The 125,869-nt window shown below is 41.5% G+C and overlaps 1 protein-coding gene across 4 annotated transcripts; it reads left to right on the top strand.

The window, feature by feature from the left end:
• Positions 1–7,614: 7,614 nt before the first annotated feature.
• PRTFDC1 (phosphoribosyl transferase domain containing 1) lies at positions 7,615–112,420 on the top strand. 4 transcript variants are annotated; one of them, XM_016962789.4, is made up of 10 exons: positions 8,595–8,805; positions 9,726–9,782; positions 18,881–18,987; positions 23,969–24,152; positions 88,972–89,037; positions 102,613–102,630; positions 104,023–104,105; positions 105,657–105,703; positions 109,571–109,647; positions 111,145–112,420. In XM_016962789.4, exons 3-10 carry the CDS (start codon positions 18,884–18,886, stop codon positions 111,190–111,192), a joined length of 627 nt encoding a protein of 208 aa, XP_016818278.1. In that variant the 5' UTR covers positions 8,595–8,805; positions 9,726–9,782; positions 18,881–18,883; the 3' UTR covers positions 111,193–112,420. The 4 variants fall into 4 exon arrangements, 3 of the variants coding, with proteins under 3 accessions (XP_063637575.1, XP_507700.1, XP_016818278.1); XM_063781505.1 differs by lacking the exons at positions 8,595–8,805; positions 9,726–9,782 and adding an exon at positions 7,615–7,896; XR_010146828.1 differs by lacking the exon at positions 9,726–9,782 and having other exon boundaries at positions 8,593–8,805; positions 103,153–104,105; positions 111,145–112,338.
• The last annotated feature ends 13,449 nt before the right edge of the window (positions 112,421–125,869 follow it).

Here is a 125,869-nt window from a genome sequence, read left to right as displayed (position 1 = left end):
GTATACTTATACTGGGGAATGGTTAAATAAGTGATGGCATTGCTATTTCAAATGATGTTTATAAGGAGTTTATTATACTATGGAAAAACACTTGTGTTATATGTTTATTTTACTTAGAATGTGAAGCAGAGAAGAAGGAAACAGAACTACAGCCTGTGCATTTAGTCACAACTAGGTAAGATAAACTTTCCAGAATCACAAAACTGGAAGAAGGCACCAAAATATAACATGATTTTCTATTTTACTTCTGTTTTTCTATATTTTCCAGTTTAAAACAATTTGTACATACTAATTTAAAATGGAAAAATACCTTTGCACTGTCTTTTAAAAAGTTATAAACAGAATGGCTGAAACATAGCAGATTTGACCCTCTATGAGTCAGGTTCAACTTGCCATGGATCCTACAGTCCCAACTGAGGAAGGGAGTGTAGGTAAGAGATGCCTAGTTAGAAAACACAAGGAATGGCAAGGTGTGGTGGCTCATGTCTATAATCCTAGCACTTTGGGAGGCCAAGGCGGGAGGATGGCTTGAGCCCAGGAGTTCGAAACCAGCCTGGGCAACAGAGTGAGACCCTGTCTCTATTAAAAAAAAACAAAAAATAGGCTGGGTGCAGTGCTTCATGCCTGTAATCCTTTGGGAGGATTAGGCGTGGTGAGGGAGCACTTTGGGAGGCTGAGGCAGGTGGATCACTTGAGGTCAGGAGTTCATGACCAGCCTGGCCAACATGGTAAAACCCTGTCTCTATTAAAAATACAAAAATTAGCAGGGTGTAGTGGTGCACGCCTGTAATCCCGGCTTCTCGGGTGGCTGAGGCAGGAGAATCACTTGAACCCAGGAGGTGGAGGTTGCAGTGAGCTGAGATTGCTCCATGCACTCCAGCCTGAGCAACAGAGCAAGGCTCCATCTCCAAAAAATAAAAATAAAATAAAATAAAAATAATAATAAAACAAATAAAACACAAGGAACCCAGTTTCTTCAAGTGCAACCCATAGGACTCTTAATGTGAGAGCTGCAATAGATTCCCACTGGGAGAGTTCCTTGAAAGGAACCATGAGCCCAGTATGCCCATACCTTTGTATGACTTTTAATACCACATCCCAGCTCTGCTTCTTGGTTCGCTGGGATACTCCACATGTTGGCAATGTCTAAAAACAAAAAATTACCTTTGCAAGCTACCACATGGTCACTGAGAGAGACAAAAGGGAATTGCCACAATGAGATGGCTTTCATCTCTCTTGCTATTCAGAAGGCTGATTTTGTTCACACATGAGGGAGAGAAAATGGCAAAAATGGGAAAAGGGGTGGGGGATGGAGGTGGGGGTAGGGAGGTGGAAATAAGTTCCCTGTCTTCTAGGAAAATACCAAGTTGCATATCAATCTGAAGGATAACCCAAATTGCAAATCCAGGATATTTCACAAGATGAGAAAGGCCTTAGCCATTTTCATTTAAATTCCTATTATATATTTTTACAAAGAAAAAATATCTATGCACAATTTGAAAACAGTGTTATATATAAAATATTTAGTCCTTTTAGTGTATCTTTAAGAATATATAAAACCTCTTACTTGGAGAAAACATTAAAAGCGTAAATTTAAACATTTCATAATACTGCAATATTTTTAAAACATTTATAAAACACCTTCCAGAAAGGTTTGCATAGACAAAAAAAAAAAAGTTTGGGAAACATTGCATTACATTGCATTTTGCATTTTGCAATATTCTTCCTGAATATTGGCAGTGCATATTGGCATAGTAAAGACTCCTAGAAGACCTACAACATAGAAGTTGGCTTAACTCTGCTTACTTAATTGTTTCTCAAACCTAATGAATCAAAACGCCATTTTCTTCAAATATAAAGTGGATCAAACACACAATTAGGGAAGTGTTGCTCTATGTAGATCAGTGTCCAATTTCTTTTACTTTCTCCATCTCTCCCACTCTCAAGCCACATCTCTCAACCTCTTTCCCAAGCTCCTCTCACCTTAACTCTAAGATGCAACCCATAACCTGGCAATCACTGGATCATGTCTTGGGATATTGCCAGTGGCTGTTATACATCAGCTCTGATCTGAAGAGAATCCATGTACAGCTAAGAGAATAAACAGCTCCATTCCCATTCTAGCTGATCGTCTCCCCAGGACACCAGGCAAAGTTGCTGCTGACTAAGGAGGCCCCCCTTTTTTGGTTTTTGTTTTTGAAGTGGACATCTTTCCTTTAGAAACTCAGCACTGGCTGAGGCACCAATTAATTTTGCATAAGCTGCTACAGGACCATCAGATGCTAATCAGTTTGTTCATAACCACAGAGTATTGTTTTAGGGTCATGTACATAACTTCTGCCTCCAGCCCTGTGGATTTATTTACTGCTTAGTCCCTAGTTCCTGCAGCTGTGTCCTTTCAATGACTGCTTTATGGTGGCCAAGAGAGTTGAGGTCGACTGCCAGGACTCAGAGATCTGGAGGAACACATGGACACATTATTGTTTTGCTCTGAAGCTATCCAATTCCTGTTCCGGTCAGATGGGGAGATAGTGGGAGGATATCTCTGAAACTGCCCAGCACTTACTGCTGATATTCCTCATATCTGACATTATTGCAAGAGAACAAACTTAGATCTACCCTCTGTGTGTTCTTCAGTGGAAGGTGAATTACTAATGAAAGTGTAATAATACAAAACACAATTGAGTGTAGCCTTGGCTTTATTTGTAAGACCTACTCTGGAGACATTATTTTCTTTACTCCAAGACTACACATTGGATCCAGTCTGCTTCAAACAAGAGACCGGGAAAGACGGGTTACTATGCTAATTGAATACTAATGAGGCCTTTGCTTAAGTTGGGTTTTGTTGCAATTATTTGCCACTACATTTCTTTTGTATTTATGTAGAGGGAAAAATAAAGTACTTCAAAGGTAGCAAGAGTCTTACTTAGCCTGAGCACTTGCAGAAAAAATGTCTTGCTACTCTTTCTTTTGTACTTGTAACATTTGTAAAGAGTTTTGTTCGGCACTATGGAAAAGCAAAATATCATCATCATTATTACTGGCCTTTGTCCACAGTGGATTTCATCCAGATTCTAACCAGTGACTCTGTGACTAACAATCTGAGTCACTAAGTTTCAGATGTTTATGGATTTCAACACAATTCCCAGACTGAAAGTTTTTTTTTTAATTTATTTTCATGTTTCAAGACTCAGAAAGAATTAACTGCCTTTCTGTATTTCCAGTCTAGTGCAGAAAGAATTAAATGCCTTTCTGTATTTCCAATCTAGTGTCACTGAGTGACGGGCTAGGAACAATTCAGTGGATAGATTGAACTGTTCCTTCAATTACAGATTTGTATTGACAAAAGTCAATTACCAAAATGTCAAAAAAAAAATTAGTATATACTTCCAGGACAAAAGCCTCCAGGCTGGCAGAGAATTCAGTGAATTATAAATATTTGTGTTTTCACCATGGTAGTGGCACAGGATAATTACAGAATTTAAAATGCAGAGAATCACGGTGATGGGAAAACTGAATATCCACATGTGGAAGAATGAAACTAGACCCCTCTTTCTCACCATATACAAAAATCAACTCAAGGCCGGATGCAGTGGCTCATGCCTGTAATCCCAGAACTTTGGCAGGCCGAGGCAGGCAGATCACTTGAGGTCAGGAGTTTGAGACCAGCCTGGCCAATGTGGTGAAACCCCATCTCTACTAAAAGCACAAAAATTAGCCGGGCGTGGTGGTGGGCGCCTGTAATCCCAGCTACTCGGGAGGCTGAGGCAGGACAATCACCTGAATCTGAGATGCGGAGGTTGCAGTGAGCCGAGATAAAACCACTGCACTCCAGCCTGGGCAACAGAGCAAGACTCCGTCTCAAAACAAACAAACAAACAAACAAACAAACAAAAATCAACTCAAAATAAAGACTGCCATGTAAAACCTGTGATGATGAAACTGCTAGAAAGAAAACATAGTGGAAACACTTCATGACATTGGTCCAGGCAAGGATTTTTTGGATAAGACCTCAACAAAAAGAATGAAATCCTGTCATTTGCAACAACATGGATGAACCTGGAGGACATTATGTTAAGCAAGAAAAGCCAGAAACAAAAGGCAAATACGACATGATCTCACTTATATGTGGAATTTAAAAAAGTTGATCACATAGAAGTAGAGAGTAGAATACTGGTTAGCAGAGTCAGGTGAAAGGTGGGGAGGAGTGGCAGGAGTAGGAGAAGTTGGTTAGTAGGTACTAGGTTATAGTTAGATGAGAGGAATAAGTTCTGGTACACTAACGCAGTGGTCTCAACCTTTTTGGCACCAAAGACCTGTTTTGTGCAAGACAATTTTTCCACGGATTTTGAGGGGGGATGGTTTCAGGATGAAACTGTTCCATCTCAGATCATCCGGCATTAGTTAGGTTCACAGAAGGAGCATGCAACCTAGATCCCTCCCATGTACGGTTCACCATAGGGTTTGTGCTCCTATGAGAATCAAATGCGGCTGCTGATCTGACAGGGGCAGAGCTCAGGTGGGAATGCTCGCTGACACTCACCTCCTACAGTGCAGCTTAGTTCCTAACAGGCCACAGGCTGGTACCAGTTTGCAGCCCGGTAGTTGGGGACACCTGCTGTATGGCACAGCAGAGTGATATATTTAACAATAATGTGTTGTATATTTCAAATCAGCTAGAAGAGACAATTTTGAATGTTCTCACCACAAAGAAAAGAAAAATGCTTGAGATGATGAGTATGCTAATTACCCTGAGTTGATCATTATGCAATGTATACATGTAGTGGAATATCACACTGTACCCCATAGATAATATGTATAACTATTATGTGTCAGTTAAAAATAAAACTAAAAAAAAAAGTAAGTAAACACAATATAAACACCAAAAAAAATAAAATAAAATGCAGAGAAACTACTGCTAAAATGTAATAAAGAGAATGATAGAAAAATACAAGTATATTGACTGGTTATTAACTTTGCAAAGATGCACATCTTTATTCTTATAGCTCTTTCAAAGGTATATTAGAAAATGGACAGTCTGACCAGGGCCTACTTGAGGGTGGAGGGTGGGAGGAGGGTGAGGATCAAAAAACTATGTATCAGGTGCTATGGTTATTACCTGGGTGATGAAATAATCTGTACACCTAACCCCTGCGACATGCAATTTTCCCAAACAAACCTGCGTGTGTACCCCCAAACCTAAAATAAAAGTTGGAAAGGAAAAAAAAAAGAAAAGGAAATGGACAGTCTGAGCTAAAATATCCCTTTTTATGAAAAATCTCATTATTTTAATAATTTTATCATTTTTCTGTATTCATTCTCATACCAGCTCTAGATTATCCCTAGACTATAACTATCCCTGATTGGTCACCTTACGTCAATCTTTTATTATTATTATTATTATTATTTGTTTGTAGGGACAGGGTCTTGCTCTGTCACCCAGGCTGGAGTGCAGTGGTGCAATTATGACTCAATGCAGCCTCAAACTTCTGGCCTCAAGCAATCTTTCCAGCTCAGCCTCCCCAGTAGCTAGGTCTACAGGTGCCACGCTACCACACCTGGCTAAGTTTTTAATTTTTTATAGTGGTGTGGTCTTACTGTGTTACCCAGGTTTGGTCTTGAATTCCTGGCCTCAAGTGAGCCTCCTGCTTTGGCCTCCCGAAATGCTGGTATTACAGATGTGAGCCATGGTGCCTAGCCCCATCAACCTTAAAAGACAATTCCTTGTCATTTTCACATGGAATAATTTTACAAACATTTGGTCATACATTTTTACAGCATGTCAGGTTAATAATATCTTACAGTTTTATAGCATTTTGCAAAGAATTCTCTTGCATGTTATCTCACATTCATCTCATCATCATATGCAGTAGAGAATAAATGGGTGGCTCCATTTTATGGATGAGAAAATTGATGTATATTACACTGATATAATTGGCTTAGACTCATTGGCTAAAGTAACATGGATTGTTACAGAAAAATAGAGGTCCTAGTCCAAAGCTATTCCACTAGACATGTGATATGGTTTGGCTCTGTGTCCCCACCCAAATCTCATGTTGAATTGTAATTCCCAGTGTTGGGGGAGGGATCTGGTGGGAGGTGATTGGCTCATGGGGGTGGATTTCTCCCATATTGTTCTCGTTACAGTGAGTGAGTTCTCACAAGATCTGATGGTTTAAAAGTATGTGGCACTACACCCTTGCTCTCTCTCTCTCCTGCTCTGCCATGGTAAGACGTGCTTGCTTCCCCTTTGCCTTCTGCCATGATTGTAAATTTCCTGAGGCCTCCCAGCCTTGCTTTCTGTACAGCCTGCAGAACTGTGAGTCAATTAAACCTCTTTTCTTCATAAATTATCCAGGTCTCAGGTAGTTCTTTATACCAATATAAGAACAGACTAATACAACATGTAACAGAAATTTGAGGTTTAAAAAGAATTTTTGCCTCTAAATCCTCATAATGCAAGATTAAGAATAAAGCCTTGGACAGATGAGCTGTTATTTCTGGATACCGGTCTTTGCAAATACTATTTGGGTTATCCAGTATTATTTTGTATTATGTTAATGCTCTGCAAAGTATCGAAGTGTAATCAGACCGCACAAAATATTATCAAAATATACAAAGATAATAAAGAAAATGAATTAGATTTTTAAAAACTACTTACTCATCATTCTGTGCCCTTTATAGGATGACCTATATAAGTCTATGTAGGATGTTCTTGAGCACACATTCATAAGATTCCTGTTGTCTTTCAAGCAAGTTACATTTTTCACTGTGAACTTGTTGGATTTTACGTTTAAACTAATAACCTTTCTAAGGGAAGAAGATTTATCTACGATTTCCCTTACATCTTCCACAGTGTCTAGGCTGGAACCAAAGTTGATGTTTTTGACTTCTGTATGGCAACTACTCCTGTGACATATTTTGAAGTTCCTGGTACCCCCCAATCTGGCCCTGCACCCACACTGAGCCTCATGGCTAAGTTTTGATATCCAAGCAGTAAGATGGTCTAGTGGAATCCCCTAAAGCATGGGTCATGAGCCACCCACATCACACCCATCTGGTGTCTCTCAGCAGGTACAGGATTCTAGGTTCTTCCACAGATCTTCCCCACCCAGTGAAGCTGCATTAACCAGCTCCCCAGGAGAGTCTTGTGAACTCTAAAGTTTGATCATCATCCTAATGATAGCACTTTTCTGCTCCTGGAAATTTTAATGGTGTTGCTTGTGAATATGGTTCCTGGGCCTGGTCTTTGAAAATGAAAATAAAAGATGGTGCTTGACTTTGGGGAAAAGAAGTGAGATGCAGACTACAAAAATGGCTCAAAACAACGCCCTCTGACAATTACTAAGAGAAAATGTTTACCCGTGTGCTGGGAAACAACACCCCCCATTTCTGTAAGGCAGTTGCCAAGCAGATGCCTGATTTCAGGGATCTCTAGAGCTGCACCCTCCAAGGCGCTGGCACTTAGAAACGACATGAAGAGCCAGCCCTGCTGAGCAGGACCAGGGCGCCAAGTCTGAATGACTAATGTTTTTCCAACCTAGAACGTCATTAACCGATTGATAACTATTTCCCCTTTAAACTAGGCAAAATCAGCATTCCTCTCCCCTCTGTGTGCCAGAATTCGAAGATGAACAAAAGACGCCTGCATCAGGAAAACTGTGTTAAGTTCTCTTGGATTCAGGGCTTCGACCCGAATTGGGCTGAGTGAATGAAGACGCTGGTGAGATGTCAGGGACCTGGGGAATGAAGACACACCCAGAAAAAGCAGGAACCTACAGGAGTGGACAAAGAACCGGAGCATAGGCATGTGAGAGGGGTTGAAATGAACAACAGACTCATACAAGAAGGATTTCTAATCAGAAAAGAGCGATACTTTATGTTCTTGCAAAACTGGTAAAGCAGAGAATGTGTAAAAATCTCTCCCCCTCCTCCCCTGAATGCAGTTGACGAAAGGCCGAAAGGCTGGATCCTCAAAGCCCAGATCTGATCACTGCAGATCCGGGCCACCCTAAAAGCAATCGGGTGTAATCTTTCCACCTCCAGGCCCTGGGATGAGGGAGGTGGGGGAAGGTGGAGAAAGGTGGAGGAAGATGGAGGGAGGTGAGGGGAGGTGGAGGGAGGTGAGGGGAGGTGGAGGGAGATGAGCGGAGGTGGAGAGAGGTGGGTGGCGGCTCCAAGGTTTGAAAACACATCCAGGACACTTCCCATCCTCCAAGAGCACGCTGGCTCCCAGGCTCTTTCACGCTTCTGCTTGGGACAATCGCGTGCATGAAATCTGGCAGGGAGGAGTCAGGGAGATTGTTAGCCCGAGGGCTGGGACGGTGGATCTGGGAATCAGGGGCCTGGGGGACACGTTCTCTTCCTGCCGCGGGCTTCCTGCTCCGGAGTCCCCGCGGGGCCTGGCGGCGGGGCCGGGGGCTGCACGCGACCATCCGGCAGGGGGCGGCGGCGACAGCGGCGGCCGCAAGGGACGCGTCCGGGGCCCGCGCTCAGGGGGAGCGGTAGCGGCTTGGCAGCTGCTCCCCGCGCCCCCGCGGCCTAGCCAGGGGAGGGGGCGCAGCGCCGGGGCCATGGATCCGCGTCAGGCCGCTGCTTCCCGCCGGCGGGCCCGGGGCGGGGCGGACCCGTCCCCGTCCCGGTCCCCGTCCCCGTCCCCATCCCCATCCCCATCCCCACGTCCCATCCCCCACGCAGCCTTCGCCCTCCCTGCTCCTTCCCGCGCCGTCTTCCCTTCCCGCGTTCCCCGGGAGAAACATGGCCGGGAGCAGCGAGGAGGCGCCAGACTACGGGCGAGGCGTCGTGGTAAATGCAAACTCCCTATTTTGGGGCTCGGCCCGCTCCCCTCCCTCCCTGGCACCCTGCTTGTAGATTAAATGCTTGCCATGCGTCGGGGAAGAGAGAGGGCCACCGCTTTGTTCTCCCTCCCGGCGGGGATCGCTTCCAGCCTCGGACCCGGGCTTCCTCTCCCCGCCCCCAATCTGACGAAACTCTGAGTCCCGTCCCTTCACCCCGAGTTCCCAGCGTCCCCCCGTGTCCTCCGGCCGGTAGCTCGCTCCTGCAGCGTCCCGCCGGCGCCCAGCCGTCCCCATCCCCGCGAGCCACGGGGAGCCGCTTCTGCGAGCCCGGCAGGGCCCCAGAGACCCCCGCGTGCTGCTCTGGAGGCCTCCTTCTTCCTGGGCCTCCTCTTGACTCCTCCAGGGCGGGCTTCAAGTTTTGTTTTTAAAAAGGACACTGAGGGGTTTTGAAGGCAGCTAGGAAATAAAGTAGCTCAAGTGGACAGAGCTTGAGATTTGAAGCCTTTGGTACCCAGGTTGGGGGCTCTCTGGCAGTGGAGGCCTCTGCAGGAGCTCTAGGACACGCTGGCGGCTCCTGAGTGACCTATGGCTTGTCTGTAAAAGGGAGCAACAGCTAGCTGGGCTCTGGAGCCAATTGGGAGGATGCATGTAAAATATCTAGCAGTGTGTCCGGATGGGAGGGTGTGGGGTGCTGGTTTCCCAGAACTGAGCTTCATTAACCCTGAGAATCCTGACGGTGTCAGCCAGAGGGTACCCATCTCTCAGTGTGCTAGGATCCAACCCGTTCTTGACCTTGTGGCCACGTCCTCCCTGCTCCCTGAGAAGTGGTTTTCCTAGAAGGTGGTGGTTATAACTTGTGTCAGGTTCAATGTGAAACTCAATGGTGGTGAGGATGGTGGGTGGGGCTAACTTGCCATCTCTTTCCAGGGATCAGCTTGTCATTCACAGATAATCTGTTTATGAATATGAATGGCCTGAACTAAAGTAAGTGGGCTGGGGAGGGAAACGTGTCACATTCAGACAGAACGGGTCAGGTTGAAATGTGGGGCTCGGTGCTTAATTTAACAGCAGGACCTTTCCGTCTGAAAGGATGAGGAGTTGATTTATTCATTCCACACGTTTATTGTCCTGCTGGGTTGTAGGAGGTGCTGTAGGCTCTGGGGTGCAAAAGACAAAGGCCTTGTCTTCACGAGCTTGCGTTCTAGAGAAGACATAGGCAAGCAGTGTGTAAACAAATAGAGAAAATTTCAAATAGAGATATGTGCAATAGGAGGAGGGTAACAGGATAGAGGGTAATTGGAGGAGAAGGGGGGAGTGATGCTTTTGCTCAGGTGGTCAGGGCACCCTCTCTGCGGTGACCTTTGAGCCAAGATCTGAAGGGTACACAGGAGTAGCCATGTGGACTGCAGGCAGAGACCCGCATACCAAATGCAAAAGAATCATTGTATCCGATTTATGCTTTTACAAAAACCATTCCAGTTGCCCCAGGAGGAGGGGCAAGCCTAGCGGTGTGATGGATGGGAGGGGGACTAAAACGCAAAAAGGGCAATCATTAAGTTCATTCTGGACAAATTGAGTTTGCAGTGCCTGTAAGGCCCACAGGTTGGCCTGCACTGTAGGCAATTTGAAATTCACATTTGGAATTCGGGAGAGTGATTGGAGAGATTTGGAAGTCATCAGCAAAAAGAATAATACTTAATGTTCGGGAGTGCTCAGTGAATATGGAAAAAACAATTAAAGCAACTGTTAAGGATGGAAGCCTGGAAAGTCCCAAATATAAGAGGCTGCCTGTGGGGGAGAAGCTGGTTGAAGGAACCGAGAAAGAACTTTGAAGGGTGGGAGGGCAGGCAGCGTGGTGGGTGCCTTGGGAATACAGCATTGTTGAGCAGGAGGGGCGGGGTCAAGAGGTCATCAGAAGTGTCAGATGCTACAGGGACAGCAAGTTGGATACCAAGATGGAAAACAGCCACTGTATTTAACAATTACAAAGCCATTAGTAGGGAGAATCTTTTAAACAACCACTGCATTGGTAGAATGGTTAAAATATAGTACAAGTTGAGCATCCCTAATCCAAAAATCCAAAATCCGAAATGCTCCAAAATCTGAAACTTTCTGAGCACCAACATGATGCTGAAAGGAGATGCTCACTGGAGCATTTTGGATTTCGGATTTTCAGATTAGGGATGCTCAACCAGGAAGTATAATGCAAATATTCCAAAATCCAAAGGAAAAAAAATCAGAAATTGGAAACGCATCTGATCCCAAGCATTTTGGATAAGGGTACTCAACTTGTACTACCGTAACATACTACATACTTTTAGAAAAGAATAAGGTGAATCTAGATGCACTGATAGAGTAGGTAAATTGTTGAAGTCTAAAAAACAAGTGAGAGAACACTGTAAATAGCCCAGTCTATTGGTGTCAACAGAGGTCCTCTTGGAAGCAAGGTAATTTTTTGAAAGATGCAAAGAGGTAGTGAGAGGGGTATAAAGAGAGTAGAGGGCCAGGTGAGGTGGCTCATACCTGTAATCCCACCACTTTGGGAGGCCGAGGTGGGTGGATCACCTGAGGTCAGGAGTTCAATACAATCCTGACCAACATCGTAAAACCTTGCTGCTACTAAAAATACAAAATTAGCTTGGCATGGTAGTGCATGCCTGTAATCACAGCTACTTGGGAGGCAGAAGCAGGAGAATTGCTTGAATCTGGAAGGTGGAGGTTGCAGCAATCCAAGATTGCACCATTGCACTCCAGGCAACAAGAGTGAAACTGCTTCTTAAAAAAAAAATAAAATAAATAAATAAATAAACAAAAAAAATGAGTATAAACTGGACCAGCTGCCAAGGGGCTTGGTGCTTGCATGAGAGCCCACAAAGGTGGGAAATAATCCACGTATAATGGAGATAGTCCCTACATTTACATCCTTTTCTCCAGTAGAACTTGGAGTAATTAGATTAACCTCAAGTTGGATATAAGCAGGCAACTTCAGAGCGAATCGAAGCTGCTGGTAGAAGGCAGCTCATGGCGTGTAAGGCAGGAGGGAAGGGAGAGCTGGAGAGGGTGAGTTTACTGGGAGAATAGAAAGCTCTCGAGGATGGGATACAAAAAATCAAATTAGTACCAGTTTTAAAAAGGGGCAGGTGGCTGGGAGTGGTGGCTCACACCTGTAATCCCAGCACTTTGGGAGGCCGAGAGAGCGAATCACTTGAGCCCAGGAGTTCGAGACCAGCCAGGGCAGCCAACCCTCTCTCTACAAAAAATACAAAACTTAGCCGGGCATGGTGGTGCATGCCTGTATTCCCAGCTACTGGGGAGGCTGAGGTGGGAGAAGCACCTGAGCCCAGGAAGTCAAGGCTGCCGTGAGCCATGATCGTGGCACTGCATTCCAGCCTGGGTGTCAGAGTGAGACCCTATCTCAAAAAAGGGGCAGAGGGCAGCTAATAATAGCAAGCATTTCTTGAGCACAAATCTGTAAGGGAGGTCTAGTGTACTCCCCATTTTACAGAAGAGGAAACTGAGGCACTGAGAGATTAAGTAAATCACCCAGGTCGCATAAGTAGCAAATGGCAGAAGCGGGATTTGAACCAGCTTTCAATCACTATACTACATAGGAAGCTGTGATTCCAGGATGGAATTTCAGGGTTGGGGCCGTCTGTAGGACTGGTCTGGCTATGTGAATGTATTGCTAAATGGGGAATAAAGATGTGATTTGAGCTAAGGATGTAGTTTGAGCTAAGGCTGGTGAAGGAGCTATAAGATGAAGTCGTTGGAAAGATCGTTGAGGTAGGCATTGGAGTAAATCACCCAAGGAATTGTCCAGAAATGAGGTAGAGAAGAAAATTCCGAGTTGGTAGAAATCTGTTGATAAAGATGGCAAGGGATGTAGAGTCAGATTATATAAATATAAAACGAGAAGTAAAGTTTGTGCAAGAGAAGGGAATATTAAGAGATTTAAGATGGCTCTTGCCTATAAATTGGCTTTTGGTTGAACTGGGGAGGTAGGACATTTATACCATTAACAATAAATGGTAGCAAATGCTAATTGCCACATAAGAGAGGTAGATCCTAAGGTCAGAAATTTTGCTCGGAGTTGGCTTGTCACTTGATCTGGAGCTAATACAGTCACCAGATTCCTGGCTGATACCTCTTTGTTACTTCTCAGGGAGAGATAAAGATCTTCTCTATCCACCTGGCTTTTGGGGATCGGGTTATTAGACATGTTTTTGTTTGTTTGTTTTTGTCTGGTTTGGTTTTGCCAAAGGATTATCAACTGAGCCATTATTAGTACTTACCTAAGTGAGTTTGGTAGGAATCAGGAGAAGAGAGAAATCAGAAATGATTGTTGTGTTTCTGTTATGGCTGGCTTCCCGTCACCCCCCGTGAAAATACGGCAGTATCAGAGATAAGTAATCAGGTAATATCAGAGATAACTAATCCATCGAAAGCACAGCTCTACTAGGTGGTAATGAGTTTTCCTTCTGAGGGGCAAATCCACCACAGAAGAGGAAGGCATGTGGATAGGAGGTGGTTGGCCTGTCGAGCTTCCTTCATTCCTCTGTGAGCAGAACCTGGGAATCTTATAGCAAACCACTTGTCCCCACTTTTCAAGATGTGTGGTTGTGAGGTGGGGCACTTCCCAAGGTACCTCCCTCCCTGGCTCTAGGGCTAGGACAGGAATCCCAGAATTCCTGTCTGGGATTCTTTGAATTAGAGTGAAGGGATGAGACCCCCTTTCTCTTGCTGGTGGAGGACAGTTGAGAGCTATGGCCTGAAGGAGAGAACAGGGCCAATCTGTGGAGCTCAGCAGGGGAGAGGAGCAGAGATTAGCTTCTTGTATGTGTTTTCTCCCTTAGGGAGAAAAATAATGCAAAAAATAGTCTAAGCACAAAAAAAATTATTTTTAATGACTTACAAAGTTTTCAGTGCATCTTCAGTGCGAAAAAGAGAATCAGAATTAGTTCTGGGATTTGGATGTTGCATAAAATGACTCAGTTAATGGGTTTGTCACTTCCCCCAGCTTGGCTATGTTTTGCTGTTTTGAACAGAGAAAGCATTGTACTGAATACACTTAGAGCATATTATCTGTGATACTGAAACTATCTACAGACTCTGGTTTTGATTTTTTAAAAAGCAAGTGAATAACAGTTATCTACAGCTCATAGCAACCTCCATTCCTGCAGGTTTTGATTTATTTACAACACGATTTGCATGCACCATTGAAGTTAGCAAAGCATAAACCAGTATTTCCATCATCTTGAATCGACTTTCATCTCAACAATAAAAACTCACTATTTAAGATTAATTGAAAATAATGGCCAATTTGGATTATAGAACAGTTTTAGAGAAATATATTTCTTCTACTTTTATACTTTTTGTTTTGTTTTCTTGAGACAATCTCACTTTGCTGCCCAGGCTGGAGGGCAGTGACGCGATCATGGCTTACTACAGCCTTGACTTCCTAGGCTCAAGCGATCCTCCCGCCTCAGCTTCCCAAGTAGCTGAAACTACAGGCACACGCCATCACACCAGAACAATTTTTTTTTTTAATTTTTTGTAGAGATGGGTTCTCATTATATTACCCAGGCTGGTCTCACACTCTTGGGCTCAAGTGATCCTCCCACTTCAGCCTCCCAAAGTGTTGGGATTACAGGCATGAGCCAATGAGCCAGGCCTCAAATGTATAGTTTTAACTAAGATAATAACACTGGCATATAGGTTTGAGGCACTTCTTTAGATGAATTAAAACATATAATTTGTTGTTAAATGATTGATGTTTCAGTTCATCTAAATGATTAGCATTTATTGCATAAGTACTGTAGACCAGAAACTGATATGAGTCTTACATTCATTATCTTATTTAATGCTCACCATAGCCATATGAGGCAGGCACTAACTCCATTTCATAGATGAATACACTAAGAGAATTTAATATGCCCAAGGTCTCATGGCTGGCAGGCTTGTCCCAGGTGTGTGAGATTTCCATGTCCATGCTCTTAACACACTACTCTGTGCGGCCTCTGGGCTATGGATCCATATTACAGTTTATAGGTTTGTTTCATTTGTGATTTTCTTATCATTTTTTTCCTATTTTTGGCATTCATTTTTGGCACTTTTAGTCTGTTTCCTTTTTTTGGCATTATGCATCAAACATCATGTATTATACACCATGCAGTGTTCCAGGTATTCTAAGTACATTATCCTTACAATAACCCTATCCATAGGTTTTACTGTGTCTTATTTAAAGCAAGGGGAAACTGGATCTCAGAGACGGTAAGTCATCTCCCTAACATCACAGTAGTAAGTGTCAGAGCCAAACTCTTGAACATGGAGTGGAGAGTATGCTCTGAGATTCAACCGGAACGGGGGCAGTAAAGGATTGATGTGGTTGGAGGATTCAGAAGACCACTAGTTAATGGTGCCACTGGTGGAGGAGCTCCAGAAAGTGGGGTAGATAGTACATGTGGTCTGGAAGGCGATCCAGAAAGTGCTGTACACCTGGATGATCCCCCTGGGGCCTGGGGCCAGTCAGGGTTCTCCTGGTCTGGTCTTTACTGTGGCCTGCCAGAGGCTCTCCTAGAATCTCCTCATGTACAGCTGGTAGTCTAGACTCTGGCCAGCTGCTGTAGTGTTAGACTTTATAGCAGGTACAAGAGTTCTCAGGGTGGCAGCCAGAGGAGCTTGGTGCAAATCCAGCAGTCCCACCAGCCAGTTTGATGGTAGAGGGAGAGAAAATGAGACACTTTTCAAATCAAATATGCAGATTGACCAGGCATCATGGCTCACACTTATAATCCCAGTGTTTTGGGAGGCCAAGGTGGGAGGATCCCTTCAGGCCAGGAGTTTGAGACCAGCCTGGGCAACATAGCCAGACCCCGTCTCTGCAAAAAAAATTAAGAAAATAAGCTGAGCGTGGTTGTCCGCTCCTTATCTGCAGCTACTTGGGAGGCTGAGGTGGGAGGATCGCTTGAGCCTAAAAGTTCGAGGCTGCAGTGAGCTATGATTGTGGTACTCCACTCCAGCCTAGGCAACAGAGGGAGATTCTGTCCCTTAAAAAATAACATAGATGATATACACCATGTGGCCATCAGTCAGCCAATGGATATGACACATTGGAATCTCCAGAACCTTGAACAGTGGTGCTCTTTATCACAAGGAGACAAACTGAGAGTTCAGGTTGGAGTTCAGGTTTTCAGGTAGCTGGAAGATAGAGACTGTGTCATCCATTCATTCATTTAACATTTTTGAGCACTTACCATATTCCAGATCAGCATTCTGGGCACTGAGGGATTCAACAATGAATCAGAAAAAGTCTCCGCCAGAAGGAGCTCATGTTCTGACAGAACACACCCATGCACACACACGTCACCCAGTGGTAAAACAGGCTATGAAGGTCAGGGAAGGCGTCTTTGCAGAGGTGACATTGAATGGAGACTTGAAAGAAGTAGAGGACAGCCATGTGGAAATCTGGAGGAAGAGTGTTGCAGGCAAGAGGAGGCGCCAGTGCAAAGCTCAGGAGGCAGGGGTGTGATTGGCAGATCGGAGGACTTGAAAGAAAACAGCTGCTGAAGGAGAGGGAAGAGGAAGAGTGCCAGGAATGAGTCAGACAAGGTAATCCCTGGTGAGCCACAGTGAGGACTCTGGTCTTTACTTGGAGTAAAGTGATAAGCCCTTGAAAAAAATCTAAGCAGAAGGCTGCCATGATAGGATGTCCTTTGTTTTTTATTTTTATTTTTTGAGAGACAAGGTCTTGCTCTGTCACCCAGGCTGGAGTGCAGCGGCACAGTCATAGCTCACTGCAGCCTCGAACTCCCGGGCTCAAGTGATCCTCCTACCTTGGCCTCCTGAGTAGCTCAGACTACAGGCACATACCACCTTGCCTGGCTAATTTTTAAATTTTTTGCAGAAACAGGATCTTGCTGTGTTGCTCAGGCTGATCTCTAACTCCTCGCCTCAAGGGGTCTTCCCGCCTCAGCCTCTCAAGTGCTGGGATTACAGGCATGAGCCACTGTACCTGGCTGTGATGTGCATTTTTAAAGGAGCATGCCCGCTTCCATGTGGAGGGGCTGCAAAGTGGAAGCAGGGAGGCAAGTGTAGTGGCTCCTGGGACAGTCCTGGGAGAAATCATGGTGGCAATGGACTGGCCTGGGGGTGGGGGAACAGCAGTGGAGGTGCCGAGAGGTGGTCCTGGATAAATTTCGAGGGAGTTGAAGATAGTTTTCTGCTGTGTTGCCTGAGGGGGATGAAAGAAAGGAGTCAGTGACAATTCCAAGGGACAGGAGACTTCTCAAGGATCCTGCATGGGAGCCTTGGGTAAGACAGAGAGCTACAAGGGGCACCAGGAATTTGGGAAAGAAGATCAGAGGCTGGGGGCAGTCAGCAAGGCCTCCAGGAAGAAGTGGGGTGTGACCTGGGCTTCTGAGTTCGGAATACAGAGGTAGAGGAGGAAAGGGGGAGAGAGAATGAAGGGGTGCATGGCAAATGAATGAATGAAACCCAGAGCTGGGAAGAATCCTGACTTGATTGCAAACCATTCTGAAGGCAGGAAGCAAAGATGTAGGGAGTTGTGCTGGAAAATTAGGGTGGGTCTGCATTGTGAAAGACCTCAGAAGCTCAAAGCTGGACAGAGGAGTCAAAGTGTGCAGGAGTGAGTAAAGAATGGGAAACTGAGGCCAGTTGTGCTGGCTAACGCCTGTAATCCCAGCACTTTGGGAGGCTAAGGCAGGCGGATGGCTTGAGTCCATGAGCTCAAGACCAGCCTGGGCAACCTGGCAAAACCCCATCTCTACAAAAAACACATAAAAATTAGCTGGGCATGGTGGCACACACCTGTGGTCCCAGCTACTCAGGGGACTGAGGCTGGACGATCAGTTGAACCTGGGAGGCAGGGTTGCAGTGAGCAGAGATCGCACCACTGCACTCCAGCCTGGGTGACAGTGCGGGACCCTGTCTCAGAGAGAAAAAAAAAAAAAAAAAAGAATGGGAAACTGGAATACAGCTAGAGTATGATCTGAGTGTGTAACACTTCATTGTTACATCTTTTCTTGATGTTCCAAAAGTAAAAGTAACTCCACCTTCACCTTCCATTTCTCCCCCACCTCTTTACTATTCTAACCGTAAAACTAGCACATCAAGTCCTAAGCGAGAGGGAGACTTACTATCAGTCCATCCACTATGTGAATAGGCCAATTTTCTGGACCATCAGTTTCTAATAGGACGGTTTAAGTGTCCAACATAGTACATCCTTTTAAAGTCTTTACTATAGTGACTAGACATTCAAAAGTTTGGGTCTACTCTGATCCCAGGAGATACGTACTTTTAATAAGAAATCTTTTCCAGGCAGATGAGGCACTTACAATGAATAGAAATGTTATAGTATGTATAATATAATAATGATACTGCGTGTATTTTAGAATTACAAATATGTTGTTTATTATGATACATTTATATTTAAATATATTATATATTATAAATATATAATTTGGAGAAAAATTATATATTACACATATGCCCTCACAAATAATGCTATCGGGTTAGCTATAAAACACTGACTTTATATTTTTATTGTATGATAGGCCAGGCGTGGTGGCTCATGCCTGTAAACCTAGCACTTTAGGAAGCTGAGGCAGGTGGATCACTTGAGGCCAGGAGTTCAAGACCAGCCTGGCCAACATGGCAAAACCTCGTCTCCACTGAAAATACAAAAATTATCTGGGCGTAGTGGCACATGCCTGTAGTCCCAGCTCCTCGGGAGGCTGAGGCAGAAGAATTGATTGAACCTGGGAAGCAGAGGTTGCGGTGAGCTGAGATCACCCCACTGCACTCCAGCCTGGGTGACAGAGAAAGACTCTGTCTCAAAGTCTCAAACAAAACAAAACAAATATTTTATGATGCCAATAGTTGGGAATGGAGTGCTCTGTTCACTTTAGTACTGTGCCTTGTATCAGGTTGTGGAAACAAATAACCTTGTTCCACTAAACTTTTCATAAGTTGAGGGAATTCTCCTCTCAAGTGATACTCTTTTGTTATGTTTTAAACAAATTTCTGATGAAAAAATACCATAACCAAAATAATTTGATTTGCAGATTATGGACGATTGGCCAGGGTATGACTTGAATTTATTCACGTACCCACAGCACTATTATGGAGACTTGGAATATGTCCTCATCCCTCATGGCATCATTGTGGACAGGTGAGTGTGATTTCCTATGTCAATCTTGGTCCTGCACTGGGCCGGCCCACACTTGTGTGAATCCCACAATATACTTTAGGACCCTATTCCTGAGCTGCTTTTTATAGTGGTAGAGAGAACTTTTATATAGGGCAGTGAATTTGAAATAAAATGAATGTATGCTTAAACTGAATGGTTTACCTGGACATTTATTCAGGTGGTATGGTAATATGGTAAGAAGGATATACACACGTAAGCTATTATAAGTAACAGCCTCAAAATAACAATGTCCTAAGATGGTTTTTCCGTGGCAAAGAAGTCCCACCCTCACAGAGGGGGGACAGTTCCGTGATCAAATAAACTTTGGAAATTTTGTGTCTCCCATATTTTTGTCTCCCAGTTGACAAATCAAAACAAACATTAGCATATTGAAAATATGGAAATTCCAGACAAAAGAAAAGAAGAACACAGAAAAGAAACCTGCTTGACTTTAACAATTAAAGCAACCTTTTTCTTGTGCAAAGGGAGACTTTGTACTCAGTTTACCTATTTACAACTCTCAGAAGAGATTTCCCTTAACACCAGTTTGGGAAGCTCCTAATTTAAACAAATTCTTGCATTTCTTACCTGAATTTTCTAATTTAAAATTAATTTAAAATCAGTCAGAACATGATTGACTCCTGGGTAGGGGGTAGGGTTACCCTAAGCCTTTTCTTTGTACAAGAGAATCATCCAGTAAACTTGTTAAAATGCATATTCTTAAGCTTTATGTCTAGAAATTTCAAATCGATATTCTAGGGTGGGGCCCAAGAATGTCCATTTTCACCTTTGAAATAAATTTATAAGCCAGGGGCTATGGCATGCACCTGTAATCCAGGCTACTCCAGAGGCTGAAGTGTGGGGATCACTTGAACCCAAAAATATGAGACTAACCTGGGCTAATCTCAAATACTGAGATCTTGTCTCAAAAAAAAAAAAAAATTAAGATGTAATTTACAGGGCTGGGTACAGTGGCTCGTTCCTGTAATCCCAGCACTTTGGGAGGCTGAGGCAAGAGGACTGTTTGAGCCAGGAGTTTGAGACCAGCCTGGGCAATGTAGTGAGAACCCGTCTCTACAAAAAAATAAAAAACATTAGTCAGGCATAGTAGCACGGGCCTGTAGTCCCAGCTACTAGGGAGGCTAAGGCGAGAGGATCACTTGAGTCTGGGAGGTCAAGACTGCAGTGAGCCATGATCATACCCCTGCACTCTAGCCTGGGGAACAGAGCGAGACCTTGTCTCAAACACACACACACACACACACACACACACACACACACAAGATTAATTTATATACTACTGCACAAAATTCACCCATTGCAGGTGAACGACTAAATGATTTTTAGTAAATTTTTATGGTCAGGCAACCATCAGCACCATCCAGTTTTACATTTCCATCATCCCCAAAAGTTTGTTTGCAGCCAATCCCTGCTCCCACTTCCAGCATCTTTCTCTATAAATTTGTCTTTTCTGGCCATTTTGCATAAGGAAATCGTACAATAGCTAATTATTGATTGACCAGTTGATGTACATTTGGATGTCCCATTTTTGGCTATTGTGGAAATGCTTCTATAAACATTCACATATAAGTTTTGTGTGGACATATCTTTTCATTTTTCTTGGATGGATTTCTCAATGTGGAATTCTGGGTTTTCTGGTAAGTGTAAGAAACTGCCAATTATTTTCCAAAGTGGCTGCACCTTGTTACATTGCCACTAGCAGCATATGAAGGTTTCAGTTTTTCCACGTACTTGCCAACATTGAATATTGTCTGTCCTTTGATTATAGCCATTCTTGTGGCTGTCTAATGGTATCTCACCGTGGTTTTAATTTGTATTTTCCTAATCATTAGTATACTTGTTAGCTATTCATAAGCCTTCTTTGGAGAGAGGTCTTTTCAAGTCTTTTGCCAATTTTTAAATTCAATTGTTCATCTTCTTATTGAACTGTAAGAGTTCTTTATATATTTTGGATAATAGTCCTTTATCAGATATATGATTTGCAAATATTTACTCCCAGCCTATGGTTTGTCTTACTATTTTCTTACTGGTATCTTTTAAGAAGAATGTGTATCCTGCTGTTGTGGGGTGAAGTATGTATATGTGTTAATTAGATCCAGTCAGTTGATGGTGCTTCTCAGTTCAACTATATGCTTACTGATTCTCTGACTGTTGGACCCGTCAATTACTGATAGAGGGGATGTTAAAGTCTCCAAATTGTGCATTTGCCTGTTTCTCCTTGCAGTTCTATTAGGTTTTTGACACTTTGTTTTTAGGAGCATATATATTAGGAATTGTTATGTCTCTTTGGATAATCGACCTCCTTATTATTGGGTAATGATGCTCTTTATCCCTGCATATTCCTTACTCAGAAGTCTGCTCTGTCTGAAATTAAAATAGCTATTCCAACTTTCTTTTGATTAATGTTAGCATGGCATGTCTTACTCCATCCCTTTAATCTATCTGTGTTTTTATATTTATATTTAAAGTGAGTTTCTTTTTCTTTTTTTTTTTTTTTTTTTTTTTGAGATAGAGTCTCACTCTGTCACCCAGGCTGGAGTGCAGTGGCACAATCTCGGCTCACTGCAACCTCCAACTCCCGGGTTCAAGTGAACCTCCTGCCTCAGCCTCCCAAGTAGCTGGGATTACAAGCATGCACCACCACACCTGGCTAATTTTTTGTATTTTTAGTAGAGATGGGGTTTCACCATGTTGGCCAGGATGGTCTTGATCTCCTGACCTGAAGGGATCTGCCTGCCTCGGCCTCCCAAAGTGCTGGGATTATAGGTGTAAGCCATAAAGTGAGTTTATTGTAGGCAATATACAGTTAGATCTTTTTTTAATCCACCCTGACAGTCTGTCTTTTAATTGCTATATTTAGACCATTCATATTTAAAATGAGTATTGATATAATGTTTAGTATCTATCGTATTTATAACTATTTTCTATTCATTGCTGTTGTTGTTTCCTTTTTTGTCTTCCGCTCTGTGAAATTCTTTTTTTTTTTTTTTTTTTGAGTCAGAGTTTCGCTCTTGTCACCCAGACTGGAGTGCAATAGCACAGTCTGGGCTTACTGCAACCTCCGCCTCCTGGGTTCAAGTGATTCTCCTGCCTTAGCTTCCTGAGTAGCTGGGATTACAGGCGCAGACCACCAAGCCCGGCTAATTTTTGTATTTTTAGTAGAGATTGGGTTTCACCGTGTTGGCCAGGCTGATCTTGAACTCCTGACCTCAAGAGATCTGCCCACCTCACTGTGTGACTTCTGATGTCTGCGAGGTTTATTTTTCTCTTGTTTTTATTTTTAAGCCTCACTTACTAGGGATCACCCTGTGTTTGAATAGCTTAGTGTTTGGCCTACAATTGGTTAGAAGTTGTGCTCAAATACGTCAAGCCAGTAAGTCTTCCACTCTCTGCTGATGGGGGTGTGTGGGGACTTGAAATTAGATTCAAATTTCCAACCATTTTCAAATTTTTCGACGTTTACTTTCCCCTGAGCTTTCTTGTTCCTTCTCTGCACATGTACACACCCTTCATTGTCCAGGGATGTGTGGGTTGCTTGAACTCACTCTGCTGTGCATATGTACAGCCTCTGGTCAATTGAGATGCATGAAGAACTTATTGTGTGCCCCTGTTCTATGACTGTCTAAACTCTTCCCTGGAACTTCCTATCAAATCCCCAGCCAGCCTGCCAGTGCACTGCTCAGCGGTGACTGCACCTCAGGATAGTGGAGCCCTGCCACCAAGGTGACCATTTTAGCTTACAGTGTTCCCTATCAGGTGAGCTCCCTCTGGCAGTGCATCACCTTGGTGGAACTACCTGTTTGAACAACAGAGCTGGGGATGGGGGCTGGGGGGTAATAAGAGCATCCCCACACAAGAATGCCCCAGACTCATGCTGTTTCCACCCAGTGTTCAGTGTTTTCAGAATTAAATGCTTCTCAGTTTGTTGTATGCCTTTGGTTGATTTCCAACACGATGAGATGGTTGTTTTTGGCAGTTTTGCCCAGTTTTATAGTTGCTTTTCTGGAGAGGATATGTTCACCTCCTTACTTCATCATGTTGGAAACAAATGTTCTTTTTTTTTTTTTTTTTTTTTTTTTGAGAAGGAGCCTTGCTCTGTCGCGCAGGCTGGAGTACAGTGGTGCAATCTCAGATCATTGCAACCTCTGCCTCCTTGGTTCAAGCGATTCTCCTGCCTCAGCTTCCCGAGTAGCTGGGATTACAGGCACCCGCCACCATGCCCGGCTAATTTTTGTATTTTTAGTAGAGACGGGGTTTCACCACATTGGCCAGGCTGGTCTCGAACTCCTGACCTTAAGTGATCCGCCCATCTTGGATTTCTTAAAATGCTGGGATTACAGGTGTGAGACACCACTCTTGGCCCAAATGTTCCTTTTTAAGGAGCATGCCAGATATTCTGATGTACATTTTTTATGATCATGTGTCTTCTTTAGAATTCAGTAAATACTGCCAGGCATGGTGGCTCATGCCTGTAATCCCAGCACTTTGGGAAGCCAAGGTGGCCAGGTCACCTGAAGTCAGGAGTTCGAGACCAGCCTGGCCAACATGGCAAAACCTCGTCTCTACTAAAAATACAAAAATTAGCTGAGCATAGTGGCGGGCGCCTGTAATCCCAGCTACTTGGGAGGCTGAGGCAGGAGCATCACTTGAACCCAGGAGGTGGAGGTTGCAGTGAGCCAAGATCGTGCCACTGCACTGCAGCCTGGGCAACAGAGTGAGACTCTATCTTAAAAAAAAAAAAAAAAAAAAAAGAAGAAGTATATTTTGAACACCTTATGTTCAACCTTAACAAAGCTTTTCTATCTGTGGGTTTCTGTTTCCCAAGGTTTTCCCCACATTCCTCTGAGTAATTGAATACGTACAATACATCTTGCATTTCATTAAAGCAACAGAGATACTCAGAAGTAATTGTGCCTTAATATATCTTTTATCCTTCTTTCAGAATTGAGCGGCTGGCCAAGGATATTATGAAAGACATAGGATATAGTGACATCATGGTCCTGTGTGTGCTTAAAGGAGGTTACAAATTCTGTGCTGATCTTGTAGAACACCTTAAGAACATCAGCCGAAATTCAGATCGATTTGTCTCAATGAAGGTTGATTTCATCAGACTAAAAAGTTACAGGGTAAGTTATTACAAGCTCCGCTTTATGACATTTCATTTAACAATGCTTTAGGATAAAAGAATCAATAATGTTATGAAAATGAAGAGTGCAATTTTTAAAAATGGAGATGAAAATGAAGGGTAATTTTAATTTGCAAGAATATGGCAACCTAACATAAGAATTCAAATGATATTATTTAGGGCGTGGGGTGGGGACCTTCTCTCTATTTTCACATATATGGGAAGACTCAGCAGTAATGATTTGTGCTTTCTTTTATGGTGATAAAGTGAGTGGTTATATCCTGGTGCCCAGCCCCACAACTGTGTGTGGTCAAAGTGTGAACACTGATTTGTTTTTTCTACTCTGGATGTCACTATGGGTCCTGGGGACCTATGGGAGGGTGTCCAGCCCAGAGAGGAGTCTTAGTACTTGGGTGGCTGCAGTTGTGGCCTGGAAGTAAAGAAGGGAAGACTATAGGGACAGCACATTGCCAAGTGTGAGGAAACAAGGTCAGGGAGCTCCAGCAGAAGGCCCCTCCACCAGTTTACTCCATTAATTCTGGCTTTCTATGGGCACCACTGGGCAGAATTAATGGAATTATTCTCCAAAGATGTTTCCTAACCAGATGCAGTGGCTCATGCATATAATCCCAACACTTTGGGAGGCCAAGACAGAAGGATCCCCTGAAGCCAGGAGTTCAAGACCAGCCTGGGCAACATAGTGAGTCCCTGTCTATATACAAAAAGAAAATTTTTAAAATTAGCTGAGTGTGGTGGCATGTGCCTATGGTCCCAGGTACTCAAGAGGCTGAAGTGGGAGGATCGTTTGAGCCCAGGAGACAGAGGCTGCAGTGAGCTGTGATGGCACCACTGCACTCCAGCCTGGATGACAATGAAACTCTTGCCAAAAAAAAAAAGCTGTTGTTTCCTTAGTCTCCCTCCTCCTCCCTCTATGATGTTAACTTCTTTGATGCTTTTTGATTTAATGCATAGTAAAACATTAAAAATAACTTACTATTGGGTGAGGAGCTCTTGGAGTCAAACCATGAAAATATTCTCGTTGACTAAACTAACTTGACACATTTTAATTCATGAATCACTCTTTGAATTGGCCTTCTATTGCTGTGTGGCAAACTCACCACAAACGTAGTGGCTTAAACCAACATACACGTGTATTATCTTAAAGTTTCTGTAGGTCAGAAATCTGAGCATGGTGTAGCTGAGTTTTCAGCTCAGAACCTTACAGGGATGAAATCAGTGTGTTAGTTGGGATTTTGATATCATCTGAGGTTTTCAAGATCACTGACTGTTGGCAAGCTCAGTTCCCATTTCCTTGTTGACTGTAGGCTGGAGTTGGTAGACTCTCCACTCCTAGGGGTTGTCCCCAGGTGTTTGCATCAATTACCCCACAGGTCGTTCACAACACCATTAGCTGTTTGCTTCTTCAAGTCTGACGGAATAATCTTAGCCCTTCTTTTATAGCTCACCTGATTAGATCATGTTCACCCAGGTAACCTGCCTTTTGATGAACTCAAAGTCACCTGACTAGTCACCTAATCTTTGGTGGGAATTCCCACCACGTTTACAAGTCTTACCCACACTCAAGTGGAGAGGATTATGCAGGGTGTGTACACCAGGGGACAGCGGTTTTCAGGGCCACCAATCTGTCTTCCACATTCCTCATGTGACTCTCAGTTGCCTCAGTTCTAGAGCAGCTGGAAATTAGTTCTGATTTCTTAAGATACTCTGTGTTTTCCTGATCACCTCTCAGGCCAGAGTGAAGCTGGTTTTTGAAGACATCTTAGCTCTAATTTCTTGGTTTTATCTTCTCCTGAGAATTTTTTCTCTCTTTAGATTATCTTCATTCTGGGTTAAATCCCTGTGCTTCCTTCATACCAGATTTCTCTGATTCACTTGGCCCTGACCCTTATGATATTTGTCCCTGGTTAACAGCATTTTAAAAACCTGTTAACATTTTTTTAAATTAAAGTCAGGTTTATTGAGCCACCGTTTACATGCAGTAACATCCATCCTCTTTAGAGTTCAGTGAATTTCAACAAATGCATACAATCATGTAAATCACCACAGTCAAGATATAGAACAGTTTCCTTAACAATGCAAAGAATGTCCTTGTGTCCTTCATAGTCAACGTCCTGAACCCCCAAGCCCTGGAAACCACAGATACGTTTTCTTTTCCTAAAGTTTTGCCCTTTCCAGAATGTCTTACAGATATAATCATGTATCATGTAGCTTTAGTAAATCCATAAATCATAACATAATGCATTCATCCATATTGTGTGTATTGTTGATGAAAAGAGTCAAACTGTAAAATATTTCAACAGATTTATTCTGAGCCAAATATGAGTGACAACCTGTGACACAGCCCTCAGGAGATCCTGAGAACCTGCGTCCAAGGTGATCAGGACACAACTTGGTTTTATACATTTTAGGGAGACAGAAGTCATCAATGAATACATGTACAGTGTACGTTGGTTCGGTCTGGAAATGTGGGACAACTAGAAGCGGCAGCTTCCAGATCATGGGTAGATTAAAAGATGTTCTGATTGGCAATTGGTTGCAAGGGTTATCATCAATAGAAAGGAATGTCTGGGTTATGATAAGGGGTTGTGGAGGAAGCCAAGGTTTAATCATGCAGATGAAGCCTTCAGGTAGCAGGCTTCACAGAGAATAGATTGTAAATGTTTCTTATCAGACCTAAGGGGTCTATTCTATCAGCAATTCCTAAAGGGAGAGGGGATCATGAGGCATGTCTGGCTTCTTCTTCCCATCATGGCCTGAACGAGTTTTTCAGGTTAACTTTGGAATGCCCTTGGCTGAGAGGAGGGGTTCATTCCCCACAGTTGGGGGGCTTAGAATTTTATTTTTGGTTTACAGTATCAGTTCTTCTTCTTCTTCATATCAGTTCTTCTTCTTCTTCTCCTTCTTCTTCTCCTTCTTCTTCTTCTTCTTCGTGTCCAGTAGAATTTGATTATATAGATAGAGTGCAGTTTGTTACTCCATCAGCTGAAGGATATTTGGGTTGTTTCTATTTTGAAGCAATTACAAGTAAAGCAGCTATAAATATTCACATGCAGGTATTTGTGTGTACTTATGACTTCACTTCCCTTGAGTAAATATTTAGGGGCAAGATGGGAGGTCATATGATGAGTGTATATAATAAATTGCCTGGCCAGGTGCAGTGGCTCATGCCTGTAATCCTAGCACTTTGGCAGGCCGAGTCGGGCAGATCACCTGAGGTCAGGAGCTCAAGACCAGCTTGGTCAACATGGTGAAACCCTATCTCTACTAAAATACAAAAATTAGCCAGGCATGGTGGCAGATACCTGTAATCCCAGCTACTCAAGAGGCTGAGGCAGGAGAATCACTTGAACCTGGGAGGCAGAGGTTGCAGCGAACTGAGATCATGCCACTGCACTCCAGCCTGGGCAACAGAATGAGACTCCATCTCAAAAAAAAAAAAAAAATTGCCAAACTCTTTTCCCAAAGGATTGAATCATTTTGAATTCCCACCAGCATATGTGACAGTTCCTGTTACTCCATATTTTCAATAACACTTAGTATTATCAGTTTTTCCTTATTTTTTTCTTGATTTTACCTGTTCTAATAGGTGATGATATCACATTGTGGTATAATTTGCATTTCCCTAATAAATAATGATTTGAACATAGTTACATTTGCTGGTTTGCTATTCATATAGCTTTTTTGATGAAGTGTTTTTTCAACTATCTTACCCATTTAAAAAATTGGGTTGTTTTCTTATTATTGTATTTGAGAGTTTTAAAAAATATATTGGCCATGAATTTTTTATTAGATATGTGTTTTGATATATTTTCCAGTCAGTGAGGTTTTTTCATTTTGTTTTTCAAAGAGCATTATCAAAAAATTTTTTAAGTTCAGTTAATCTAGTGTGTCCTTTTGTGGATCATGCTTTTGGTGTACCTAAGAAATCTGCCTAACTCAAGATCACAAAGATTTTCTCCTTTTTTTAAAAAGAGAAGTTTCATAGTTTTAGATTTAAATTTAGGTCTGTGAGACATGTCATGTTAATTTTTTACTACGATATAAGGTATGGATTGCGATTCCTTTTCTTTTCATTTTTGCATGAAGTGTTTGATTATTCCAGGATTATTTGCCAAAAAGACGATCCTTTTCCATGGAATTGCTTTTGATCTTTCACTGAAAATCAGCTTACTTTATATATGTATGTGGGTCTATTTCTGGACACTATCAGGTCTGTTCATCTACATTGTCACTGCTTTGATTACTGTAACTTTATAATAACTCTGTAAATTAAGTAGTATGTGTCCTTCAACTTTGTTCTTTTTCACACTGCCTTGGCTATTCTTGTTCTTTGTCTTTCCATATAAATTTTAATATCATGTAGCTGATTTCTACAAAATAACACATTAGAATTTTATCAAGATTGCTTTGAATCTATAGATCAATTTGGAGGGAATTGACATTGTAACACTATTTAGTCTTCCATTCCATGAACACGGTATATCTCCTAATTTATTTATATCTTATTTCAGTGTTTTCTGGTTTTCAAGTGTCAGCTCTTAGGCATATTTGGTTAGATATACACTTAAATATTTAATGATTTTGATCCTATTATATTCAGTAAGTTTTTCTTTGAATTTCAAGTTCCAATTATTTATGGGTAGTATTTAGAAATACTATTAATTTTGTATATTGAATCCTATGACTTATGAAACTCACTTATGAGTTCTAATAGCTTTTTCATAGATTCTTTTGGGTTTTCTATGAAGATAATAATTTCTTCCTTAAATAGAGATGATTTTGCTTCTTCCTTTATACTTACAGACCTTTTATTTCTTTTTATTGCATGATCATGCCAGTTAGGACCTCCTGTACACTCCTGAATATGAATGGTGGGAGAAAACATCCTTGCCTTGTTTTCAATCAGTATAATACTGACTGTTGGTTTTTTGAAGATCTTCTTTATCAGGTTAAGGAAGCTCCTTCTATTCCTAGTTTTCCAAGAGGTTTTTTCATATTTTCTTAAAAAATTATGAATGAATATCATCAGTGCTTTTTCTAGATATGTTGATATGGTAAAATACATTGATTGGTTTTCTAATGTTGGACTATCTTTCCATTAATGTAATATAATGACATATTATCCTTTTCATGTATTGGTGGATTCAATTTGCTAATTTTTTGAGGAATTTTGCATTTAAGTGCTTGGAGGATATTAAACCATAGTTTTTTGTTTTTGTTTTTTTTCTTGTAGTGCCTTTTTCTGATTCTGGTATCAGGTTTATATTGGTCTTTTAAAATAAACTGGGAAGTATTTTCTCCTCATCTTTTTTTCAGAAGAGTTTGTGTAGAATTAGTACTAATTCGTCTTTGGTATTTGGTAGAATTCACCAGTAAAACCATCTTGACATGGAGCTTTCTTTGTCAGAAGATTTTTTTAATTGGAATTAAGTTTATTTAGTAGATATGGGAGTATTCAGGCTAATAGTTTTCTCACTCTTTAATAGTTTGTGTCTTTCAAGGCATTTGTCCATTTTATCTAGTTTTTACATTTCTGGACATAAAGTTGTTTATAATATTCCCTTATTATCTTTAATCTCTGTAGTGATATTCTCTCTTTTAGTCCTGATGGTATTAAATTGTATCTTCTGTCTCTTTCCTTTTCTTCACCAGTATGCCTAAAGGTTTTTCAATTTTTCTATTCTTTCAAAGAACCAATTTGTTGCCTTCTTGATTTTCTCTTTTGTGTTTATGTTTTCAGTTTCATTGATTTATGCTTTTATGTTATTTCCTTCCTTCTGTTTGTTCTGGGGTTAATTTTCTTTTATTTTCCTAGTTTCATAAAATGAAAGTTGAGTTCATAGATTTGAGATTTTCTTATTTTCTAATACAAACATATAATGCTGTAAGTTTTCCTTTAAGTACTTCTTTAGCTGCCTCTATATATTTTGATATATTGTGTTCATTTTCATTCAATTCAAACTATTTTCTAATTTCCTCTTTCACTCATTGGTTGTCTCATGTTGTTTAATTTTCAAGTATTTGGGGGATTTTCCATACATAATTCCTGTATTGTTTCTAGTTGAATTCTGTTGCAGAAACTGTATTTTGTATGATTCCAATTCTTTTAAATTTTTTGAGGCTTGTTCTATGGCCCAGGATATATTTTATATTGCGGAAACTATCACCATTGTAATCCATGTCAAACTAAATACTACTATTTCTTTCTAATTTCTCATACCTTTTCCTTGTGTATTTCTCTAAACAGCACCTCTTAAGGGTGACCACTGAAAAAATAGGAATGTTATTTATAACTTTTCAGCTAGTAAAGAGGATGAAAAGGAATAAAGGAAACTCCAAACTTGATTAATTCAATAGTAGACACAAAATAAGAAACAGGCAGCCTTATTATATTTGTATTACACATAATGAAACAGAGACCTGAGATGTTCAGTAACATGCCCAAGGTCAAGCAGCATGTAAGTGGTGGATCTAGTATTTAAATCAAAGTTCCACACCAGAGCCCAACACTGTGACCACTGGAGCGTACAGTCTCCCTAGAGATGTGTTGAGATAAATTAGGCTAAAAGGAAGAACATTTGACCAAATGAATCACCATTATTTTTTCTTGAGCTTTATTTTGACATTCACCTAATCCGGCTAAGCCAGCTTCTATAATTGCTGGAAGAATGACAATATCCATAAATAGACAATTACCTGCTTTTTTTTCTGAAATGTTTTATATGTTGAATTAATAAGCTATCAAGTAGTACCTTCTAAGAAAATGAATATTAACACTGGGTTTTTCTGTAAATTATGGAAAACTATGCTTTGCTTTTCCTCTTTCTGCCCTGCACCATGGAGATACTCCACAAGACATGAACTTTCACTCTACCTGCTTGTTCTCTGGATTCACTTAAAGCTTGCTTGCTGCTTTTAGGAGGCCAAATCCAGAAAAATTCGGAAAGAACCTTGAGCTTCAGGCTTCATACTAACTCCTGAGCATATAGAGACTCAAATCAAAGAGAAACAGGCATAATTCAGCAGTCCCTTGAGCTACCCGATTGTGTGTGTGTGTGTGTTTGTGTGTGTGTACATGTGTTTAGAGGCAGGGTCTCGCTCCATCACCCAGGCTGCAGTACAGTTGTGTGATCATAGCTCACTGCAACTTCAACCTCCCTGGGATCAAATGATCCTCCTGCCTCAACTTCCCAAACAGCTAGGACTGCAATCAGATTTAGTGTGTTTTGAGAAAGCTCTATCAGGGTGGAAGTGGGAGGCCTTTTGGGATATCTATTCTAAGGGACTTTGAGTGGAAAAACAGGAGGATTTGAGGAAAGTATTGTTAGGTGCCAGCAAGTGACTTTTTAGACAGCTTTTTTGTATGTGGATGCATTATTTGCCAAGTTTTTTCCCTTTATTCCCTCTCAAATGTTGCCCTGGTTTAAAAGCTCATTAATTTATATGCAATCCAATGTGAGGATAAAGTGTAATTCAGAGGTGCAACATTCTGATCTCATTGTTTCCCACCAACTTGGTTAGCTAACCTCTGTACAAAATACAATCTTCAAACTACAACTTCAAGGCTTTAAAAATTGAGGACGAATGTTATTTTAGGCAAGCCACAGTTGCCCTAGATCCTGCCCCATGTTGTTTGAATGTGCCCTGCTTTGTATGAATAATTCCTGCATGTTGGCAACACCAAGAGATTTTTTGGAGCTAAAATACAACTCACAGTGTAACCACAGTAGGGCCGAGAGATTTGCCACACAGGGGATGTGGGCCCCTGGGGAAGCTGGCGTTCGTATTAAAGAAGCTCATTAGAGCTAAGGGTTAGCCACAAACCTGCTCCCTTGAGGGAAGAGAAACGCTAAATACATTTTTTCTCTCTCATTCCCACAGTTCAGAACAAAGGGTTTAAATCAGTCAGCTCTTGTTATCTGTGCTTGTGAGGAATGGGAACAGAATGGATAAGCCAGGTCCAGTGTCTTTAGTTTTAGTGAGTAGTCTTTACCCTACACCAGGGTGAACTTTTGCTGAACTGTTTCCAAGTAGCAAGGGTGCCTGGAATTGAAAGCCTCCCTTTCTTTCTTCCTTTTTTTTTTTTTTTTTTTTTTTTGAGACGGAGTCTGCCTCTGTCGCCCATGCGATCTCGACTCACTGCAAGCTCCGCCTCCTGGGTTCACGCCATTCTCCTGCCTCAGCCTCCCGAATAGCTGGGACTACAGGCGCCCGCCACCACGCCCGGCTAATTTTTTTGTAGTTTTTTAGTAGAGACAGGGTTTCACCGTGTTAGTCAGGATGGTCTCTATCTCCTGACCTCGTGATCTGCCTGTCTCGGCCTCCCAAAGTGCTGAGATTACAGGCGTGAGCCACTGCGCTCAGCCGAAAGCTTCTTTTTCTTGGCACGGTGACTCACACCTGTAATCCCAGCACTTTGGGAGGCCGAGATGGGCCAATTACCTGAGGTCAGGAGTTCCAGGCCAGCCTGGCCAACATGGTGAAACCCCATCTCTACTAAAAATACAAAAATTAGCTGGGCGTGGTGGTGGGCACGTGTAATCCCAGCTACTTGGGAGGCTGAGGCAATAGAATCACTTGAACCCGGGAGGTGGAGGTTGCAGTGAGTTGAGATTGTGCCACTGCACTCCAGCCTGGGCAACAGAGCGAGACTCTGTCTTAAGAGAAAAAAAGAAAAAGAAAGCCTCCTTTTCTTTTTGAGACAGGAAATCTGTGTTTAGCAGAGTCTCACCTTGGGCTTTGGTGAAGAAAAAAGACTCCAATTCTTTGAAGATAGTAGAAGAGTTCCTCAGTTGTGGGGGGGTGCCACATGGGTCCAAAGTAGGTTTATAGGTAAGCACATGCACACACACATACATATTTTTAAGTAAAACTGGAGAGGAAAAATAAAGAAATAGGAAAATAGAAGAAAATAAAGGACTAGAAGAGGGAAGATGAGAGACCACAAAAATTCTAAAACTTACCGTATTTCATTAAATCTAAAGGCATCATAGATTGTTACTTTATGTACCACTATGAAAGAAAAAATGCTCTAAATTAAGCCATGATTTGACATGGATTGTATGTAAGATGCATCTTGATTTGGGAGATATTATAACAAAAAATGTGTAACTTGGAGTTAGTGAAAATTGGTAGCGCCTCATCTTTTTCAGCAATTTTATTTGCAAGTGTTCAAATAGCTGAAATATAACAGAAAACATTGTCTTTACTCTTTGGTCATTTAAAAATCTTGGGTCCTGTGCCGGGTGCAGTAGCTCACGCCTGTAATCCCAGCACTTTGGGAGGCTGAGACAGGCAGATCACAGGGTCAAGAGATAGAGTCCATTCTGGCCAACATGGTGAAACCTCACCTCTACTAAAAGCACAAAAATTAGCTGGGCGTGGTGGTGTACACCTGTAGTCCCAGCTACTCGGGAGGCTGAGGCAGGAGAATCTCTTGAACCCCAGGAGGTGGAGGTTGCAGTGAGCCAAGACTGCGCCACTGTACTCCAGCCTGGTGACAGAGCAAGACTCTGTCTCAAAAAAAAAAAAAAAAAAAAAAAAAATTGGGTCCCGCAATATCACTTCAATACTCTTTTGCAAACAGTTGGGTATTTCCTTTGAAGCTACAGATTTTTTCCATGTTAGTGTCTAAAATATTTTTTAACATCCTCAAAACATTTTTGCAGACTTCAAAGGGAGAGTTGTTAACTAAAGAGTACATCAGGAATAGGCCTGGGTGGTTTGAATCAGTTCATATAAATCATTAAAAATTAATCAGAAGTATTTATGAAAACCAGAACATAATTTCTCTGTGACCTCTGGATAGAAACGCTGAAACATCTGTCTTGTTCCTATGTGTACTGAAACAAAGAGTATTGACAGTCCTGTTTTCTCTTTGACTTTTGGTTTTTAAGAGGTATTTACGATGGGCTTTCAGCAGGGCATGGATGAAGAAACTTGGCATTAAACAAATATCTAGTTTGGCCTAAAAAGAGATCATCTAGCATTGCTCTAGGCAAGTTTACTCTGAGATAGTTAATTCTATGAAGTGAAAATTTTTTTTAAAGTGAAACCAAAGCCCATTTATGTAATAAGGTTAATCTCAGTATTTTTTGTTATCGCTCCTTACAGCCTTTTTATTTTATAAATATCCATGCATTTTCTTGATATACATTCTTTATATTCAAATTTATTCCTCTAGAGAGATTCTCATTAGAGTTTGTTTTTCCTTGTGAAAAGCGAACACTGAGAGGGAAAATAAGAGAATGATGCAGAAGGAATTATTAAATTATAGTATCAATCCAGTGTTGAGAGATCACTCTGGGGACAGAGCTGTGCTTAACTCAGCTGACTGCAACAGGCTGGGGTTGAATCCAGGACCAGGAACAGGACCCGGCCCTGGAGCAGACATCTCGGGGAATGGACTCACTCTGCTACAGATGTGAGTTGAAGTCCAGTGCAGCAAGGGTCATAAGTAGTTGAAAGATGGATGAAATGGCCGGACACAGTGGCTCATGCCTGTAATCCCGGCACTTTGGGAGGCTGAGACAGGCAGATCACTTCAGCTCCGGAGTTCGAGACCAGCCTGGGCAACATGGTGAAATGCCAGCTCTACTGAAAATACAAAAAGTAGCCAGGTATGGTGGCGGGCACCTGTAGTCCCAGCTACTCAGGAGGCTGGGAAGGTTGCAGTGAGCTGAGATTGTGCCACTGCACTCCAACCAGGGTAACAGAATGAGACTCCGTCTCAAAAAAAGATGGATGAAAGATCACAGCCTTCAGAACTCCAAGTATTAGGTAGCCAGTATCAGCCCACTTGTGTATGTTGGTACCACTGCTAATAAAACATAATATTCACTAAGTACTTAGGGCCAACTATTGTCCTAAGTGCTTTATATCTATTAGCTTATTAAGCCCTTGCAATATCCTTATAAAGTTTCACAGGTAAGAGCATGGAGGCCAGAGGTGTTAGCTGGGTTCCCAAGGACACACAGCTAGGAAGTGACATCCAAACTAGGTCTTTTAACACCACGTCTGTCTCCTGGATCTGTGGAAGAGGAAAAGGACTCCAGTCCCTAGGAGGTGGACTGGCAGGAGAAGAAAGCCCTCTAGTTCTGCAGGAGTACCGGGCAAGTTCCCAGGAAGGGATGTGGGCACAGGACAAGGGACAAATCCAGAGCACACAGTGGATACTGGAACTTGGGAACAGAGCAGAAAGACCAAAACCATTGTGAGAGGCATAACATTCAGTTGCTGGGCATCAGACTCCAGTTGGCTGCCTAGCAGTTCCACAGAGTTCCAACCCCACCTAAGGTCGGATTTCTTCCTAGCGATTTGATGAGGTCGAGCCAGTAGATGAGGTGGGGATAGCATAGGGAGCAAATGACTTAACAGTTAGGAGGGAGGAAGCTGGAAACTAGGAAGGGTCTGACCCACAAGAAAGTGTATGTGTTATTAGTATTAATCACAACAGATGCCTGAAGATTTCAGTTGTATTTCACATTGTCTGCATTTCCTCCGTTTATCATTTGAAAGCTTGCTTGTCCCATGAAACTTAAGCATGCTATGTATATATACAAAAAATATGTTTGTATTAATCTGTTCTCATGCTGCTAATAAATACATAACTGAAACTGGGTAATTTATAAAGGAAAGAGGTTTATCTATTTTTTTAATTATATTTTAAGTTCTAGGGTACATGTGCACAACGTGCAGGTTTGTTACATAGGTAAACATGTGCCATGTTGGTTTGCTGCACCCATTGACTCGACATTTACATGAGTTATTTCTCCTAATGCTATCCCTCCCCCAGCCCCCGACACCCCCTCCACAGGCCTCAATGTGTGATGTTCCCCACCCTGTGTCCATGTGTTCTCATCGTTCAACTCCCACCTATGAGTGAGAACATGCAGTGTTTGGTTTTCTGTCCTTGTGATAGTTTGCTAAAAATGATGGTTTCCAGCCGCATCCACGTCCCTGCAAAGGACATGAACTCATCCTTTTTTATGGCTGCATAGTATTCCATAGTGTATATGTGCGACATTTTCTTAATCCAGTCTATCATTGATGGACATTTGGATTGGTTCCAAGTCTTTGCTATTGTGAATAGTGCCACAATAAACATATGTGTGCATGTGTCTTTATAGTAGCATGATTTATAATCCTTTGGGTATATACCCAGTAACGGGATCCCTGGGTCAAAGGTATTTCTAGTTCTAGATCCTTAAGGAATCCCCGCACTGTCTTCCACAATAGTTGAACTAATTTACACTCCCACCAACAATGTAAAAGTGTTCCTATTTCTCCATATCCTCTCCAGCATCTGTTGTTTCCTGACTTTTTAATGATAGCCATTCTAACTGGCGTGAGATGGTATCTGATTGTGGTTTTGATTTGCATTTCTCTGATGACCAGTGATGATGAGCATTTTTTTTTCATGTGTCGGTTGGCTGCATAAATGTCTTCTTTTGAGAAGTGTCTGTTCATGTCTTTTGCCCACTTTTTGATGGGGTTGTTTTTTCTTGTAAATTTGTTTAAGTTCTTTGTAGATTCTGGATATTAGCCCTTTGTCAGATGGGTAGATTGCAGAAATTTTCTCCCATTCTGTAGGTTGTCTGTTCACTCTGATGATAGTTTATTTTGCTGTGCAGAAGCTCTTTAGTTTAATTAGATCCCATTTGTCTATTTTGGTTTTTGTTGCTGTTAGTCTGATGGGCTTCCCTTTGTGGGTAACCCAACCTTTCTCTCTGGCTGCCCTTAACATTTTTTCCTTCATTTCAACCTTGATGAATCTGACAATTATGTGTCTTGGGGTTGCTCTTCTTGAGGAGTATCTTTGTGGTGTTCTCTGTATTTCCTGAATTTGAATGTTGGCCTGCCTTGCTAGGTTGGGGAAGTTCTCCTGGGTAATATCCTGAAGAGTGTTTTCTAACTTGGTTTCATTCTCCCCATCACTTTCAGGTACACCAATCAAACGTAGATTTGGTCTTTTCACATAGTCCTATATTTCTTGGAGACTGTGTTCGTTTCTTTTCACTCTTTTTTCTCTAATCTTGTCTTCTCACTTTATTTCATTAATTTGATCTTCAATCACTGATATCCTTTCTTCTACTTGATCGAATCAGCTATTGAAGCTTGTGCATGCATCACGAAGTTCTCGTGCTGTGGTTTTCAGCTCCATCAGGTCATTTAAGTTCTTCTCTACACTGTTTATTCTAGTTAGCCATTTATCTAACCTTTTTTCAAGGTTTTTAGCTTCCTTGCAATGAGTTAGAACATGCTCCTTTAGCTCAGAGAAGTTTGTTATTACCGACCTTCTGAAACCTACTTCTGTCAACTCCTCAAACTCATTCTCTGTCAAGTTTTGTTCCATTGCTGGTGAGGAGCTGCGATCCTTTGGAGGAGAAGAAGCACTCTGGTTTTTGGAATTTTCAGCTTTTCTGCTCTGGTTTCTCCCCATCTTTGTGGTTTTATCTACCTTTGGTCTTTGATGTTGGTGACCTACAGATGGGGTTTTGGTGTGGATGTCCTTTTTGTTGATGTTGTTGCTATTCCTTTCTGTTTGCTAGTTTTCCTTCTAACAGGCCCCTCAGCTGTGGGTCTGTTAAGTTTGCTGGAGGTCCACTCCAGACCCTGTTTGCCTGGGTATCACCAGTGGAGGCTGCAGAACAGCAAATATTGCTGCCTGATCCTTCCTCTGGAAGCTTCATTCCAGAAGGGCACCCACCTGTATGAGGTGTCTGTCAGCCCCTTTTGGGAGTGTCTCCCAGTCAGGCTAAATGGGGATCAGGGATCCACTTGAGGAGGCAGTCTGTCCATTCTCAGAGCTCGAATGCTGTGCTGGGAGAACCACTGCTCTCTTCAGAGCTGTCAGACAGGGATGTTTAAGTCTGCAGAAGTTGACTGCTGCCTTTTGTTCAGCTATACCCTGCCCACAGAGGTGGAGTCTAGAGAGGCGGTAGGCCTTGCTGAGCTGTGGTGGGCTCTGCCCAGTTTGAGCTTCCCAGCCACTTTGTTTACATACTGAAGCCTCAGCAATGGTGGACGCCTCTCCTACTGCCCAGCTGCAGCATCACAGGTTGATTTCAGACTGCTGTGCTAGCAGTGAGCAAGGCTCCATGGGTGTGGGACTGCCGAGCCAGGCACAGGAGGGAATCTCTTTGTCTGCCAGTTGCTAAGACTGTGGGAAAAGTGCAGTATTTGGACGGAAGTGTACAGTTCCTCCAGGTACAGTCCGTCACAGCTTCCCTTGGCTAGGAAAGGGAAATCCCCCAACTCCTTGTGCTTCCGGGTGAGGCAACGCCCCACCCCACTTCGGCTTGCCCCCTATGGGCTGCACCCACTGTCCAACCAGTCCCAATAAGATGAACCAGGTACCTCAGTTGGAAATGCAGAAATCACCCATCTTCTGCATCAATCATGCTGGGAGCTGCAGACTGGAGCTGTTCCTATTCAGCCATCTTGGAAGTGACCCAGGAAAGAAGTTTAATGGACTCACAGTTCCATATGGCTGGGGAGGCCTCACAATCATGGCAGAAGGCAAATTAGGGGCAAAATCATATCTTACATGGCGGCAGGCAAGAGGGCATATGCAGGGGAACTCTCCTTTATAAACCCATCAGATCTCATGAGACTTATTCACTATCATGAGAACAGCATGGGAAAACCCCACCCCTGTGATTCAATTACTTCCCACAGGGTCCCTCCCATGACACATGGAGGTTATTACAATTCAAGGTGAGACTTGGGTAAGCACACAGAGCCAAACCATATCAATGCGGTAATCAGTTTAACTGATATATACCCGATCTTTTCCAAAAAGGATCTAATGATGTATTTTATTAATTATGCCCAGATAATTTCTCATTTTCTGCAGGAAAATAATTGCAGGCAGCAAAATATTAATAATTATCCTTATTTTATGTTAGGTTATTTTTATCAACATTTTGTAACTGATGTAGAATGTAAAATTTAGCATCAAGACCAGGAAAATCTTTTTGAAATTACATATTCCATTTGTATTTTATAAAACACATGCACTTTAAAGGCTAGGAAAGTTACCAGGAAATAATTTGGATTTGGCGGGAAAAAGCAACACAGTTGGATATATAATAAAATGGTTTGGGGAAAATATTTATGGAAAAATAACGCCTTTGTCAATTGTTTATGATGCTCATTGTACTATAATAAAGTTTGAGTTTAATGGTTTTATTGTTGTTTTAACCCATAGTGTATATTCCTTTATTGCATGAGTTTGCCATTATTAAACACAGCATTATTGTTAATCACTTAGGTAATTCAACATGCTTACAATCTGTAGCTTTCAAGGACAAGAATTATTTAATTTTCTACTTATTAATTTGGGATTCATTTGGAGGAGGACAGTTTTGAAATTTTTTTGTTTGCCTAGCTTTTTTTTTTTTTTCCTAGAGAACAGAAATGAACTCAAACAGACATTGACAAATAGGAGAATAATGTCATTAAAAACAGGATGACTCTTGGTGAGGAAAAGGGCACAACAGTACGTCAAGGGCCCCCGCAGCCCACGGCACAGAGGGGAATGACTAGGCAGGAGTGGAAAGGAAAAGGCCAGCAGTTGGTGATGAGTCAGCAGTACTTTTGCTAAAAATGCTAATCTAATACAGCAGTGGGAAGTGTTGGTGAGCATGTGATCATCGAGGCCGGGAATGACTCCTTCCTCTCTGCAGCTCTCAGGAGTCCCTGTTGAAGGACCGGGATGGGCTTTGGTGCCCTATAGACCTCTGTGTGTTGTTTTGGGGTGTGGATCCTCCTCTAATTAGGAAAGATAGCTAGAAGGCAGGTTCAGAAGTCTGCCCCAACTCGCACTTCCAAAATTCACATTGGCGTGTGTAAGAGATCTGAGAAATGAAAATGTGTGATATTCTCCCTCATCTTCATATTAAGATAATTTCTTAGGACAAAAATGATTTTTAAACATACCCCTTACTCCATCGATATCTGAGCCCTGATCACTCAGGAAGTGATAATGACACCTTTGTTTTTTGTTTTTTGTTTTTTTTTTAATCACTTGTAACCGCTGTGTTGTAGGCAGGGAAATACTTAACCATGAAAGTGACATATTCTTGTTTTATTCCTATACTTAAAGCAAAAGCTACTTACTTTCAGTGTAGGTCAATTTAGATCTGCAAAACAGAATACCATTTTAGATGCTTTGAGGTAGTGTTCCTGTAACAGAATTGTTAGTAATTTTAGAAGATTAGTGAAATATTTTATTTTGAAAACCATTATGGAATTCCATGTTTGTTTCTTTTAATGGATAAATTTAAATATATATCAAATGGATAGATTATTGTAGACTTTTTCATGGATAGTTATTTTTCCATCAGCAGTACTGTTAGACTACTCTATGCAGAATACATCTACTAGAATGACTTATTTCCTTTTTTGAAAAAAAAATTGAATTTTATTTTAAGTTCCAGGATACATGTGCAGGACGTGCAGGTTTGTTACATAGGTAAATGTGTGCCATGGTGATTTGCTGCATCTATCAACCCATCACCTAGGTATTAAGCCCCACATGTGTTAGCTATTTATCCTGATGCTGTCCCCGCATCTTCCATCCCCAACAGGCCCTAGTGTGTGTTGTTCCCCTCCTTGTGTCCATGTGTTCTCATTGTTCAGCTCCCACTTGTAAGTGAGAACATGTGGTGCTTGGTTTTCTGTTCCTGCGTTAGTTTGCTGACTATAATGGCTTCAAGCTCCACCTATGTTCCGGCAAAGGACATGATCTCCTTCCTTTTGATGGCTGCATAGTATTCCATGGTGTATGTATATATATATATATATATATATATATATATATATATATATATACACACACACACACATATATATATACACACATATATACACACATATATATATACACACACATATATATATACACACACACACACATATATATATATACACATATATATATGACATTTTATTTATCCAGTCTATCATTGATGGGCATTTGGGTTGATTCCATGTCTTTGCTATTGTGAATAGTGCTTCAGTGAACATAAGTGTGCATGTGTCTTTATAATAGAATGATTTATTATATTCCTTTGAGTATATACCCAGCAATGGGATTACTGGGTCAAATGGTATTTCTTATTCTAAGTCTCTGAGGGATTGCCACACTGTCTTCCATAATGGTTGAACTAATTTACATTCCCACCAACAGGGTAAAAGCTTTCCTATTTCTCCATAGCCTCACCAGCATCTATTGTTTCTTGACTTTTTGATAATCACCATTCTGACTGGCATGAGATGGTATCTCATTGTGGTCTTGATTTGCATTTCTCTAATGATTTGTGATGTTGAGTTTTTTTTCATGTTTTTTGGCCACTTAAATGTCTTCTTTTGAGAAGTGTCTGTTCATGTCCTTTGCCCATTTTTAATGGGGTTTTTTTAAATGTAAATTTGTTTAAGTCCCTTGTAGATTATGGATATTAGCCCTTTGTCAGATACATAGATTGCAAACATTTTCTCCCATCTGTAAGTTGTCTGTTCACTCTGACAATAGTTTCTTTTGCTATGTGGAAGCTCTTCAGTTTAATTAGATCCCATTTGTCAATTTGTGCTTTTGTTACAATTGCTTTTGATGTTTTTGTCATGAAATCTTGGCCCATGCCTATGTCCTGACTGGTATTGCCTAGATTTTCTCCTAGAGTTTTTATAGTTTTGGGTTTTCCATTTAAGTCTTTAATCCATCTGGAGTTAATTTTTGTATAAGATATAAGGAAGGGGTGCAGTTTCAATTTTCTGCACATGGCTAACCAGTTCTCCCAGCACCATTTATTAAACAGGGCGTCCTTTCCCCATTGCTTGTTTTTGTCTGGTTTGTCAAAGATCAGATGGTTGTAGATGTGTGGTCTTATTTCTGAAATCTCTATTCTGTTCCATTGGTCTATGTGTCTGTTTTTGTACTTGTACCATGCTGTTTTGGTTACTATAGCCTTATAGTATATTTTTAAGAGAAAGACTTATTTCTAATATATCCTAAGATATGTTTCTAGTTTAATAGTACCAGGTATAGGATTTTTAAAAGTTGATTTTGATTTACTTAAACTAATAATAATATATTGATTGATTACTATTGAAAGTACTATTTTAAGTGCCTTATAAATATTATTTCATTAGTGCCCACCACAACCTGATAAGTAAAGTAATTTATTATCCCCATTTTACATGTAAGGAAAGTGATCCACAGACAGTTAAAGATAGAGCTGGCCGAGAATGGGGCTAAGATGCAAAACTACACAGGCTGATTCAAGAGCATGGAGGCCACAGTCTTTCCACACTGCTTCCCAGAAGGAGGGCCCCATTACCACCATTCACTTTGGCAAGGAACTCATTTTTATGGGTTTTCCTTTGTTCATTTGTAAAATGATGAGGTTGGATTTCAAGATCTGTAAGGTCCCTGACAGATTTGAAGTTATATAATCTTTAATGTCTTGGAACGTCTATTGAAAAAGAACAGATTGGACCAGGCATAGTGGCTCACACCTGTAACCCTAGAGCTTTGGGAGGCTGAGTGGGGAGGATTGCTTGAGCCCAGGAATTCAAGACCAGCCTGGGCAACATAGTGAGACCTAGTCTCTACAAAAATCTAAAAATTAGCCAGGCATGGTGGTATGCATCTGTAGTCACAGCCCTTGGGAGGCTGAGGCAGGAGGATCCCATGAGCCCAGGAGTTCAAGACTGCGGTGAGCTATAATCCTTACTGCACTGTAGCCTGGGCAACAATGTGAAACCCCATTTCTTAAAATAAAAATAAAATAAAATAAAAAAGATATTAACCACACATATTTGATTTGCATTCTCCACTAAAATAACATGGATATATATAATATGATATGATGTGATATGATATAGTTAAAAGTGACCTCATATGACAAACTGGACAAGAGAGAAGACAGCAGGTCCAGAGATCATGAATGTAATGGCATGGAGATAAGTTGGACCCAAGTGCCTGCAATGAATGACACCAAAGAAGAACCCAGTTAAATGAGGCCTTGAGAGACTTAGTGCTCCAGCAATGTCAGGAACAGCAGGCAATGAGATGATGTCATTGTAAAGATAATTGGGACTCCCTGGTCCTCTACCCCACTTCCATTGTTGGAAGTCAGGTGACAGCTCTCCTCCCCTCCCACCCAGCCTCATCCCCTTCTACCACTATTGCAGGAAACTGAAGATTAATTTTTTCAGAAAAAAATGAACCAAAAAAGTACCAAAAACACGGACACCAGGTAAAACAGAGGCCTGGGGAGATCCAGCTAAACTTTTTATATGAGATTCTGAGACCATCAGCTCTCTTCCTTAGCAGCCGGGCATGTGACCACTCGTAGCCCCCACCAATGAGGCACTGAGGTTTGACAGTGAATGTTCTTTGAGGAAACTGAATGGTTGTAAAGAAAAGACCTCCATCTATTGCATTTGGGACTCCCCCACTGAAAAGGACATCTGTCTCCATGGGAATCCACTAGTAAATCCATCTGTCATCAATCTCTGCCCCCTGATGGACACATAACTCTTTCCCATCAGCTCTTTTGGTGTCTCACTTAGAAGCAAGGAGCACAGTGTCTAGCATGAAACACCAGATGAAACAGAACAAAATAAAACTAAAAAACCCTAAAAAAGGAACCCCAAGAAAATAGAGCGAGAACAGAGAACAGAAGAAAACATCAAAATATTATGTTTAACATTCCCATGGAGACAGAATAAAATCTTGGTATCTCTAAAGTAAGAACAAGAGTCTGTAACAGAATAAGAGAAGACAAATGAGAGGAGAAGAAAAATTTCTCGGAAGTTAAAAAAATGTGTACTGCAACAGACACACTTGCTTTTTCTATCCAACAACCATCCCTACCCCCACCACACTTTCTGCATCCCATTGCAGAGGCTGCTCACACCAGCGGCTTACTTTCCCAGCCTCCCTTGCGGTTAAAAAATGGGGCATTTGACACAGTAAAGGGAAGACTGCTGAGAGTCCTCCCAGAGGGAATGGTTTACTTCCCTGATGAAAAGTAGATTATGGGAGGAAATCTCACTCTCTTTAGCAAAATGTTATTTTGTCTTTAAGTGACTCCTGGAACTATGGCAATCTCCTTGGGTCATTGAAAAGACAAGCATATGAATGCAGCTAATTACTGAGGATGGCAAAGGGGAAAGGGACAGAGCCTGGGTCCTCGAATACACCATTGAGCTGAGGATCTACATACAGGGCAATGAGAAGATACACATATATGGTAATTGGACTGTAAGGGAAAATCTAAAGTTCAGGTGGAAGAGATAGCCTTGTCGGGAAAGAGATGATGTTATTGAGGGTTCCAACAAGCCCTAAATTGCATAGCCCATTCACTCGCCAAATAGTTACACTCGTATGTCAGGATTTTACATTCTAGGTAAAACAGACAGGAAATTGAAAATAAAACAAAAGGAGAAAACAAGAAATATACCAAAAAGTGGAAAATGCTATGGAGAAAAAGAGACAGAGTAGGCTGGAGGGGTTGTGGGGAGTGGTCAGAGAAGGTGTAAGTAGCGCCATTGAAGCAGAGACTTGAAAGAAACAAAGGCTCCCCATGCAGACAGGGGAAGTCAGTCCCAGGAAGAGGAAGCAGCGAGTGCAATGGCCCTTAGGTGGCAATGTGCTTGACACATTTGAAGAAAAGCAAAGGAGGCCAGAGAAGAGTGAGAAGAAATTAGTCAGAGGTGACTTGGAGAAATAATGAGAGGTGAAATCTTGTAGATTCTGTCAGGCCACTGTATGGAGTTAGCCTTTTTCTCTGAGTAAGTAGGAAGATTTCACTGGGTTTTGAGCAGAATGTCATGATCTGACTTATATTTTAAAGAATAAGTCTGTGTGTGGTGCTGAGAATAGAATGAAAGGGATAAAGGTTGAGCAGGGAGATGGCTGAAAAGATATTGCAGTAATTGCAGTGAGAGATAACGATAGCTGGAACCTGGATGGTCACAGAGGAGCTGGTGAGCAGTATTTGGATTTCTGTATATATCTTATAGGTAAAGACAAAGCCATCACCCATACGTGCTGATGAATTTTACATTAGTGGACATTGACATGGCTGTAAGGTTTCTGGCCTGAGCAAGAGTATAAACTGAGTTGCCATTTACTAAAATGGGGAAGATTGTGAAAAGAGGAGCTTTGGAAAGGAAACCAGGGGTATGGTTTTGGAATATTTTTCCTCCTAAACATCCAAGATAAGCAGGCAGTTGGATATACCAGTCTGGAGTTCAGGGAAGAGAGGCAGAGGATTAAGATGTTTGTTTAAACGTGGTCAATGTATAGAAGGGATTTAAAGCCGTGCTGAAGAATGGGTCATCCAGGGAGTGAAGGTGGATAGAGAAGAGCTCTAAGGACTGATACCTGGAGCTTCCCACTATTTGGAAGCTGGGAGGACAAGAAGAAACTAGTAAAGGAGTCTGAGGAGGAGCAACCAGGGAATCATGTCCTGGAAGCTGAGTGAAGCAAGGGCTAATCAGCCACTGAATGCAGTTAATAGAACAAGTAAGAAGACTGAATGTTGACCACCATAGTTAGCAAGATGGATACTGTTGTTGACCTTGATAAGGGCTCAAGTGTCTTTAAGAACAAAGAACCAGTCAGGTTCAGCCAAGGATGATGTGTCAGCAGTAGCAGCCTATCTGGACACCCAGTTATGGGAAGTGGAGTGAAACAGTGAAATGACCCCTTGCCTAGGGAGTGGGCACAATTCCAACATTGCCTATAGGGATATGGAAGCCAAGTGTGAGAAATGGTCATGAAAAGGAACATAAGAAGCTCTGATTTTACCATTTAAGTCAAGCAGTTATGCCTTTTGAAGCTGTTATTTATTTGGAAGCACGTTACAGGAAGCTAGAGGACCCATTTCCCTGTCCAAATGTCAGGAGTCTTTGAAAAGGCAAGCATAATGAAGAGAATATGGAAACCATAAACACAAACTTTAGAATAAAGACGCATCTGGTGCAAATTCCAATATCACATGCTAATTTTTCATACCAAGTTACTGAACCTTTCTGAATCTTAGTGTTCTCTTCTATAAAATAAGGCTAGCCATGTGTGTCTCATGAGATTGTTTTTTTCAACTTTCATATTAAATGCAAGGGGTGCATGTGTAGGTTTGTTACACGGGTATATTGCATGAGGCTGAGGTTTAGGGTTCGATTGCACCCATCACCCAGGTAGTTAGCATAGTACCCAGTAGGTAGTTTTTCAACCCTTGACCCCTATGAGAAGATTTTTTTATGAGTAATAATTGGATGGCATATGGAAGGCCCCTAGAACTGTATCATCCAAACAGGTGACCAGCAAGTAACAACTTTGATTATTCTTACATCTTAGCTAGGCCTGAGGTAGAAGCTACTTGTTTTAATGTGAGAAAGATGAAGCATTTGTTGACATGAACCTAGTCAGAGAAGGAGTTGGCTAGAGCTGTAGTTTTAATAAAGTTCTTTAAAAGGCATTTATTATGGCCTAGACCTTGGAAGAAACAGAGCAGAGGTCTCAAGGCCTTATTTTCTTGATATATTCCAAAATAAATCTCACTGACTTCTCTTAAACTTTGCCCTTCAAACCAGATCATACCATGTATAAGGTTAAGATAATATCACACCCATGGGATGCTGAGGGCAAAGAAGTTCACCTTGCTGCCTGAGAGTGTTGCCAGATGCCAAGAAGTACATCTTTGTGAGGCACAAAATGGCCTTAAGCTCACCTTTCTTCTGTGTTTTTCTTCTCAACCTTACGTATTTTTACATTAGAGCTCTCAGTACACATGGGTGTTGGCTTTATTCTCCCCAGTTCACAAAATAGAAAGCAGATAGCAAATGCCTAAGAAATAATTTTTTGGGAGTACACTATGACTCTCTTTTTATTTTCATAGTAACTCAGACCAAATTGGAATACTTCTAGTAGAAATAGTCACATTCCTCATTCTTGAATAAAATATTTAGATATTTAGCAAATGGATTCTGTGTCCTAAAACAATGTTTACTTGTGGCTATGATTAACTACATTTTCTTATTTAAATATATGATTTTGAGTCTTGGTTCTATGATTTATTATTTATTTTCTATCTGATTTGACTGTGAAACTTGATGGCGTGAAAGCACTTTGGCCAAGAAATTCATAGGGCAGTGTTAGTTTTGGATTTCACTTTTCCTACTAGAGTTCATGGTCATTCAGTTTATCAATGTACAAAAAATTAGACAAAGTGGATATTTCCCAGAAGTCAAGCAATTTCCCCAGAGGGAAAATAAAATTTCATCAGTCCCTGAATTTAAAAATCTCCAAACCCCATTTAAAAATAACCATACAAATCCTGTTTCTCCACATAAGACTCAAAGATTTGTTTGTGCATCTTGAATCTACAACTGCTCTGTGTGTTTCCTGACCTTTACTTGTATAAGTTCTAGTCCCCATTAGAGGTAAATGGATTCTAAAATTTGCTTTAAAATCATTGCCAAAGTGGCCTTATCTTTATTAGTTTCTGACTATATAATCTGAGTGAGAATACATTGTAATAGGGGCATTGAAAATCACTGAGATTAACTTGAAAGGATTATTTCTGGCAGAGATGACAATTTCTAAATACTGAGATAGGAGATATTAAGCTTAACTTGATTCTAACCTCTTTGTTGTCATGATCATGGTGGAAATTTACTTAATCAATTCTCTGGGACAAAGAAATTGTCAGTTTGGGCCTGAAATAGGTTACAGTGTTAGGAATTACAGTAAGAAGCATGTCACTAATACCCAATAGAGAACTTTATTGCAATTTAAAACTGTGCAATGAATCATCTTATAAACCTAATAAATACAGATGCAGTTACCCAAAGGGTCAGCTAAAAGAACAGTAAGAACCTCAAAACTGCCTGACGTTATTCCTTGACAATATTACACCTTCCAAAATGATAGCTAACCTAAGCGAACCAACATGGGGAAGCTAATTACAAGGTTATCTCAGCTTTGGCATTGAATTATTCTGCTCAGTGACTTTGCTGTGAAAGCTGGGCAGCCCTAGTGAAGTTCGTGTTTTCTCCATAAAGTGGCTGCCATTTCAATGGCCAATGGGCTTAAAACTTTTAGTTGCCATACTTGAAATCCATTGTATTTTATTTGGTGAAAAGATTTCATTAAACTGGATTGTCAAATCTGATTTTGAAAAATTGTAAGCGGAATTTTCTCTATTTCTGTAAGTGTCTGTAGTTTTTGACTTAGTAAAGGGACGGCTTTGGAATTTTTTGAGTGGAAAGGTGACATGATATGATTTAAGGGTTAAAAGGCTCACTCAGGATGCCACGTTTAGGATAGGAGGGAGAAGCAAGGCCAGTTCAGAAGTGACTGCAGTAATCCAGGTGAGAGCTGATGGATCACGGTGGGTGAGTGGAGATGGTGAGAAATATCAGATTCTGGATACATTTTAAGCTACAGCCACGAGGATTGGATATGAGGTAAAAGAGAATGAGTGGTGTTAAGGATGACTTCAAAGTTTGGGAGACTGATTGGGAGAAAATATTTGCAAAACGTATGTCTGATAAAGATCTTATATCCAGATATATAAAGAGTTCTTACAGTACATCTGTAAGAACACAGCCCAATATTTTCAAAACAGGCAGAGGATTTGAATGACACTCTACCAAAAATGACGTATGAATGGCCTATGAGAACATGGGAAGATTTTCAATATCATTAGTCATCAGGGAAATACAAATCAAACCACAAAGAGATACCGCCTCACACCCAGAGGATGCCTATAACCAGGAAGTCAGATAGGAACAGTTGTTGGTTGAGGAAGTAAAGTTGGAACTCCCCTACACTGCTGATGGGAATGGAAGACACTGCAGCCACTCTGAAAAAAAAAAAAACTCTTCAGCAATTTCTTTCTTTTTTTTTTTTTTTTTTTGAGATGAAGTCTTGCTCTGTTGCCCAGGCTGAAGTGCAATGGCCTGATCTCTGCTCACTGCAACCTCTGCCTCCTGGGTTCAAGCAATTCTCCTGCCTCAGCCTCCTCAGTAGCTGGGATTGCAAGCATGCACCACCGTATCTGGCCAATTTTTGTATTTTTAGTAGAGACAGGGTTTCGCCTTGTTGGCCAAGCTGGTCTTGAACTCCTGACCTCAAGTGATCCACTCACCTCAGCCTCCCAAAGTGCTGGGATTACAGGAATGAGCCACAGCACCCAGCAGGCAATTTCTTATAAAGTAAACCCACACTTATCAATGTGATCTACAATCATACTCTCCTATGTATTTATCCAAATGAAATGAAAACAGGTTTTTGTTTGTTTGTTTGTTTTGTTTTTTTTGAGATGGAGTCTTGCTCTGTCGCCCAGGCTGGAGCGCGGTGACGTGATCTTGGCTCACTGCAACCTCCGCCTCCTGGGTTCAAGTGATTCTCCTGCCTCAGCCTCGTGAATAGCTGGGACCACAAGCATGTGCCACCATACCCGGCTAATTTTTTGTATTTTTAGTAGAGACGGGGTTTCACCGTGTTAGCCAGGATGGTCTCAATCTCCTGACCTCGTGATCCACCCGCCTGGGCCTCCCAAAGTGCTGGGATTACAGGTATGAGCCACCATGCCTGGCCCATGAAAACACTTTTTACACAAAGGCTGGTATGCAAATATTCATAGCAACTTTATTTGTAATAACTCAAACTAAAAACAATTCAAATGTCCACAAACTGATGAAGGAATGAAAAGACTGTGGTACGTCCATGAATGGTGTGCTACTCAGCAATACAAAGCAGTGGACTGCATGCAAGGAACGCCAGCAGCAACACGGGAGAATCTCAAGTGCACTGTGTTCAGTAAAAGAGCCACACTTGAAAGGATATATGCTGTATGATTCCATTTAAATGAACTTCATAACAGTTCAAAAACTTTCATAACAGAAAGCAGAACTGTGTTTGCCAGAGGCTATAAGTGGAGAGGAAGAAAGCAATTAAAAAGGGGCTCAAGGGAGCTTTTGGGGGTGATGGAATTATTCTACATCATGACTGTAATGATAGATGACTGTGCATTCATCATAACTCATTGAATTATATTCTCAAAAATGGCATATGTAAATTATACCTCCAAAGAGCTGATTTTTTTAAATAAGTAATTCTAACTATCACTTTTTATTTTTGAGGTCAGCACATTTTAATTGGAATTCGATAAAGAAATAGGTGTACAGTCCTTAAGCAGTCTTGAAAAAAATTACTTAGCTGCTGGGGATGCTAAGGTGGGAAGATCACTTGAGCCTGGGAGGTGGAGGTTGCAAAAAAAAAAAAAAATTACCTAACTCTCTAGGCATCTGTCTCCTTAGCAGGAAGATGGAGATCAGGGTGCCTGATTCGGTAATTTTTTTTTAATTTTCTTTTTGATTTGTTTTAATCTGAAAAGTCATGTGTAATGACTATTTTTGTAAATTGTATTGAATTTTAATTGCCTCAAGTTCAGCTTTTATTTAATGAAATCCAGTGGTGGTCCATTTTATTAAGTATCTTTTTATAGTGAAATAAGTGGGCTTGCATTATTTTGTAGGCTTGTATTTTTGTATGCTGGGTTTTATTAAAGTGAGATGGATCTATAATTACATATTCCTGAAGGGAGAAGAATGCTTGCTCTTATGCTGACAGCCTAAAATTCTGGGTTTTTAGTGATTCACTCACACTCAACATTGATTATGATGTTTACTAAGATCATACACTGTATTTTCATGTGCATTATCTTAATTGTCCAGCAGCAATTTGAAGTAAGTCTCCTTACCTCCATTATACATGAAATGAGACAAAAATCTATCAGTTGTTAGATGACTTACTTGTGGTCGGCCAGCTTTTAAAAGGAGAATTCAATCTTAGGTTTCCTGGTTTTCAATGCAATGTTCTTTCCTCAACCAAAGCTGCCTTCTTCCCCTAGTTCTTAAAATATGTGTGAGCTGTCAAGATTCTGATTGTCCTTAATTTGCTGGATCTTCAGCTTCCACCATTGTTCAGGTTATTGGCAAAATTTATTTATTTATTTTTGAGATAGAGTCTCACTCTGTCACCTAGGCTGGAGTGCAGTGGCACGATCTCGGCTCGCAGCAACCTCTGCCTCCTGGGTTCAAGCGATTCTCCTGCCTCAGCCTCCCGAGAAGATGGGGTTACAGGCATGCACCACCATGCCTGGCCATTTTTTTTTTTTTTGTATTTTTAATAGAGACAGGGTTTCCTCACATTGGCCAGACTTGTCTCAAACTCCCGACCTCAAGCGATCCACCCGCCTTGGCCTCTCAAAGTGCTGGGATTATAGGCATGAGCCAATGTGCCTGGCCAAAATTTATGTATTTCATTGGAATGTTTCAGTAAGGTCAGGTTATGGGCATTGAGAAAGGCTCTACACTGCTAGATTAGACCCCCACCTAATTACTGAGGTGCTAAGGGCATCATGAAATTTCAGTAGGAGGTGAGATAAAGCTAAATGGCCTTTCTCAATGTAGAGGGTAAAATCTGGAATGAGAACATTTGAAATCTAAACTTATTGCCAGGTATAGCATATTTGAGTTTAACTATTCGAACAAGGGGATTTTTTTTCCTGTACAAAGCTATACAAATTAAAAATATATATGCAATATTTTAAAATTCATCCATTCAGCTAGCATTTGCTGATATTCTCTGCATCAGTGATTCTGCTAGATCCTGTGAATTAGGGGGACAAAAAAGGCTATATACAATTCTCATCCTTAAAAGGATCCATAGCCTAGTAAAGGAAGCTGACTTGCAACCAACTAAATGAAAGCTGGACCATGAGATAAGGGGTAATGGATATTTTTTAAATAAAAAGATAGCTTATAGCCACATATGTATTAAAAGTTCTACAATATCTCTTTCTTACCTTTGAGGTAGATAGTCCCCTTTTTTTTTGAGATGAAAGTCTCACTGTGTTGCTCAGACTGGAGTGCAATGGCACAATCACGACTCACTGCAGCCTCGAATTGCTGTACTCAGGCAATCCTCCTATCTCAGTCTCCCAAGTAACTGGGACTATAGACACACACCACCATGCCTGGGTGTTTTTTGGCTTTTTGTTGAGATAGGAGTCTTACTGTGTTGCCCAGGAAGGTTTTGAGCTCCTGGCCTCAATCAATCTCCCAAAGTGCTAGGATTGCTGGCATGAGCCACTGCACCTGGCCTGAGGTAGTTATTCTTATCTCCACTTAACGCAGAAGGTAACGGAGGCTCAGAAAGGTTGGATGCCTTGTTTAGAGCTGATCTTCCTAGGATGAGACTTTACATTTAGAACAACTGACCTCCATCCTGCATTCTCACCCCAGCCAGAGGTCTTCTGGTTTTCTTGAGGTGGCTGGAAACAAATGGGCTATTTGGAAAAGGGGGATGTGAGGGCTATCTGGCTGTGGCATCAGTCACCCCATTGATCGCTAGGGTTGATCAGGCTGATCGGGCTGGATAGGTGGGTGTCTCCTTCCTCCCTCACTGCTCCATGTGTGTCTCTCCCAAAGCTGCGTGCTCGGTTGAAGAGGGCAACCATCTGTGATAGAGGAGGACTGGCCTTCGGTCAAGGGTATATGAGTAGCTGTGCTCCCCTGAAAGAATCTCCAAATACCCTCTGGAGAGGTTACCTCCAAGTGCTCATTCCCTGTTTCCACATCCGGTTTCAGTTACCAAGATCAGAGCAGAATTAGGTCTGAGATCCAGTGAGGTGTACAGTAGCACCTGGACCATTCTAGGGCTCACTGTCTTCAAGCCCTGGCCGTGCCCACAGTCTTCATGAAGAAACTGGACACTATGTCTGCTGGATGATGTATTTCTTCTTGCTTGAGGTTATGAAGAATATCAAAATATGTAAAGAAACATGCTGGATAAAAATATTGCCTTGAAATACAATGTGGTAGTCTTCTAGTTCTTTATTCCGTAAAAGACAGAGGGCATGACATGTTCAATTCAACGCAATGCAACACAACAAAAATGTATCTGCTGCAATGGTGGGGATACGAGAGTATGATGTAGCCCCGGGCCCTGGGGGACTTTGGTGTGGATCTCGCAGTACTCAGTGAAACTTACTATAAAAGGCCCTATTCAACATTCATTTTAAATGTCTTGGACCATATCCTAGAAAGCAGTGTTGCCCTCAAGTAAAATTTTCCCACATTTTAATGTTCCAAACACTTGGTTGCTAGAAAACTTTATAAAGAAATTTTACTGAAAATCAAACTCTTAGGACAAAGGTCATGCCATTTTGTTGCCTAGCCCTGGAATGAAATAGTCTTTTATTCTGTGTTCTCTATTTATATGAGTTAGAATACTTCACTTTGAAATGAACTTGTAGTTTTAAAATAAAAGGACAGAAAGTAAAAGAAAACAATTATTCCAGTTTTTTTATTCTAACAATAAATGTATAACACATTACATTTAAAAGAATGTAACTTCTTTAATAGTGTTAGTGAAGCTACCCAGGATATTCAGAACTCAAATGAAGTGTAAAAATGCCAAAAACGATTATGTTGCTATTTCCACAGATGTTTTCTGAGGAATTTGCCTTGAAGTGATTTAAGATGAATACTTTATTTTTATTTTTATTTTTTTGAGACAGAGTCTCACTCTGTTGCCCAGGCCAGAATGCAGTGGCGTGATCTCAGCTTACTGCAACCTCCATCTCCCGGGTTCAAGCGATTCTCCCACCTCAGCCTCCCGAGTAATGGGGACTACAGGCGTGCGCCGCCACACCCAGCTAATTTTTATATTTTTTAGTAGAGATGGGGTTTCACCATGTTGACCATGCTGGTCTCGAACTCCTGACCTCAAGTGATCCACCCGCCTCAGCCTCCGAAAGTGCTGGGATTACAGGCATGAGCCACCACGCCCAGCCTAAGGTGAATACTTTTATTCTACAGAAATTCTAATTCATACAAGTCACTGTTAGTCCTCATTTCCTGAGTAACTTTCCATTTTTATTTCATTTTTTTTAGAGACAGGGTCTAGCTCCCTTGCCCAAGTTGGAGTGCAGTGGTGCGATCATAGCTCAGTGCAGTGTCTGACTCCTGGGCTCAAGCGAATCTCTAGCCACAGCTTCCTAAATTGCTAGGATTACAGGTGTGAGCCACCGCACCTGGCCCCATTTTTATACTTATCTATACTATCTCATTTTTCTGTAACGCGTTCATGACTTTTATATTCAGGAAAGTAAAACATAAGTTGCTTTATATGCTAAATGTATATAATGATATGCCTATATTCCAAATGTATAAAGAAAGACGAACTAACAGTAAAGCCAATAACAGTGCCACAGCCTCCTGACAGCTTGTCCATTTCTCCCCTCCTTGGCCCTGTGCCTTTTAGAACCAAAGATTGTGATGCTCAAATGGGAGCAGGTAGCTCAGAGCCCTCAAGCCAGCTCTCAAGAGCAGGTGAGGAAAACCTACACATGGGCTTCGTGGCCACAGCTGCTCCTGTGAAATGAGATCTTATAGCAATCTCCTTTTTATTTCCTTGATAAGTAAAAACGTTCCAGTTAACTGGTCCCTTAGCAGAAATGCCACAGATATCAAGCAATTAAAGACAGCTTTTTGTGTGATCTACATTCTGTCCATTTTTCAAGGGAGTGCTCTTTGTTCCACATGGTAAGGCACATCCATTCATTCATTCATACAAGTCATTTGTTCATATATCAGCATACTCCCTCTGTGTCTGGGACTGTGTGTGTGTGGGTGTGTGTGATGTAAGCATTCAAATGATACCATGTTTTTGTAATTCTTACTATTTCTTCATATTCAATATATCAGAGTCCTTGTAAGCTGGGGGTCCAGGGGTATCTTGACCTCAGAGAGTAGCTGGCACTTGCAGTGTGATCAGAACCATAGTGAAGCACAAGCACAAAGCATGGAGACAGAGGCAGAGGCTTTTTCAGCTGAGTTAGGAACGTGGAGTGGGGCTCTCTACACAGCCAAGAGGAGATGGGGAGTCAGAGAAAGCAAAGAGAAAGCATTGAGAAAGCAATGTCTATAGTTGCCCAAGATTACAGGAGAAAGCCTGATCTGGGATGGAAGGAGCATGCCATGCATGGGAGGTGACAGGAGCAGATCTACAAAGAACAGCCTGGACATCCTATCATTTGCAACATGGATGGCACTGGAGGACACTCTGTGAAGTGAAACAGGCCAGGCACAGAAAGACAAACTTTGCATGTTCTCACTTATTGGTGGGAGCTAAAAATTAAAACAATTGAACTCATGGAGATAGAGAGTAGAAGGATGGTTACCAGAGGCTGGAAAGGGGAGGGGTGAGAGGAGGGAGCGGGGATTGCAAATGGGTACAAAAAATAATTAGAAAGAATGAATGAGACCTCAAAATATTATTAAATAAGTAATCAGTAACTAATAATTCCTCTAGGTGATTAAATTAATAGATAACTGATGGAATACAGTTGATAAAAGGAAGAGACTTGTGGTTTCCAGCTTGGGCATATGATGGATAATGTGCCATCACTGAGATAAGGAAGAGAAGAGAAAGAAACCATCCAACAGGAAAGATAAAGATGGCAGACAAGACACTTTTAAAAAATTTATTGGCTGGGCAAGGTGGCTCACCCCTGTAATCCCAACACTTTGGGAGGCCGAGGCAGGTGGATCAAAATGTCAGGAGACCTTTTGGCCAACATGGCAAAACCCTGTCTCTACTAAAAATACAAAAATTAGCTGGAAGTGGTGGCACGTGCCTGCAATCCTAGCTACTTAGGAGACTGAGGCAGAAGAATTGCTTGAACCAGGGAGTCGGAGGTTGCAGTGAGCCGAGATCGCGTCACTGCACTCCAGCCTGGTGACAGAGTGAGACTCTGTCTAAAAAAAAAAAAAAGAAAAAATTCTTGAGACAGGGTTTCACTATGTTGCCCAGGCTAAAGGGCAGTGGCATGGTCTCAACTCACTGTAGTCTCAATCTCCCAGGCTCAAGCAATCCTCCCACCTCTGACTCCTAAGTAGCTGGGACTACAGGTGCACACCACTGTGCCTGGCTAATTTTTTTTTTTTTTGTACTTCTAGACACAAAGGGTCTTCATGTTGTCCAGGCTGGTTTAAAACTCCTGCGCTCAAGTGATCCACCCGCCTCGGCCTTCCAAAGTGCTGGGATTACAGGCATGTGACACCACACCTGGCTAGCATAGACTTTTGTACATAATGACTTTGAAGGACCCATGGCACACCCTGTGGAGACTTCCAGCAGGCCATTAGGAAGATGAACCTTGGTACTGTAGAGATATCTTGACAAGAGATAAAAGTGAAAGGAGGAGTCATTGGCATAAGGTGGAAATTGACACTATGGAAGGGATTGACTAGGGAATATGAAATGGGGTTGAAGGTGGAGGATAGAATTTGGGATGAAATCCACAGAAGGTGTCAGGCTGGTGAAGAGGGGCACATGGACAGGATCAGTAGCATAGGTAAAGGAACAAATAAGAGTGGTCTCTCTAAACCATGGCTTAGTCTTTTTTCCAGGATTCTTAGAGATCCCTAGAAGTTCAGATGTATTCTTAAGGTGTTTCTAGAAGAGAAGGCTCTGGAACCTTAAGTCAGGGAGCGGGGTGATCCAAGAGTTGGCATTGAAGGTGACAAGTTCACGGGGCTGAAGTGTCCCCAGGCTTCCATGTAGCAGACTTGCCTGCCTCCCTGACATGCTGTCCCAAAGACTAGCACACCTACTCGAAGACTTGCAGGAGCCCTTTCGTACTTTACACCTGATGGAAATGCATGATTGCGCAGATGTCTTTGAGGGGGGACATCTCAATAAAGATATACATTAATGTGACCTGCTCCTCACAAGTGGGTCATTCCCACAGACTAGCTTTTGTCAGCTTCATAATAAGAATATTTGCAAGTCTGAGATTCCGTGTGTGTGTGTATTACATTTTAGATGAAAGAGAATCTTCGTGGTATAAATATGCAGCCCACTCAGGGCCGGTACTGAAACAACTCCCTTTGTTCCCATTAGATAAACTTCATCCACACAAGCTACCTCTGTTAAATTTTAGTGCTTTACAGTTTAGTTAGCCCAAAGAAAGACTAAAATTTTCAGTTTACAGTTTAGAAAGAATAGAACAAGGCCAAGAAGGAATAAAGTGATACTTTTTTTCTCAGTGACCCTCTTCAAATATAGTTCTTAGAATAGAACTCCAGGTTGGTGCAGTAGCTCACAGCTGTAATCCCAGCCCTTTGCGAGGCTGAGGCAGGAGAATCACTTGAGCCCAGAAGTTTGAGACCAGCCTGGGGAGGTTAGCGAGACCCAGCCCTATAAATTAATAATAATAATAATAATAATAATAATAAATTAGCTGGGTGTGTGGTTGTGTTCGCTTGTAGTCCCAGCTACTTGGGAGGCTGAAGAGAAGATCGCTGGAGCCCAGGAGCACTGCACTACAGCCTAGATGACAGAGCAAGACCCTGTCTCAAAAAAAAAAAAAGAAAAAAAGAATACAACTTCATCCTGAGAAGGAGTGGATACACAAAATGAAGAGAATATCAAACCAGAAGACCAGCTCCTACTCCTGGCTCTGCCCAAGCCAGCTGTGAGACCTCTCTAGACGTCAGTACTCTCTGGGACTTCGTTTTCCATAAATAGTGTAGGATGATTGTATTAAAATAGAAAATTCCCAGGAACTAGGGCTGTGCCTATTAATTTCTTCCTATACTTGGCACCTTTTAAAAACTTTGAATTGAAGTGCAATATACATTCAGAAAAGTGTCCACATCATGAGTGTTCAGCTTAATGAATTTTCCACCAAGCGAACAACCTTGTGTATAATCATTACCAGTTAACAAATAGAACATCACCAATCGTTGGCTTTATTAGTCTTCACTTTATAGGGGATGCCTAATAAATAATTTACTTAGTAAATGCACCTTAGTAAAAGGTGCAAACATGTTTTCTCACAACAATCCCTATATTTTCTTTTTTCTTACTTTTTCTCTTGAGATGCAGTTTCACTCTTGTCACCCAGACTGGAGCGCTCACGATCTCAGGCATGATCTCAGCTCACTGCAACCTCTGCCTCCCAGGTTCAAGCGATTCTCCTGTCTCAGCCTCCTGAATAGCTGGGATTACAGGTGCCTGCCACCACACCCAGCTAATTTTTTGTATCTTTAGTAGAGATGGGGTTTCACTATGTTGGCCAGGCTAGTCTCGAACTCGTGACCTCAGGTGATCCACCCGCCTTGGCCTCCCAAAGTGCTGGGATTACAGGCATGAGCCACTGCGTCTGGCCCCTATATTTTCTTATTAAATTCACAGGAGAAAACATGAGCCAAATAATCTAACTCAGTCTTTCACGACCTTCTTAAAATCAGCAGATATTTGACAAAAGAATAAATGAATAAATATCCAAACCAATAATTATGTCAGAGTATCAAGGCAATGAAGAAGAAGGAAATCTAACTGTAATCTTGTTAGACTCCATTTTACTTTCCTTCTTGTTACCTTGTCACTGGGTGATGAGAAAAGACAGTTCTCTGAATTTGTCATTCTCTTTGCTCTAAGTTTGAAGAAAAATATAAAAGTCAACTTCCTCTGGAGCACCTAGAAAAATCGCCTTTCCTAAGATAGTTTGCACTGCAATGGAATTTATGAGGAGGAGATTCTAGCCTTGGTTCTGATGTAACCCACCAAACCACCAGGTCTTGGACAGAAGTTGACTGGGTCTTTCCTTTGCAATAGGCCTGAACTAGACATTTCCTAGAATTAATTCCTGCTCAAGGTTCCAATGACATGCACTTTTTCAAGATGACCAACCGTACTGAAGGTTACAGTCTGTGGCCCTGGAGCCGATAAAAATAAACTGGGGCCCTGTAATAGTGAGTCATTGGCATCTGTCCACACAGCTCTATGAGGTGGCCAAACTAACCAGGCAGAGATTAATGCCTAACTAGAATGTGGATTGCTGCTTTGCAAAAGAGCAGTTGAAAGATTAAGGAGAAAAAAAAAAAAAAATCCTGGATAATCACCTCCCTCCTCCATCCAGCTATGATGGCAGCTTTGATGAGTAATCCATTGATTGCTATGAGCCATCAGTTTCCTTCTTTCCCTCCCTTTGCTGCAGCAGTTTTCACTGCCAGTAACCACTGCAGCTGTGCAGGGATTGTCACCAGGACACACCCCTTCACTCTGTTCCCCACCACCTCCTAACAACCAACCACGCCTTAGATAAAGGGTGCAGGAATTGCAGCAAGGGGCTTTGGCCCTTGTGGGTGGATACCTGTGGCAGTCACCGTGCCTTTAGACCATCTGTGGTTGGGGAGTTGGCTGTTCATGCATGTTCTGGAAGAGAAATTCACTGCAAATGCAGAGTGAGCCAACACAACAGTATGAGATTCTCTGCATGACCAGTATAAAATCATGTGAAAGATAAGAAATGAAGTCGCTTTGTTTCAGCCTCGATTTATCTGTTTACTTACTTATTTGAGACTGGGTCTTTCTTTGTCACCCAGGATGGAGTGCAGTGGTGAAATCACAGCTCACTGCAGCCTCCTCCTACCAGGCTCAAGCGATCCTCTCGCCTCAGCCTGCTGAGTAGCTGGGACTACAGACATGTACCACTATGCCTGGCCAATTTTTTTTTTAACTTTCTGTAGAGACAGAGTCTTGCTACGTTGCCCAGGCTGGTTTCACACTGCTGGACTCAAGCAATTCTCTCGCTTTGGCCTCCCAAAGTGCTGGGATTACATTCCTGTTTCAGCCTTTAAAATAAAAAACACTTTAGGGTATGTTAGTAAGTGAGGTGGTGGTGGTCATTTCTCTTTAAATGAGACTTTCCATCTATAATTTCTATTTTTATTACACTCTCTCAGGCCTGCTGGGTTCCTTCACCCTTAATTGCTGACATTCTGCCAACAAAGAAACACCCACTTAGTTTCTTTCTTACATAGTTGCAAGTTCCTTTTTTCTTATTGACTTGATGTTACCCTGCTCTGCCATTCAAAAAACAAGAAACAAGAGCATGATCTGGCCATGTGAGAAACAGAAGAATTATAATTGTGGCTTGTGATACACATACATATAGGAACCAAGACACAATTTTCTGTTAGATTTGTAATGATGTCTGAAGCATATGATTCTGAAAAATTCGAGAAAACTAGACACATTTCCGATGCTAGAATATGATTCTGAGTTGTACTTGCTTTGTACTTTGACAGTTTCAGATTCCATATTCAGACCCACAAATTTCAAAATCTAATTGCAAACACCTGTTAGCGACAAGTTACCACAAAATAGTCTCCTTTCGTAGGGACATGCCTGGGAAACAGAGCTCTTCCTTTTTAGATACAAGCTTTATGCATAGATTTTTATTTATATAAAATGTTCGGCCCAAGTCTTTGTAAACAGTACTTACCCAGGTTATTTATTTTTTAATTCTAAATATAAACATGTACAAAATGTAGGAACTAAAATTTCCAAACTAACTGGTTTGCAAACAATATTATATAGATTTGTTGATTTGGTTTGTAGAATGTTTTTTATTCAATGAATTTTTTTTCATTCAGTGAATCACTTTGATGAGAATATTTAAAAGAATAAAGAGCTGTATATCAAAAAGATCATATTTTCAGCAAGTTATCCTTTCACAAAATTATTCCACACATTCCTTCTCCCTCTGTTTCCACTCAAGATTCTAGAAGGATCTGAGGTGTTGCCTTTCTGTTAATAAGAGGATAACTTTATGGAGCTGCAAAAGTTGATAGGAAAAATTCAGATGCAAAAGTTCTAAGTTACCTAAGGCTAAAATATCACCCACAGAGCTTCCGAGTTTCTGGCTTGTTAGTTTCTCTGCCTCTTTGAGCCTAGACATGGAACAGTGCGTAAGCTACACACCCAGAGCTAAGACACTGGGAATCAAGACCAGGGCAATGTTCCGTTTCTCACATCTGCTCAGTATTGGCTTAGGTTTTCTCAAGAATTCACATTTGGGAGGAAATTCTGTAGGGGCGAAGTTACTTAAGTTCTCCCAATCCAACAGTGTGGGAAATGGTATCAAATAAGTAGGCCACTTTTCAAAAGGGAGAGGTTGCATCAGTAAATTAGGAGAACTGTGGAATTCTGCCCATTGATGGAATAGCTGAAGTTTTTTTTAATTGATTTTTAAACTGTCAACAGCTAGCAGTCTCCACATATCTACCACTTTCTTCATAAATAAAATGTGTGAGTTCTATAAAATTTCTGAGTTCTTTTCCAATCCATTTTCCACCAATGCCCTAAATCCCCCAATACCAGTAGATGAGAGTCCACAGATACCCATATCTGTAAAATAAAGAAATCCACAAAAGCAGCATTATTGTTCAACTCGGAATACTTCCCGCAACATTGTTGGCTGTTCTCTAACTGAATTAGAGCATTTTATTGTTGTGGGAACATGTTTAAAATGACCATCATTCATCATTGTCATCTGTCTCTATTATCTTGAAAACTTGGATTTTTAAAGAGCCATGTTGTATTTTTTCTTTGTCTCTAAAGTATATGGTTCAGATGTCAGATGTGGCATCTCTGATGATAGCATGGTAGAGTCCACTTTCTGGTTAGTTAAAAATCAGTATGCTCTAGAAATGCTCTGCTTGATTTCCATATAATGGGTAAATTGTTATTTCCCAAAATCAATTCCCACCGCCTAAGTTTTGTGGAGGATGCGGTCGTTGGTCAGAGGTGGCAGGTCATTCTGTTTGGTCCCACTCAAACAGTATAGCCGGGAATAGTCATACAGAGCTCCAAGCGTATAACCCCAATCCAGTTGATCTCAGAGCATTTCCCAACCACACAGTCACAAAGGAATGCCTTCACTTGCAATAAAATAAGACAAAGTTGTGCTTTAACCTCACAAGAAGAAGAGGTCCAACTACTGTGGAAAGAAAGCATTGACCAATAATATTATCAACTGAAGTTGTGGGAGACACAAATTGGGGGGTGGCTCCCTGGTTCCAGCAATTTCCTCAGTCGCCCCAACGGTGGTATTGCATTCACTCCACTGCTCTCATAGGGGATCCACATGGCCCCTTGGTCACAGCACTTGATGGAAGGGTAGGTATTTTAGTCCGCTCGGGCTGCTGTAACAAAGTGCCATAGACTGGTTGACTTATAAACAATAAAAATTTATTTCTCACAGTTCTGGAGGCTGGAAGTCCAAGATTAAGGTGCTGGCATGGCTGGGTTCTGGTGAGGGCTTCCGGTTTGCATGTGGCCAGCTTCTTGTATCCAGAAAGACAAGCATTCTGGGGACTCTTTTATAAGGGAAAGAATCCCATGACTTAATTACCTCTCTGAGGCTCCCCCTCCTTATAGCATCATATTGGGGGTGAGGATTTTAATGTGTGAATTTGGGGGAGACATAAACATTCAGTTCTTAGCAATTTCTCATACACCTAGGCTGATCCTTGTGGTTCACGTATACTTGGCCACAATGACTGGTCCAAGGGTAGATGTGTCATCCAAGCCAGACCAATCAAGTCTTTCTTGGAATTTTTCACACTGGAGTTTGGAGGGGGAAATCCTTTCTTCTTGGGTAATGAGGCAAGAATGTGAGCCTAAAGATGGAGGAGAAGCAGAGACAAGGAGGAGAAAAGGAGAGGGAGACCCGAAGCCATCTGTGTTCCTGGTTCTATTATAGAGTGCCACTGTCACTTGAACTGCCTTCCTAAGCCTGCTGGTCCAACTCTTCATTCCTTTTTTTTTTTTTTTTTTTTTTTTGAGACAGGGTCTCATTCTGTCACCCGGGCCAGAGTACAGTGGCACAATCATGGCTCACTGCAGCCTCGACCTCCCAGGCTCAATTGATTCTCCCATCTCAGCCTCCCGAGTAGCTGACACTCCAGGTGTGCGCCACCAGGCCCAGCTAATTTTTGTGTTTTTTTTTTTTTTTTTTGTAGAGACGGGATTTCCCCATGTTTCCCAGGCTGGTCTCAAACTCTGGTTTTAAGAGAACTGCCCACCTCAGCCTCCCAGAGTGCTGAGATTACAGGTGTGAGCCACTGCGCACAGCCTCGGCTCTTCTTTTCAATCAGTCACCTTTCTGTTTAAATTAGTTCAAATGGAGTTCCTGTCACTTGCAGCTGAGAAAATCCTGAATTGGACACTTATCAAAAAAAAGTACTTTACAAGATCACTGTTAATGGCTGGTAAGCATCCCGTGATATGCACACCTTTACATACTTTCCAAGTATTCCTCTATTATAGGACACTTAGATTCTTTAAAGGCGCCCTGCACCATAAATAATGCTGTGATAAACATCCTTATTCATAAAATATTGTGCACCTCTCCGACTGTCCCATTAGACTTGCTGCTAAGACCACATGCACTTTGAAAGCTTTTGAGACCTTATGATCAAATTTCCCTGCCAAACAGTTGCATTTCATGTATATATCTGACAGTCATTCATGAAAGAAAGCGTCTATTTTTTCACGTTGTTGCCACATATTAGATATTATCAGTATATTTCTTTAACATGTTTCTCGATGTTATAGGCCAAAAGGGCTACCTCATTGTGTTTTTAGTTTGCACTTCTTGGGAAAAACAGTTATTCTTACAAAGAAGCCCCGGATTTCCATCAAGTTGTGGAGTGTCATGCTGGGGACACTCTTATCACTCCCCTGAAGGCCTCAATTGCTGACTCACTCTATCAAAATGCTAACAGGGTTTCCTGCCATCAAAGGGTTTTGCCAAAACATCACATTGCCTCATTTTTTATCCTAAATACCACAACCTTCTTAATTCTGAGAGGAGGGGAAGAGAAGCCATCAGTGAACATCCTGAAAGAGGACAGCAGGTAGTAGGAGTATCTTTTTATTTTGTTTGGTTTTTGTTTAGACTTAGGGATAGGGATAGACTTAGGGATAGACTTACGAATAGGAATGCCTTTTAACTGGCTCCAAGGAGGGGACTTCTACTGGTTCAGAATGCTCTCCATTTGGGGGATTGTTCATTTATTTATTTATTTTTTTTGAAACAGAGTCTTGCTCTGTCAGGCTGGAGTATATTGGCTTCATCATTGCTCACTGCAGCCTCAAACTCCTGGGCTCAAGCGATCCTCCCACCTCAGCCTCCTGAGTGGCAGGGACTACAGGCACATGCCACCATGCCCAGCAAATTTTTGTATTTTTTGTAGAGATGGGTTTTTGCCATGTTTCCCAGGCTAGTCTTGAACTCCTGGACTTAAGCAATTCTCCCACCTCAGTCTTCTGAGTAGCTGGGACCACGGACTCGCACCACCACACCTGATTAATTTTTAAATTGTTTGTAGAAACAGGGTCTTGCTATGTTGTCCGGGCTGGTCTTAAACTCCTGGCCTTAAGGGATCCTCCCTCCTTGGCCTCCCAAAGTTCTAGGATTACAGGCGAAAGGTACACACGGCCTTTTCAACTTTTTAGAAGAACACGCTGAGTGGTATGCACTTTTGTTTGGTATTGGAAAGACCTTGAATTTCACAGAGGACATTTCAGGATTTTTCCAGTGTTTAGTGCTTGACCACCCAGTGCTCCTCACAACAGACCGAGTGACATACTTTGTCTTTCCTCTGAAGTGCCTCCAAATAAGATGCATTTGCTTTCATCTTTTTCTCCCTTTCCATTAAGAAAAGACTAAAACTAGCATGGCACTGTCAGCAGTTGAGCTAGTGAACTCTGGGATTCTCATGAGGAGGCCCAGTGAAGAAATGGCCTTTCTTCCTAATTAAAGACTTGGGGAAGCACCCTCTAGAAGAGCAGTCCCCGAACTTTTTGTCACCGGGGACCAGTTTTGTGGAAGACATCTTTTCCATGGACTGGGGAAGGGTTGGGGGATGGTTTCGAGATGAAACTCTTCCACCTCAGATCATCAGGCATTAGTTAGATTCTCGTAAGGAACATGCAACCTAGATCCCTCGCATGCACAGTTCGCCATAGGGTTGTGATCCTATGAGAATCTCATGCCCCCGCTGATCTGACAGGAGGCAGAGCTCAGGCAGTAATGCTGCCCCTCCTGCCACTCACCTCCTGCTGTGTGGCCCTGTTCCCAACGACCACAGACCAGTACCAATCCACAGCCTGGGGTTTGGGGACCCCTGTTCTAGAACACCTACTGTTGACTTCTGTGCCCCAGTTTCCCAGGACCAAAAGCCCTTCTCTGTACATGTGTGGTGGGAGCACCATGTGGCCAAAGAGTTAGCTGAGGCCAGAGATGTTTCATTGTGTCAGTGCAGTGAAAGAAAGAAGGGGGGGAACTAGTTTTATTTTGTTTTTAGATTAAATATGCGTTGACATAACTTCCAGGTGTCTGAAAATTATGTGAAAACATTTTTATATGGAAGGTCTGTACTCATATTATTGTTGTAATGGGTTAAAAATTGCATCAAGGGATATTGATTTCCATTTTTTAATCAGTCTCCCTCTCTAGATATATGGATAGAGAATGTGTGTATGCATGTGTATGTATTTACAGATATATATATATATAGATATATCCACCCCAGCTCTTGGCCTCCTAGGTTTTTAGGTTTTCTTTCTCTTCTGTTCCAGTGCTGTTCCTTTTCCCTAAGCCAGGCCGTTCATGCACCACCCCCCACATTCTCTAAGGCGTAGAAAACTACTAATAAAGTGAAGACTGGGTGTGGTGGCTCACACCTGTAATCTCAGCACTTTGGGAGGCCAAGGCAGGTGGATCACCTGAGGTCAGGAGTTCAAGACCAGCCTGAGCAACATGGAGAAACCCCATCTCTACTAAAAACACAAAACTAGCCAGGTGTGGTGGTGCATGCCTGTAACCTCAGCTACTCAGGAGGCTGAGGCAGGAGAATCTCTTGAACCCAGGGGGCAGAGGTTGCGGTGAGCCAAGATCATGCCATTGCACTCCAGCCTGGGCAACAAGAGCGACTCCATCTCAAAAAAAAAAAAAGAAAAAGAAAAAGAAAAGAAAGTGGAGATTTCCAGAAGAAGGACAAATCCTACTCGGATATAAAAATAGAATGTTTTGCAGGATATAGCTTTCTAATTTAAACCTGGTACAAAGCACAACTTCCTCAGACCTCAGTTTTCAGTTTATAACAAGACAAGGATTGCCTTTTCTCTAAGGTGGCATCCAGTTTTGTGATCTTAGGAGACATTGACTGGTACGACGTAGGCAAACCCCTCTCTGCTTCAAACCTGTCTGGGAAGCCAAGCCCAGGGTTTTCTTTCATGAACCACTCGGCATCTCTGTCTCTCTTTGAGTTTAACCTGGTTTCCTTCTATCTCACCACCCACGGATGGGGCCAGACAGTGGTGTGTGTCGCCACTACTTCCTGATGCCCACTCTGAGCCAGGCTGCATTTGGGGCTCAAAAGGGTTCATTTGCCCAAGGCATACACAATCCACAGGAGCGGAGCCTGGATTTGAACCCATGTTATCAAACTGCAAAGCCACGATCTTAACCACTATCCTATGCTGTCTCCCAGGAGGAGGGTGGTTTTCAAACTTTTTTTCAGCACTGAAACATTTTAAGTGATGTCTTCCATAAAACCTCAAAAATGGAGCTGCCCTGGGGATCGCAGAGCAGGAACCTGGTTGTGAGCCACTTTGCCTCATCCACAAACCGAGATTGGCTCCCAGGTGCCTTCACAGAACTCTGAGCTGCATGAAGTGGAAAAAGAAACCACTCTTCTCCACTGACTACACATGACTGTGACAGACAAAACCCACCTTGCCTGTCCAGAGCCTGCTGGTGATGGTCAGTGGTCAGCATCCACAGAGGCCGAAGCCTAATAGCATGACTCACAGCTTATGCAGCACTTCCCACGGCCAAAGGGCCAGCAGTGCCCTCCTATTTTCTTTTCTCTTTTTTTTTTTTTTTTTTTTTGAGATTGAGTCTAGCTCTGTCGCCAGTCTGGAGTTCAGCAGCATGATCTTGGCTCACTGCAACCTCTGGTTCCCAGGTTCAAGCGAGTCTCCTGCCTCAGTCTCCCGAGTAGCTGGGATTACAGGCACATGCTGCCACGCCCAGCTAATTTTTGTATTTTTTAGTAGAGACAGGGTTTCACCTTGTTGGCCAGGCTGGTCTCCATCTCCTGACCTCGTGGTCCCCCACCTCGGCCTCCCAAAGTGCTGGGATTACAGGCATGAACCACTGCACCCAGCCAACGAAGTCCTATTTTCATACTTCCTTTGAGGACCACAGTAATGTTATCAGGAGACAAGCAGTTTCTGCACCTCCTCTGCCTTGACCCGAGTACATTCCAATAGACGTCATAAGGTGACAAACTGTGGGTGCCTATGTTGAGCACTGCTACCGCCAGCATTGCCAAGTTGATTTGTATGGATTTGTGTCATTTCCCTGAAGTTCAACATAATGCTCAAACAGGAGGGCTCTGCTGTGGGGCAGGCCTGGGTTCACATTCAGGCTCTGCCAATTACTGAGTGAGCTTGGACCAACTATTTAATTAAGATTCCATTTTCTCATCTAGAAAATGAGATCAAGTAAGTACAACCCTGCACAGTATCCATCACTATAAAGGTTAGACTAGCTATTATTATTACTATTATAAGCTAATGAAACATATTCTTCTAGTTACAAGAAAATGAAGCTGGGCACAGTGGCCCGCCTGTAGTTCCAGCACTGTAGGAGGCTGAAGCAGGAGGATCACTTGAGGCCAGGAGTTTGAGACCAGCCTGGGCAACCTATTGAGACCTGTCTCTACAAAACAAACCAACAAACAAAACAAAACAAAAAAACACTAACTGGTTGTGGTGGCACTCGCCTGTAGTCCCAGCTACTTGGGAGGCCTAAACAGAAGGATGGCTTGAGTGCAGGAGCTCAAGGCTGCAATGTGCTATGATTGCATCACTGCACTCCTGCCCAGGCAACAGAGCAAGACCCTGCCGAGAGAAAGAAAGAGAGAAAGAGAGAGAGAGAGAGAGAGAGAACAAAAGAGTCAGTGTTTTCAGAAACTTTCTGACTATACATGCCTATCTAATTATTAAGAGATGGACTCATGAAAACTTTTTCAAGTTTGGATACCTTCCTCTTAAATTGTGTTTGAATTTCAAGTGAGTTTTCATTCTCAAATATATAACATTATGTAACATAGGATGTGCTACTTCTATTTTTCTTTCAGTCAGGTGTGCTATTACAAAGACTGATACTGTATGAGCAAAATTTGGGTGGATTGTCTTATCTACGGATAGCTAGATCCCAGGGTTTTAAGAGAACTTAGAAACTCTTTCTCCCCATACTCCTCAGCCAAATACAAACTGGAGTGATAAAAATCAAACATTTTATGTGGCGGGTTTAAAAATCACTCGTATATCCTTAATATGTACCCATGCTTGCCAGTGGTACCAACATTGGCTTTTAGGTCTTTAATGCCCCAGAAATAAGAATCTAAAATGCCAGTTTTCTACTGAAGAATACTGACTTCATTGCCACTTGCCTTGTGAAATACCCCAGTCTCTTTCTGCTTGTGGACCAGTGGATTTATCATATGCACAATTTGTTACTAAATTTGAATTGTTGAGTTAGGAGTGCTTGAGAAATATGTGACTGCAGACCAGGACTGTGTTACCTACTTGGCCTTGGTGTCATTTTCCCGTAAGAATCAGGAAAAGATTATTTTTTCTGTTTCTGTGAAGAATGTCACTCGTATACGAATGGTCAATAGGTACATGAAAAAATGTCCAATGTCATCAATCTTCAGGGAAATGCAAATCAAAACCAGATGGGATACCACTTCACACCCGCTAGAAGGGCTATTATGAAAAAGACAAAAAAAAAAACCCACAAATGCTGATGAGGATGGAGAGAAGGGAGACCCTTATACACTGTTTTTGGGAATGTAGCTTAGCTGCTACGGCGAACAGTATGGGGGGTTCCTCAAAAAATTAAAAATACAACTACTAGGTCAGTTGCAATGGCTCATGCCTATAATCCCAGCACTTTGGGAGGCCAAAGTGGGTGGATTGCTTGAGCCCAGGAGTTCAAGATCAGCCTGGGCAACATAATGAGATCCTGTTTCTTAAAAAAAAAATAGAACTACCATATGATCCAGCAATCCCACTACTGGGCATTTATCCAAAGGAAACAAAATCAGTATGTCAAAGGGATACCTGCTCTCCCATGTTTATTGCAGCATGACTCACTGTAATAGCCAAACTAAGTGTGCATCAACAGATGAATGAAGATGATGTGGTAGATATACACTCAGCCATTAAAAATAATGAAATCTTGTCATTTGTGACAACACAGACAAACCTGGAGGAGGTTATGTTAAGTGGCCTGAAAACTCTAGCAGGACAGTAAGCTGAGGCAATCGTAGGGCCCACCTTATTTATCTCTGTCTTGCAAGGATTTCTGTCCTTTATTGCTTGATGTCTAGTATCTTGAAACTGTTGTTTCATATATTTTGTCCTTTTTGTTGTTGTTAATGAGACAAGTTCTCACTCTGTTGCCCATGCTGGAATGCAGTGGCACGATTACAGCTCACTGCAGCCTCCTGGGCTCAAGCAATCCTCACACCTCAGCCTCCCGAGTAGCTGGGACAACAGCTAATTTTTTTTTTTTAAGAGACTGGGTTTCATGTTGCCTTGGCTGGTCTTGAAGTCCTGAGCTCAAGCCATCATCCTGCCTCAGCTCCCCAAAGTGTTGGGATTATGGACATGAGCCACTGCACCCAGCCTGAGCCTGTCTTTTTTATTTTTAAGGAAAGAGGATAAATCTGGTCTTTGTTACTCCATCTAGGCAAGAAGCAGAAGTCACAGGGGCTTATCCAAAGTATAATAACATTTTTAAATTACAGCAATAAAATTCATTCCCTTCAAATCATTTAAAATTAAAAAACAAGGTTTTGTTATATTAGGAAACAGTTTTATAAACTGCATTATGTTAAGGGTGTATATCCTGTATATGTAAGGATATATACCCATACTCAGTGGAGTTTCATGATATATCATGAATTTTACAGCAAATGAAATTTACATGATCACAAGAAGAATAAATCGATTCTCAATAAGTTACTGAAATTTCTAACACCAATTGTCATTTTCTATGTAGCTTCAACCCTTGGCATAACTGGTCAGTAAATACAAAATTGGGTCCTTTTATGACTATGCCCGAAGTACATTGGATTTGGGTTTAACTCTTCCCACCTTCCTGAGAATTTCTCAGGGTTCCCAAATGGGTCCTCCCTTGCATCCACAAATGAGCCTGTCAGCTGCAGTTACCACAGAGCATCTGCCACCTCCTCCGCCAATCCCTGCTGCAGTTCCTGCTTTTCCTGGTTCTCCCTGAGAAGCCTCTTCTAGGATCCTTAGTGAAGCCTTTGCTGATGGCGCCTTTTGAGGGAGTGCCCATATAAGCGCCAAGGGCTGCCCAAAGCTGCCAGGCAGGGCTAGGTTTCTCACAGAGGCAGGTGACCCTGAACAGTTCTGAATATAACCTGCTTCTGGCCTTTAACTCCTCCCAGGATCTTACAGTCTCTGATGAAAGCAGTTCAATCAATTTATGGGCAAAGGAGCCAGACAGGGAACAGAGTTCATATAGCCCTCCCTCCTGTTCCCTCTTCCCTGCCACCCTGACTCAGTCAAACTTCTTCTCCTCCCTCCCTTACAAAACAGAAGCCCTCATGCTCATCAGCCAATGACCAGAAATATCTGATGGGGACAGAGGGAGAGAAGAGTAGATGTTTTATGTACTAGCCATATCTGAATGCAAAAACTGGACAACCCACGTGCCTTGTTCCATAGTCACTGGCCCTTGCTAGGCCATGTAGTGTGGATGTGCCTGACATTTAGAGCTCAGCAGCTGCTCAGTATGCAGCCTCAGTGGAATGTCTCATTGAGGAGCTGTTCCTAGATCCTCCCACAAAAACCTAAGAGCAGAGGTCACCTTCCCCAGGTGATTTTACATTGCTCATCGGCAGCCTAGACTATGGTACTCAATAGTAGCTTCTGATATCGAACCTCGCATTTCTCATGCTCAAAGAAGGCACAACCTAAGTCAGACACAGCTGTGGTCGGCTTCCTTCTCCCACTCCTCTTCCAGGCTTCCGCCAACAAATTGGTACAGCAGAGTCTCATTTCCTTAGGGGTCCTGGAACTTCCTTTTCACTGTGATTTCAAAAACATTTATTAGAGGATACATTTATTCCTCAGCACATTAATGGAGTCCAGATTCTGCTTGGATAATATGGACAGACAGATGTGCAGTGTTTTGTGCTACTTTTAGATGAGCAACACTGTTTACACAGAACTTGCCCAAGACCACCCAACTCATTTCACATGTAGCCTCCAGCTTTCCAAGCCCTTAGCCTCCAGAGGAAAAGAAAAAATTTAATAACTCAGCACCCCACCCAGTTTTGAAGACATGACTTAATACTGAAGGAATTTGCAAGCCTGCACTGCCAATCAACATGCCTACATCAAATAAGCCATCTTTTCTTATTCTGAAAAATGGAAGGTGGTTCTAGAAACATTCTGCTCTCTGACTTTCTTCCACAGTGTTCATGTCTCATTTGAGACCTGGAGAAGTCTGAACAAAGACCTTAAGCCTAAAAAGTAATAACAATGCATGAAACACTTGATATTTGCCCTTCAAGTCTTCCACTTTCTATTTCACATCAATTGCCTTTTCCCCTTAGCTCTATATTATGCCTAATGATATTGTTAATAATTTTTTGCATAAAGTTTCTTACATTTTTCCTAGCATTTGCATATATCAGTAATTTGTTGGCTCCTTATGTAACTTTGAGAAGTGGGTAAGGTGCTGTCTTAGTCCATATGGGCTGCTGTAACAAAATACCATAGACTGGGTGGCTTATAAACAACAGAAATTTCTTTCTCATGGTTCTAGAGTCTGGGAATTCCCGGATCAAGGCGCTGGCAGATTCAGTGTGTGGTGAGGGCCCACTTGCAGACGAGATCGGGCGTGTTCTAGGTGGTATGGCCATAGACGAGGTCCCACTTTCATGTCCATAGATGGTGCCTTCTTGCTGTGTCCTCACTTGGTGGAAGGGGCAAGCAAGCTCTTTGGGGTCTCTTTTCTAAAGGCACTAATCCCAATTCACGAGGGCTCAGCCTTCATGACCTAATCACCCCCCAAAGTCCCCACCTCCTAGTATCATGGTGATTCGATTTCAACATCTGAATTTTGGGCAGGGTCGGGGAGGGGGGTAACAAACATTCAGACCATAACAGGCAGGTGGTAGCAGCATTTCCATTTTCCAGATGAAGGAAATGAGAAATCAAATGAGTTTGCCAGTGTCCCAGAAAGTAACTGGTTAAGTCAATTATTCCAGCTGATCATAATAATTTCTTTTTCCACATTGCATCTGGAAACCATTGCCTGCTTTTAAGTTTTGTTGTGTTGAGTTACGTAGAGATACCACCACATTATTGATGTATATTATATATTATGTTACTTTATGGCTTACCAAGACCTAAGGGTACATTGATACCTTTTCTTTCTAAGCCCTATCTGAATTTGGTCAGTGATTTGTATAGAAAATGTGAACCCAGTAAATAACATTCTAGTGTTTTTCTGTAAACACTAACAAATTTTAGCTACATGAATGACAGCTACTCATAGAATTAAAAGGCAGCAAAGCTTGGGAGAGTGGAAAACGTATTGGAATAAAAGCTAAGACACTCGGTGCCAGGTCTGGTTTTGTCCTTAATTCACTCCCATGTCTGCTCCCTTCCCTTTTACAGATAATACAAGAGGCAAATTCAATCCAATAGACATTTTATCAAGGGCCTATTGGGTAAAGCACTTTATATATGACATTTAAATTAAACCTCACAACAACCCAAACGGGTAGGTGTCACTGAACTCATTTTCTAGAAGAGAAGACTAGCATCAGGGAGCTGAAGACAGGGGCAGGGCAGGGTCTGAGCCACTCTTTGTGTCCTACACCATGTTCCTTTCTATGTCCAAGGCCCTGTTCAGTACTAAGGAACCTTTAAGGAGATAGGTGTAAAGTCCCTATCCTTGAGCTGCTTTCAAAACAGCAGAAGTGGGCCTGGTGCAGAGGCTCATGCCTGTAATCCCAGCATTTTGGGAGGCCAAGGCATGAGGACCACTTGAGCCCAGGAGTTTGTGACCAACCTGGATGACAGCAAGGCCCTGTCTCTATAGAGATACAAAAATTAGTCATTCCCAGTAACTCAGGAGGCTGAAGCAGGAGGATTGCTTGAGCCCAAGAGTTTGAGACCAGCCTAAGCAATATAGTGAGACCCTGTCTCTACAAAAACTACAAAAATTTAAAATTTAAAAAACACAGAAGTGAACAGATGCATATGCAGTGAACAAGGGGTAGCTAATATAACAAGGAAGTAACCAGTGCTGCCTGAACGGGTGCTACATGCAAAGGAAGCGGGTTGGCTGGAGAGATCACTTCTGGCCAACAGTTGTGGTGGGGTGAGGTTCAGGTGATAGTTTATAAGGAAAGTGGAACTTAATTTGGATATCTAAGCATGATTATGATTTTGACAGGCAGAGATGTGACAGAGAGCCATGCTGGATAGAGGGTATATTAGTCCGTTCTCATTCTGCTATAAGGACATACCGAGACTGGGTAATTCATAAAGGAAAGAGGTTTGACTCACAGTTCTGCAGGGCTGGGGAGGCCTCAGGAAACTTGCAGTCATGGCAGAAGGGGAAGCGAACACATCCTTCTTCACACGGTGGCAGCAAGAAGTGCAGAGCGAAGGGAGAGGGGGGAAGCCCTTATAAAACCATCAGATCTCGTGAGAACTCACTATGATGAGAACAACATGGAGGTTGTTCTCCATGATAATTGAATCACCATGATTCTCCACCAGGTCCCTCCCATGACACGTGGGGATTATGAGAACTACAGTTTAAGATGAGATTTGAGCGGTGACATGGCCAAACCCTATTAGAAGGAGTATTAACAAGATACAAAGATGTAAAATACAAAGATGGTAAAATGCAGGATACGTACTAGATTTAGCCCACAAGTTGATGTGTGTGGAACATAGACCCTGGCTACTCAAAGAGTGGCCTGTGGACCTGCAGCACCCCCATCACCTGGGAGCTGGTTAGAAATGCGTAAAAAATTAGCTGGGCATGGTGGCACGCACCTGCAATCCCAGCTACTCTGGAGACTGAGGCAGGAGGATCTCTTGAGCCCAGGAGTTCGAGGCTGCAGTGAGCTATGATAGCACCGTTGCACTCCAGCTTGGGCAACATAATGAGACCCCGAATGTAAGGGGGTAAAAAAAGAAAGAAACACAGACTCTCAGGCCCCACCCCACACATACAGAATCACAATCTGCACAAGTGATCCATGCACAGTGGAACACATTGGAGTGCAGGTCACACTGAAAGGCAGATTGTGATCAGGCCAATACGGAAGCTGCCGAACCTGTTGGTCAGGTGGAGGCTTTGGAGCAAGATGGGGTCGTGTGTGAAATCTCCAGCCTGGCTCCAGCAACATCACTTCCCAGCTGTGGGAACTTGGGCAAAGTTACTTAACCAGGTTACTTAAATTGGGGTGATAACAGTACCTGTTCCTTGCCTCATAATATTTAAAATAGACTTCATTTTTCAGGGTAGTTTTAGCTTCACAGCAAAGCTGTCTGGGAGGTACAGGATTTCTCATATAGCCCCAGATAGACTCCCCGCTTATCAACATCCCCTGCCAGAGTTGAACATTTGTTACAATAAAACCTACATTAACACATCATTATCACCCAAAGTTCGTAGTTTGCATTAGGGTTCACTCTTGGTGATGTATATTCTATGAGTTTAGATCTGTATGATGATATCAATCCACCGGAGTAGTATCATACAAGATAGTTTCACTGCCCTGAAAATCCTGTGTTTTTCCTCTTTCTCCCTGCCTCCCACCTAACCCCTGTTGACCACTGATCTTTTTACTGTCTCCACAGTTTTGCCTTTTCTAGAATGTCATTTAGTTGGAATCTTACAGTGTGTGGCCTTTCAGAATGGCTTCTTTCACTTAGTAATATGCATTTAAGTTTTCTTCATGTCTTTTTATGGCTTGATAGCTCTTATTTGCACTGAATAGTAATACATTGCATAGATGCATCATAGCTCATTCATCCATTCACCTACTGAAGGACCTCTGGGTTGCTTCCATAGTTTAGCAATTACAAATAAAGCTGCTGGCCAGGTACGGTGGCTCATGCCTGTAATCCCAGCACTTGGGAAGCCAAGGCAGGCAGATCACTTGAGGTCAGGAGTTTGAGACCAGCCTGGCCAATGTGGTGAAACTTCATCTCTACCAAAAGTAAAAAAATTAGCCTGGCATGATGGCGCACATCTGTAATCCCAGCTATTCAGGAGGCTGAGGCAGGAGAATCACTTGAACCTGGGAGGCGGAGGTTGCTGTGAGCCAAGGTCATGCCACTGCACTCCATCCTGGGCAACAGAGCAAGACTCCGCCTCAAAATAAATAAAGCTGCTAGAAACATCTAGGTAACTTTTTGCAGACATAAGTTTTCAACTCATTTGGATAAATATTAAGGAGTGTGATTGCTGGATCCTACCTCATAGGACTGTGTTAGGATTCATGTAAGTAATGTGCTTACTAATGTGCCAGGCACTTGGTAAATTTAAATGCTCAGTAAATGATTCTGAGAGTCAGGCTTGCCCCTAACATTTATGGGTCCCAGGACGAGAATACAAAGGCAGATCCACATACCCTTTGCCGAAATAGTTAAGGTTTTGAAACTTAATAGCTTTGTTCATGGCCAAGCTCAGGTTTTCACTCGACCTGGAGATTGACTAAAGGAGCCAGGCTCATCCCTCCAGGCTGCAAGCCCAGGCAGACATGGTATCTGCTGGGCAAGGCTGGGCATGAGTTGAAGACAGGGCCCCCAGGTGGGGACAGGACCCTCCTGCACCCTGGATGGGACTGATCCAGGAAGCTCTTAATAGCACTGAGAGTCCTGGGTCCTTCTCCTCCATGTCCCTCTTTTCCAACTCAGATGCCTCCAAGACTATACCTTCTGAGCCAGGGGCTGAAGGGAGCGTCATTATCTGGGGAGGCCGTCCTGCTGAGACCCCTACCCTGGGTGATTTAGGATGGCCAATATCCCTTTCTCTTTGCCTGTTTCCCCAGGTAGGCTGTTCTTTTCTCCACCACTGCCCCTAACTCTACCCTGCAAAGAGGAGGGGAGGCCTACTTCAGCATACATGTCCTCTTGAATAATTCCATTAGCTCAATCTGTTACAGAACTTTCTAAAGAAAATCTTCTTCATAAGACCAAAAAGAAAAACAGCAACAATAAATGTCTTTGTGTTTTGGTATTTGTGATATGCAGGGCTCCTCTTGCCTGGCTCTGCGGGTGGCTCTGCCCATTGTTATGACAAAACCAGACTTTTGCAGGCATGGGAATCTTCAGAAATATTTTGAGCTGAGAAGTGACACACAGAGCTCAACTTTTTGGGCCCAAATACGGTAGCATGGACATGAAGATAGATTCAGTCAAATGCTGGAAGGTGGGTGAGTGTTCTAGAAGTTTCCATGGCTCCATGACACAGAATCTGCTGCCACTTCTCTCCCTGGGCCCTTCCTCAACACCATGTCATCCTCCTGGCAATCTTAAAACAGTTTCATGAGAGCTGGTTTAAGATGTTGTTACTTTTGAACAATCATTTTCATTTAATTATTTAAGTGATAATTCTAAATATTCCTTTTTTTTTTTTTTTAAACAATTGTGTGGAGAAAATCGTCTCTTGGCCGGGCACTGTGGCTCACACCTGAAATCCCAGCACTTTGGGAGGCCGAGGCAGGTGGATCACCTGAGGTCAGGAGTTCTAAAGTAGCCTGGCCAATATGGCAAACCCTGTCTCTACTAAAATATAAAAATATACAAAAATTATCCAGGCATGGTGGTGCATGACTGTAGTCCCAGCTACTCAGGAGGCTGAGGCTGAGAATCGCTTGAACCCAGATGACAAAGGTTGCAGTGAGCCAAGATCACGCCACTGCACTCCAGCCTGGGTAACACAGTGAGATTCTGTCTTATAAAAAAAAAAAAAAAAAAAAGGGTCTCTTAAGAAATGATCACCGCTAGGATATCATCAACTACATTTTAAAACATAAACTTTGCTGGAGTCTTTGGGGAGTCTTTGGGGTCATTCAGATGTGTCAAGAGGCTCCATGTGTTTGTCCCTCTGCCTCATGATTTAAAAACATAATTTAAATCAAAACAAGAAGTCCATACCAAGGTTCAAAACAGAAGGATATCCTGCTTCAAGGTTTCAAACAAAGTTCATGTAAAGCAATGCGGCTGAATCTGTTTTTAAACTGAGTTTCCTCTTTGCCTGGGGTCATCTATAACTAAACTGAAATAAAGATCCATTCCCTTCTCCCCTCCCCTTTTTCCTTTTTCGTGGTGGCCTTTCTTTCTTCCCACTAGCCTGTAGCTTCTTCCCATTATTGTGTCCCTCCTTCTGACCCATCCTCCCTTTATTTCTCATAAAGAAAAGTGCCTTTCTCTGTGCAGTGGGGATTACGCTTAGCTAACCAGGACCCCTTTTGGAAACTGGGTGGAGTAGAATACCAATCACAATACAGTGATTAATCATTGTCATTAAACAGAAAGCCATTTTGTCTTAGAAGAAAGTCACATCATGTTTGGAGAGTTAAGCACACCAAAGTCAGGAAATGCAAGATGGATGTGTACTTTCAAATGAACTAAATTGTATAGGTGAACATATATATATAATATTTATGTTATATTATATTATTTATAATTATAATACATTTATATTTATATTCTATGTGTTTATATATAAATATTGGTATATATAAATTATGTATATATGTTTATATATAAACATATTTGTATATATGTAATTACAGATATATAGATACAATTTTTTTCCTGGCTAAAATTGCTAGTTTCACTTGAAAACTGTATCCTTTACTCATTATCCAATGAACTACTGGTATTAAAATATCAAGAATTCATATTTTTATATTTTCGATGTTCAGAATTCACATGGCCTTTTGCATTTAGGTTTTTTTTTACTTTTTTTATTTTTTTTTTTTAACATTTTGAGGATGTGGGGCATGGTGGCACACGCCTGTAGTCCCAGCTACTTGGGAGGCTGAGGTGGGAGGATCACTTGAGCCCAGGAGTCCAAGACCAGCCTGGAAAACATAATGAGACCCCATCTCTAAAAAAATAAATAAAAATAAAAAGTATATATTAAGGAGGCTTTTCAGGAACTGAGATAATAAAATAATAGTAATAAGAATAAAGAAATGTAGTATGGGTGGGAATCACTCAGACATAACAGGAAGTGTTGCTTGCCAACATTTTGTGGCTAAAGTGGGTGGGGAAGAAGCATTAAAAATACAGCTAACATGCGCGCTTACAAGCTTCAGTCTGGCTCAACAAACGCTGAATGCTACAACGTGCCAGCCACTGGGGGTACAATTAGGATGAAAGTCGGCTGCTGTGCTGAAAGAGTTTTCATTCCATCGGCAATTGCTACATTCACAGAAAATTTCAGTTGGATGTGCTTTGTTGACATCCAGATATGCATACTGTCATTGGGGCACCCATGCAGAGGAAGCCAGGGGGAGTCCAGGAAAATCTCCTAGAAGAGATGATGCCTGAGTCTTCTCTTTTTCTTTTCTTTTCTTTTTTTTTTTTTTTTTTTTGAGGCAGATCCGCTCTGTCACCCAGGCTGGAGTGAAGTGGCAAGATCTCGACTCACTGCAACCTCTGCCTCCCGGATTCAAGCGATTCTCCTGCCTCACCCTCCCTAATAGCTGGGATTACAAGTGCGTGCCACCACACCTGGCTAATTTTTGTATTTTTAGTAGAGACAGGGTTTTACCGTGTTGGCCAGGCTGGTCTCGAACTCCCGACCTCTGGTGATCTGCCTGGCTCAGCCTCCCAAAGTTCTGGGATTACAGATATGAGCCACCGTGCCCCGCAAACTGAGCCTTGAAGAAAGAATAAGAATTACCCACTCGAAGAGAGATGGAAAGGTGTGGTATGAGCTATGCCCAGCCAAGACCAAGAACCAAATTGCATTTCCTGTACCCAGAACTCCAGGGCCCTCAGTGCAAAACGGTGGTCAGTGTTCATTGGCCATGGTGAGAGGGGTTGCAAGGAATTGGTAATTAACAATGTTTATCAAAATTTGTGGAATATTGACTTTTCCTGTAAACTAGAGTGATTGTTGAGTTTCTTTTGTTTACAAGTAGTGAATTCTTTATTAAATTCCCACAAGCTAAAATGGTGGATTTATAGAAAGGAGTTGACCTGATCCCCAAGATAAAAATGCAGCCAGACCTGGAAAAATATCAGGAACTCCATGCTCATGTTCTACCACAGATCTTCTACCTCCATCCTGCAAAGCAGTTTCAGGATCACTCCATGCCCTGCTGACTGTAAATAGCTCTCTAGAAAAACCAACATGGGTCCAGGGAGAGCCAATAAGTACAAACGTGGGTCAGAGCATGATCTCCAGGTGACTGCTGTCCATTGAGAGAAAGGATGAAAACAGCAAAGTGGGGCCAGGTGCTTTGGGAGGCCAAGGCAGGAGGATCACTTGAGGCCAGGAATTCAAGACCAGCCTGGTCAACATAGTAAGACCCCATCTCTAAAAATAAAAATAAAAAAATCAGCTGGGTGTAGTGGTGCACATCTGTAGTCCCAGCTACTTGGGGGGCTGAAGTGGGAGATCGCTTGAGGCCGGGAGTTTGAGGCTGCAGTAAGCTATGATTGCACCACTGCTTTCCCATGTGGATGACAGAGTCAGGCTCTGAGAAAGAAAGAAAGAAAGAAAGAAGGAAGGAAGGAAAGAAAATAAATAAATAAATAAATAAAGAGAGAGAGAGAGAAAGAAAGAGAGAAAGGAAGGAAGGAGGGAGGGAGGGAGGAAGAAAGGAAAGAAAGAAAGAAGAAGGAAGGAAAGAAAGAAAGGGGAAAGAAAGAGGGAAGAAAGAAAGAGGGAAAGAAAGAAAGAGAGAAAGAAAGAAAGGAAGGAAAGAGGGAAAGAAAGAAAGAAGAAAGAAAGAAAGAAAGAAAGAAAGAAAGAAAGAGAAAGACAGTAAAGTGGAATGATGGAAATTTTGCCCACGCAATGGCTCAGTGTAAACATCAGACACTGCAGCATGGGAACTGGGGGTTCACTGAGAAACCCCAAAGGAACACACAGATGAGTGCATTTCCAAGGTGATAGCCAATCAATAGATTGGCACCAGAGGGACAGCAGTCCTTCTTAACCATATGCCTCATGGGGTCAGTCCACCTCAGTAAACCCTAACCACAGAGCACATGGCTTACATGTATGTGTTATCTGCTGTGTGAATGAACAAAGAATAAATCACAAAACCAATGTCAGGAGACTCACACAGATGTGCATGTTTCTTAAGATTAAAGGCAAGACTAAAGACATGGTGAAACCCCATCTCTACTAAAAATACAACAACAACAAAAAATTTAGCTGGGCCTGGTAGCCTGTAATCCCAGCTACCTGGGAGGCTAAGGCAGGAGAATCACTTGAGCCCAGGAGGCAGAGGTTGTAGTGAGCTGAGTTCACACTACTGCACTCCAGCCTGGGCAATAGTGCAAAACTCTGTCTCAAAAAAAGAAAAGAAAAAAAAGAAAAAAAAATACTAAAGACAGATGTCAAGAAGACAGAACATACTTTATGTACTATTTATTATAAAATACCAGGCACTTTTCTAAGTGCTTAATGCGTACTAATTCATTTAGTCCTCCCTATGCTCCTATGAAGTAGGAAGCCTGAAAGTACTCTTTTTATTCATAAGGAAACTGAAGCGCTGAAAGGTTAGATAACTTCCTCAAGGTCAGTGCACAAAAAGTGGAGCTGTGGCCGGAACCCAGGCAGCCTGGTCCCTGAATTCGTGAGATGCCAGCTGCCTGTTCGCTTGGTCTCCACATTCTCCCTTCTCCCCACTCACCCCACAGAGATTGCAAGCATGAGTTTCTCCACAAAAACAATCTAAGCACCAAATGGGTATTTAAATGAACCGGAAACTGAAAAGAAGGTAAGTTGATTTCAAGGGATAAAAGCATTAACATGATATTAGGTTGGTGCAAAAGTAATTGCAGTCCTTGCCATTTGAAAAAAGGCAAAAACTACAGTTACTTTTGCACCCACTTAATAGTTTTCAAACTTTTGGGTTTTTTGATAGCAGAACATTTCCTCCCCAGTGTCTTCTTAAGAATTCAGTAAATACAGCTGGGCACGGTGGCTCATTCCTGTAATCCCAACACTTTGGGAGGCCGAGGCGGGCGGATCATCTGAGGTCAAGAGTTCCAGACCAGACTAGCCGACATGGTGAAACCCTATCTCTCTACTAAAAATACAAAAAAATCAGCCGGGCATGGTGGCACGCACCTGTAATCCCAGTTACTTGGGAGGCTGAGGCAGGAGAATCGCTTGATCCTAGGAGGCGGAGGTTGCAGTGAGCCAAGGTCGCACCACTGCACTGCAGCCTGGGTAACAAGAGCGAAACCCCATCTCAAAAAAAAAAAAAATCAGTAAATACAACAGAGACAGGTAGAACAGCTCTGGTGGAAGCAAGGGACAGTGCGAGAGCTTCACTGACCCTGGCTCTGCATCAACTTCCACTTTGGCTCCATGCAGCTTAAAAGACTGAGGGACTCAATTACAAGTTACATCTCACATCAACCAGTGATTGGAAAACGAGGAATACTGGAATCAATTCACCTGTCCTTATTATCTGAGCTGGTATCAAATGCTCAGAGTTTTGAAAAAAATCAATTCGAGCCATTTGCAACATTTTAATTAGGAGCTCTCCAGCTTGATCATTAAATATTCTTATAATGAAATGTTTCTGACTCTGTTTTGCATCTCTGTCCATTTGATAGAGTATCAGCGACCTCTTTGAGAACAGGAGAATAGCTGAGAGGAAGGATTAGGATGAAAAAAGGGGAAAAGCAAAGTTAAGGCCTCTGTGGGGGCGGAGAATATTGAGACAGCCTTTGTGTAGAGATTTTGAAGCAAGTTGCGCTCTGACTCTTGAAATGAATGGCTTAGAGGGTGGTTCTCTTGTTTATTTGTTTTCTTTACTTTTCCTCTTCTGGTTCCTCAAAAGGACAGGATATTTAGGATATGTATTCTTCCTCAGTTTGTTTTTTTCCTGAATGTTCTCAAAGCAGTCCAAATGGTCTGTTTGGTGAGGAATCGTCTCCCCTGCTGCGCTATCTGGTGTGCTCTATGTAGTACCTAGAGCCCAGGTCACCTAATATTTCCAAAATGGTTTTTCCAAAGATGCGTGACTAAAGGTCAGAGGTTTCCTTTTGTATTTAAGTAAATCCACACATCCTCTGCCACCAGCATTCCTACGGAGATGTTGATTTCTCCTGTCCATTTCAACTTATGCCTCTGACTTCACTGATGCAGCCAGATCCTGCACCCCTTGGTGTTCCTCTCCAGGGAGGACCCACTGTGTGCTTCTTCCCTCCAGGAATACTGGTGAGGGTCAGGTGCTACCCAAGAATGTTGTGCAGTCAGGCGAATCTAGGATTGAACTGGGCTCGTTCGCTTACCAGCAGCACCTCTTTGGGAAAGTTTCTTTCTTTTTTTTTTTTTTTAATACAGAGTCTTGCTCTGTCGCCCAGGCTGGAGTGCAGTGGTGCAATCTTGGCTCACCACAACCTCCACCTCCCAGGTTCAAGCGGTTCTCCCACCTCAGCCTTCTGAGTAGCTGGAATTGCAGGCACTCGCCACCACGCCAGGCTACTTTTTATATTTTTAGTAGAGATGGGGTTTCACCAGGTTGGCCAGGATGGTCTTAACCTCAAGTAATCCACCTGCCTCGGCCTCCCAAAGTGCTGGGATTACAGGCGTGAGCCACCACACCCAGCCCACTTTGGGAAAGTTTCTTAAACTCTTATTGTCTCTGTTTCTTCATTTGCAAATTGGAGATCAAATAATACCTATTCTGGCCAGGCACAGTGGCTCATGCATGTAATCCCAGCACTTTGAGAGGCTGAGGCAGGCAGACTGCTTGAGGCCAGGAGTTCAAGACCAGCCTGACCAACATGGCGAAACACCATCTCTACTAAAAATACAAAAATTAGCCCATCATGGTGGCACATACCTGTAATCCCAGCTACTCAGGAGGGTGAAGTGGGAGAATCGCTTGAACTGGGGAGGTGGAGGTTGCAGTGAGCTGAAATTGTACCACTGCACTCCAGCCTGTGCAACAGAGCAAGACTCTGTCTCAAAAATAAAATAAAATAAAATAAAACTATTTCTGAGTTCTACTGAACATTAGTGAAACAGCTAAATCCATTTATATACAGAATATTCTAGTGCATAGAAAAACCAACTTATTACATGAAGCTAGCATAACTTTGCTTTAAAAATACACAAAGGTAGCAAAAGAAAATAAAACAATGGACCAATCTGACTTATAATATTTTATTTGGGATTGTTCATCTATCTTCAAACCAGTGACGTTCATTAAAAACACACAAACATCAATCCAAGAAATATATGATGATTTTGAACCATTAGAAAAATATCATGGTTAGGCCTGATGGGATGGCTCACGGCCATAATCCCAACGATTGGGAGGCTGAGGCAGGAGGATCACTGTAGCCCAGTTGTTTGAGACTAGCTTGACCAAAATAGTGAGACCCAATCTCTACTGAAAAAAAAAAATTAGTCAGGCATGGTGGTACGTGCCTGATTAAGGAAGAGCACTGACTCGGCCGAATAGAGAAAGTGAACATCAAAATGCCTGTGAAGGGGACTATCACTGAGAAGTAGGGGGGTCGTGCCACAAATTCCTGAAAAGTTCAGGAGTAGGTTTTTAGAAGGTGGAGTAAGGAAGGAATGGAATAAAAACAACAAGGTTGGTTGAAAGCCTTTGAATGGAGAAGCTGAACCTCTTAAGTTTCCTTCACCATCCCAGTGGGAAATAAAAGGCTTATTTTTCTGGAGTGTTTAAACCAGGGGAGCCCTAGACTCCAGTGTACCAGTGGAGGACTGAGTAGCCATTTCCTCAGGGGCTGAGTCGGGGGGCGGGGGGTTGGGGGAAAGAAGAAAAAGGAATTGGGAGACTGAAGTGGGAGGTTTGCTTGGGGCCAGGAGTTCGAGACCAGCCTGGGCAATACAGTGAGACTTCATCTCTATAAAAAAAAAAAATAAATAATAATAAATTTTTTTTTTTGAGATGGAGTCTCGCTCTGTCGCACAGGCTGGAGTACAGTGACATGACCTCGGCTCACTGCAACCTCCACCTTCCAGGTTCAAGCGATTCTCCTGCCTCAGCCTCCCGAGTAGCTGGGACTATAGGTGTGCACCAACATACCTGGCTAATTTTTGTATTTTTAGTAGACATGGGGTTCCACCATATTGGTCAGGCTGGGCTTGAACTCCTGACCTCGTGATCCGCCTGCCTCGGCCTCCCAAAGTGCTGGGATTAAAGTTGTGAGCCACCGCCCTTGGCCATAAAATTTTTTAAAAAGAAATTAATCCTGTCTAGCATTTACTGAATGCTAACCATGTGCCAGGTTCTGTTCTAAATGTTCCACATGCATTAATTCAGTTAATCTTTGTACAACCTACCAGACAGGAAAAAAAAATGTACAAAAGTAACCAAGACAGTTTTGGGTTTGTTGGGTTTTTTGTTTTGTTTTCTTTTGGTAGAAACGTTGGTCTCACTATGTTGCTCAGGCTGGTCTCAAACTCCTGGGCTCAAGCAATCCTCCTGCCTCAGCCTCCCAAAGTGCCTGCCTCTGCAGGCATGAGCCACCACCCTCAGCCTCAAGGCAATTTTTAAAAAGAACAAAAAGTAGACTTGCCCTATCAAATATTAAAACATACTAAAAAGCTCTGATAAGTCCAGGCGTGGTGGCTCATACCTATAATCCTAGCACTTTGGGAAGCCAAGGCAGGAGGATTGCTGGCAGCCGGGAGTTTGAGGGTGCAATGAGCTATGATTACATCACTGCGCTCCAGCCTGGGTGACAGAACAAGACCCTGTCTCTTAAAAAAAAAAAAAAAAAACTATGAGAATTATAACAATATGATTTGGGTGTTGGAAATAGACAAGTTAGATTAATTAATTGGACATGTTAGATTAATTAATGTTGAAGTAGACATGTTAGATTAGAAAAATATGGAAACTGACCCTTACATATGAGAATGAAAGACAAGATCAAAATGATGTTTCAAACCAGTAGGGAAAAATAATAATTCCATAAATTATATTGGAACAATTGACAATATACCCACTTGGAAGATATAAATTCCAGATGAATTAAGGGCAAATCTAGTATTAAAAACATGTATATACATGAAAGGACTGAGAACATTATGCTGAGTGAAATAAGCCAGGCACAGAGTGATAAATACCATATAATTGCATTTATATGTGTAATATAAAAAAGTTGAACTCATAGAAGTAGAGAATAGAATGGTGCTTACCAGAGGCTGGGGGCAGCAGGGGAGAATGGGGAGAGGTTGGTCAGTGGGTGCAAAGTTACAGGCAGATAGGAGGAATAAGTTCTGGTGTTTTATTGCACAGCACAAAGACTACAATTAATAATAATGTATATTTCAAAACAGCTAAAAGAGGATTTAAATGTTCTCAACACAAGAAATGATAAATATCTGAAGTGTTGGATATGCTAATCAGCCTTATCTGATCATTCCATAATGTAGAAACGTATCATAACATCGCATTGTACCTCATAAATATTGTATTAGTCCATTCTCATGTTGCTAATACCAACACTTACCTGAGACTGGGTAATTTATAGAGGAAAGAGGCTTAATTGATTCACAGTTCCACAGGGCTAGGAAAGCCTCCGGAAACCTTCAATCATGGTGGAAGGAGAAACAAACACGCCCTTCTTCACATGATGGCAGGAAGGAGAAGTGCAGAACGAAGCAGGGGGAAAAGACCCTTAATAAAACCATCAGATCTCATGAGAACTCACTCATCATCATGAGAACAGCATGAAGGTAACTGCCTCCATGATTCATTTACCTCCCACTGGGTCCCTCCTCATGACACATGGGAATTATGAGAACTACAGTTCAAGATGAGATTTGGTGGGGACACAGCCTAACCATATCAAATATATATAGTAATTGTTGGTCAATTAAAAATTTTTAAAAAACACGTTTGTACACTTGGAAGAAGTAAGACTTTCTTAAGTAACACTTGCTTGGTAGCATAATCTATGACTTTTAGCACATTATTTAGTTATCTGATTTTTATGGTTTTTGGTTTTAATCAATAGAATGAAGATGAAAATAGTAGAATTATTGTGAAATTTACTCTGATCTGACAGACTATAAATCTCACTGGTTACATTAAACTTTGTAGTTTAGTAGTTGTATTCAATTCCGTATAACCCAGTCCCTGGAAGTACTGAAATTTTATTTTTCCTGCTGCTATTAACAACATATTTAAGTCTAATGTGCAGAAATTCTTCCTGTGTTAATTCCTCTATTTCAGCATCTCTAGCAGTGACAAGAAAATTTTCTCCTTTGACATTTTTGACAAGTCCTTAACCACTGTCATGACTACTTGTGAATATCTGGTGATATATGAACAAAAACAGCAAAACATCTGTAAATTCTGAATACCCTTTGATTTTTCTCCTTTTGACATCAATTCCCATAAGAAGAAAATCACTGGTTTTATCTAACTTAGTGGACCACTTTCAGGATGAGCTAGTGTGTGAAGCCTCTCTCCTTGTCTGCCTGTGCTCCCTCCAACCATCCATGGTAAGGAGTGAATGCTTTACCAAGCAGAAGTAAAAATATATTTGGCCAGGCGTAGTGGTGAGCACCTGCAGTCCCAGCTACTTGAGAGGTTGAGGCAGGAGGATCGCTTGAGCCCAGGAGTTTGAGGCAGCAGTGAACTATGATTGCACCACTGCTCTCCAGGCTAGGTGACAGAGTGAGACCATGTCTCTTAAAAAAAAAAAAAAAAAAAAAGGTAAAAAATTATAAGGTCTTTTTTTTTTTCGTTTGAGCAGCAAGGTAAAAAGACAAAAGGTGTTTCATTGGCAAAACTGTCCTACTGGTGGTTTGGCTGTTTTTTCCCTTCCCAGATGACCAACTCCATAACAAACAAAGTAACTGTACTTCTAGATAGAGACTCAGTTACAAGTGAGAGAATCCAATTCAAACCAGCCCAAGAAAATTCCTAAGGGAATTGGCCTGAGTAGCTGGGAAGTCTGAGACTGGGTATAGCTTCAGGCCTAGCTGGTTGGCCTGCACTGCGAAGGCCTGGCCCTACCTGAACCATGTGGAATGGACTCCCCCCAGGAAGAGGGAGGGCCTCTTTAGGAGGAAAGGTGCTGAGCTAGCAAAAGTGACAGCTGTCCACAGCAGTAACTAAAGACGTTTCCTGGTTCAGCATGTAGCACATATGGTGCGTATATTGTCTTTTTCTCCCCAAGGTTATTGTTAGAATCAAGGGATTGCAACATCACAGCATTCTTGCTTGGTCATGAAGCAGACTGCCCGAATATATCGGCTTTGGTTCCTTTAATGTGGGTCTGTAATGAGGCTGGGAGACAAGTGGCTGGTTCTGTTTCTTGTTTTGCCTCTGTGTCATTCTATCATGATGGTCACTATGTAACAATCCATTTTGTTTGTTTGTTTGTTTTGTGAGGTTTCATTAGGACAGGATAATATACCATACATAAACATGATGAAAGTAAATGATCATAAACTCTAACAGGATTTGAATGAAAAGTCTTCTAAATATGGCTCTGAGGCCAGGCATGGTGGCGCCTATCTGTAATCCTAGCACTTTGGGAGGCCAAGACAGGAGAATCACTTGGGCTCGGGAGTTCAAGACCAGTCTGGACAACATAGCAAGACCTTTTCTGTACTAAAAATAAAAATAAATTAAGAAAAAAATTAGCCAGGCACTGTGGTATGTGCCTGTCTGTAGTCTCAGCTACTTGGGAAGCCGAGACAGAAGGATTGCTTGAGCCTGGGAGATTGAGGCTGCAATGAGCTATGATCACCCCACTGCACTTCAGTCTGGCCAAAAGTGAGACCCTGTCTCAAAAAAAAAAAAAAAATATATATATATATATATATATATACACACACACACACACACACACATATATATATACACACACACGTGTGCACTTATATTTGTATATATATATTTTGTATATTATATATATTTTGTGTATATATATACACACACACACATATAGTTCTGAGTGTCATATTCTTAGGACTGCAGAAATTGGCTGAGACCTCATCATTCATGTCACAAGGTCTAAGTGCAATACTTCTTGATTCATGGCCTGTTAGAATTGCCCTGGATGTCAGATGAGGGGCTGGATCTCCAATGGCGGGGAGTAGAGGAGGCCTCCAGTCTCTCAGGGAACCAGAATCTGACTGTTCTCCACTGCAGATCTTTAATCAGGGCTTGGTGGCAAAGCTGACACATACTCAGTCCACCCCTAGGTAGGCAAAGCACAGAAGCGTGACTGTCTTCTCCAATTTTCTCTGCTCCAGGATAGGCTCAGACACCTTCCACAGTGTTTTGCTTCATGTTAGATTTGTCTGTCCTCTCTCCTCTCTCCCACTCCCCCTGCACACCCAGCCTCTCCCTGCCAGCCATTAGAAAGCTTTGTCTCAAGGGCAGTAGCAGGAGCATGGCTCTTGGTAACCATAGGCAACCATGAATCCCTATTAGCTATTTGTGCTATATTTGTAAGGCACATTCCGGCCACTAACTGGGTAGACAGGAAAATGTGCTTTAAAGGTTTTCTTGTGCGGTAAAATTGTCTCCCTTTTTTTTCTTCTTTTTTGCAGAATGACCAGTCCATGGGTGAGATGCAGATAATCGGAGGCGATGATCTTTCAACGCTGGCTGGAAAGGTTTGTTCATGTAACTGTGCTCAGACCGCATTGAGGTCTGGGGGCATCGGTGACCTGCATTTCAGGTCAGCACTCACAGGACATTTCAGACATGCTCCCGGGTTTTCCAATTCATACAAATGGCTGCGTGAATCCTTTTAATGATCTCCCCTTTCTAAAACATTCTTTTTAGAATGCTTCCAAGACACCATGCAGACCAAATCTTTCTTCTCCGAGCTTCCTTCCAATCTTGTTTCAGACAGCAAAACCCCTTTGCCCACCTTGTTCTAATCCTTTTCTACTCATCTTTCCAGGCACCTTCTGAAAAGGAAGCTTTCCCTTTATTTATTCGTCTGCCTTTTTTTTTTTTTCATCCATCCTCTGCACCCAGGCACGTCAGTAAGACATTTACACAGGTTCATTGACAAGTACAAAATCTGGGGAGGGAAGAGAAAAGGAACTCTTAAGAGTGCGTTTTCAGCACTTTGCCTTTTTTTCTATTAAAAACAATGTAAACTATTAGATAATAGGAAGAACACCTCCAGTTTTAACTTGGAGTTCCAAATCTGCCAGTGCTTAATAATTAAGTGAAAAGACTGTTTAGATCTGACAGAAATACATAAACTGGAAAGAAGAGTTGTTTCCTAACGAAGATGATGTTCGTGGAATGTTACTTGAAATGCACATTTGCTGTGAATAAAAGCAATCCGGAATTTGTTTTTGTTCAGCCGTACTGACCTAGCTTGTATTCCTTATCCCTGAACAGCTTGGCTTTCTAAGTTAAATGGATTAGTCTATTACACAAGCTTAATCTCTCATACTTGTGCTTGTTATCGTTATGCAATGCCCGGGTAGGGAAAAAAATAGCAGCCACATTTCATAAAAATATGTGTAATAATCATAGGCTGGCTATAGAGCCACAAGGACTTCTTTTTTTTTTTTTTTTTTAGACAGAATCTTGCTCTGTCCCCAGGTTGGAGTGCACTGGCATGATCTCAGCTCACTGCAACCTCCACCTCCTGGTTTCAAATGATTCCCCTGCCTCAGCCTCCCAAGTAGCTGGGATTACAGGCACCTGCCACCATGCCCGGGTAATTTTTGTATTTTTAGTAGAGACGGGGTTTCACCATGTTGGCCAGGCGGGTCTCAAACTCCTGACCTCAAGTGATCCACCTGTTTCGGCTGCCCAAAGTGGAGCCACAAGGACTCTGACTACAAAACAGTGCACTTCCCTCTACTCTGAAGACAACATAGTAGATCTATGTGTTAAATGGCTATCTAGCAGTAAATTGTGTTCCATAAAAATCAGAATTAACTTGTTGCTGTTAATGCATCACTAAGCCACCATTTGATGTTACTGTTACATTGGTGCATAAAACAACATCCTAGAAAGCTAAAATACTCAAAGTAATTTCCAGAAATTCATAAGTTTTAATGACCCTGGAGTGGTCTTTAGCTAATACGTCATTTTAGCATTTTATTGTAGGACACTGCCTTACAGGTTTATTACTCAAAAGAAATAGTTTACCTTGTGCTTTTGCTATGGAGTCTGTCAAAGTGACAACTCTAAAATTCCCAAATGAATGCCAAGAAGAAATTTGCACATAGACGGCTGGGCATGGTTTCTCATGCCTGCAATCCCAGCACTTTCAGAGGCCGAGATGGGCAGATCATTTGAGGTCGGAAGTTGGAGACCTGCCAGGCCAACATAGCAAAACCCTGTCTCTACTAAAAATACGAAAATTAGCCAGGCATGGTGGTGCACACCTGTAATCCCAGCTACTTGGGAGGCTGAGGAAGAGGATCACTTAAGCTCAAGAGTTAAGGCTGCAGTGAGCTATGATGGCACCAGTGCACTCCAGCCTGGGCGACAGAACAAGACTCTGTCCCTTAAAAAAAATAATAATAATCTGTATATCCATACCTTGTTTCCACTAGAGCCCTTTCCACAAGTTGCAATGTTTACCTTAGGGCTTATTTTTTATTTGCCTGTCTCCCCAACCAGGAAGTCAGCATGAAGTGGGCAGAGACCATACCTGGTCCATAACAAATTGGAATAAATATTTGGTGACTGAACAAGTGCATGGTCCTCTTATATAGAAATTAGAAAGAAGTCTTTGATTAGTTTGGGGTAAGAGAGGACAGGGCAGAGGGAAATGGTAAATAAGCCCACCTGGTCACACCCAAGGACACATCCACCAGGTGGTTAGTTGAGAGGTGGAGAGAAAGGTGCTGAGTGAGGGAAGAGCGCCCTCTTTGTTGAGGCAGAAGGGCTTCCTCATAGGAGATTCAAGGGGGACTGAGGAAGTGAATGCAACACAGCTGAGGTGGAACAGTGAAAAAAATTTCACTTAGCTTTTAAAATTTCCTTTTCCTTAGAAAAGATAAAGGCCTTCCAATATGCCTTGGCATAACACCAAATAACCACCAGAAGTAGCCAGAGCCCAGTTTGAACATCACAGTTGTAAATGTTTTAGAAGCTATTTCTGGCATGAGTCAACGGATCATGTAGGTAGAGGCAATGTATTGTTTGTGGAGTTTTTCAGCTGTAGGGGAACTATTAAAATCCATTTGTTTCCATTTGATAGGTAATAAAAATCATTAGTTGTCACTGGGTTTGGGAAACTTAAATGCCCATTACAGCCCTGGGGAAGGGTTTTTGGTCTTATGGAGTGAGTTTGTTAGCATTTACATTATAGTTGCTGCCTTAGGATAGTAGGCTGCTACAATGACTTCTTTGGGTAGCCATTTTCATAAGAAATAAAATACAAGATATGAGTAAGGTTAAAAAAAAAAAAGATAAAGGCCTTCATAGGACCCACTCTGTTCACTCATTCTTCATTCAGCCTCTCCATGAAAGGTTATCAATTAAGTTAGATAGAACAAATAAGCCCCACTATTCAATGGCAATGTAGAGTGACGATGGTTAACAGCAATGTGTTGTATATTTCAAAGTAGCTAGAAGACTTGAAATGTTCCCAACACACAGCAATAATAGACAGTCAAGGCAATGGCTACCCCAAATACCCTGACCTGCTCATTACGCATTCCATGCATGTAACAAACACTCATGTACTCCGTAAATACATAAAACATTGTGTATCAATGAAAAAATAAAATTTAAAAAATAAGGATTGGCAAGATTTTAGAAATAAGTTTTAGAGGCTCTCCAAAATCTTTCCATCATGCAGAATATACACTAGCTGGAAAAAAAAATGTAAAAGGAAAAGGCACCCAACAGTTAGTGGGTACTTGTTTTAATGGGTGTAGAAGAAAGTCTGAAACTGCAATGAATATCTGCAGTGGATGAAAGGATTGTTGAGGCCAGGAGTTTGAGACCAGCCTGGGCAACATGGTGAGACTGTGTCTCTACAAAAGAAATTTAAAATTTAGCCAGGCATGGTGGTGCACACCTGCAGACTCAGCTACTCAGGAGGCTAAGGTGGGTGATCACTTGGGCTCAGGAGGTTGAGGCTGCAGTGACTTCTCCTTTCTCCTGTAGTGATAATACAATTTGTCAGTCATTCAGTAAACTTACATTTAAAGTACATTTATCATCATGTTATTACTCTGCCAGGAATTTGTTCCCAGGAACACACCTTCTCTTATCTCATGCTTGGCACTCTAAGAAGAGCCCCATAGGTCTTTCCACGCAAGACTGTTTCCTTGGATTTAAAGAAATCCAAAGAATGAAGGATTCCTTAGGATTCAGATAGTCTTAGAGAGGGGAGGGTGAGCTTTTGCCTGGAATAGAAGGGTTTGTGACTAACACAGAAAAGAGAGCAAGGGCCCCCCAATGGCAACAGTTGACCCCCAAGCCTCTAGGTACTCCTCCATTGCTATCACTGTCATGTACCCAAAACCAACGATCATTCCCTCCAAATAAATTTAAAAAACCATTAAGCCAGCCAGGCACGGTAGCTTATGCCTGTAATCCCAGCGCTTTGGGAGACTGAGGCGAGTGGATCACTTGAGGTCAGGAGTTTGAGACCAGCCTGGCCAACATGGCAAGACCCCAGTCTCTACTAAAAATACAAAAATTAGCCAGACGTGATGGCACACACCTCTAATCCAAGCTGAGGCAGGAGAATTGCTTGGGCCCTGGAGGCAGAGGTTGCAGTGAGCCAAAATCATGCCACTGCACTCTAGCCTGGGTGACAGAGCAAGACCCTGTCTAAAAAAAAAAAAAAAAAAAAAAAAAAATTAAACCTACAAAAACCCCACCAAAATTTAATACAATACCACAACCTATCCCCCACTAATAATTAGCCCTAATCCTTCATAAATAGGTGACGGCTTCGAAGAAAATTCCACAAAACCTACAACAAGAATAAAACTTAATAAAAATAAAAATATGGAATGGGGTAATCAAGAAAAGAGTAGGATCACCGGACATAAGTGGACCAGCATGACTGAAGGAAATTAATCAAAAACAGGGAAGTAGTAGGAAAAAAAAAATGAAAACACGGGGTTTGATGTGTAGAATACATTGAAAGTCTCAGTGAAGAGCTGAACTTGCTCAGCAAAGCAAACAGGAGACACAAAGGTATTTGAGCAGAGATGACATCATGGAGCTGTGTTTTAGGAAAATGAAACTGACAAGAGGGAAGAATGGCTGAAAGAGAGGAGAGAGCAGTTTGGAGGCGGGGTAGGCGGAGCCTGCAGGAGCACTTGAACTACAGGAGCCAAGTTAGGGTGGAAGAGAAGGAATCGTGGTATCAAAAGGAGCCGTGACAGAGTTAAATGAAGGAGGGAGGGCTAGAAAGGATTTTTTAAAATTAAATTTGTGTATGAAAGAACGCTATAAAACATGGGGAAATAGCTCACCTACATAATCTTGTCATGCTGTGAGTTAGAGGCATTATGAACCCATAACTGTATAATACTTCTGGAGCCCTTGAAGACATGGGATTAAAATATTTAGAAAAAAAGGAGACTCTACACAGCCCTCTCTCTCTCTCTCTCCCTCCCTCCATTTCTCTTTTTCTTTCTTTTTTCCATTTCTTTCTCCCTTTCTTTTTTTTAAATAAAATATTTTTTACTTTGAACCCCGAGAAACTACCTTTCTTTCTCATCTCTTCCTTTTATTTGTTCTCTTTCTTTCTCTCTTCCTTTCTCTTTTTCTTTCTTTTTTTTTTTTTTTTGCTTTTTTTAAAATTCCTTTCTCTCTCTTCCTTTCTCTCTCTTCTTCTCTCTCTCTCTCTCTTTCTTTCTTTTCTTCCAAGGAAAGGAAGCTCACAAGGGAAGCTGTCTGAGTCATGGTTCTAAATAGGTCATTGCTGTTGAATAAAGTGAGCCCTCAATGATTAAGTTAAATGGCCTCTTCAGTTCATGATGTTAAAAGCATTTTATTCGGTGTGTTTAAGCTGTCTACACAATGTACTCTCTGGCTGATTTTTTTCCCAAAGTTGATTTAATATTGGCACTTCATAAAATGTGTGTATCTATTAAAGTAAGATTTTATTCATATTCACGAGGAACCTCTGAAAGGGTGGAATAAAACAAAATGCATGGAAACAGGCTCAAATCTGGCAACATGAAAACACAGATGTGCAGGTTAAGCCCAAGATTTTGGGAGACATGCCCCCCAAACCTGCCCTCAAATAAGTTTTTTTTTCTTTTTTCTTTTTTTTTTTTTTTTTTTTGAGGCAGAATCTCGCTCTATCGCCCAGGCTGGAGTGCAGTGGTACGATCTCAGCTCACTGCAACCTGCACCTCCCAGGTTCAAGCGATTCTCCTGCCTCAGCCTCCTGAGTGGCTGGGATTACAGGAGCACACCACCATACCTAGCTAATTTTTGTAGTTTTAGAAGAGATGGGGTTTCACCAAGTTGGTCAAGCTGATCTCGAACTTCTGACCTCAAGTGATCCACCCTCCTCAGCCTCCCAAAGTGCTGAGATTACAGGAATGAACCACTGTGCCCAGCCTAAGATTCTAATTAAATGCCAGAGTGAAGCATCGGAAACTGCCAAAAGTTCCCCCTTGGCTGCCTTAACTGTTTAAATCATTCTTTTTTTATTGCATCTGACTAAGCTGAGAACAATAATGGAAAGACCCACTGACTGATGATTCTGGAAATTTTGTGAATTGTCACATAAAACGAAATGCTAAACTACATTCCCTTTTCCATGGGGTTTATATTCACATTCCTACTCATTCTCCATATCCCCAATACAGCTCATTGCCACTGCTGCCATTGCTCTTGATTAGTGTGATCACGGCCACCAAACTACACTGCTGCAGATGAGATGGTGTGGTGTGCAAATCACTGTGTGCTCTAAAATACTAGAAGTAGGAATAACCTATTTAAGAATATCCTGTAGGTTTGTGCAATTCTTTCCTCCCTTCTTTTCTTCTTTCTTCCTTTCTTTTTCTTTTTTGTTAGGAAACCCCTTGTGATTAGTTTTGATCAGAATCATGCAACAGCAAAGAAAGCACACCCCAGAGATTCCTCATAGAGTTTTTGCCTGCAGCTCCTAGGCTGCAGATTTTACTGGCTTTCTGGGAGGAAATGAGCTAGGTGTGATGAGATGACTAAGACAGTAACTGGCAAACATCTCAGATGCAGTGATCAGAGTTATCAGATTGGAAGTGTTTAGGAGGCATGGTGTGTACTGAAAAGAGAAGTTGCCCACTCAAAAAACCTGAATTTTAGGAAATTGCTTAGTGCAAAATTAAAAGCAATAGACATTGATAATAGCTTGGTTAAGGAGGAATTGCAGATTGTTAAGGAAAAATGGAGGGGATGAATCAGAAATACAATGAACCAGAGAAAGTGAAAGAAATGAGGTCAAAATTGTTGATTCACTACACAGGTATTTCTTGAGTACCTACTAGATGCCAGTCTCCATGTTATGTATTTTTGTTCGTTTGTTTTGTTTTGTTTTGTTGAGACAGAGTCTCACTCTGTCACCCAGGCTGGAGTGCAGTGGCACGATCTCAGCTCACTGCAACCTCTGCCTCCCCGGTTCAAGCAATTCTTGTGCCTCAGCCTCTCGAGTAGCTGGGACTACAGGCGTGCACCACCATGCCTGGCTAATTTTTATATTTTTACTAGAGACAGAGGTTCACCATGTTGGCTAGGATGTTCTCAAACTCCTGGCCTCAAGCAGTCTGCCTGTCTTGGCTTCCCAAAGTGCTGGGATTACAGGTGTGAGCCATTGCACCCAGCCTCCACGTTATATATTGATTATATAAAGATAAATAGTTTTGGCTCCTTAGCTCTTTGAGCTAATCTTAGGCACAGCCATATCTCAGAGTTATTGTGGATTTGGTTTCAGATCACCACGATAAAGAGAGCCACACAAATTTTTTGATTTTTCAGTGCATATAAAACTTACGTTTATACTGTATGGTAGTCTACTAAGTGTGTGATAACATTATGTCTAAAAAATAAGGCACATAACTTAATGAAAAACTACTTCATTGCTAAAAAACAATGCTAATGATCATCTGAGCCTTCAGTGAGTCATCATCTTTTTGCTGGTGGAGGGTCTTGCCACGATGTTGATGGCTGCTGACTGATCAGGCTGGTGGGTGCTTCAGAAGGTTGGGGTGGCTGTAGCAATTTCTTAAAACAAGACAATAGTGAAGTTCACTGCTTAGATTGACTCTTCCTTTCATGGAAGATTTCTCTGTAGATTGTGATGCTGTTTGATAGCATTTTACCCACAGTAGAACTTCTTTCAAAATTGAAGTTAATCCTCTCCAGCCATGCTACTGCTTTATCAACTAAGTATATATAATATTTTAAACCCTTTGTTGTCATTTCAACAATGTTCACAGCATCTTCACCAGCAGTAAATTCCATCTCAAGAAATCACTTCCTTTGCTCATCCATAAGAAGCAACCCCTTATCTGTTCAAGTTTGATCATCAGATTACAGCAATTCAGTCACATCTTCAGGCTCCACTTCTAATTCAGTTTCTCTTGCTATTGCCACCACATCTGCAGGTACTTCCTCCACTAAAGTCTTTTTTTTTTTTTTTTTTTTTTTTGAGACGAGTTGTTGCTCTGTCGCTGTTGTGCAGTGGCATAGTCACGGCTCATGACAGCCTCTACCTCCCCAGGCTCAGGTGATCCTCCCACCTCATTTTTTGTAGAGACAGGGTTTTGCCATGTTGCCCAGGCTGGTCTCAAACTACTGGGCTCAAGCAATCCGCCCACCTCAGCCTCCGAAAGTGCTAGGATGACCTGCAGCAGCCACCGCCCTTGGCCTGTCCACTGAAACCTTGAGCCCCTCAAAGTTATGCATGAGGGTCGGAATCAACTTCTTCCAAACTCCTACTCATGTTAATATTTTGATCTCCACTCATGGATGATAAATGCTCTGAATGGCATCTAGAATGGTGGATCTTCAGGTTTTCAATTTACTTTACCCAGATCTATCAGAGGAATCACTATCTATGGGCAGCTATCACCTTACAAAATCTATTTCTTAAATAATAAGACTTGAAAGTTTAAATGACTCTATGGGCTGCAAAATGGATGTTGTGTTAGCAGGCATGAAAATAATCTCCTTGTAAACATCTCCATCAGAGCTCTTAGGTGACCAGGTAGATTGTTAATGAGCATAATATTTTAAAAGGAATCTTGTTTTCTGCGCAGTAGGTCTCAAGAATGGCCATAAAATATTCATTTCAATAAACCATGCTGTAAGCAGATGTGCCTGTATAAACAGGCTTTGTTGCTCCATTTATAGAACACAGGCAAAGTCGATTTAGCATCATTCTTAAGCACCCTAGCATTTTTGGAATGGTAAGTGAGCATTGGCTTCAACTTAAAGTCACCAACTGCATTAGTCCCTAAAAAGAGTCAGTCTAGGGGGGTCACAGTGACTCACACCTCTAATCCCAGCACTTTGGGAGCCCGAGCCAGCGGATCACTTGAGGTCAGGAGTTCAAAACCAGCCTGGCCAACAGGGTGAAACCCCTTCTCTACTAAAAATACAAAAAAATTAGCTGGGCGTGGCGGCGTGCACCTGTAATCCTAGCTACTTGGGAGGCTGAGGCAGGAGAATTGCTTGAACCCAGGAGGCAGAGGTTGCTGTGAGCCGAGATTGTGCCACTGCACTCCAGCCTGGGCAACAGAGCAAGACTCTGTCTCAAAAGAAATAAAATAAAAACAAATAGTACATTAAAGATCGCTGATCCCAGATCACCATAACCACAATGACAATGACAGTATTTGAAATATTGCAAGAATTTCCAGAATATGACACAGAGACATAAAGTGAGTACACACTGTCAGAAAAACGACACCAATACACGTGCTCAACACAGGGTTGCCATAAACCTTCAATTTGTAAAACAAAAACAAAAACAAAAAAAAACCACAGTCTCTGCAAGGTGCAGTAAAGAGAAATTTGGGAGGCCAAGAGGGGCAGATCACCTGAGGTCAGAAATTCAAGACCAGCCTGGCCAACATGGTGAAACCCCATCTCTACTAAAAATACAAAAATTATGCATGCGTGATGGTGCACACTTGTAATCCCAGCTACTCGGGAGGCTGAGGCAGTAGAATCACTTGAACCCAGGAGGCAGAGGTTGCAGTGAGCCGAGATCACGCCATCGCGCTCCAGCCTGGGCAATAGAGTGAGACTTCATCACAAAAAAAAGAGAAATGTAAAAAAAAAGGTATGCCTATACTGCAAAAGAGACAGTTCTAAATTAAAAGAGAAGGGAAGATCCAATCCATGATATAGGTTGGATAAACCAGCTACAAAAGCCATTTTAAGGACAACTGGGGAAATTTGAATATATAGTAGGCTTTATATGATGTTAAGAAATTATCATCATTTTTGTTGGATGTTATAATAGTTTGGCTATACGTAATAAAGAATTCATGATACCTTTAATCTATTTTAAAGCACATAAAAATTTTATATACTTTAAACAGTTAAGCATGTATCAAAAATTTAGAAAGTCTTTAGACTTTTCTGGTTTTCAAGCATTTTATAATGTTTTATATTTATATATTATAGAAGTACAAACTTTCTTTGACAGGTATATATTTATATGTAAGGAAATATATGCACTTTCTATAATAAGAATGAATACACGGCTGGGCGCAGTGGCTCATGCCTGTAATCCTAGCACTCTGGGAGGCTGAGGAGGGAGGATCACTTGAGGCCAGGAGTTCGAGGTTACAGGGAGCTATGATCGAGATCCTGTCTCTAAAAAGTAAAAATAAAATTTAAAAATACACATTTATACTTAAACCCTTTTTAAGAAACAAGCAACCTAAAAGTCAATAAATGATTTAAATATGTTTTTAAGTACAGAAATAGCTATGTGAAACATGACTAAGTCTATTTTTTAGAAATAAAAAAGTAACAAGCAGAAAAACAGCTAAAAGAGTTAAAAGTGACTGTCTCTGGGAAACAAAATTGGGAGCAAACGGGGTGAAGTGATGGAGGGGTGCTTTTCTTTTAAAAACCTTTCAATCTATTTGATTTGTTTTTTTTTTGTTGTTGTTGTTGTTTATGTTTTGAGATGGAGTCTTACTCTGTTGCCCAGGCTGGAGTGCAGTGGCACCATCTCAGCTCACTGCAACCTCCACCTCCCAGGTGCAGGCACCGCTCCTGCCTCAATCTCCCAAGTGGCTAGGACTGCAGGCTGGCCACCAAGCCCAGCTAATTTTTATATTTTTTTGGTACAGAAGGGGTTTCAATATACTAGCCAGGCTGCTCTCGAACTCCTGACCTCAGGTGATTTGCCCGCCTCGGCCTCCCAGAGTGCTGGGATTACAGGCGTGAGCCACGGCGCCTGGCCTCAATCTATTTTAAACATGTGTATGCATTACCTTGATTTGAAAATGTATTTGAATAATTTTGACAGTGTCTTTCAATATCTCTCAATATCAGTATACATCCAAATCCTACTTCCCACTTACCACTATATCTTAGAATTGAAGCTAATCTTTTCAAAGATGACTCTATTGTTTTGCAAGGTTCTGTACTGTCAAAAAAATATTTAATTACATTCAATACATACACTCTACTTAATTGGGCAGGAATGCAGATTAACACATTTTAGAAAGGTTTTTCTTTTTAAAGTTGAAACAAAAAGAGATTGTGAGCCAGAAAATTAAATTAACCACAACATTCTCCAAGTATTCTGGTTGGTTTATAGGTCTGATTGGTAAGCGTCAATCAAACTAAAAATGCACATATCAAGTAACTGCTGCAAATTGATCGTTAAGATCATAGAAATTCTTGTTGAAAATACCAAGAGGACTCCCCTGGCAGTATGACTCTTGTATTTTTTGTTAGAGAAGGGGTTTCAATATACTGAAATATACTGAAAGAGTGGAGGGTAACGTGGCATGCCCTGCTTCAAAAATGGACAAAATAATCTTATACATTTCCATGATAAAATTAAGATTTTCAATGGATTTAATGAATAAAAATGTCATAACTGACAGAAAAACACTTCCAAGAAGTTATTTTAACATAAGAATGTATTTGACATACGGTGCAAAGTTAACAGAGTTGTTGGTCGGCTGGTTTGGTGGTTGGGTGGTTAACATTTTTATTAATTAAATCTTGCATTAAACATAAGTAAGTTATCGAACGTGTAGTATTTGATCTGATTTTTTTTTTTTTCTTTTGAGATGGAATCTCACCCTGTCACCCAGGCTGGAGTGCAGTGGTGCAATCTTGGTTCACTGCAACCTCCGCCTCCCGGGTTCAAGTGATTCTCCCGCCTCAGCCTCCTGAGTAGCTGGGATTACAGTCACCTACCACCACACCCAGCTAATTTTTGTATATTTTAGTAGAGATGGGGTTTCACCAAGTTGGCCAGGCTGGTCTCGAACTCCTGACCTCAGGTGATCCACCCACCTCGGCCTCCTAAAGTGCTGGGATTACAGACGTGAGCCACTGTGCCAGGCCATGATTCTTAAAGTATTGTATAAATCATAGAGATAAATGAAACATCATCTAAAGAAAGAAAAACACCATTACGTTGAAAGGATAGTCTCACCATTTAGTAAACTGGGATGGCATATTAACAGTCATATTTTAATTTGGTGGGGCAGCATTAACATGTCACTGCTAATCCAATTAATCAGTCAGTTTTAACTCAGTAATACGTTTAATCAGTTATTATTGCTTTATTCAACAAATAATTATTGAGCATTTATATGCAGGCATTATGCTAGTTTCTGGCAATGCAGTAGGAATCAAGACAAACATGATCCCCACCTCATGGAGATTAGAATATAGTGGGGAAGACAGATATCAAACAAGAAACTAAAATGCAGTACAATCATCGTGTATTAGTCCTTCCTCACACTGACATAAAGAAATACCTGAGACTGGGTAATTTATAAAGAGAAAAGGTGTAATTGGCTCACAGTTCCACAGGCTGTATAGGAAGCATGGTGCTGGCATCTGTTCTGCTTCTGGGGAGGCTTCAGGAAACTTAAAACTGTGGCAGAAGGTGGCTGGGTGTGGCGGCTCGTGCCTGTAATTCCAGCACTTTGGAAGGCCAAGGAGGGCAGATCACTTGAGCTCAGAAGTTTGAGACCAGCCTGGCTAACATGGTAAAACTCCATCTCTACTAAAAATACAAAAATTAGCCAGGCGTGGTGGTGCATACCTATAATCCCAGCCACGTGGGAAGGTGAGGCGGGAGAATCGATTGAACCTGGGAAGCGGAGGTTACAGTGAACGGAGATCGCACTACTGCACTCCAGCCTGGGTGACAGAGTGGGACCCTGTTTCAAAAAAAAAATTATGGCAGAGGCAAAGGGAGAGCAGCACTTCAGATGTCTGGAGACAGATATGGAGCAAGAGAAAGAGGGGGAGGTGCCATACACCTTTAAACAACCAGATACAACACCACCAAGGGGCATGATGATGCTAAACCATTCATGAGACCCACCCCCGTGATCCAGTCACCTCCCACCAGGCCCCGCCTCTAGCACTGAGAATTACATTTCAACATGAGATTTGGGCAGGGACACAGATCCAAACCATATCACAGTGTTCTTAGGGGAGAGGTAGAGGAATGCCTTGAGAGCTTGTTGCAAAGAATCTAACCAGCTCGCTAAAAATACAGACCAGGCACCTCCCAGCCCTTTCTCTAGCCTACCCTCTTCGTCTAGGTTGACAATCCAAGAGGAAATCCTGAGTCCCCAGGGATTTTGGTGGCTGTGCAAGAGTAAGGCTGTCACAGCTGAACCCATGATGCATTTACCGAGCACGGTCTCCATTAGCAATGCAGTTCATGTTGCATTGTTTTCCTGGTAAACTCTCAACAGGCTTTGCCTCCCAAGGGAATGCTGGGGGTGGGAGGCCCTTGGCAGAATTACTGAAATGGGATGACTTTATGGAGAGCTCGTCAGACAGGTCTAAGATAAGCTTGCTTCTAACCTAAATATAGATACTAATATTGCACCACCAACTAATTCCAGAGGACCTGTTAAAATGAATCTGGAAAACCTAGATCACCTCTAGTCCTTTGAATTAGATGGATGGGGAAGGACCGTCTAAGTAAATTGTGAAATTCTAACTATAAGCAAAAAAATGTGTATGTATCCTGTGAGTCAGATTGGCATCACATTCTAAAATATGGGTTTTGTTTATTTCAGAATGTTCTCATTGTTGAGGTAAGCTGGCATTTCCTTTTCCATACTTGGAGGTTGAAAGAATCTAATGGTGAGTTTTAAACGGTAAACCTTGTTATCAAATTGACCAAGGATTTCTTGAGCTCCCACTGGGTGCATGCTCTCCAAATTTAATGAATAGGGGCCAGATAGCATCCCTGATTTCAAATAATGTAGAATAAAAGCTTTGCAACAGTATTTGTGGACAACTTTATCCTTTTTGTGTATCCAGTTCCACATATCTCTGTGTTGATTCTTATACTTCTTTGTGAACCAGACAACTTTAAAGAAGAGGAAACTAGCTCACTGAACCAAATTCATTTCACAGTAAAACCAAGGTTAGAACTGTTTACCCTGAATTCAGTGTCTTTGCTAAGGACCTCTGATGATTTCAAGAATTCTCAAATACTTTCAGCATCAAAATCATAAACACAATCAATTAAAAATGACGAGCTATGGGGAAAGCTGTGTTTTTTTGTTTTTCGTTTTTCGTTTTTTTTAACTTTTGTTTTTCTGTTAAAAAAGAGAGAAAAGAGAACGTGGGATCCCTATGGCAGTAGTGGACTAATACAGCAAATGGCCACGTTTCCTTCAGGAGCACGCTTGTCTCATCAAACAGCAAAAAATTCAGGGGAGCTGTTTTCAACCTTTTGTTACACAATTGCCTGTGTGCGCCATGTGCATCTGGAGTTCTTGCTCAGTATAACCCATGGAGTAGACCCTCTAACCAAATGAATTGCCCAACCCTGGCTACATTCAGACCTGTTGTTTTGATAATCAGCTCATGACAGCTGATTCCTGTCCTTAGGACAATAAATCGCCGCTGCCTATTCTCCTCTAATTGTGCAGCAGCTCATCAGCAGAGATGAGCCCGAGCTCACTGCAGCCGTGGACCCTCAGAATTCACAGGCTGTCACCAGCTGCTGTCCAGACACCTCTCACTTCCCAGCCATAGAATCCCCCATTGAGTGGGGGAGGACAAGGGGGAGGTTTTTATCCATTCAGTGTATTCAGATGTACATATCCATGAAAATTCATGTGCCTTGTATTGTGTTACATAACCTCAGGGCCAAATTTAGTTCTTGAATGTGCATACACCAGTCCAAGTGTACTCAACGAGGAGTCCTACATGCTGTCCAAAGACTAAATTTGGCCTTTCAACACAGCTAAAGGATTCAAGGAGGAAAGAGTCTCCAGTAGATTCCCCAAAACTCAGCTTCCAGAAAGAAGTGGCTGTCTAAATAAAACATAACCAACTCTTCCTCCTACTGTGGCTCCAAATTGGATGGCATTTTTAATTACGATGCATTATTAATCAGGAGTATCTCCCTGGGTGAAAAGTCTATTGTGCTGCTCAAATGCATTTTGTTGAATTTATCTGTCCTTTTTGCAAAGGATGTTGTCGGAACTGGGAGGACCATGAAAGCACTACTCAGCAATATAGAGAAATACAAGCCCAACATGATTAAGGTAGCCAGGTGAGTTGGACATTCATAGCATGGTGATTTCTAGTTTTCCAAGCAAGCCCAAAAGGGATGCTAACACAGGATGCTCTTTCCAAAGAGTGTAATATATTCCAAACTAGTGACCTTTTCCCCTGGGGTATTACAGCTTGACCACACTGAAAAACAGCCCTTGACTGCTAGCCTGGGAGAAGTAAGGGAAGAAGACGTGCTTTGCCGTGTTTCTGAGTTCCTCTTTACTGTGCCTCCATTAGCTGTTTCCAGGAGCAGCTGGATGAGCCCCCGTGCAATTGCTCCGCTCCCTTCATTTTTTTTTTTTTTTGTTCTTTGTTTGTTTGTTTTGAGACAGAGTCTTGCTCTGTTGCCCAGGCTGGGCTGGAGTGCAGTAGCACAATCTCGGCTCACTGCAACCTCCACCCCCTGGGTTCAAACAATTCTGATGCCTCAGCTTCCCAAGTAGCTGGGACTACAGGCGCCTGCCACAGCACCCAGCTAATTTTTTGTATTTTTAGCAGAGATGGGGTTTCACCATGTTGGCCAGGCTGGTCTGGAACTCCTGACCTCAAGTGATCTGCCTCCCTCAGCCTCCCAAAGTGCTAGGATTACAGGCATGAGCCACTGCACCCGGCCCTTTTTTTTTTTTCTTTTTTTTTTTTTCTTTAATAAGAGACAGGGTCTTGCTCTGTCGCCCAGCCCAAGCTGGAGGGCAGTAGTGTGATCGTAACTCACTGCAGCCTCAAACTTCTGGGCTCAAGTGATCCTCCCACCTCAGCCTCCTGAGTAGCTAGGACAGCTACCCTTTTTTTTTTTTTTTTTGAGACGGAGTCTTGCTCTGTCACCCAGGCTGGAGTGCAGTGGTACAATCTCAGCTCACTGCAACTTCAGCCTCCCGGGTTCGAGCGATTCTCTTGCTTCAGACTCCCATGTAGCTGAGACTGCAGATGCGTACCACCATGCCCAGCCAATTTTTGTATTTTTACTAAAGATGGGTTTTCACCATGTTGGCCAGGCTGGTCTCAAACTTATGAGCTCAAGTGGTTTGGCCTCCCAAGGTGCTGGAATTACAAACATGAGCTACTGTGCCTGGCTGACAGCTACCTTTTTAAAAAGTTTTTTTATATTTTATCTACTTTTTGAGACAGGGTCTCATTCTGTCACCTAGGCTGGAGTGCAATAGTGCAATCATGGCTCACTGCAGCCTTCAACTCCTGGGCTACAACAATCCTCCCACCTCAGCCTCCCAAGTAGCTGGGACTACAGGCAGGTGCCACCACACCCAGCTAAATTTTTTAATTTTTTGTAGAGACAGGGGTCTCACTATGTTGCCCAGGCTGGTCTTGAACCTCTGGGCTCAAGTGATCCTCCCACCTTGTCCTCCCAAAGCACTGGGATTACAGATGTAAGCACTGTGCCTGACCTGCTGTCTTCTTTTTATCCAGAACCATCTATGTAGTGCCACAGTAGCAAAATATGTATTTCAAGTACATCTTTTAATGATGCTTGATTCTATTTACAATTCATAGAGATTTGATTGGGTTCACTAAAGCATGTCTTTTTTAATGGTAGTTTGTTGGTGAAGAGAACATCCAGAAGTGACGGCTTTAGACCTGACTGTAAGTGTTTTTTAGTTTTTTGCTTGTTTGTTTGTTTGTTTTGTGCTTATGGTGTTTCATTTTATGTTTAAGAATCTTTGGTTTCCTATTTGACAGCATTGCATGTGGATTTGAAACTGTGTAGGGCTGATAGTCCCACGGATTCCTCATGATCTCCCCCACCTTGATAGGGAAAACAGAACCCTTTAAAATGAGGGTCTTCAATGTTCTAATTTGCATCTTTCACAGGAACTCTGTTCCGTGCATTGGGTATTTTTATTTGTATGTTTCACACAGCACCTTAACTACAGAGAAGTCAGCTGAAAAGTTTCGGGGAGTAGAGGAAGACCTGATCCCGCTGGACTGACTCAGACACATAGGATCCCCGCCTTGGCCTCTATTCTCACCAGTCAGACAAGGAGAGGTGCTATGGAGGTTTAGAGGGATTCTTATGCCATCGTCCGGAACTATTACCAGACAACGCACAATGGTGACCTTTAGCAAGCCTGAATTGTAACGCACAGAAGGGGAAATCTAAGACAGCTCCCCTTCACCTCCAAACCAAAGCTCCGTAACACAGAGAATTAGCAGAGCAGGTATCTCTAGATACCATCTTCACACTTGACTTCAGATGTGTGTTCTGTAGGGCTTCCTCATCTAGGACACTCTCCTCCCTTCTCCCCATAATAAGCCTAGTTCTAACACCAGGAAGGATAAACACGCAGCCTGATTATTTATTATTCTAACACTAGAGGCGATTTTTTTTAACTTGCATAGGCAGACTTCAGCTTGATTTTTATAACTTACATTTGCTCCAAAGCTCCTGGGATAATTTGGCTACAGTTCTCTTCAGCAAGCTGAACAAACATTAGTGAAAGAGAAGTGCAGTATGGATGGGTGACATGCCAGCGACATTTAGCCAGTGACTCTACATTCTGAAAACAAGTTTCACGCCTGTGCTGGATGTGTTAACTCTGGACCGTGTCAGTTCTGGGCAGAGAGACCCAATCGCATGTTCTCATCTATTACTATTATCAAAGGTATAATCTGGATGTAGTCAAGGTTGCATGTGGTTACTAAGCAGAAATTGTCTAAGGAAATAGTACAGGATACTCAGTGTATAGATAAGATTTTAACTGAAGTTGAAAAACATTCACTTCAAACATATCCAATTAATGAGAAATCTCTTATATCACTTATAATAACAGCAATAAAATAATAGCAGCTAACACTAGGAAGAGGTCGTGATGTGCCATGCACTATTCTAAGAGCTATACAGAGATTAGCTCATTTCATCCACACAATAGCTCTCTAAAGGTAGGAGCTGTTGTTGTACCTATTTTACAGATGAGGAAATTGAGCACAGCAAGCTTAAATAGCTTGCCAAAGTCATGTAGCCATGAGTGTCAGGCCAATATTAAGCCCAGGCAATCTGGTTTCAGTCACTGCCCTGACTCTTCCACTACATCTGCAAGTAACATCTGCTACTGCAAATGTAAGTGTAGGAGCTGCCTGCATTTACCAGCTAAGGATAGGTCACTCTGATTCATGATTGTCCTGCTGATCCATCATCCTTTTATTCTATGACATCTCAAGTTTTGGCCTTCTAAATAGGCTTTGGGCTCTCATTTTCCCACTGTGAGTTGCCCTGCCTAATGGAAGGATTGCATTGCTCCCTATAAAGTCATTATTACAACCCTGGTTACAAACAGGGTTTCTTGGGATTTGCTCATATTATTATTATTATTATTATTATTATTATTATTAGAGACGGAATCTGACTCTGTCACCCAGTGCAGTGGCGTGATCTTGGCTCACTGCAACCTCTGCCTCTCAGGTTCAAGTGATTCTCCTGCCTCAGCCTCCCAAGTAGCTAGGACTACAGGTACCACCACACCTGGCTAATTTTTGTATTTTTAGTAGAGATGGCGTTCCACCATGTTGGCCAGGCTGGTCTTGGACTCCTGACCTCAGGTGATCCACCCACCTAAGCCTCTCAAAGTGCTGGGATTACAGGCATGAGCCACTGCACCCTACCTTTTTTTTTCTTTTTGAGATGGGATCTCACTTTGTTGCCTAGGCTGGTCTCGAACTCCTGGCCTCGATTGATCTTCCTGCCTCAGCCTCTTGAATAGCTGGGACTGCAGGTGCACACCCGGCTTCATATTCTTTTAGCTAGCTCAGAATCTCTGTTCCTTCTTTCTCTCTGGATTTATGAGGCTTTGTACTTTGCGTTCCTTTCTCCTGATTGATTCTTTCTTTTCTCCTCAATGTAACTTCTGACCTCTTCTGCTCTTGCTTCTCTTCTCTTATTCTTTTTTTCAAGAAACTCTGCAGTTTGGAGGAATCAAGCAGGCTTCCTAGCAAGGGACTCCATAATGCAACCCCCTAGAAAATAAGTCCCTCACCTCTAGTAATTATTTTCCTAGCAAGGGACTCCATAATGTAACCCCCTAGAAAATAAGTACCTCCAGTACTTTCTATGAGCATGAACCAGTTGTTTTCTTCTTGTGAAAGCATCGTTGGTCATAGTCACTGTGGAGATGACTTTGCCCAGGCTATAAGCCCACTGGCTGTACCCAAGTACAGTTCCATTAAAAGTAAGCAAATAAATCTCTCATCTATAATACTGTAATAAACAAACTCGTAAGATTCCAAAACACTGAAACAAGTTTGAAAATCATTGGACCAGTGCACCTTTATTCTGTTTCAAGACTTCTGAAGAAGGAGAGCTATTGTCTGTTCCTTAAGAATTCTCTCCAATAAGTATTAGCCAGGCGTAGTTTTGCATGCCTGTAGTCCCAGCTACTCAGGAGGCTGAGGTGAGAGGATCTCCTGAGCCTGTGGAGGTAGAGGCTGCCGTGAGCCATGATCACACGCCTGAACGACAGAGTGAGACCCTTTCTCAAAAAATAGCCAGGTTCAGTGGCCCATGCCTGTAATCCCAGCACTCTGGGAGACTGAGGCGGATGGATCACTTGAGGTCAAGAGTTCGAGACTGGCCTGGCCAACATGGTGAAACCCCATCTCTACTAAAACTACAAAAATTAGCCCGGCATGGTAGCACACGTCTGTCTTCCCAGCTACTCGGGAAACTGAGGCAGGAGAATGGCTTGAACCCTGGAGGTGGAGGTTGCTGTAAGCCAAGATCGCGAGACTCAGTCTCAGAAAAAAAAAAAAGAATCCTTTCTGACAAAAAATCATCATCTTTTCAATGAATCTTCAGTACCTTGCACCGTGCTTAAATCCATTTCCTCTCATTCTGCCCTCAATAGGGAGCTCATTAATATCCTCTGCATCATGAACCCAAAGACCAGCATTAATGCAACCTCCACATTCTCTTCCTCAAGTTGAACAATTCCGTTGCCTTTCATCTTGTGTCCTGGCTTTTGCTTTCCAGCCCTTTAAACAGCCAAGACACTGAGTACAGCGGGAGAATTGCTTTCTAGTTGCTGTGGCCCGTGCACCTGTTCACATAATGCAGCGTCGTAACGCCTTCTGCTTGAACTTTCCTTTGTGTTGTTGAGAGTGTTTCCTTTGGCATCGTATCACTGCATACTGCTTGCTTTAGAACACCAGGGCCACGTGACTCAATTATGCATATTTCTTGTTATGCACCAGGCTTCCTGAGCCCTTTCTCAACTCTGTATGCTAGATCAGTCATTCTTCCTTGTAGGTTGGCTTGTTTGCCTTGCCTCCTTCCTCCCGAGTAGTCCTTCGGGTCCAGGTCCCTCTTGGGCTCATCCTGTGCATTGCTCACCATTTCTCACTCCCTCCTGCCTCAATGAAAGGTCCTCAAGTTTGAGTGGCGACAGCAGCATATGGTGACTTGCACTTATATAATCTAAATTTTGTTCCTTTTTTTTTTCTCTTTCTCTGTCTGCTAAGATGCTGGATTTGAGATTCCAAACTTATTTGTGGTGGGATATGCCTTAGATTACAATGAATACTTCAGAGATCTGAATGTAAGTCTTGCATGCAAATCCCTAACCGCCCTTTTTATAAGAACTTAACAATTTAAAAAAGTATTGAATGTGTGTTAGTGATGTCTGCTATTGATTGAGTATCTTCTATGTCAGGAGTATAGTGAGCACATTGCATCCATACTCCCAATTAACTCCCACTACTATTCTGCAGGGTAGGCATCAGGATGATAGAGGCAAATTATGATTATCTCTATTTTGTACTAAAGAAATAGGAAGCTAAAAGCAGAACTATGGTTTGACACTGATTCTTCTCCATAGTCATTGACTGTGCCCAACCAGCCATAACAATAGCCAATATTCTATACACTGGTTTGTGTCAGTGCTTGAACTCTAGCAGGTTTCAATTACAGTGGCATGCAGCTCATAACTCTTCCCTCTTTGGGGGAAATGATCTCACCACACAGACGTGGACCCCCAGTGTGGACCCCAGCTGTGTGACCCTGACCAACACTGCATTATCTAGAGGTAGACAACTTACCCAAAGTGGACCAATCAGTCTCTCTGTCCTGGGAATTAGAAATTTAAACCAAAAGTCGCAGAGACTGAGTGTGTTCAGACTTCAACCACTAGGATAGCAGTGCCCCCAGAGAGTATCCATAGCACCATGGGTGAAAGTCTCTGGAGCTGCCCTTGTTCCTGCCTTCTAGTTGCTTCATTGCCCAGCTCATCCTTGGATTCTGAGAGCTACCCCAGTATTCCACCAATAAATTCCCCCTCCCCCCTCTTTAAAGACACAGGGTCTCACTCCACAGTCTCACCTAGGCTAGAGTGCAGTGACGCAATCATAGCTCACTGCAGCCTTGAACTCCCAGGCTCAAGCGATCCTCCCGCCTCAGCCTCCTGAGTAGCTGGGACTACAGGCACACGCCACTATGCCTAGCTAATATTTTTACTTTTTGTAGAGATGGAGTCTTGGTATGCTGTCCAGGCTGGTCTTGAACTCCTGGCTTCAAATCATGCTCCCACCTCAGCCTCCCAAAGTACTGGGATTACAGACAGGGGCCACTGAGCCCATCCAAATCCTCCTTTTTTGCTTACATTAGCCTGGCCCCATTTCTGTTGCTTTCAATCAAAATATTCCTAACCTTTTGCTTGTTGCCCAAAAAGGGTTGAATAAGAGCCCATGTTGTGCTTGCCACTGTTATTTCTCCATTCACCCAAGCAGTTGTCATCTTACCAGTAGGAGACTTCTGTTTCTAGCAGGGCTAAACATACTGCTCCCTCAGCATTTCTGGGTTTTAGGGACCTGGGGAGCCGGATTCAGAATAGGAATCTCCAAACTAAAACCACAAAGGACCTTTTGTCAAGCATTTGAATGGGTCTCTTTAGATTTTACCCACACATATAAATACACACATTTCTATTTAAATGATCAATAGCCAATTACAGGATGGCATTCGGTTATTACTGCATCACCTTTTCTGTGTCTCATATTTTGTTAAGAAACTGATGCGTTTAAATCCTTTATTGTTTCAGCACATATGCGTCATCAATGAGCACGGTAAAGAAAAATATCGAGTCTAAAGACATGAATTCTCACCACTAAAGTCCCAGATAGCATCATATTTACGCCTGTACTTGGGAAGCCAGCTGTCAAGTTTGTCCCCTCAGGCATCTTCACTCCAGGATATAAAAGAAAAAAATGTTCAAATGAGAGAGCTTTCTTTTCTGAGGTTAATATAAAGAGTATCAAAGGTTCCTAAGGAAAAGAAAGCAGTGCTTTTATTTGACTTGTTCCAAATTAAACACTCCGCCTTGTGACTCAGCAATGCTATCTACCTTCACACTCCTGAGCTCCGCCTTCCTTTGTTTTGATACAGTCATTATATTTGATTAGTATTCCCAGGAATACCCCCACCTAGTTACTCAAATATTTTTCACTTAACTTTTTGTACTCTTATTTTGGTAATAAGCTTACAATATTAAGAAGCTGGGGACTTTTTTTTAACTGAAGCCTTGAGTCCCGTATACCGGGAATGCAGCTATTAATAGATTCCCATATTTTAAAAGGAGGGAAAGGACAATTTAATATAAATTTCTGTTTGTGCATTTCTGACAGGCCATTATTATCTGCTTTGACAAAGCCTTTCTGAAACGCAGTGTACAATGAATCTTAATGATGTTATGAAACGAGCTTTGCTCGGGGCTCTTGACTGGAGCTTCCGGTATGTGATGACGGTATGTCATGTATGCATGGATGTACTCAACTGTGTTTAATACTCTGAATTTTAATTAGAAAAAAATACAATAGCAGCAAGGCCCTGGTTTCTAAGCTGTATCCTTTTATTCATGTGGGACATGAGCAAATGGCAGAATTAGGGGCGAGTGCTTTCAATGCTCGAAACTAAGCAAGTATAAATTTTTCCTCTTATTTGCATGAAAGGACAAGACACTGTTATGCCCTGTCCTAAATGTGAAGACAGAGGTTGAATTTTTAAAAAAAAATCTTTAAAAGACTGATCACAAAATCCAAGGTGCTACAGGAAACAAGCACACTCAAGAAAGTTTTTTTCTGAATAACATTTTTTTCCAAATTCTCCGTTTTATGAGACATTTCCTAATTTATGGGGATTTTAATTGAAAATAAACTTGAGTCCCAATAGAGCTGTTTTTTTCTCACTTCCTACAAAATGCAAATGCAAAATAAATAACTAAGCAGCTTTTGTTTGGTTCTGAACCGTATGTGGCGTATTGTTATTAGGTTCTAGCTTCCTTTAAACTAATAAAGAATAAGAAAACTTGTTATGTTTTATCACTTCTTACTGTTTTTCTTCCGCCTCCATATTTTTTAAATACTTTCAGACATTAACATGTATGTGAGTCAGTAGCTTAAATATACGACTGCATGTATCTATCCTGCGGCTTTATTTTTGTTAACTTGGATTAAATCCAATATATGCACTAGTAGAAGCAAATGATTAAGCTGGGCTAGATCTGCTGCTTTTTTTTTTTTCCTCAAGCTCGTTTGTGAGAACAAGGAATTTTAGTTGTAAAAGAAGATTTTCCTGCATATCTTTGTTTCGGTCAGAGAAGAAAACAAGCCACACCCAAATATCCCAAGGGATAAGTCTGCAAAAGGAATCTCTTCTAGCTTTGTTTCACAGAAGCATTGGTACCCAAGCTTAGATTTATAATTGTGTCTGACTGACGAATTTCTTGAAATATCAAAATTAACACTCTGAATATAGCTTTTTTTTCACAATGCCATGTTTATGTCAGAGGACCTAGAAAAATCCAGGCACACATTTGGTTTTAAGTGTAAAATTATCCATAAGTATGCAATATGAAAATGTTTTCTTAAAAACGTTGAATTTTAGTAAGCATCAGTATCCTTTCTGAGGACAGTCTGTTTGTTCAAATTAGAAAGGAGATTGATCTACCTCACAAGATTGTGAGGACTTATATAGTTAATGCTGAAAATTCACTAAATATGCAAGAAGTTTAATCATGCTTGCAATTTTTTCCTACCAGACAATATTTTGACAGTGATATCCAAGAAAGTCATCTTGGGAAAAATAGTATTTCCTTTTCTCTTGCAAAACTCATGTCTAGTTAACATCACCGAGTTTATTCACTCTAAACCAAAAATGCAAAACTTATTACTTGATTAATAACAAATCCATTATTAATTTAGTGTTCCAAAGCTGATTTGTAAGGGGGAAAATGTGTATGTGTGCGTGTGTGTATGTGTGTGTGCGTGTGCGTGTGTGTATGTGTGTGTGTGTGTGTGCACACGTGTGTGTGTATTTCACTGGGAAGTTTGGAATCAGTTATAATCAACATAATTAGTAATACTTCGGGATTTTCCAAACAAATTAGAACCCCTCATTATAAATTGGTCCTTTCTTACAGGGACTGGAATGTACTCATTTTTGACCCACGGACCCCCTAGATGTAAATGGCAAATAGTCAAATCCCGACATACCTTGTTTAATCTTCACGTATAAGATGGCTTGCCATGTTTCAGGCCTTCTGAGACTGTGAAAACAGCCTTTCAGAGCACAGTCAGGCATTTGCTCAGCCTTCTGTGAAATCAACTTGTGTCTTCCCAATGGAGAGAAAAAGCAGGCTATTCCACGTCCAGAGACCGGGTGTCATGGAAATATGCCCTCCCTTTTGTCATAGAGGTAGTGTGTTCTAGGAAGTTGAAACCCCAAACCACGCTCTCCACCCAGTTATCTGACTAATTTGGGCAAACTTAGCATTTGGGAGTTTTACTGACTTTGCAATCGTGAAGCTCCTTTGGATCCCAAGATGACAATTGAGAGCTAACAACAAGCCAGTTTCAGGAAGGGAAGAAGGGGATCTCAAGAGGGGCCTTTGCACGCTGCTGAGGGGAGGTGTGCAGAAATAGGGAGAGGGTGTGCATGGAGAGGGCTGCATTATTTCTTGGCCAGTCATACACCCATGATGGCTTCTGAGCCCGGTGCAAAGAGGAAGACTAAGACACCAGCCTAAAGAGCTGCATTCATGGTTATCTTTGTGCTGCATAGTGGAGCTGACAGGCCAGCTGTTCTTCACATTTCATTGAGGAGCACGGGGAAGCTTTGGGGTGGGAAGAAGCAGGAAAGTAGCTCCGTGCTAGCACCCCAAGGGCTCTGCAATTTGGGAAGCACTGTGGACTGGAATGGGCGCTTCCCAAGATGCCACCCTCCAGAAGCGTCATGAGCCACAGACATCCGCAAGGAGACCAGAGCCCACATGAGAGGAATGTTGATGGACAAGTTCCAGAAAGCTCAGAGCACCCCAGGAACCCAGCTACAGCATCAGGTTGTGCAGCACGCACTGCTGGTGCCCTCACAAAGACATCAAACCAAGGAGAGCCCACACTCCACTTGCCAACCCGTGGACCCTGGCTCACGACTGCATCAGCCCTGAGGAAGAGGTGCCTTTTCCTAAAAAGAGAGTCTCTTTCTAGTCCTCTCAGAAGAGATAGGTTTTTGCAATTTCTCAGCCAGAAGGGAGTGGCTTTTTAAGACAGGGTGGGGCGCTGAAGCCCTACACTGCCCAAGAGGGAGAAAGAAGCCTGAACTAATGTTACTGTGACCTTCTTTGTGTCCAGAGCCTAGTGAGGGTTGAGTAGAAAGTAAGCTGTGAGTGAGGAAGGTGTGAAGGTCACTCAAGAAGCCTGGCTGTGAAGAGAAGAAGACATATACAATCATAGCCAGAAGGCTTTTTAAAGATGGGAGATTCCTGTGAACTCACCTCGGGGTGGGGGGCGGGAAGATGCAAGAGACTTGCGAGTTTTTATTTGCTGTAGAGAACAGCCACATAAACCAGAGAAAGTGTATTCCTTGTTGATGGGGGGTGGGGGTTGGGGTGGCTCACGCCTGTCTTTGGGAAGCTGAGGTGGGATAATCACTTGAGGCCAGGAGTTTAAGACCAACCTGGGCAACATAGCAAGACCCTATATCTACAAAAATATAAAAAATATATATATAGTTATCCAGGGGTGGTGGCACGTACCTGTAGTCTCAGCTTCAGGGGGCTGAGGTGGGAGGATTGCTTGACCCCAGGAGTTTGAGGCTGCAGTGAGCTATGATCACATCATTGCACTCCAGCCTGGGCAACAGAGCAAGACCCTGTCTCTAAAAAATAGTAAATAAATAAATAAATGTTGTTGATTGTTTTGTTAACAGATCATTCCAAAACTGAGTAGTTTAAATCAACAATAATTAGTTACTCTCTTTAATGGTTTACAAGAGTTAGGAGGCTGGATGTGGTGGCTCACGCCTGTAATCCCAACACTTTGGGAGGCCAAGGCGGGTGGATCACGAGGTCAGGAGATCGAGACCATCCTGGCCAACGTGGTGAAACCCCATCTCTACTAAAAATACAAGAATGAGCTGGGCATGGTGGCCCATGCCTGTATTCCCAGCTACTCAGGAGGCTGAGGCAGGAGAATCACTTGAACCAGGAGGCAGAGGCTACAGGGAGCTGAGATTGTGCCACTGCACTCCAGCCTGGGTGACAGAGCAAGACTCCGTCTCATAAAAAAAAAAAAAAAAAAAGAGGAATACAGAGAAGACATACTGGAGGTAGTTTGTTTTTGCTCAGTCATGTCTGGTACTTCAGATGGAAGACTCCAAGGCTGACGGCTGCAACCAAGAGAAGCTGAACTGCACAATGTGGCAGCAATTATGTGGTTATTTAAATTAATTAAAGTCAAATAAAATTTAAAATTTACTTCCTCGTTCACACTAGCTATGTTGGAACTGCTCGATGGCCTCATGTGGTAGTAAGTTACGAACCATATTGGACAGTGAAGACATAGAACGTTTCCATTATGGAAAGCTCTAGTCTGAAGGCTTGTTTTTGTCTAGTGGTTAATGTTAGCTGTTAGCTGGAACCTTAGCTGAGGCTGTCAGTTGGAACCCTAACATGTGGCCTCTCCATGTGGTCTGGGCTTCCCCACCACGTGGTGGTTGGGTTCCAAAGTGGAGGGAGACAGAGAGAAGAAGGAGATGGAAGCCATATTGCCTTTTACATAGCAGGCTCACTTCTGCCATATTCTGTTAGTCAAAGCAGTTACAAAGATTTGCCTGGGTTCAAAGGGAGAGAACACAGACTGTCATCATTTGATGGAAGAACAGCAGCATCATATTGTAAGAAGATCAAGTGGGATAAGATGTATATTGGTGGTGATCTATAGAAAATACAATCTGCCACGGAAAAGTTATGTGCCCTGCACATTTTCTTTTTTAAAAAATTATTATTTTTATTTTGCATAGAGATGGGGTCTCACTAAGTTGCCAAGGCTGGTCTCCAACTTCTGGCCTGAAGTGATCCTCCCACCCTGGCCTCCCAAAGCCCTGCACATTTTCTATTAATAAGATTACTAAATGAGTTGATTATTCAGTGGTCATAATGTATAATTATGAAAACAAGTCTGCTTTTATAGATGTTAAAGAATTCCAGAATACTATCTAGAAGATGACAAAAAGAACACCAGACAGTGTGCGCACATACATATTTGCTTACTGATAGTGTTTGGAATAGATTATGAAGACATTGAAAGAGCAGATTTAGGCCAGGCGTGGTGGCTCATGCCTGTAATCCCAGCACTTTGGAAGGCCAAGAAGGACAGATCACCTGAGGTCAGGAGTTCGAGACCAGCCTGGCCAACATGTCAAAACCCCCATCTCTACTAAAAATTAGCCATGTGAGGTGGCATGTGCCTGTAATCCCAGCCACTCAGGAGGCTGAGGCAGAAGAATAGCTTGAACCTAGGAGGTGGAGGTTGCAGTGAGCCGAGATCGTGCCACTGCACTCCAGCCTGGGTGACAGAGTAGAACTTTGTCTCAAAGAAAAGAAAGAGCAGATTTATTTCTAAATGGCTTAAGTTTGCAGTATAAAAAAGTTTAGAAAAATAGATTTTGCTCGTCAAGGATTCTATTAGTGTGAACTCATACTAAAATTTTAGTAACAGTTCTATATTTATAGAAAGAAATTGCATAATAATTTGGCCAAGAAACTAATCCAGGGTGGAGGTTCCTTAAATACAATAAATATAACTGGGTGAACTGAACCCTATATAATATATATTATATAATATATATTATATTATATATATTATATATAATATATATTATATATAAAATATATATTATATATAATATATATTAATATAATATATATTATATATAATATATATTAATAAAATATATATTATATATAATATATATTAATAAAATATATATTATATATAATATATATTAATAAAATATATATTATATATTATATATTAATAAAATATATATTATATATAATATATATTAATAAAATATATATTATATATTATATATTAATAAAATATATATTATATATAATATATATTAATAAAATATATATTATATATAATATATATTAATAAAATATATTATATATTATATATTAATATATATAATATATAATATATATTATATATAATATATCTTAATAAAATATATATTATATATAATATATATTATATATTATATATATTTTATTAATATTATATATAATATATTATATATAATATATTATATATATTATATATAAATAATGTTATACCTGGAAACAGTAATCCAGTAATCCTCAAATCAATTAATAAATATTTTTAAAACAAAAGATTGACAACTAACAACATGGTTTTACAATGAAAATTGCTCTGATTTATCTAATCTTCTAATATTGAGTGGCAGAATTGGTTGACTGAAAAAAGAAATGTATGTAATCTGTCTTATCTTTATTTTAACAAGGTTGTGCCCTGTGAAGAATATTCATCATTGCCTGAGAAAGTAACTGACACTACATAGCTACTGGGTGACTGCACAAATCTTTATAGTTGTACTCAAAAGAGATCTGTCCTGAGCATAGCAAAGCATATTGTGAAAGATTCAAGCCTAGGCCCTCAAGCTTGTTGACATTTCATGAGCAATTTGGTTGCAACTTCTGTGGATCATGCCCTGTACAAAAACTTAACAACAACCCTTTTTTTTTCTTTTGAGACAGGGTCTCACTCTGTCACCCAGGCTGGAGTGCAGTGGCGTGATCATAGCTCACTGCATTCTCAACCTCCTAGCCAATCTCAAGCCATCCTCCCACCTTAGCCTCTCGAGTAGCCAGGACCACAGGTGTACACCACCACCCTGGCTAATTTTTAGAAAAAAAATTAGTGGAGATGAGGTCTCCCTATGTTGCCCAATCTGGTCTCAAACCCCTGAGCTCAGGAAATCCTCCCGCCTCAGCCTCCAAAAATGCTGGGATTACAGGCATGAGCCACCGTGCCCAGCCTGAAAACTTAATAACTCTTAATCTAATACTTAGCACAAAATGTTGAGATAGGAATTGGCATCTCCATTTTAGAGATAAGTAAGTGTCAGAGAGATTGAATCACTTACTCAGGGTCACACAGCTTTTTTCAAAGCCAGAAATTGAGCTAATTCTATTGGGCTGCTGAGTTAGTACTCACTTCACCACACAGGACTAAGCGTCATGTACAGCTGGTTTTGCTCTGTGTCCCCACCCAAATCTCATGTTGAATTGTAATTCCTAATGTTGGAGGTGGGAGGTGATTGGATCATGGGGGTGATTTCTAATGGTTTAGCACCATCCCCCTCGTGCTGTCTCGCAATAGGGTTCTCACGAGATCTGGTTGCTTGAAAGTGCATAGCACCTCTCCCCTCTCCTTCTCTCTCGGCCACCTGAAGACGTGCTTGTTTCTCCTTTGCCTTCTGCCATGAATGTAAGTTTCCTGAGGCCTCCCAGCTATGCCCCCTGTACAGCATGTGGAGCTGTCAGTCAATTAAGCCTCTTGTCTTTATAAATTACCCAGTCTCAGGCAGGTAGTTCTTTATAGCAGTGTGAAAACAGACTAATAAACCCATAGAAAGTGTATAGACAGATGTATAGATGACATTCAGATGAGGATAAGAAAGAATGCTATGGTATAATAGGAAATATATTTGGTCTTTGTCCACAGTCCCTGGCACAGGGCTCCTGAAACACTTGAAATGTCCTGAGTGATAAGAGCATCTTTTGTTACTTGTAAGAAACCCCTTATGATTTTAGGATGGAGTTGGTCACCAGAAGGACCAAGTGATTCAAGGGTTGGAAGTTTCAGACCCTCCCGCTGAGCTCCAGAGAGGAGGCTGGGGGCGAGAGATTGACCTTTATAAAAACTCTTGGACAAGAAAATTCAGAGAGCTTCTAGGTTGGTGAACACAGTGCCGTGAAGGGAAGGTGGCGTGCCTTGATTCATATCTTTAATAACCTATCTTTCTTTTTCTTTAATAAAAAAAAAACATTTTCCTGAGTTCTGTGAGATGTTCTAGCAAATTATGGAAACTCAGGGCAGGTGGGAACCCACAGATTTGTAGCCAAGTTGAACAGAAGTGTGGGTTACCTGGGGACCTGATACTTGCAACTGGTCTCTGGAGTGGAGGCAGTCTTAGGGAATCGAGCTTTTAAACCTCTGGAGTCTGATGCTAACTCCAGGTAGTTAGTGTTAGAACTGAATTAAATTCTTGGACATCCACTTGGTATCCAGAGAACTGGAGAAATGGTTGATGGAATGAGAAAACATTCCAGAAAGACGGCACTTAGAACAGAATTCTCAAGCTTCTAATGTTTACCAATCACCTGGGAGACAAATAAATATAAATTACTTGAACCTATCCCTAGAGGTGTAGATTCAGCAGGACTAGGTGAAAACCTACATTTTTAACAATCCCTTAATCTTCTCCAAATGATTTTAATACAGATAATCCTGTAGTCATTCAGCAATCTAAAGGAACAGGATCAGAATTCTAGAAGACCCTTATAAGAGTGGAATCAGGAAGGAAAAAAGGGATGACGTTCATTAAGGACAAATATAAAACCATTTACTATTGAAAGAACAATACAATACAGATTGTCACTGCATAAGTGTACAAGAAAAATACTAGAAAGCCCTAATTAATAAAATATGGATCCGGCAAAATGGGGATAAATATTAGAAACCATTAAAACAGTGATCTTCCAACTTTTTTATCACATAGCAATAAAAATGATAAGTATTTATAAGCAGTGGTTCAATGCTTAACAACAGGAATACATTCTGAGAAATGCGTTGTTGTGATGATTTCCTCATTGTTTGAACATCATAGAGTGAACTTACACAAACCTAGATGGTATAGCCTGTCACATACCTAGGCCATATAATAGCCTACTGCTCTTAAACTACAAACCTGTACAGTAGTTTCACTGTACTGAGTGCTGTAGGCAATTGTAATGTAGTGGTGTTTATGTATCTAAAGATAGAAAGGGAACAGAAAAAATAATGATAATATAATCTTATGGGACCTCATTACACATGTGGTTTATTGACTGAATTTTCATTATGTGGTGCATGACTGCATATATGAATACTTCCTTCAAGCATATTTCCAATGTGGTCTTCCTATGATGAATGTTCTAAGACTTTTGTATGCCTGAGAATATTTTTATTGTATTCTCATATTTGAATGAAATCTTTACTGGATATATGTATTAGTCTTTTATCACATTGCCATAAAGAACTCCCTGAGACTGGGTAATTTATAAAGAAAACAGGTCTCATTGACTCACAGTTCTGTAGGCTGTTCAGGAAACATGGCTGGGGAGGCCTCAGGAAACTTACAATCATGGCAGAAGGTGAAGAGGAAGTAGGCACGTCTCACATGGCCCGAGCAGGAGAAAGAGAGAGAAGGGGGAGGTGCTACACACTTTCAAACAACCAGATTTCATGAGAACTCTCTTACTATCACAAGTACAGCAAGAAGGAAATCGGCCTCCATGATCCAATCACCTCCCACCAGGCACCTCCTCCAACATTGGGGATTACAATTCGACATGAGATTTGGGCGGGAACACAAATCTAAACCATATCAATATAAAATTCTAAGCTCCGTGTCCTTTCTCTTCAATAAGTGAACGCATTACTTGTTCATTGTCTTGCATCCAGTATTGTATCTCAGAGGACTCAAATCTGAGATTTTATTTTTATTGCCTTGTGAAGTGCAAGAAATGGAGAGAAAGTCTAGGATCTATGCACTGTGGCAGTCTGATAGAAACACCCATGGCAGGGCCGGGCACAGCACTTCACACCTGTAATCAAAGCAATATGGGAGGCAAAAGCAGGTGGATCACTTGAGGCCAGGAGTTTGAGGCCAGTCTGGCCAACATGGCAAAACCCCATCTCTACTAAAATTACAAAAATTAGCCAGGTGTGGTGACCCATACCTGTAGTCCCAGCTACTCGGGAGGCTGAGGCAGGAGAATTGCTTGAACCAGGAGGTGGAGGCTGCAGTGAGCCAAGATGTGCCACTGCACTTCAGCCTGGGAGACAGCGGGACTCAGTCTCAAAAAAAAAAAAAAAAAAAAAAAAAAGATTTAGCAAACATGGTTATTAAAACTATTAAAACATCTGCTAAAAGTGTTCCAGATATTTAAAATTTTTAAAGTTAAGTGGAGATATAAAATATACATTTTTAAGGACCCAAATCATACTTCCAGAGTAAAAACAGTGTTTGATTTGAAAAATACACCAGATGGGATGACTGCTAGATTAGACTTTGTAGAAGAAAAGATTCATGAACTTTAAAACATAACAAAAGAAGGCAGTCTAAAATGAAACATACAGAGAAAAATATTTTTTTAATTAACAGAGCATCATGAGCTCTAAGTGGCTTAATATCTGTACAGTTGAAATTCCCAAGAACAGGAAAAAGATGATGGCTCAGAAAATATATTTGAATAAATTATGGCCAAAAATTTTTCATATTTGATGAAAACTATAAACCCAAGTTCAATGAATCCAAGTGTAAAAAAAATTTTAAAAACCCACAGAAGAGAATGAGTACATCTTTAAGTACTGAAAACAAAATCTGTCAACCTACAATTCTATATGGAGGTGAAATAAAGATGTTTCCAGAAACACAAAAGCTGAAATACTTCATCAGCAGCAGACTTGCATTACAAAATGTTAAAGAAAGTTCTTTAAGCAGAAGGAAAAATGATACCAGATTAAAGTATAAAGTCATCCTTCAGTATCTGCAGGGGATTGATTCCAGGATCCTCGAGGACACCAAAATCTGGAGATGCTCAAGTCCCTTATATAAAACACTAACATCAGTAAGGACACAGTAGACTCGAATAACACTATAGATCAATGTGATCTGATAAATATTTTTAGCACTCACTATTCAACAATAACAGAATACACATTCTTTTCAAGGGCACGTGGAACATTTACCAAGATATACCATATTCTATGAAGTCAAACAAGTCTCAAAAATTGTTAAGGAATTTATACCAAATATATTCTCTGACCACAGGGAATAAAATTAGATAATTCATAACAGAAAGAATTATTTCTGAAAAAATTAGAAAAAGAAACTAAATAATAGAGTTCTAAATAAGCTATGGGTGAAACGAGATGAAAGGGGAAATAAAGTATTTTTAATTAAATGAAAATGAAATAAAACATGTCAAAATTTGTAGATACAGCTAAAGTAATACTTAAAGAAGCTGTATAGCATTAAACACCTATATTAGGAAAAAAAAAGAAAGATTTTAAACAAGTAACTACAGATTTCACTTTAAGAAAGTAGAGGCCAGGCACAGTGGCTCATGCCTGTCATCCTAGCACTTTAGGAGGTTGAGGCAAGAGGATCACTTGAGCCCAGGAGTTCAAAACCAGCTTGGACAGCGTAGTGAGACCTCATCTCTACTAAAAAAAAAAAAAAAAAAAAAATGTAATTAGCTATTGCCAGGTACGGTGGCTCATGACTGTAAACCCAGTACTTTGGGAGGCTGAGGCAGGTGGATCACTTGAGCTCAGGAGTTTGAAACCAGCCTGGGCAACATGGTGAAACCCCATCTCTACCCAAAATACACAAAATTAGCTGGTGTGGTGGTGCATGCCTGTGGTCCCAGCTACTTGGGAGGCTAAGGTGGGAGGATTGCTTGAGCTCAGGAGGCGAGGGTTGCAGTGAGCCAAGATCATGCCACCGCACTCCAGCCTGGGCAATAGAGTGAGACTCTGTCTCAAAAAAAAAAGTGTTCCCTTTTCACCACATCTATTTCACATGACAACATCTATTGTTTTTTGACTTTTTAAATAAGGGGCATTCTTGCAAAAGTAAGGTTAGTTCTTAATTTGATTCTCAGGTTGGTCACTGTTGGTGTATAGTAGTGCTACTGATTTGTGTACGTTGATTTTGTAACTTGAGACTTTACTGAATTTGTTTATCAAATCTAGGAGTCTTTTGGAGGAGTCCTTACTGTTTTCTAAGTATGTGATTATATCATTGATGAACAGCAAGAGTTTGACTTCCTCTTTTCCAGTTTGGGCTCCCTTTATTTCTTTCTTTTGCCTGATTGCTCTGGCTAAGACTTCCAGTACAACGTTGAATAGAAGTGGTGAATGTGGGCATCCTTGTCTTGTTCCAGTTCTTGGGGAATGCTTTCAACTTTTTCCTATACAGTATGATGTTAGCTGTGGGTTTGTCATATATGATGTTTATCATTTTGAGGTAAGTCTCTTCTATGCCTAGTTTTTTGAGTGTTTTTATCATAAAGGGAGGCTGGGTTTTATCATACGCTTTTTCTGCATCTATTGAAATGATTATATGGTTTTTTGTTTTTAATTGTATTTATATGATGTATCACATTTATTGACTTCTGTATGTTAAACCATCCATGCATTCCTGGGATAAAAGCCACTTGATCGTGGCGTATTATCTTTTTGATGTGCTGTTGGATTCTGTTAGCTAGTATTTTGTTAAGGATATTTGCATCTGTATTTATCAGGAATATTGGTCTGTAGTTTTCTTTTTTTTGTTGTTATGTTCTTTCCTGGATTTGGTATCAGGGTGATACTGGCTTCACAGAATGAATTAGGAAGGATTCCCTCTTTCTCAATCTTTTGGAATAGTTTCAGTAGGACTGGCATCAATTCTTCTTTGAATGTCTGGTAGAATTCAGCTGGGCTTTTTTTTCTGATTCAATTTTGCTGCTTGTTATTGGTCTGCTCAGGGTTTCTATTTCTTCTTGATTAATTTAGAAGGGTTATGTTTTTAGGAATTTTTTCATTTCCTCTAGACTTTCTAGTTTGTGTGCATAGAGGTATTTATAGTAGTCCCAAATTACCTTTTGTATTTCTGTGGTGTCAGGTGTAATGTCTCCAGTTTCATTTCTAATTGACTTTATTTGAATCTTCTTCTTAGTTAATCTAGCTAATAGCCTATCAATTTTGTTTATCTTTTCAAAGAACCAGCTTTTTGTTTCATTGGTATTTGGTATTTTTTGTTGTTATTGTTTCAATTTCATTTAGTTCTGCTCTGATCTTTGTTATCTCTTTTCTTCTGCTAGCTTTGGATTTAGTTTGTTCTTTTTTCTCTAGTCCCTTGAGGCATGACATTAGGTTATCAATGTGTGATCTTTAAGACTTTTTGATGTAGGCATTTAGCGCTTAAACTTTCCTCTTAGCACTGCTTTCGCTGTATCCCAGAGGTTTTGATAACTTGTGTCTCTATTTTCATTCATTTCAAGGAATTTTAAAATTTCCACCTTGATTTCATTATTAACCCCCAAAACATTCAGGAGCAGATCATTTAATTTCCATGTATTTGTATGCCTTTGAGGGATCCTTTGGTAGTTGGTTTCTAGTTTATTCCACTGTGGTCTGAAAAGATACTTGATATGATTTCGACATTTTTAAATTTACTGAGACTTGTTTTGTGGCCTGTCACGTGGTCTGTCTTGGAGAATGTCCTATGAGCTGATGAGAAGAATATATGCTCTGTAGTTCTCGGGTAGAATGTTTTGTAAGTATCTGTTAGGTCCATTTGTTCCAGAGTGTAGTTTAAGTCTATTGTTTCTTTGCTGAATTTCTGTCTCAATGATCTGTCTAGTGCTGTCAGTGGAGTGTTGAAATCCCCCACTATTGTGTTGCCGTCTATCTCATTTCTTAGGTCTAGTAGTAAATGTTTTATGAATCTGGGAGCTCTAGTGGTAGGTGCATATAAATTCAGGATTGTAATATCGTCTTGCTGGATTCAACCTTTTATCATTATATAGCGACTTTCTCTGTCTTTTTTTAATTGTTTCTGTTTTAAAGTCTGTTTTAACTGATATAAGAATAGCTTTTCCTGCTTGCTTTTAGTTTCCACTTGCATAGAATATCTTTTTCCACCCCTTTATCTTAAGTTTATATGATTCCTTACATGTTAGATGAGTTTATTGAAGAAGCTAGTTTTTGTATTTTAGTAGAGACAGGGTTTCACCATGCTAGCCAGGCTGGTCTCAAACTCCTGACCTCAGGTGACCTGCCCATCTCGGCCTCCCAAAGTGCTGTGATTACAGGCATGAGCCACTGTGCCCGGCCAGAATGTGACTTTAATGTTTGTAGTTTATTATAGCCTAATTTGGGTCTTGATGCTTTCAGGGTTGAAGACTCTGTATAAGTCCCTTCGTTATAGAGAGTCTTCGTATGATGGCTTTCTCAGATACTGGTTGTAGTAGCAATGCACTCAGTGTGTGAGCAAGTTCACTATCTGCTATGGGGTTGGAATGGCAGAGGTCTCTTGAAACTTACCTTCTTCACCCATGGTGTACTCTTATTTATTTATCTATTTCCCCAGTATTCTATTTACTAGGTTGAATAATTCAGGCTTTAGGCCAGTAGGGTAAGTGTCCC

The sequence above is a fragment of the Pan troglodytes genome, chromosome 8, assembly GCF_028858775.2.
Source record: "Pan troglodytes isolate AG18354 chromosome 8, NHGRI_mPanTro3-v2.0_pri, whole genome shotgun sequence".
NCBI classification, from domain to species: domain Eukaryota; kingdom Metazoa; phylum Chordata; class Mammalia; order Primates; family Hominidae; genus Pan; species Pan troglodytes.
Note: the sequence above shows the minus strand (reverse complement) of the source record. Positions and strands in the feature narration are given on the sequence as shown.

Bases quoted from the DNA above. Each gene is read 5' to 3' on its own strand.
- PRTFDC1 (XM_507700.8), top strand. From the start codon at position 8,758: ATGGCCGGGAGCAGCGAGGAGGCGCCAGACTACGGGCGAGGCGTCGTG. The intron at 24,153-88,971 runs GTAAGTTATTAC...TCTTTTTTGCAG, and splicing joins TCAGACTAAAAAGTTACAGG to AATGACCAGTCCATGGGTGA. The intron at 105,704-109,570 runs GTAAGTGTTTTT...CTGTCTGCTAAG, and splicing joins TGACGGCTTTAGACCTGACT to ATGCTGGATTTGAGATTCCA.